The sequence below is a fragment of the Drosophila busckii genome, chromosome 3L (genome assembly GCF_011750605.1).
Source record: "Drosophila busckii strain San Diego stock center, stock number 13000-0081.31 chromosome 3L, ASM1175060v1, whole genome shotgun sequence".
Taxonomy (NCBI): domain Eukaryota; kingdom Metazoa; phylum Arthropoda; class Insecta; order Diptera; family Drosophilidae; genus Drosophila; species Drosophila busckii.
This window is the reverse complement of record NC_046606.1, coordinates 11,786,299-11,930,477: the sequence shown is the minus strand read 5'-3', so window position 1 is coordinate 11,930,477 and position 144,179 is coordinate 11,786,299. Positions and strand designations below refer to the sequence as shown.

At 37.0% G+C, this 144,179-nt stretch overlaps 3 protein-coding genes and 5 non-coding genes across 8 annotated transcripts in view; 1 reads left to right on the top strand and 7 right to left on the bottom strand.

Annotated features, from left to right (window-relative positions):
* Window positions 1-33,387: 33,387 nt before the first annotated feature.
* LOC108599869 (maker721) lies at window positions 33,388-38,484 on the top strand. The gene is made up of 3 exons (XM_017987019.2): window positions 33,388-33,413; window positions 37,720-37,789; window positions 37,847-38,484. Exons 2-3 carry the CDS (start codon window positions 37,721-37,723, stop codon window positions 38,390-38,392), a joined length of 615 nt encoding a protein of 204 aa, XP_017842508.1. The 5' UTR covers window positions 33,388-33,413; window position 37,720; the 3' UTR covers window positions 38,393-38,484.
* Trnal-aag lies at window positions 36,759-36,840 on the bottom strand. Its single transcript has one exon. It is a non-coding gene; the product is annotated as a tRNA-Leu (tRNA).
* An 895-nt stretch (window positions 38,485-39,379) lies between the features above and the next one.
* On the bottom strand, window positions 39,380-91,908 carry LOC108599128 (reticulon-4 receptor). The gene is made up of 5 exons (XM_033293862.1): window positions 91,448-91,908; window positions 81,873-81,933; window positions 68,721-68,756; window positions 52,108-52,336; window positions 39,380-42,089 (listed from the first exon to the last, which is right to left on the bottom strand). The coding sequence occupies exon 5, from the start codon at window positions 41,878-41,880 to the stop codon at window positions 40,252-40,254; it is 1,629 nt and encodes a 542-aa protein (XP_033149753.1). The 5' UTR covers window positions 41,881-42,089; window positions 52,108-52,336; window positions 68,721-68,756; window positions 81,873-81,933; window positions 91,448-91,908; the 3' UTR covers window positions 39,380-40,251.
* Trnad-guc lies at window positions 69,891-69,962 on the bottom strand. Its single transcript has one exon. It is a non-coding gene; the product is annotated as a tRNA-Asp (tRNA).
* A 15,086-nt stretch (window positions 91,909-106,994) lies between the features above and the next one.
* Trnal-caa lies at window positions 106,995-107,121 on the bottom strand. The gene is made up of 2 exons: window positions 107,084-107,121; window positions 106,995-107,039 (listed from the first exon to the last, which is right to left on the bottom strand). It is a non-coding gene; the product is annotated as a tRNA-Leu (tRNA).
* A 751-nt stretch (window positions 107,122-107,872) lies between these two features.
* On the bottom strand, window positions 107,873-107,994 carry Trnal-caa. The gene is made up of 2 exons: window positions 107,957-107,994; window positions 107,873-107,917 (listed from the first exon to the last, which is right to left on the bottom strand). It is a non-coding gene; the product is annotated as a tRNA-Leu (tRNA).
* Window positions 107,995-109,572: 1,578 nt separating this feature from the next.
* Window positions 109,573-109,644, bottom strand: Trnap-agg. The gene has a single exon. It is a non-coding gene; the product is annotated as a tRNA-Pro (tRNA).
* Window positions 109,645-142,016: 32,372 nt separating this feature from the next.
* LOC108599023 (protein sneaky) overlaps window positions 142,017-144,179 on the bottom strand; it is a 2,270-nt gene continuing 107 nt past the window's right edge. The window contains exons 1-2 of the mRNA XM_017985804.1: window positions 143,364-144,179; window positions 142,017-143,316 (exon numbers count right to left, since the gene is read on the bottom strand). The exon at window positions 143,364-144,179 is cut by the window's right edge and continues 107 nt beyond it. Coding sequence (XP_017841293.1) covers window positions 142,078-143,316; window positions 143,364-144,179 — 2,055 coding nt within the window. The 3' untranslated portion in view covers window positions 142,017-142,077. The remainder of the gene's footprint in view (window positions 143,317-143,363) is intronic.

Below are 144,179 nucleotides of genomic sequence, written 5' to 3'. Positions count from 1 at the left end.
CTATAAAAAGAAAAAGATAACAAAAAACTAATTAAATTTAAAATAAATAATATTTTACTTTAATACTTTTCAATTGTAAGCAATAAATACTCCTAAAATAAACCAAAAAATAACTCAAATTAAATTAAAAAAAATATTATAAAAACTTTTTATACAAGCCAAAAGTTGGCTTAAATTTAATTTAATTTAAAAAATACTATAAGACTTTAATACTTTTAAATTGTAAAGTAAAAAATACCAAAAATGCAAGAAAAATATTATAACATTTTTTTATACAAGCAGCAGTTAGCTTAAAACTAATTTAACTTCAAAAAATGATTATAAAAATAATAAAATAAAATAATTTAACTTTAAAAAATTATTATAAAAATACTAGCAGCTTAAATTAAATTAAATGCTGCTAATGTAGCATAAAAAATGAACTTTAAAGCAAAACTAATGTAGCCTATGGCGCTATAGCTGACACCTTTTGTCAGCAAAGCTATTTGCCACCTTGCCACAGGGCTGGGGTGGGTTGACTGCGTGGGTGGTTTGTTGGTTGCGCCACTGAAAATTGCCAAGTCACTTTGGCGTGCGTGCAGCTGCCATAGAGCAATCAATATTGATTGCATAATGAATGACAATCAATGCTGCGTTTGACACTTTGCTCGTTCGCTCTCTCGCTCACTCGTCGCTCAGTGTGTCTCGCTCTTTGTGTAAGCTAGGCAAATTAGTTTAGAGCAAACTACAAGCCACAAAAAGCGCATTCTAATTGCATTTAGTGCCAAGCAATTTCAAGTAAGTTCAATTGCCAAAGCAATGCAAAAGATTCGCTCACAGCGATGATTCAATTGACATTCTAAGCGGAACCAGCGCGACCGGCGGATGTGCTCCATGGCAACGAGCAGCGTCATCATCATCATCATCATCATCATGTTGTTCATGTGTATGTCCGTTTTGGACTGTCCAAGTTGTCCAGTCAGCCGCACAATGACCGCCACTTGGCTACACAGTTGCCACTCGGTTGGCTCTGCATGCAGCCACCAGGTTTTACTTTCTCCACACTCTATTTTTTGTTCTTTGTCGTTGTTAACTTTTCGTTAGAGGCCACGTTTATGTCGCTGTTTGTTGCATTGTTCAGTTCGTTTGCTTTTGCTTGGGTTTCGGTCTCGCCTGCTTCTATTTTTTTTCTTTTTTTTATACACTTGTTTCATTTCAGTTTGGCTGGCATTGCGCCATTTTAGCTGACACTGTTACCGTTAGCGTACCGTTACCTGCACCATTTTTCTATTAAATACACTATGCTACAAAAAGCAGCTAAAGTAACTTTAAAGTTGGTATATAACACTGAGTCTAAACATTTTTCTACAACTAACTTTTCTAGTCAGAGCATTAGCAATTCGTTAGTCTTAGCCCTAAATTTGTTACCACTGCATCACTCAATTGCATCTTGAACTTCCTCTCAGCTGTTTATTTTTTATATTGAACATATTTCCGTTGCATTTTCACCATTTCCTGTTTGCTCACTCGCTGTTCAAGCTTAAGGCTTTAATTGTTGTTTTAACAAATTAATAGCATGCACTTTAATCTTTAATATTTGTCATAGCTACTGCATATTTAATCAAAATTTATTGCGCAAAAATGCGTTTGATGCAACAAACTTTTTGTCAATTCAACTTTTAACAATTTTTCATGCTCGATTGCACTTTTTTGCCTTTGGGCCCCGCATCAATTTTTTTTTATTCATGCTCAATAAATACGCATATCGTTTATATTTATATTTATATTTGTATTTTTACTCCACAGCACGCATCGACGCGCTTCGTTGTGTGTGTGTGTCAAAGCGAGAGCTGCCAAATTATTATAAATTAAATAAATTGTTATAAACTTTTATTATTGCAAAGTTCCTTTGAGCTGTTGACAGCGTGTCAATTCACAAATTAGTTTGACAGCCAAGCAGCAGCCTTTGTGCATCAATCAAACAATAAATATTAAAAAAAAATTAATGCATTATTTTTAAATTACTGAATTTTTTTTTGTTTCAAATTCAACATTTAATAAAAACTCATTTAAGGCTGCCAGCAATATCTATTTTTATAAAATAAAATATATCATAAGTAAATAAAATGAATTCATAAATGTACAATTGTAGTATTTTTTATAAAATAAAAATTATTACTGCTGTTTAGTTTTGTATAAAAAATAGAATTATTTTTTTTATATTTCATATTTATTGGCTTGATTATATTTCTTATGCTGCATGCCCCATTGATGTTTATTTAATGTTATAGGCACTCGGGCTATAAAAAAAGAAGAAGCAAACTGCAATCTGTGCATATAATGCAGCTATATGTTACTATATATATAGTATACATTTATGCTGGGCACTCTTTATTTGATTTCGTTTCGTTTCGTTGCATGTTTTGCTTTCTTGTTTTTATTTGGCTGCGCTGCTGTTTGTGTGGCAAGCACATAAAATAAATATTTTAACAAGTGTTATTTTAATTGCGTGCACTGCCGTGTGCATAAAATTTAACTTGCTCTCGTTTTCGTTTTCGTTATTGTTGTTGTTGTTTTTATTGTTTACCTTTTGTTGGGCGTGTGGGCGCATAACTTTAGGCGTGGCACTTGTGCATTGCATATTCATGCGCTGATTTTTGCGCTGGGCTTTAGTCATTTTATCTGATTAACGCCGCACGCATAATAGCCACGCCCCCCCCCAGCCCCCAGTCCCAACCACTCAGCGCTTTGCTGGAGTTTTTCAATGCAATTTAATTTGCCAACGCAAAAGGAAATGGCAAAAGTTTTCACTTTGTCACCTTTGTCAGCTGTAAGGAGAGTGGGCGGGGCCGCCTGCATAAATCAATTCAATTTGTAATAAATTTCAAACTTTTCATTTTATATTAATTTTTATGCCAAGCCAGCCAGCCCATAGTCCTGCTCCTGCCCAGTGAGTCCTTTTGCCACGTTCAGCGGAATCAATTTTGTTATAATAAAATAAGTGCAGGCAAAGTTGCGGCGGCGTCGACGTCGACGTCGTCGACTCTTTGCTTAGTTTATCGCTCTCGAGCATATTTTTTGTCCCACTTTTCTTGGCTATTATGACGCATACGCCGCGTGGTCCTTTGCTTCTTGTTGCAGCTTAACAAATTGACTTTCTCCGGCGCCTTTCTTTTGCCTTTGCCTTTAGTTTGCCTCTTTTTTTCTCTTTTTTTGTTGCATACCGCACTTACGTGCCCCACGAGTCGCACACTGGGTTCGCTTTATTATGATTATCATTTGAGTTATTGCTGCAGGCAGCCGCAGAGTCTCAGCCTCAGCCTCAGCCTCGGACTCTCTTTTATGGCCTGTCTGCTTGCGTTGTCGTCACTTTGTCTGCCAAGGGGCGCCGCCGCACATAATTTGTGCTGCCAACAATATTTGGGCGTTACGAACAAATTAATATGCATTGATTGCTTTGCTTGCCATTTGACAATAACTTTTGCTTACTTTTAGCAAAGTTTTTTAATTGGCAGTTAGCCATTGAGCCTGCTGCACATTTATCCAAGAATTATTTGCAGCAAAAACAAAAAGTAAAAAGGCTCAGCCACTCTCTCTCGCTCTCTCTAGCTCTCTCTCTCTCTGTCTCACTCTGTTTCTTGATTAAGCTCTGGCTGGCTGCCTGTCAATGAAATGCAATCAATTTGTGCCATTTTTGTCATTTGTTAAATTGGAAAATTCTAGCTGCAGGTCATCATCTGCCAGTTGCCGGACACTCCGAGACTTCCAACTTGGCATTTGTAGATTTTAGGCTTTTAATGCTTGCTAGCAAATTCCTTTGCACATTTCGCATGCACTTTGTGCCTAAATGTCCTTTTTGCCTGGCATTTATCCTTAGCCTTAGCCTCAGCCTCAGCCTGTGTGTCTGAGCTCGAGCATGTAATGAAATTTTGTTGATAGATTCGCCGCTGGCAAACGGAATTGCTGCCTAGGTATTGTTGATTTTTAATTGCACCGCCCCCGCTCGACTCGACTCATGGAAATAATTTATAAACCACTTTGGCCACAAAGCAGACAACCACAAAAGCTCTGCAGCTGCTACAACTACAAGCAATTCTCGCTCTCTCTCTCTCTCTCTCTCTGTCTCTCTCTGTTTCACTCTCTCTTCGAGTTCATTTCGCATGCATTTGCAAATAAAATATTATTTAACCAAAAGCTGTTTGTTTGCTGGATTCAAGTATTGTCTGCTCTAAGGACACCCGCATCACAAATTTGTGCACTTAAGCCAAACAAAAGCAAAAGCAAAAGCAAAGCTAAGCGAAGCGAAGCCTGCGCCCAACTTAACTCCAATTTGTAATGCCCAAAATGGCAAACAAAAGCATTTGGCGTTAATCCTGTTGCCAGTCGAGGGCCAAACGACTCGCTGGGCATAATAAATGCGCAGCATATTTTATTAAATATTTTAATGCGTCTTTAGCGAGTGCTCACTGTAAGCACAGAGCGAGCGACTGCAATTGTTTTATTTACTTTTTTTTTTTGCACGCTGCTTTGCAAATTGTTTTTAATCCTTTTTATTAGCAGCTGGCAGACACTTGAAAATTTCGACAATGTTTCGCACACATTTATGGGCACATGGGGCGTATGTGGCATGTAATTGCGTATACGCCACTGAGTCTGTCTGAGCGTTGCACACACGTTTTATTGAAGTGTTTTAACTCATGATGTTGGACGTTAAGAACGTCTGTTGTTGCTGCTGCTGCTTCCTCTCTGGTAATGGCAATCAAAGCATTTTGTGGCGCGCTGTGCACTTGGGCTCCAAGTTAATGCTACTCAGCTGCGTATTGTCGCCTCGTTGTCAGCAGTTTGTCCTGTGCGTCATGCTTGTCTTTCACTTGGCTGCAACTTGTGGCACTTATAGCGCACTTGCAACGCTCTCTGCTCGTCTCTGTATCTGTGTGTGTGTGTGTGTGTGTGTGTGGGGCAAGACAATTAATTAAATGTTGCGCAAAGTGCAGACGGCCATGATGCAGCAGCTTGTCAGCTGTTGTCTCCACTTAGAGAAGCTTAATGCCCAGGCCTTGCTTTGAAGACTGCACTAACAATTAAGCTCAGCATCAATTCATATACTTAGCTTAAGAATTTATTAATACAGTGTCTAAAATATGTTTTCATATTTAATTCTTGTACTGCTTTATAGAAGCACAAGGCATAAAATTCAAAAACAAATGTCTTTGCCTGGTTATTAATGCAAGCAAATTAAATTACTACAACATTTCTAACATATCTTCTAAGTTCAGTTGTAAATTCAAGGCAAATATGTATAAGAATTTGATAGTCAGCTGATAGCGAGAGCATTGACAACATTTATTATAGACTTACTTGATCAAGCCAGCACCAAAGATTAATTGCACATCTAGATCACTTGCCAAGGGTCCAAGCACATTGTATGCATGTTGAAATTATTAATTATTATTACACAGATCACTCGCGCACTGCTTGTTCAATCGCCAAGACTCCAAGCACAACTAAAACTGACCTACGTGCATTCTTATTCACCCACACATGTGAGCATCGCTGCTCTTCGCTGCTCGCGTCTTTCGTTCGTATTCACACGATCGGCTAGCGCTGCTGCTGCGGCTGAACTTGAGCGTCGCCGTTTCGTTGCTTAGAGAGCGCTCAGCTCAATGTGCATCGTATGATGCGCTACTGCGTCGCAACGAGAGCGTAGCCGTTTCATTGCTTAGAGCGCGCGCTCACATTCACACACTACTGTACTGTCTTATCTGCCAGCCTTACACACTTCAAAGTGCAGTTATAAAAGCAAAGAGCGCTAGCCCTTCAGAGAGCGAGAGCTTGAATTTTGCCTACTTGCTAGGTAGTGAGAGCAGCGCTGCTCGCATCTCTTCTGTGCTGGATCGACTGCGCTGCTGCAACTGAACAAGAGCGTAAATGCTTAAAGAGCAAGTACCGTATGAACTGCGTGGGTTTCGCTTTGACTGCAGCTGGTAATTTTCCATTAGAAGCACGCTGCCAAAAATTCAAGAGAAAGAAACACGTGCTCTTCTCAAATTAAATTGTTTTTATGCAATTGTTATATGCATTCATATTGAATATAAATATGTAAATACGTATGTTGAGATAAGGTATAACAAGCAGATAACTGTCTGCTTTAAATTTATTTAAAATACAACAACAAATATGTTTGTAAACTAAAGTAATCAAAGCAGCCATAAAATGCATCAAGCTTAATCGCTTTTTTCGCCGCTGGCAATCAACATCCGTTACATTAATTTCATGTTGCTCTAGCACTGCTAACAATATTAAAATCTTTATCAAATCGAAATTAAAAACCAGTTGGAATTGCTTCCCCTCACGAACACACACTCACACACACAGTTAGAGATGAAGAGAGAGATGAAGAGAGAGCGAGTGGCAACCCCATAAAACTTTAAATAAATATGCAGCGTGTGCTAGCGCTTTGCAATGCCATTGCCGTAGTCGTAGTCGTAGTCGTTCGTAGTCTTTTCCACTCCGGCTGTCTGCTCCGTAACCGATAACATCATTATTGATGAAGCTTTGGCAAGAGGCACAAGAGGGGCGGGATGGAGGTGGGGGCGGGGCCTGGGCGGTTAGTGCCAGGACAAAAGTCACTGATGGCAAATGGCAAAAAGGCAGCACGAACAGATTGCTGGAATGTGCCTCAGCTGCCGATGCCGATGCCACTGCCTTGCCACACGGCATTGAAAGACTTAGCGTATTGGTATTTGGGTCTTGGCACTTGGGGTGCTGTTGCCTGCATAGTTACCAGTAACCAGCTGGGGAGTTAGTTGGGAGTGGGCGGGTTGGGCGGATTGCTGCTGCGCTCGTTTAGAGATTGGAAATCGTAGACAGCGCACAGTCGTTGTCGTAATAACTGTAATTGATTTTTGATTTGTGATTTAATTTAACACAGTTAAATGAATTGAACGCAAGCAAAGCGTTTGAACAGGGATTAGAGTAGAGTGAATTGGCATTAAGAAAGAGAGAGAGAGAGAGAGAGAGAGAGAGAGAGCGTAGGTAGCGTAGCCCTGCGGCAGCTTAACCTGCGTCAAGCTTTGTAAACTGTAAACTGTTAACTGTTGGTATCAATTGCACTTGATGGCGGCTAAGCAGCAGTTAAATGTTGCAGCTGCAAGGCCAAAGAGAAACTTAAGCATTGAAAACTATATTTGTTGTTATTTAAGTAAGAATAATTAGCACTAATATATATAGTAGAAGATCTGTTTGGGTATAAGTCATTAGACTTCATTTTATGCTCAACAAAATTTGATTTTATATTGCAAAGATTTTTTTATTAAGTATACGCAAACATTTTATTAAAAAATAAATAAAAGAAAACTAATACAGCAGCATAAAATATGTAATGAATTATTTATAATTGAATATATTATTTATAACTATATATAATTTATATATACTGTTGAAATTTATATTCAGCTTGAGTTTTTACTACTTTTTGGTTCACAAATAAAGTTTAAAATGTTAAGTGTAGTAAAATGACTCAAAACTAATTATCAAAATTAAAACCCAATCATTGCGCTTTTAAATTTATAAGCAAACTTTTAATAATTGCTGCGCCTGCTTAATTTATTTTTATTTCGCTTAAAATTCATTTAAACTTCAGTTTGCCTAACGCTTTAATTGCACAAATTTTAAGTCCTTTGCATAGCTTGCGCTTTGCCTATTACAAAGGACTCGCCCTCGTTTGGGTGCTGCTTAATTTTATTTTATTTTTGCTTCGTGGGGTTTCAATTGACTTGAGTCAAACCCATTTGTTGTTCACTGTTCCGCTTTGTCATTGCTTTGGAAATTAATTCACATTTGCTACTTTTTTTTTTGCTGCTGTTGCTGTGTGTGGGTTGCAAATTTCATTAGGCCCAGGCCCAGTTGCAAATTCAACTTCATTTGCAAAAGGGGCACTTGAGTTGAGTTTATGAGTTTTAGGGGGTGGGGCAGCAATAACACTAAGGCATGCCCCAAAGCTGCATATTGAAAACATTTGGCCAAGTCACACAGCCAGGCAGCCATTCAACTAGAGAGAGATTTGCAAGTTGCCTCGTGTTGTTGCACTAATTCTACATTTTAATTGATGCTCGTTTTGTTTTATGTGCGTGTGGCATGGTTGGCTCGCTACCAATTGTGCTACAACTGCAGTGTCATTTGCATATCCTAGTGCCCAGGATTTGCTTGTAGCGAGGCGAGGCGAGTCGCTCGCTAGCGAATTTATGCGCCACTGGGTTGGGCTGTGGTTTACTTTTCCACGCCATCGAATCGCAGGCACCTAAGTTAAACCAATGACTAGCATAATTCACGCGCCAATGACTTTGCCACACACACACACAGAGAGAGAGTGGGTATGTGTGTTTGTGTGTTGCATGCAGCATGCGTTATATGTTGCCACATCTTGGCAATCTTATCGGGGCTGAGCACAGCTCATGTAGCTTGAAAATAGCTCGAATATTGAAATTGCCAATTTCAATATTCATTAAATGGCGTCGTCCTAAGCCAGCGTGCCAGGACATTATAGCCCTCTCGCTCGCACACTCACACTCTCCCGCTCTTAAGCTGTGCATGCAAGCGTGCTTATCCTGGCATCAACTTTCGCACAACGCCAATCAAATTCCATCAGCATCAACGTTGCTAAGCAGCCAAATCAATAGCAGCAAGGACGTGCCCCCCCCACACCCAAGCACACCCACAACGTTATGTATCTCATTTCCGATTACCGCAGCACAAAGTACAACAACAACAACAGCAAAAAATATATTCGTACGCTTTTTATACATATTTAATTTGTTATCGTTAGCTAAGCTGCTGCGGTTCATTATAAATCGCAACATTTGATTTAAAGCTAAAGCCCAAAGCCTTCAACAGACACACACACACACACACTAGCGCATATTTATGTGTGTGTGTGTGTGTGTGTGTGCTTCGTTTATGCGCTGCGTAAATTTCATCAAAATAAATACAATTTATAGCGCAATAAGCCAATTTATGCGCCATGTTTGCTGCCAAAAAAAAAAAAATGAGAAAAAAATGTAAGCGAGGCAAGCGAATTTACATAAATTTTGAAAGCCAATCGAGGCAATGGCCATAATACGTAACATGTCTAAGTATATGGCAACATGTTTAATGCATATAAATAATATCGCAAGTGAATTATTGCTCAACTTGAAGCAGCAGCAGCAGCAGCAGCAGCAGCTTGTTTGTTAAATTTTCTATGTGTGTCTCTCTCATTTAATCAAAGTTGCAATCAATTTCGTATTTGGCTGCGCTTTTTCATTGTTCCAAGCGCAATTGGAGCAGCAACTGTTAAAACACTGCAAAGACAAATGTCGCACAAAGCTAAAAGAAAACAATTTAAGCGTAAAAATAACACAAAAAAAAAAAACGAAAACAGTGACCAAAGCACGAAGCAAAATGGCAACTTTGACAAATTTGTGTGTGTGTGCAAAAGCAACGCACAAAGAAGAGAGTGAGAGAGAGAGAGCGAGCATAGAACAACTGCTGGCAGCTCTCAGTACACAAGCGAATTAAATGAAAATAGAAAAAAATTGTGTGGCTGCTGCTGCCACACTGGGCGTATGCGTAACATTTTTAATTGTTCAACATATGTTTGCTTAATTGCTCTGCTAGTTTTCTTTTACTCATGTTACGCTTTAAGCGTTGATAGATGCACGTTGAAGTTGCAAGCAGCAGAAAAGAAAACACACACACGACTCGTTAGCAAATTAACAAGCTTGTCGCACTCGTTAGCTGTACTCGCTGTAGCGTGGGCGAGTCGCTCGCTGCCTTTAAGTATTTTAATTATTACAACATTGATAAATGAAGTTAAAGAATAGAAAACACATACACTGCTTCACTCGTTAGCAAATTAACAAGTTTGTTGTACTCGCTGAAGCGTGGGAGAGTCTCTCGCTGGCAATTGCTTTTGCTTTAGTAGTATTTTAATTATTACAACTTTCTTAAGAATAGAAAAATAAACCCTCACAAGCTTATCGCACTCGTTAGTTCTACTCGCTGCAGCGTAGGCGAGTCTCTCGCTACCAAATGCATTAGCCTTAGATAGATAAAGTTGAAGAAATAAAAACACACACACACTCGTGCATTCGTTAGTAAATTAATAGGCTTGTTGCACTCGTTAGTTGTACTCGCTATAGCGTGGGCGAGTCGCTTGCTGCCAACTGCTTTAGCTGTGATTATTACAACTTAAGAATAGAAAACACACACACAGTTGTTAGCAAATTAACAAGCTTGTCGCACTCGTTAGTTCTACTCGCTGAAGCGTAGGCGGTTCGCTCGGCTTTAAGTATTTTAATTATTACAACTTACTTACTGTCAACGGCCTTTGTCCTTAGGCATCCTGTCTGCTGCTCTTGGCATTGAGCATGCAACTTCCGCAATTGTTGCAACAGTCGGCGGCGCCACCCCAGCCAAGTGATAAATTGTAGTCGAGGCATAGGCGCAGGCTCTAAGTGAAAAATAAAGAATTATGGTGTGTACAAAAGATAAACAACACAATGGGGCAGCAGCAGTTGCAGCCCTGGCTGGTGTAGCATAAAGTAAAACTGTATTTAATTAACCGACATTGCAATTACAAATTCTGTGCAACGCGGCGCACTGAACCGACGCGTCTCACACCGCACTTGGCCACCAGGCATTGACTCCAGAGCAGCAGCAGCAGCAGCAGCAGCTGCTTGGCATACTAAGGAGCGAGAGCCAGAACTAAAAACCCCAAGCGACGCGCCAGCGCCAGCAAAACAATTTCATTTTGTTTCAGGACTTACTGCCAGGACCTGACCAACGGGTCTTTGGGGCTGGGCTGGGCTCCTCGGAATGTACACAATGCAGCAAGTACAAGGCGTGCAAACAAAAGCTCAAAAGCGCAGCCAACTGCAGTCGACAGTGCTCAACGCTCAACGCTCAACGCTCACTGCTCAGTCGGTTGCCTTTTGTTTATGGCTTCGACAATTTACACCTTAAAGAACTGAAGGCTTTGGCCACATTTCTCAAGAAAGTGAGAGAGAATAAAACACAGTTAACGCTATCGCACTGTTCTAGTTGCAGGCGCCGTCGCTTATCAACGACAGACAGTCGCTGCTTTTTGGCCATTTGAAAAAAAAATGGAATGAGGCAGAACAAAAAGAATAAACTTGTGCATAACTCAAAGTCTTAATGAATTATGGGCTTTGCTTTCGTCTCGTGTTCCTTGAGCAGCAGCTCAACTCGCTTTGCAGATTAGGACGATTAAGTTATGGATTGAATGTAGTTGAAGCTCAAGCTGTTCAAATTTAATTGCTTTAACTAAACAATTTAAATAGTTTGGCTAAATAAGCATAAAATCATAATAGAAGTTGAAATATTTTCAATCACTACAAATAATTGATATTAATATGAATTTAGTTGAGGTTATTTAAAATAAGTGCAAACAATCTGTAGTCAGATTATTTTAAGAAATTCATTATTTTTTTAATTTAATTTGTTTTGTTTATATGCAATTATTGATTATTAGTTATAATTATTTTTTAATTAAAAAGTAAGTTTAAGCTTTTCATGTGAAAAATTAGTTTTAATGAAATCTTTTTGTTATATTTTGAAAGTGCAAAATACGTACTAATTGTTTCAATAAACTATTTTCTATAAATGTATATTTTTTTATAAGTAATTGCAAGTAATTGGAAATAATTATTGAGTATTGAATTATTTCAATTATTTTACATAAACTTAAACATTTAAATTGAAACTCAAAAATAATTGCAATTTAATAACAATAAACATTAATTTAGCTTTTAAAAAATCGCATCGCATGATTCTAATTATTTTTCAATTAATAAGTAATTTAAATCTTTCTTTTAAATATTTTTAATAAAATCAGTGATTAATATATTTATATATTTAAATAAATAAAATACGTATTATTTGCTTAAATGAAGTAGATATATTTTTCTGTAAGTAATTAGAAGTAATTAAATCAGAATATTTTCAATTATTTTTAATAATATTAAACAGAAATTGAGCAAATCCCAACCAATTGCAATTTATGCTGCAGCAACAATCGATTCAAATAAATAAATACATAAATTTAACACACTTTATTTAAAGTAATGTAAGTTTATTTAGATTATTATTATAGTTGTTGTTTGGGCACTCGAGGGACAACCGCACACAACACAACACAACAAGCGGCAAGTTACAAGTTTATGCCACATGTATGTAAATAATGAGAGAGCGGAGAGCAAACAACTTGCAACATGTGCCAACAGCAGGGGCAGCAGCAGCAGCAGCAGCAACTGTAAGTTGACAATAAATAAAATTCTCAAAGCATAAAATCTAAACAACTGAAATGAATGTTGCTGGGAGCAGTAGCAGCAGCAGCAACGACAAGCGCAACATGGAAATAATTTCATGTCACACAATGATGAAAGTTTTGCACTGCTTGATGTTGCATGCAGCACTCGTGCAGCGTAGAAAATTAAGCAATTTAATTTAATAGATACAAAGCAGCGGCAACGGCAATGGCAACGGCAGCGGCAACGGCAACGGCAACGATGTTGCAATGTTTGGAATTGTGTGCGAGAAATATTTCGCATAAACTGGCTGCAACATCCTGACGCCCAAACCCCCCACAAGCGGCAAGACAATAATTCAACGCATATTTAAATGCATAACTTTAGTCTCTCTCTGTCTCACACTCACTGGGCGTTGACCACGCCCCATTGTGGGCGCACACAGTAGGCGCCTTAGCTTGGCCATTGCGGCAAATGAAAATTTAGTACGCTTGTTCCTGCTGCCAGTGGCAGGACGAACAGGCAGGCAGTTCGAGCTTTTGAAATATGCTTGTGTGCCAGTTGTGTGTCCTGTTGTCCTTGTTGGCAAAAAGTTGCTGCTGCTGCTGCTGCTGCATGTGGCATGCAATGCAATTGCGCCGCATTGAGAGTTAAATCAAAATTTCTATGAGCCGCAAGCGGCAGCAGTTGAAGATGAAACCAAAGGATGTTCGCTCTCTCTCTCACTCGCTCTCTGGAGCTAAGCAACTAATTTGAGCTTAACCCAGTTTTCCATAGCAATTACCGTTAGTAGCTGGACTAACTTGTAGCTGCCGCTGCCACTGATTTATGGCGGCCTTGCCTCAATGGTCAAGTAAGCGCCGCTCGCCTTCTTAATGCAAAGTGCAGCTAAATTATGAGCTGCCTGCCTTGGCGTTAACATAATTGTTTGATAAATAAGCGCACTTGCCACTTGCCACTTGGCACGCTTCAAGCTCAAATGGATTTCTCAACATCACAACGCATTGCTGTCAATCTGTTGCTACCGACAGCTGCTGCCAGGTTTAAACTGCCAGCGATTCGTCAGTCAACACTTGAGTTTGCTTCCTCTTTTTTGGGCGTGTGAGTTGCACAATTACGCTGCAAGTTGTTGGCAAATGGCAAACAAGCGGCAACGACTGACAACGAATTGAATTTGATGCCACACAGCAAGACAAATACACACAGACAGCAAGACAGACAGACAGACAGACAGACAGTTGGTGTGAGTGTTGCTTGTGTTGAATTATTACGCAAATTTAGCATTTCAATAGAAAATCGAATATTTCAAGTAGCTGGTAATGACATTTTCGCTCTCAAGCATTCCACACTTACAACAAGTCTGATCTGTCACTCATTCCTTCATTCATTCATTCATTTATTCGCGCATTTTTGAGGTAAGCACAAGTGGGTGGCTGGGCTGGGTGGCTGGGCTGGGCTGGTAATTGTAGCTGGCATGTGATTTATTAACTCAATTATGGCAGCCACACTCTTGAACAACAAGGCGCACAAAATATTGCCAAGACGCAAAATTGCAAAAATTCTGCGCATAATTCAATTTACATGCCACACACACACGCACACATACACACATAAAATTCTATGCTATTAAACGATATAAATGCAATGCAATGTGTTTATAAGAAACGAAAGCGTAAAGCGTTCAAGCTCAAATTGAATGCATATGCTAATAAATTTAATATATATATTTTTTTTATTTATTTACGCCCACAGCCCTCGCCCAATGCTAAACATTGCTTATTTATTTATATTTAAAAGCTTCATATTTAAACTCTAAGCTAGTGAGCTAATTATTGCAATTAACTTGCATTTGTAGATTCGAATTTTAACTTTTAAGCTTTAACAACAAAATGTTCTTAATTGTTTAGAATCATAGAAATATGTTTATAAATATAAATGAAGCGCTTTGCAACTTTATTAACTATCAAAGCTGCTGAAATCAATTTTTATAATATAAAAAAAAGAAACTAGAAATATGAGAAACTAGCAAAAAGATTGAGCAGTGTTTCAATCAAATAATTTTAATGAATTCTTTAAAAATAAGAAGAATCTTATGTTAAGATGTTCTTTTGCTAAGATTATAATCTATCAATAATTGAAGTCGCCTGCTCAACAGCCAAGGCTTGTGCCGATGCCTGCTCCCAACTGCCAACTGCCTGCTTTGGCCCAATCATGGACCACACTTGGCGCTGCTTAAAGGATTTTTATACTTTTTTATGGCTGCGTCGCCGGTCTAGCCAATGATGATGATAGCCACCGCTGCTTTGCTCTTGGGCTATTTCTACTTTCCTCACACACAGAATCTCAAGAAGAATCTTATGTTAAGATTTTCTTTTCCTAAGATTCTTCTTATGTTAAGATTCTTGCTTAGATTCACTGCTGATTCTTAGCGCTAGTTTCTCATATTAATAGTTTCTTCTTCTTAGATTCTAATTTTATATATACAGCTTCATTTTATATTTGCCATTCAGCTAACTTCAATCTGTTCACTTTTCTTAATTCAAAGCAAAGCTGCAGCACTAAATTATAAATGTTTTTATTATTTTTATATTGCAACTAATTGGATTGTTGTGTCTGTTTAACACTCCCAATCTATAAGCTTGCCAAATTAAAAAACAAAAACATAATTTTAAATATTTTTTGTCTCTTTTTCTTTTGTGCTTGACTGCTCATAGTTAAATAAATAAACTGCAAGCTTTACTTTTATATTTTTTGTCTTAAATTTGCTGCCGCTTATTGTTGCAAGTTAAGCTCTTAAATTAGCCGCGCACGAGCTTGGAAGACACATCAGCATGGCCATTTAAGGACTTTGTACTGGGCTTAACTACACATTGTTTATAATTTATGAGCTGGCAGCTTGCCTCGCTCACGCTCACGCTCCTGCTCCTGCTCCTGCTCCTGTCGCTTCCGTTCTTGACAAATATTGCCAGCCATTTGGCCATTTGGCTGTGGCGCGTGGTTCGGCTAAATTGGACAATTACAACATGGGCTTTTAGTTTTGGAGTTGCTTTTGGCTTTCGTCTTTGAGCATTGGCGGCGGCCATCTTTACGTTTTGCTAATTATTTCTTAATGTGCGTCTGTCAGTGAAAGCATTTCCGCTTCCGCTGTCAACGGCAGGCGCATAAAAGCGCTGGCGTCATCAATCTGAATCAGCAGACAAAAGCGAGCCCGAAGTTCTAATTAAAGCTGCAGCTGTGCTCACTAAATTTAAACTAACTGACTAAACAGCAACTAAGCTATGAGCATTTGGGCAAACAAATTACACAAGCGCAACTGCAACTGCAACTGCAGGTGTTGCTGGCTGTGTGGCACAGTTGGTTGCATGTGTTGCTACTTCCCTTAGCTCATTTTGAGGCTGTGGGCGCAGCTCATCAGCAATGCAATTAGAAGGCGGCAACTTGAGGCAACTGCCAAACTGGTTATTGCAACTAATTTTTGGGAGCTAAAATATTAGCAGCAACAACATAAATTGCATGCAACTTTAATCAGTGACACAAGACACAGAGCGAGAGAGAGAGAGAGAGAGAGAGAGACATAAATATAGACGCTGAGTTTAATGTCCTGCTGCCTGCCATGTGCCACATTTGCATTGTCCTAGGCTGACTTCTTTCTCGCTCTCTCTTTCGCTCCTTCTCTCTGTTTCATGCTCATTCGCTTTGTGCCTTTCATATGTACAGTTATGCTGACAGCAGCTACGGCTATTGTCTGTCTATTGTGGCTGCTTTTGTTTTAGCGCCTGTCGTCTAATAAAAGCGTCGCATAATGTGGGTCATTGTACCGCCAGCCTGGCAGTGCATTTGTCACCACAATCACAAACACAAACACAAACAAGTTGCTAATTGCAACACACACACACAAAGAGTGAGCAAGAGCCGCTCGCTATGTCTGCTGTCAAGTCAGCAGCTTGTTCATTAAATCAATGCATTTGCATGATTAATAAACATTCCATGCATAATTAATAAACAATTTTAAGCGATATTCATGCAATTGTTATAAGCACATAACGGTAAAACAATCAGCAGCATGCGCTGCGGCTCACTCACATTACGTATACTACAAATATCTCAAAAGTATGCAATGCTATTTGGGCAGTAATTGACGCATGCTTGTCTACATGACGCCAGATGGCGCTAGCGCAACAACTAAGCTTGAGCATCGCTACTTTGAATTTTATGCTTGTTTGATAACAAATTTGTTAAAGTTACTAAATTAATTTATATTATTTAATACAAAACTGTAAAGAATTAATTTTACTACGCTGCACTTGCATTTATTATATCATTCATTTATACTTAAGCTTGCTTTGAATACAAAAGTGTATCAATAAGTTGGTATAATATAGCAAACAAACAGAAGTAGGCCTTTAGTTATTTATTTTTATTTATTTTTATTCTTGAATAGAATGCAAAATTGCTTCGATTAATACATATCTGTTAATTTGTCTGTTCGTGCGTCTGTATGAACAACAAGATCTCAGCAACTATAAGATCTAGGGACACTAAATCTCACATATAGCTACTTCTATGTCTGTAGCTGTAGCAAATCAAGTTTATTTCTTAATGGCTTTTACTATCTTATTGTTGTAGGCATTAGTTATTATAGCAAAAGCTTATTTATAATTTATTTGTATTACTCTTATATTTTTATTATTAGTAGTTGCTTTTTTCAAGTGTATTTACATTTAGTCTGTTTCTCTTTATTAGTTACTATAGCAACATGATATTTACTACTTATTTGTATTACTATTGTTATTCCCATTATAAGTATTATTACTTCTTTTGTTTAAGTGTATTTTTATTTAACATATTGCTGTTTTTCTACTTAGCTGCGCTTGACTCTAAAACTGTCTACAGCGCTTCACAAACTGTATTCTTAGTCATTCGCCCGCCACTTTAGTTTAATTTTACTTTTTGTTTGTCGCTTTGCTTTTGTGACTAATTAAGCGCCAGCTTAAAATTTAAATAAAATCACAGCGACTCTGACTGCGACTCCAAATGTGGCAAGCATTGCTCTGACTCTGACTCTGTCGCTGTCGCTGTGGCAACATTTGTCGTGGCTGATTCGAAGATGTTTGTCCGACGATAAGTGTGGCAAACAAATTTGCAACTCGGCTGTATGCAAATTTGGCATGACTTTGGCGACTTGCAACAACGGCAGCGACACTGCCACAGACACATTTGTTGCATTGCAACATTTGTTTATTTGCCTGCGAGCGCATTTAAGACAAATTTCCAATTTGTAATAAAACAACTGCGGGGCAGCTTGAAGCTTTAGTTGCAGTTTTAGAAAGTATAAAGGTTTAGCCACTTGGATTATATGTCGGCATGTAGAATATGCAAGCGCTGTGGCTGTGGCTGGTCAATCGAGTTTTAGAAAAAGAAAGGCCCGCATGATAGATTCGCCAGCGCCAATGAATCAGGTTAGCAGGCGCTCCAAAATTCGCAACTGGCCAACAGGCTGGAAGAACATTGTGGGGACTACAGCTGCAGCACCTTTCACTCTTCCGCTTGCTACAGTTAAGTTAACATGGCCTAAGGTTATGACCAACCGATTCGAACGCTGAACTGTCAGTTGGCCAAGTCAATGAAGACATATTAAGCTGGCTAAAGCGTTTGTTGCAGCTAAATAAAATACAAATTTAATTTCATGTGCCAAAGTTTTGCTTGTAATTTGCCAAGCGTAACGCGTTGCTGCCACGCCCATACCCACGCCCACGCCCCATATGGCTGCCATTGCAATTTGCAAGTCTCTCGTGCGTAGAGTTTTCTTATTGTTGCCTAGTTATGTGTCTTGGCGCTCGCGGACAATGGCAAAAGTTGCTGCTGCCGCTGCGGCTCGATAAAGTATCTGTTAGATACAATTTACAATGCATGTAGAGTAGTATGTGCCACGCTGCAGTGAAAGTTTCTCTGGTTGCCAAAAAGTGTAGCTTTAATGATAATGACTTTAGCTTGCGCAAAAAGTAGCGCAAAGTTTAGAATACAACAACAACCAACGAGCGAGTTGTAACGCTTTGGGGATTTTACAAATTCCAAGCAGCACAAGTTTTACTTGCAACACACACACACACACATGTACACACATGGACAGCCTGAGATACGCAACGAGTTGCGCTAAAACTTTTTCTACGTGTTGGTTTGGCAATATGAAATTGATAAGACAAAACTTCAAAGTGGAGCAGCAAAAATTGTTGTATAACATTAGTGCCACCAAATGACTGCGTGTTGCATATGTGGCAAGTTGCTGCCGCAAGCTGCTGCCACAACTGTTGTTTATAAGCAGCAGCACTCAAGGCTTAAGCTAATGCTTAACTGCTGCTTAGCCCATATGAGCGTAAGGCTAAGCTACAGCTAATGTAAGCAAATCAATATCAATATATATAATTCCTCAACAAATCAAACCTATACCACACAATCTAAAGTAACTGAAATATAATAATATTAAAAATGTATAATGTAAACATATAAACGATGTAAATACGAAATAGACTAAGAATAGACTAAATAGCAAATACCAACAAAATAGCCAAAGGCCGCGCTGCTAGTGCTACAGCACATAAGTTAGTCTTAGTTTTGTAAACTACTCTAACTTCAAATAATAATAATGTTAATAATAATAATAATAATATCGATAGCTTAGCTACTGCACAACAGTCGCAACTTAAGTGTTATCGATAACCTATTGCCGCTTTGCAAGTTTTTATATCGTTTACATTTGAACTTGAACTTTCTAAAAAGTTCATTTAGCCTTTAATTTAATGCATATAAAAATATATTAAAATTAAACATACAAAAATACTACAAAGTCAATGAATGACAAGCAAATAAACAGAATTAAATGGAAACATAGTTAAAGTGTAAATACGTAAATAAGTAGAATAAGTGACCCAACACTAGTTAAATCCTCACATTACTATCCGAACGCCCCAGTAGCTAAGGCTGCTTCCCCTGAAGCTTAAGTTTTAACTTTGAGCCAACAGTTATATAAATAAATAAATAAATATTCTAGTATTTTGTACAGTACTAATATTGCATATAGTATATTGTAGTATTTTATGCTTTCTGATTTCAATTAAATACTAGGCAGTTATAATAGTAAATTCATTGACATTTTGTTTATATCAAAGGCTCAGCTCTTAACTTTTTAACATTTTTTATGCTTTGTAATAATTTCTAAGCAGCTCGAAAATTATTTGCTGCACATAAATAAAATATATAAAATATATTGTTTGCCCTAGAAGTGCTACCTTAGTTATTATGTATTGAAAATAAATTCTAATTAAATAAATAAAAATATATTGCTGCTTACCTTTTGCCTTTTACTGTTAATATGCAATCCATTTATTTAATCTTTAGTGTTAGCAGTGCCTGAAATTAAATTATTTAAAAATAAGTAAATAAAACGAAACTTAAATTATAAAACTTAAAAATGCTGCTTAGCCTTAGCGCACACTTAATTAAATGCTTAAGCTTAAATGCTCTTTAGCTAAATATCAAGTATATGCTGCAAAATGAAAAGTGTGCTGCATTCTCACAGTTGTAAGGCCATGTAAATGGGTTTTTTGCATTTGCCTAAGGACAAAAGCTTGTTAGTATTAGGCAGCCAAAAAATGCCCGAGACTAGCCCTTCCACTAGCGACTGACGACTGACACGATCTTAGCTTGGCAACGATTTAATTTTATCGCAGCAGCAGCAGCAACCAACAATGTTAGCGATTTATTGCATCAGCGACAACAACAACAACAACAGCAACAGCAAGAGCCTAAGCGTTGTAATCGCACAAGAGATGCAATAAAAACAAAAACAAAACAAGCAACCTCAGCAGCCCAACAGCAGCAGCAGCAACAGCAACAATAAAGCAGCAGCCAAGACTGAATTCTTAGTCTGGCATTTCGGCAGCCTCATCAACGCGCTAATCTTGTTGCTGTTGCTGTTGCTGTTGTCAACTGCAGTTGCTGTTGTTTTTGTCGGCAACGTCCTCATCATCAGCAGCAGCAGCAGCAGCAGCAGCAGCAGCTTGCTCGTCGTTGTCTTGGACGCTCTCAGGCTGTTAAGAGTTCAACTCGTGATGTTAGTGGTTCAAGCTGCGGCAGCGATTTCCTCATTGCTGTTGCCGCTGCCTCAGTTGTTGCTGTTGTTGCTGGCGACATTCTGTCATGACAATCACGAAGCATTCGTAACACATTTGTTGCAATTTTCGTCGCTATTTGTTAGGGTTCAAGCCGAGGTTGTTGCAACTTCAGTGCAGCTCTGTGTGCCGCCAACTTGGCGCAAAATTAGCCACGTGTAAGTTATGCACTCGCTGCAAGTTGCAAGTGAAGCAGCGACTCTGTGCCCAGCTCATAAAGCAGTCAAAGAACTCGCACTTGCAACAGCTGTGCGCAACTTGCTGCCAATTACAGTTAGTTATAGCTAATTGAGCCAAGCAGGCTGATCAGCCTAAGGACGCGCTAACACTTTGGGCTGCTTCAATTCAATCAATTGCAGTTCGCTCTAATTGTTTAATTGCAACAACAATGTGCGGACAAACGTGCAACTGCTGCTTGCAACAATTGCCTGGCATTGGTCGTGGGCAGCAATTTGCGCCAAATTGCACGCACGTCGCGCTTGCAACCCCAACCCGCAGTCGATAAACATATCAACACCTGTTAGGCGAGTTGCATGCCCCACACGTATATGTTGCATATAGCGAAAATCAGGCACATCATTGTGTGTGTGCGCGCTGTCTGGGGCTAAATACATTTTATTTTTACTTGATTTTTGCACGCAGCAATTTTTATACAAATTCAACCAACAATAGCGAGCCAAACGAGCCGCCAACTGCGCCAGCAACTGCTGTGTGCTCCAGTCAATCAACGGACACACAGACAGACAGACAGTCAAAGCATTAGTTTGTGTGTGTGTGTGTGTGTGTGTTAATCTCGTATGTTGGCCGCTTGTCGCGTGCAAAAATATTTTTACCTACAAGCAGCGCATTGTCAATTTCACACACCAGTTGACCAGCCCCCCCAGCCTCAGTTTGACCAGCTGTCCTGTCGTTGTCCTTGCTACACACACACACACACATGCTGCCTGTTCTACATTTTGTTGCTAACCATGCGCGGCACGTTCAATTGATTGAATTCAAGTTTAGTCCACATCGCATCGCATCGCTTCGGCTTCAATTTTATTGTTATTGTTGCCTCGGCTTGTTACTAACTCTGTCGCTTGTCTGTCCGTCTGTCTGTCTGTCTGTCTGACTGCAACAATTATTCAATTTGATTTGCCCGCCTTTTGTTTTGGCTTCACTCCAGCTCCTCACTTGACTGCCTGCCAAATGTGTCGCCCTTGGGCTGCTGGCGTCAGAGTTTACACCTGTGTCAACGGAAGTGGGCGCCAGCCCATTTCCTCCCCCCATCTAAACGGAAGTGCATTTAATGCAGCTGCAATTTAGTAAACCCGTTTAGTTAAGCACCCATTAACAGCTCATGCTTAGCTATAGATTATATTTTATTGATTTAAATGCAGCAGCAGCAGCAGCTGCAGCTGCAGCATCAAGTGCTTTAGGTTCAAAACCATTTAAGGTCTTAAGGACATGAGTAGTTATGAGTAGCAGCTATAATTTAGTGCAAATTGCTTGTTAACTGCTGCTAAATATGGTTTACATACTTAATATGCAGTTTACTTTGGCTGAGCTGCTAATGCGTAAGAATCGTATAAAGCAACTGAATATATTTTCATTGAGTGTAGAAAATCAAAGCAATTGTCATAAAGCGTTAAGCGTTAAAATAATAGTTGAAGCAGAAATTAGAAGCAAATTTTTGTATATTTATGCTTTAACAAATTAAATATTTATACCAATTTTGATTGGGATATGTATAAAAATTCAACACTCAATTTCTTATTTAAATTCCAATAATTATTAGGCAAGCATTAAATTTCAATTGTCATATCTAATGCAAAGATAATAATGTAATATTTGTATATTAAATTCTTCAATATAATAAATATTAATACCAATTTGTATTGTAAATGCAACAAATTTAACACTCAATTTCTTATTTAAATTTAATAATAATAAAGCAAGCATTAAATTTCAATTGTGTTATTAAATGCAATGATATTGTGTAATATGTAATATTTAATATAAAATGTAAATGTAAAGCATATTAAATGCTTTAACAAATTAAATATTTATACCAATTTTTATTGTAAATGCAACAAATTTAAGCAATTTAACAAAAAGCGAGCATTAAATTTCAATTGTTTTATTAAATGCAAATATATTAATGTAATATTAAATTTATGTATATTAAATGCTTTAAAAAAATAAATATTAATACCAATTTTGATGGGGAATGCAACAAATTTAACGTTCAGTTGCGTTTTTAAATAAAACAATTATTAAACAAGAATGAAATATTATATTTTTGTATATTCAATTCTTTAATAAAAATAATAATTTATACCAATGCCAATATAAAATACAATTAATAAGCAAGAATTAAATTTCAAGTTTAATATTAATTTCCGAGTTATAAATGTAACATGCATTTAATTTTAATTAAGGGAAATTAATTATACAAAAAGTATTGACTTACAATTTGTATAAAAAATCAGCAAAATATAAGCTGCTATACAATTTTAATATTGGCAAGTATTTAAACAGAAATTATTATATAAAATTTATAATAATTTCTTGCTCTGCTCTGTTCATTAAATGAATTTATTTAAATTGGCATTGGCATAAACTGGAGCTGCTAAGCTAGCGCCTAACTTTCAATATTTCAGCTTGAGTTGTATATAATTTTGCTCTTGTATATTGTTAACATAATTTTGCACAGCACTGTAGCTGCAACTTAAGCTGTGCCTATAAATTCTAGTCATGGTTTGATTTAAAGCAGCCGCAACTTAAAGTCGCTTCAAATTATAATTTCTGTTTGCTAAGCAGCCACTTTAGCATGTTTAATTTTTTAAGCCCAACAAAATTCCCACACTTAACTGCTGCTGCTGCTGCTGTTGCAAGGCCACTTGATGCCACTTGCTGCTGCATGCCACTCATTATGCTAATCAGCTGAGCAAAGCCAACATAATTGAACTTAAACGGCAGCACATAAAATGCACTTCAAAAGGCTGACAGCTGCCCCCTCACCCCGCTCAACTCTTTGCTGTCAGCCTAAGCGCAACTGAAGCGGCCCACGCGATGTCAGTCGATTAGTCAAAGCATAAAAAATGCAAAGCCTAAACTCAACTCAACTCAACTCAACCCAACTGAAGTGTCAATTAAATTAATATCAATTAAAAGCAACTGCAAGTGGCTGCTGCTGCTGCTGCTGCTGCTGCTTGCTGCAACTTGTTGCATTCAACGCTGCCTTTTTTAGTTGCAAATTATGGTGTCTGTCGCTAATGAATGCAGCAACGCCGCAGATTTTCACGCGGGTCGCGCCTAATGAAGGGTTGAGACTGCTTCAAAATTTAATCAACAATTTCCTGTTAGTTTAGTTAGTTTCAGTCAGTCAGTCAGTCAGTCGCTCAGTCTGGCAATAATTAAGCTTTGCTGTGCTTTCAAAGCTGCTTGGCGAAGCTTGCGCTGCTCGAGCGTCAGCGTCAAGGATTAATAGAGCAAAGCTGAACGCTCCCGTGGGTGAAGTGTCACAAAATTTTGCACGCGACTTGCCACATGCAACACACACAGACACACACACACACACACACACAGCTGTCAGCTGTTGATATTGTATGTCGTCTTCGTGGTCGTTGTGGCATGTGGCAGCCAGCTAGCTACCAGTTAGCAGCTTCTTCTATCTCTCCGTCTCTCTCTCTCTCTCTTTCGGTTGCATGCCACAGTTAAATCTTACGCACGCACACGCATCGACTGGCAGAGTCAGAGGAAATGTGCTCGAGTTGCGGTGCCCTGGCTAAATTTATAGCGACAAATGTTGACTTGAGATACGAGCAAAGTCGCTCCAAGCTCCAAGCCTTGCCCCAAGGCGCTGCTCGAGCTGCTTGGCTTGACTTGCCTCAAATTGAATGTCAATCGATTTTAGTTTTTAATTTAAAATATAAGACACGTTGCTGTTTTGCTGTTGTTGTTGTTAATTTGAGCTGAGCGTGCAACTTGCTACTTGCCACATTTTGATGTGTGTCTCAGCTAACGCACAATGTGTGTGTGGGCGTGGCAATCACAGCTTGAAGCTTAAGCGCAAATTGAAACCACAGAGGCAACATGACCAATAAGCCCAGTTAACACATAGTTGGCAGTCAAGCTAGTCAGGTTAATAATTAAAGCATTTAAATCTATAATTCAGCAATTAAATTTGTTTTTGGCAAATATTTAATATAAAATTGAGAATAGTATTGCATTATTTTAAATAATTTCAAATATTGTCTATTACTTTTTTCAATTATTTGTCATCGTAATAATTAAGCATTGATAACAGCAAGTAATTGTAATTTAATAATGAGTTCATCTCTAAATAAATCTCATTTCTAATCATTATAATTACTAATAATATCATAATATCAAAGCTATTAGAATAAAATTGAAAATTATTATTATTATTGTAAAAATAAATCAAAAAAAAATTCACCTTAATTTCCATTACGTGCAACTATTTTAAAAATTCTCTCCATTTCTTTTTTTAATAATTTGTAATTATTATTATTTGTAATTATTAAGAATTGATTACTTAAAGTAATTGTAGTTTAATAATTCGTTCATCTCCAAATAAATCTCATTTCTAATAATATCATAATATCAAAGCTATTAGAATAAAATTGAAAATTATTGTAATATTTTCAAAATAAGTCATCTTAATTTCCATTTGGTATTAATTTAAATAATTTCAACTATTTGGAATAATCTTGCAACTATTTGGAATAATCTATTCAATTATTTACAATTGTAATAATTAGTAACTACACATAACTGACTAAAACTGTTATTTTAATAATTAGCTTCTGCTTTAAATTGCACTTAAACTAATTAGTAATTAGCATAATTCTGCCATAGTTATTGCCACAACCTTTCTAATGGCCTGAACTATAAAATGCACAAGTTATCATTGTCGAGATAAATGATGTACACCGATCTGACAAAACTAAGCAAAAAAAAAAAAAAACAGTTTTGAGCCACAAGCCCAAAGTGAGACCTTAACTCAAATCATAACGGCAACTCGAACTTATTGCCAAATGGCGCGCCAACTCACCCAACTCCCAACTCCGAACTGCAGCTCCAGCTCCACTCTGTGGTCCGTTGCACGTTTGCGGTCGTTTGTCGTCATAGTTGTTGTCGTGCCTGTTGCCCATCGATGTTGCACATAGCTGAGGCTCTAATCGCTCATTAAATGGCCGCAATTTGCCTGCACCGAACTGCATTTAAATTACTTTCCCAGTGCCTGGGCTGGCCTGGCCTGGCTGGAAATTTGTTTATGAGGCCCAGCGAAACCTTTTAACTAAAACTAAAACTAAAGCTCATAACTCTGAGAGATCGCCGTTGTGCACTTCGTTCCGTTCCGTTTCGTTTCGTTTGCGTGAATTTCAGCAATCAGGCAAAGAGTCCAATGAATCCCACAGGCTGTGGCAGTGGCTGTGGCTGTGGCTTTGGTCTTGGGTCTGGGTCTTGCCTCCGTCGCATTGCATTCATCAAAAACGTTGCAAGTCGTGCAGCTTGTCTCAAATCTGTGTCTGTGTATTGGACTGTGCCCCACCCGCGCCGCTTAGAAACTTTTAGCATGCCACGCTCTGAAGTTCTTTGCAGGCTTTTCCAACAATTTTTCTTCGACTTGCAACGGAGTGGACGTGATATTATAAATTTAACTTTTTGCCGGTTGTCCACCTTTCCCAAGTGCGCGCGCGTCTCTATTGTTGCTTCATTTGGCGCTGGGTCATGTGCCCCGAGTTCACTTGGCGGGGTTAGCCAAGTTATTTAGGCAAGCAACTTTCGTTTCGTCCTCATATGCTAAATCGCCAGGCAGTTAAACCGAAAGTATTACGGGTAGAAATCTAATTACATTGTTATTTTGTTTAAGCTCACGAGCAATTAAAATTTACAACATTTCAATAACACGAAACACACGCAATAACGCAAAAGAGTTTGCTCTTTGTTTTCATAGAGCAGCAGCAGCTGCTTGGCTTGGCTTGGCTCTCTTTGCTTGCTGTCTTGCTCTAACGCGCGTCTGCTGCTGTGATCTCTTAATGCTGGCCCAACTGCAGTTTTAATTTATGTTGCCGACACACACACAACTCACGCTCACACTCACACTCACACTCCCACTCTCATGCGCTCGCGCTCTTTGTGTATTTTTAATTTTGTATGCGTGCGCGCTCTTCTCTCTTTTCAATGTCAGCGCCACTGCCCTAGCCTAAGGCAACTGCAACTGCTGCCCCCCTCTCTTTTGCGCTTGATTCTGTTGTGTGTTTTATTTCTTTTTCATCTGCTTATTTGGAGCATCCTCATTTACAGTGGTGCGCTTCGTCACCTTTCTTATTACGTGGCGTTATTTTCGTAGCACTTGAAATGCGCTTAATTGGTTGTGCTCCCTTTATTGAAACAATTTCTATTTCTGTTCTCCCACTCCCACTGTATTCTCACTCTCTCGCTGCCGGCTGACATGTATTTATTAATATTTACAGCCCGCCCGCCTGTGTGGAATTTACAACAGTTATGAGTCGTTATGTTCTCGCTCTCCCTCTCTCTCTATCCCTCACTTAGCGCGCCATAATAAATATTTGAAATTCCTTTTGAAGTGCGTGCATTTTTGTAGGTTTTTAGTTTTACTAGCACAAAGGTAGCGTGGGCGTGGATGGGGGCGTGGCAGCGCTAGTTCGGCTGAAATATATTTTTAATTTGTATTTATTTTTAGCCACAATGCCATTTTGATGGATTTTAAATTGATTTCAGGCTGATTGGCTATCAAATTTATGAATAAAGTGCAAAACTGAGTGCATAAACGGCAGTTGCTTGCTCAAATATGCACAAAATGTATACAAAATAGCTAAAATTGTTGCTAAAAACTAAAATATGCAGTATGGCAAAGCATAATAGCTGTAGGGGGTGTGTGTAAAATGTATATATTTAATTTGTTAAATGTTACAAAGCAGCAAAAACACAAAAATTTTACACGTCTGTGTTAAAATGAAGCAGAAATTTCATATAAAAACAATTTATGCTAGCTGAATAATATTTTGACTGAAGAATCTTGTGCTTTACGCTTCGCCTAGTTTTAATATTTAAATTACATTTTATGCAAAATTTATTTAATACTAAAGCTAGTTGCCAATATAAAGTTAAAAATATAATTTTATGCTAGATAGCTCAATCAGAGATTAGCACAACTATTAAAAATACATAAAATAAAAAATATTATAGTTGCTTGTACTGTAACCTGTTTGATTTACGTGCTTCTAATGATGCCTTACAACAATCAACTGCGATTGGCCATAAGAAACCCCAAACTAGCAAATCAAAGTCAGTTTAAGCGGCCAGAAAATAAACCTTAGCAAGTTCGTGGCTTAAGTCACCAGCTGCAACTCCGGTTTGATTACAGGCAGCAGCACATCCGAATCCAAAACGTAGCTCTGAGTGCTATTCAATACTTGGGGCACTATAAATTATGCCACTGAGCGAGGCGCAGGCAAGAAATCGAAATCATGACCAGAGTTTTTATTTCTGTTTGTTTACAGTCGGTTGGTTGGTTGGTTGGTTGTTGCTCTTTTATATATTTATTCTTTTATTTAGTTTTTGTTGCCGCTGCCTGATTATGAGACTTAAATTGACTGCCAGGCAGCGATCGCGTTTCGGAATTGCCAGCCAGCGCCATAAATAATCATAGTTGTGCCATTTATTATGACAAAATATCATTTGGACAGTTGCAGAGCCACAGCGGCGGCCCAGAGCCCTGCCAAGGGTTAAGCCTAAGCCACACAGCTCTATCTATCTGCAGTTGCATCTTGTATCTTGTAGCGCTTTCGTTCGGGCGCATCTTTGAATTGTTTGCACAATTTTCATTGCACTGTCTTTTTGCTGCGTTTTAATATAAATTATTTTTAACAATTTGCAGACACCGCAGCACCGCTCCCCACTTCAGCTTCAGCTGCAATTTGAGCGGCATGTTCTGCGCTTATTGCGCAACCAGTGCCATGACCGAGCCGCCGAGGACACGGACGCGGACGCGGACGCGGCCGCAGGTCGTTGTCGGCCAAAAAGCAAAAACTTTACTGCTGGCCAACTGTTCTCTCGCTGTCTCGGCCCTGGCGGCTCCAAGCAAAAGGAGCATTAATCTCGCCAACGAATGTCAAGAATTGTGGCTATGCAGACTGTAATTTTTTGCTTTTGTTGTTATTTTTGCTGCTGCTGCTGTTGCTGCCTTTTGTTGTTGAAAAGTGTAAGTTTCATTTCTGTTTCGCAGTGCAACAATTTTTGAGTCTAGCATTCTTTGCTCTGATGCGCCAGCAATGCAATTCTGATAAGCTCTGCCAGCTCCTCCAGCTCGCTGTAGCCAAATCCGCATCGTTGTCAACGACGTTGGCGGCGGCGAATTACAAAAGGTCGGCGAGGCGACTGCTCTGGGGTTCACATTGCTTTGGGGCTAAATATTGTCATGATTATTATTTATGGCCCAGTAAGAGACGCGGCTCTAAGCTAAGCAATGCCACTCGGTTAAGCTTTAAGGGCACTTAAATTATTAGCGCAGTTTGCACTTCCGTTATAATCGATAATGTAATTCGCTTTGGGTTCTAAGATTCTTTGCATTCCTTTTGGAAATAAATCAATCCAACCACAAAACTCGCAACTCTTTAAGCAATTTCGCATCCAATCCGTGCAATTCTATTTCATTTTTTTTGTTATTGTGCTCGCGTCAGTGGCACTCAACACAGTTTTCATTGCTGACTTGAGAGATTGTTATTGCTAAATATTTTCACCAACGATCTGTCAATAAAAAACCTCTGTCAACGCACTGTGCTAGTTCCTAGGCTGGGATTTTCATCACTTTTAACAGCACAACGCATTTTTTTGTTGCTGCTGTCGACTTTTTTGCCATTTCAAATTAAACTTAAACTTTTTTCATTTCCATTCACACACACACACACACACATTGGGAAAAAAAACTCTTCTCCGAAAGCTTTTTTTTTTGTTTGTTGTTGTTTGTGAATCCATTGCGCACATGCGTTACAATTCAACTTTTTTTTGCTGTGCGAGTATGTGGAGTACCCTACATAAGATTGAGAGGGCATATGTATTCCGAAAGGTTAGACAAAGTCAAGAGTGAAGAACTGAAATACAGCAATTCAAAATGCTCAAATGACAAATTCTGAACCCAATTTTTAACATAACTTGGCTAAGAATCCCCCGATTTTAATTACTTTTTGGCTTCATAATTTATTTCCCCATTTAAAAATGTAAAAATGTAAAAAACTTGCTCCTGTCTTCCTCTAAACTCACCCTTAGTTATAGAATAGAATAAACAGCACCCTCTAAAAATTCCCCATGTCAAGCTTATTGTATTTTAAGATTTAGTAGCGCATAATCTATTTGTCAATGCTTAAGCAGAAATTATGAAACCATTGGTATGGCTGGTTTGGATTCCTGGTACGCAGGGCGTCGTGCTTAGCACGCTGTTTGCTTACTTCAAGTTTCCACAGAGGGCTGAATCAGGCGAGAGACCATGGGGTGTTCCACATGGGGTAGGGGTAGAGACGTATTGTCGAGTTGAGTCAACGAGCGCGCAATATTAAATCGCCTGTATTGTTTACAATCAGAAAGCGTTTTATAGACTTTATAGACGACGACGACGGCGACTATGGCTGACTGACTGACTGACTGACGAATAACAACAAAGTAGTAGCAGATATTGATTCAAGCTGCTGCTATTCCGCGAAATATCTTGGAGTAGTAGAGCGAGCAACGATTTGCTGCGATGCTGAATTGAATTTTTGCTTGCCTTATGCTTTTTTCATACAAAGTCACGTTTTAATCGCCGCATTACACAAATCATTAATCAAAATTAAATAATAATTATTGAAGTCAAACGCACCCACAAAGAAAGCTAGACACCCCCCACTAGAGCTACGAAGACGTAAAAATTGCAAAAGAAGAGAGAGAAAAAAAAACCTTTTAGTATTTGCCGCAGAAAGAGCATTTAATTGAGTTTTAATAATCCATAATTATGCAGAGAGAGAAAAAAATAATAAACAAATTGCCAAGTTGGCATATCACTTAGCCAAGCTGCGTGTGAATATTTTTGGCAGAGACTATAGTTAGAGATAGTTAAAGCTTAACAACACAATTAAGTTCTATGCGGGCTTTGTTTCAATAAATGATTGATTGGGGTAGAAGGGGGAAGAGCAGAAGAACATATAACAATATTATTAAACTTCAAGCCACAAATTGTTTATAAGCTATCAACGCAAATATTTATTTTAAAGTAATTGCCATGCAATTCTTTTGTTGAAATCTAAAAGTCTCACGTGACTTGTTTACAAGCTTGTTGAGGTGCCAAAGCAGTTGGTTTAAATTGCTTGTAAAAATAAAAATAACAACAACAAGTAGCCATAACAATGACCAATGTACAATTCAATGATTTTTCGTAACACCAACACGGCAATTGAACTCTCAAGTGCAAAAGGGTGCAATGGGGTTGCGAGCCCCAAACTTGGGTAGGGAAAATTGCACACAAAGTGAAGTTGCCACCTCACACGCCTTTATTAAGTGCAGGAGGTGATGTTTATATTTAACAGATACAGCTATAGCTACATGCGTGTGTATGTGTGGGTGTGTGTGTGTGTGTGTCTGTTGCCCCAAGGGTATGGCTCGCTTCAAATTGAAATTGTCGATTTAACATTTTGAATTATCGTTTAGCAAATGGTCAATATTTTTAACCCGCACCACAGCCACACCCACTCTGAAGTTTTATAGCTGTGGCATAGTCCATTACATGCACACATCAAATTGTGCCACATAAATTGTATTGCTATAAACAATCAATTACTTTGTCTGTGTGTGTGTGTGTGTGTGCCCAGCAGCTCCCTGAACAGAGTTCTGGGACGACTGCGACTGTTTGTTTAATATTTTGATACGCTACGAGGAGCGCAAAGTTTTCATTTGTTCTGTTTACGATTACGAGTAGTTCTTGTTATTGATATATGAGCGTTTGTTTCTCTATTTTTGTTTTGCTTTTGTGTGGCAAGTAAACAGAGAAAACTTTAAATGGGTAGCACAAGAGTCAAGGGCGTTGAGCTTGGCTAGTTGACAAAGCAATTTCAATGCTTTAATTTCTATAAAAGAAATCAATACATAAAGTAAAGAGTTCGCACATGTGTTGCAAAGACTGTGGCAGCGACTATTAAACCTCGAACTTTATGGACACATGGTCTACTAAACGCTTTGGCCGGCAATCGGCGAACTACTTGCAACTGTTGCAGTTGCAGTTCCGCTGCGAACTGCAAAGTTCCGCTGCTAGTTTATGTGGCTGCTCCCATATGTTGGCGCTAAATAGAAGCTATATTTTATGGTAGTACGCTGCACGTACAGCGAGAGGGGGGTGGGGTACTTCCTGCTGCTGCTGCTGCTGCTGGACTCACCAAGGACCAATTGACAGCAGCAGCAGCAGCACAATTAACACATGCCCAGCGCCCCGAGAGCCACTGAACGTGTAGTGAAGTGTAGTGAGCTGAGCTGGGAGCAACTGGGAGACTGCGACGTGAGCATGCTACAAAATCCGTGGCGCGTTGCACGTGTCACGTCAGCGGGCACGTCAAGTAAGTCAGTCGCCTGCACTTCCCACAGAGGTCGACGGGGTCGTCGCCTGGAGTAGGAGCAGCAGCTTGGGGTGTGTGTGTGGGGGGTTGTTCGACAGTTTGACAATTCGACGGCGCGTACCGCTCACTCTCTATATAGATGACAGTGGCGCCCCCTGTTGGCCTTCAGCTGCTGCTGCTGCTGCTGCCTTTATAACATTTTCGACGCATTTTAATCGTTTTTCATCATTTCATGCTAAGGGTGGCGCATCATCTTGCATGTCAGTCTGTCTCTCTCTCTCTCTCTCTCTCTCTCGCTCTCTTCTGTTCCCTACCGACTGACAATAATAAATTATGCTTTGACTTTAACAAGCCCAACCCACACCCCCACTCTCTGCCACCCCCTCTCTTTGACTGTCATAAATTGCGTAACGTTTTGCAACTCGTACGACTATTAAAAATTACATAATTGCTTAACTGCAGGCTCTGCTCTGCTCTCTCTCTCTCTCTCTCTCTCACACACTCTTGCTATCTCTCTTTAATGCACGTGCGTATTTTATTTTATTTTTGCGTAACAAATTGCATTATTTACTTTTGAACACTTTGCCCAAAATTGGCAATGAACGGCTAAGGCTAAGGCCAAGGCGTTTCGCATTAATTTGTTTATAACATTATGAAATCGAGCGTAACAAATCGATTAGCCAACGCTCAAGTATTCATAATAAAATAGAGGGAAGTAACATTTTCAAGCAAATTAAATGCAATTATTCATGTTTCGCCCAAGCAAATGTGTGAAATAAATAAATATTATAAATGATGTATGGGTTAGAATTATAGAAATGTCAGGTGTATAACTGAAATTTTGATATGACAAAGCGGCGCTTAAGTTAAGCTACAGTTAAGCTTATATATATATATGTATGAATGTTAGTAACAGCGTCTAATGCTGTCCACTGTTACCAACTTTGCTTAGCAATGTCAAGTGTATGCCAAATTTTAAAAGTTGTTGCATCAAAAATCGTAGCTAAAAATCTATTTAATGTGCATATATTTAGCATATGTTGTGTATAGCGTCTAAGCATGTCGACTGTAACCAATTTAGCTTAGAAATGTCAAGTGCATGGCATATTTATGAGCCTTTAAATTTAAATAAATGCAAATTTATTGCTGTGCGCCTAACTACAGCGTCCAGCAGCGTCGGCTATGCACAGCTTTGCTTGGCTTATTATGTAAGCCGCACACTCTAACTAGTCTGCAGCTTATATAACTTGCACTAATGTGATTAATATACAGCAAAGCGTTAAGTTTGTGCCAACTTCTAACTTCTAGTTCAGTTCTTAGCTCAGTTCAGTTTGGTCTTTCACATAAGCCAGGTATGTAGTAAATAAATAGGAACTTACCTTTAACATAGACATAGACGTGGCGTTAACTTCAAATTTCCAAGGTCATTGGCTCGCAACTTTGTTGCAACCACTGCAAGTGTCTGTCTGTGTGTCTGTCTGTCTGTGTGCTGCAAATGAAAAGCAGCGAAAAAATTGTTGGCAATTAAAAATTTTTACCTTATTTGCTCCACTTTTCGAGTGCTGCCTGGCTGCCCCCCCTATTAAGAGTCCTTGCAACAAATTTTGCATGCTCATTTACTTTTTACAAAAGTGGGGGCAAGTAACTGCGCGTTGAGCTTTGAGGTTTGCTTTGTGACATCGAGATTGGGCGCAGGACATGGCTCTGGTCCAATGTCCTGGGTGCGCCTTTACTAATTAAAAACGCAAATGGGTTTATGATGTTGCACAAGCTGCGGTTTCGCTTAAGGGCTGGCGCAAACATTTTTACTGCTGTTGCTGCATAAATGCCAAGACAGCAGCGCAGGGGGGCTGCGGTGGGGCGCAGTTGTAAAGAAGTTATAAAGAAAGCGCATAAAAAAAAATGGCGCACATTAAAACAAATTTGTGTAACGCGCTTTTCTGTTGTTTGTTTGACCAAAAAATAAAAGCAAAACACAAAATTGTAGCAAAGTACAAAACAAGTTGCCACCCCAACCCCTCCCCACCCACCCCCCTTGACAGTTGTCAACGTTGCCGCTTTATGCTGTGACTTTATCGCTCAGCATCTCGCCATGGCTATATAATTTCTTGACTCACTGTATGTGTGTGTGCGTTTGTGTTTTATTAGCGTGAAAAATTTTGCAAAGGTGTCAGCAGTTTTTATGTGCAACGCTTCAGCCACTGCCAAACTGTAGCCCAGTTGTTGCATTCAACAAAGCAACTGTTGCCAGCAATAGTTGCAACTAAATGCGGTCAACTAAAGCGCAACAAAGTGCAAAAGCAAAAGCAAAAGCAAAATATTACATTTTTTAATTGCCAAATTTATGCCACACACAAGAACAAAAGCTTGGCACCCCCTGCCCCACCCAGCTACACCCTACTCAACGCCTAGCCACTACCCTTAGCTGTCTGTTGTGCTAATTTATATGTTAATTTTTTTTTTGTTGTGCTCAGATTTCTATAAATTTTTGTACACTATGCATATTTTTGTAAAAAGGCACAAAAACAGGAAGTGCTGCTAGCAAAAATAAGCATAAAATTAAAATTGAGTGCCGGCAACTAATTGATACACTTTGTGTGTAGAATTGCTGAATTCGAGTGTAGATTTTAGATATTTATCGATTTATACTGCAGTGTGCAGCAAATAAATTTTTTTTAAAAAAGCTTCATTTAGTGCGCATATAGCAGTAGCTATATAAAAATTTTGGTAGCTCTAGCTTTCCAACTCGCTGAGTTCTTGCAGCTCATACAGTCTGAGAATTACCAATTTGATTACCTCTCAAACAAACATTAGCACACAACTGCTTTACACACTTTTGCAACATTTTTTAAAAATGCCCAAGTGTATAAAATTTCATTTTCAATTTAGCTGAGGTCCTGGCTCTTGTTTAAAACCGCAGACTAGGCGTATGAGTTTTTAATTTTTTCTATAATAGTCAAGAGCGGATATTACACAATAGATTAGGGCTTTGTGCAGGGGGTGGGGCAAGCGCATCCGGTTTGTGTGTTGGGGTGTTGCTGTGGTCAAAGTTGCAGGTTAAAGCTTTTAAAAGTAACGCTAAATTTTAGATGAAGCACTTTCGCTTGCCTAGACTGCAAACAGTCTGTAGCATTATTTTTGACTTTCTGGCTGCGCCGCCTTATGTTGCATGTATGGTGCCCCCCCGCTCATATTTATAGCCGCAACAATGTGCGCGACTCGTAAAACAATTTATAACTTTTGCGCTTTTGCCTAATAAGTTGGCATGTTGTGGCCAATAAGTTGCCGCAGCATCCCAAACCCCCCCCGCGAATTAAGCGAAGCACGAAAAGTGCAACGCGCCCCCCCCCCCAGCCCCACCCCCTGCTACCTTTTTGCTCTTCTGAGTTGCCAACAAAATTACAAGTTCAGCAGTAACAACAGCCGTCGGCAATAACGCAGCTCACCTCCCCCCTCTCTTGCTTGCTTCTTTGCCAACAAGTTGGCTGCATTTTGTTGTTGTTTTTGTTTTTGTTTTTGTTGCTGCTTCCTTAACTACTGTTAATTCTTCTAATTGTGTGTACGTTGTTTGCGTGCGCTAATGTCGCATATGCACAAACAGCAGCAGCAGCAGCAGCAGCAACAGCAACAACAACAGCAACTAGAGCAACGACAGCAGCAGCTCAGCATAGCTTAGGGTGGGAGAGGGGGGGCGCGGAGCATGCCATGCAAATATGTAACTGTTTATGCCAGTGCTGCTCACATTGCTCACTTGAGATTTTAGCTTGTTGTTGCTGCTACTGCATTCTGCGTTGCACAGTGGGCACGTTTATGCAAAATATGTGCCAAAAATCTTATATTCAAAACAACAAATGCTTAAAGCAATTGTTGCTATAGTTTTGTCATTTTAAAAATATGCTGTAAATTCTACAGCTTGTCAAAGTTAAATTAAGCTATTTAAAAATATAATGAGCCAAAATTTATGCAAGTAGCAGAGCTATAAATATTTGAAGGCAGTTTTACTGCATATTTATTTATAATATCTGACTTAAATCTAAAAATGCATTTAGCAGCAAAAAAAGACAGTTAAAATAACGAAATAGCACAGTTATATTATGCTTGAGTACTTTTTAAATTTGGGCTTCAAGTTCAAAAAATTACTATTGAATATTGATATTGCTTTAAATAAACATTATTTATAAAAGTTATTTCAAAAACAAAAAGCCTTTGCCTCAAATTTGCCTCTTGAGCTTTATTTTGCTTTAAGTTAAGTTAAATTAGATTGAATATATATATCTAACGCTCTAACGCTCAGCAACTTTGGCGTAATCACCCCACAGTGCATTGCTTGACAAGCAGCAGCGATAGAGAGTGAGAGAAAGAGTTTGGCGTGGTGAGGGGAGCTGTGACGCTCGTTGTGCGCTTATTAGTGCAAAACGTTACACGTACTGCAGCCACAGCTGTGTGTGTGTGTGTGCGTGTGCGTGTGCATGTTCCTGTTTTGTTATTGTTAAATGTAATTAAATTATGCAGATGAGTGCCAACCATGTCGCTCTTGCTGCTGCTGCTGCTTGTCGTTGTTGCTGTTGCTGTTGCGTATTAAGCAAATTGCATAGAAAAGTGTTATGTTTAGAAAATATTGCAGCGTGTGCACGCAGCTGCTTAAATTAAATAGCGCTAACAAGCAAAAGTAAAATAAAAAATATAAGTTTATGACTTGGCAGCGGTGGGATTCGAACCCACGCCTCCGAGGAGACTGGTGCCTTAAACCAGCGCCTTAGACCGCTCGGCCACGCTACCATTTGCCAAAGCGAAGGCCAAATGCCAAAAACACTAGACAAAAAAATTATGTGTGCTTCAGAGAACGGCAATTGTGGCACTTTTTAAGCACAAATAGCTTTTAAATAATTGTAATCTATGCTAGTTAGATTACTTTTGCTTTAAGTGTGGCCAAATCATTTAAATGGAATTACTTTTGAGCTTGCTTAATTATCAAAATTACAATTACTAATAATATAAAAGATTTTTGATTCAGTCTAAATTTAATTTATTGAATGCACAGCTCTTTTGAACAACTAATCATTCTTATTAGATTACTTTTATTTTAAGTGTGACCTAATTATTTAAATTGCAATTCTTTTTGGCATTGCTCAAGTACCAAACATTACGATTACAAATAATATAAAAATAATGCTGAATTATGCGAGAATATTTTAAAATAATGCAAAAATATTTAAACTATTTTGTAATTTGTTAAATTCACACCTCTTTTGAATAATTGTAATCATTACTAATTATATTAGTTTCATTTTCATTTCCTAAACATTAAATTACAATTACTTTTGAGCTTATTCAATTACCAAGCAAAACGATTACAGATTACAAATAAAATAAAAATAATCCTGAATTATGCGAGATTATTTAAAATAATGCAATATAATTCAATAATTGCAGCAATGCGTAAATATTTTCGGTACAAAGTAAAATAAAAAAATATAATTGAAATATTTGGATAAATTTTTTATTTATTTGATATTTTAACTAAAAAATTATATTTGTATTATTTGTAATCGCAATAATTAGTAACTGATTATTTTGCATAATTTATTTAATTGAATATAAATAGTAATTAATTAAATAAATAATATAAATAAATTACTTACCTTACTAAACTTGCAGCATGTTTTACTGGATCTTCGCTCTGTGCCTTGCACTGCAAACTAGTGCCCAGGATATTTGTACACTGCAGGTGAGCAGCTCAGGTTGTTTCAAAATTCGCCACATCAAATGCATTTTTATCTTTTAGACCTGGGCGCCAAGTTGCCCCTGGAGTCCACCGCCGCAGCTTATAAACCTTCAAACGCCCGAGGCCATCAACTTTATTATAAACTACCATGATTCGCGTAATCCGAAACGTGGCATCATCTGGGATCCGCAACTGGCCACATCGGCAGTAAAAAATGTGCGTCAATGTCGCGTAGCCACCGATCGGTGCACGCCACTTGGCAACTATTGGACGCTGTCCCAAAAGGTGGCCAGTTACTCGTATCGCGGCTTTGAGCCGAAGCTCGATCATGTGCTGGGTGAAAGTATGAAGACCTTTTTCAATAAAACTATCGCCAATGGCGCGCCCACACAAATGAGGACATTCAGTGTGGCACGCACGGGTGTTGCCAACGATCCGTATTTCAATCAGAAGCAGGAGCTGATTGGCTGCGCTGCAGCCAGATATATGACCAATGGCAATATGAATTTCCTGCTGTGCTGCAACTATGCGACGGTTATGAAGGACGCCATGGGACCAGGACAAGGACCACCGACTCCTGGCTTGAGTTGGGATAGTCAGGGGTAAAGCGTGCGAGCGCCTCTTGAATGTTTCCGTGCGCTGTTCCCACGCAGTCTTAATATTGCAGCAAATTTCAAATAAAATTTTAATTTGAAATATGTTTTGTCGTTTATTTTAATTTTGTTTGTACGCTAATTCATAAACAGTTTGCCCATTATACATTTTTCAGTTAGCCTAAGTTTAAGTATTTGAAAGTTCCTTGCATGGTTTTTACTTTTTTTGTTTAATATATTTTGTTGCTTATGCAATTTAAGTAATTTTTTGTTTTGTTTTTTTTTTTTTGGTTAATATGCGCTTTTGTTTAAACGTTTCCCTTGTAATTTGCTTACAAACTATGGAATTTCAATATTCAAATTCATGTTTAGGCTAAAGATGTGAGACTTTTGTGTGATATAATGAAATATGAATGATTTGCAATTACAAATATTTGCTTTAATATTTTGTATAGATTGTTGTTTTTTTTTAAGTTACCTTTAACTCCCTTGTATGTGTTTTGCATTTTGTTCCATTAAATTGTTAAATATGTACACTTATGTGCTGGATAAAACAAAAGCGAAAAAACGTTGTAAACGCAAAAAAATGTGTAATTCAATTTGTTTTGTGCATAAATTTTTTATTTACACTTATATGTAGTATAGCTTGTATTTATTTATGTGGCATAAATTGCTTTTGTATTCATATTGTGTCGATTTGCAGTACTGTCTATATAAATATTGTTTTTTTTTTTATATTTTCATATGCATAATTGTGGCTATTTTTTTATATTAATAAAGTTGCCTTTTTTTTATAATTTTTTTGTAGCAGTAAGTTTGTTAAGTTGCTTTTTGCTTGGAATATATTAACTAGCAAAATGTGTGTTATATATATATATATATTTTTTTTTTTATAAACTGCATTATTTTTAATGGTTTTTTTTTTAATTAAATATTGTATGCCATAGTTATATATTTTTAATGACTTGTGTTGCGTAAATTAATTATTTTTAAACATAAAATAATATTTTTGTATATTTTTTTTTGCAACATTAATTTATGTACATATATAAAGCGTAACTTAAGCATTAAGATCACTGGGCGACGACAGTGCATGTCAAACTGTCAAACTAAAAACTAACTATACAGAACGTTAACTAAAACTGTAAATTAGCGCTGGTAAAAGTGATAGAGCTCAATGTCGCCGCTAGGTGGCGGCTTAGTGCGGCCGAGAGTGCCGCACGACTTGAGCGTATATCAGTGATAGCGACGCAGACTATTGTTGTTGTTATTGTTGCTCAACAACAGCTGATTGTTGCTGCACTGCTGATTGCTGCTGTTGTTGTTGTTGCTAAGCGCTGCCAAATTGTTGTTGTTGCTGTTGTTGTTGTTGTTGTTGAACGAGCGGCGTCCGGTGGTGTTGCCATGCACCAAAGCAACACCCAAATTATTGCGCAGCGGCAAAGCAGGCGGCGGTGGCGTGGGCGTTGGACTAGGCGGCAAATCATGATCTAAAGGCAGCGAATAATGCGAATTGTTATGCATATAAGCATCGCAGGGTTTGGCATAAACAGCGCCAGCTCCATTGTGATTAAAGTGATCTTGGGTTAGGCGTATGGCGGGCTGGCCATTGGCAAGCGGCTGGCTATAGTGGCTAAGCGTGCTCTCCTGCATTGTGAGATGTCTGGGCAGCGTGGCAGCGCTGAGGCCCAAAGCTTTGCTGCCATTTGCTAATACACGCATATCCTGCTGTGAATGATGCGGCTGCGCGCGCTCTTTGGGATTATTGGTCATGTAGTGGATGTGGCCAAGCTGTGCAAAGTTCGTTTGGTTGGCGGCGAGTTCGACGGCTGCACCCCGACCACGCAGCTGAGGTGGGGGTGGCGCTTCTAGCTATAGCTCAGTCACTGGAATGCCCGCGCGGCTGCCCAAATAATGCTGCGAGTTGAAGCTGGGATAAGCTGCGGCACCAGCCGGCGCACGCGTCATGTACTCCTCATCCGAAAAGGTTTTCTGATACTCGCGCTCTTTGCGTCCCAGCGCCGAGTGTCCCTTGATTAGCTCACGCAGACGGCGGCGACAGGTGTAGAGCACTAGCGCCAGCCCTGTGGTTAGCGCAGCGCACACAACAACAACAATGCCAATGATCGCTTGTTTATTGGCAGCGCCATGCGCGCAGCCCAGCAGCGGCTCCGCCAGCTGCGTCAGCGGCAAGCCGCGCAAATTGGCCGGATAGCCGCAGATGACAGGCGCATGCTGCTGGCTGCCATTGCGACTGATGAGCAAGTTACGCAGCCACATTAGCTGGCAATCGCATACAAACGGATTGTCCGCCAGCTCAAGCGTTTGCAGGTCCGCCCAGGGCAGCAGCGCGTCCGCCAGCGTGTGCAGCTGATTCTCCTTGAGCAGCACTGTATGCAAATGTGGAAAACTTGCCAGCGCGCTGGGCTGCAGCACGCTGAGCTGCTTGTTCGACGACAGATTCAGCAGCTCCAGATTGCTGTTGCCAACGAAGGCGCCGGCGTCAATGCGCTGCAAATGCTGCGCGCCGCTTATGTGCAGCTGCCGCAGCTCGCGCAGTCCCTCAAAAGCGCCGCTAGCTATGGACTGAAAATCGTTCTGGCCCAAGTAAAGCTGCTCCAGTCGCCCAAGCGTCGCAAGCGCAGCTGTAGGCACCGCTGCTAAGCGATTATCGCTTAGATCCAAATAACGCAGCGCACTTAAATTAGCAAAAGCAGCGCTGCTTATATTATGCAGCCCTGCGCCACGCATATCCAAATGCGTTAGTCCAAGCAGCTCCTTGAAGCTGCCCGCTGGCAAGCTCATAAACGAATTGGTGCCCAGGTAAAGCTCCGCCAGATTCGGCAGCGCCTTGAATGTCAACTCAGCCGGCATTGTGGTCAGCGTATTGTCGTCCAGGTAAAGCACACGCAGCTGACTTAGCTTATCCAGCGCATGCGCATCGATGTGACTGATGCGATTCTGTCCCAGATTCAGCTCCTCCAGCTTCAACATGGGCGTAAAGCAGCCGTACTCCAGCTCAGCCAGCAAATTGCCACGCAAATTCAACACGCTTAGGTTGCTCAATCCCCTGAACGTTCTATTGCTCACTTGGCCAATCTTGTTGTGATTCAAATGCAGCTGCTGCAGCTTGGCATGATATTTAAACGAATCCTCTGGCAAACTAACCATATCGTTGTAGCTCAAGTCCAAGAATGTTAGCTGCGAGTAAAACGTCATCGACGAATCGATGGTCTTTAGTTTGTTATTCTTGATCACCAGACGCTGTATCGAAGGATTCAGCGCTATGGGCAGCACATCGAGCGTGCCCACACCGCAGTTAACCATCAGCGTTTCGTCATCGCATTCACAGCCATTTGGACAATTTGCCAAACCATTTGTCGGCACGACCAGCAGCAGCCCAAGCGCCACCACCAGCACTGCCCACCACCAGCACCACATTGATGATGATGATGACGACGACATGGTAATTGCCATTGCCGACGAGCGTCGTCTGCTCATTAGCTACCTCGCTCGCTCGCTCGCTCAGTCGCTCTCTCCCTCGCTGTTGTCTGCTTGTTGTTTAGCTGCTTCGCTCACTCTTCCTCTCTCTCTCTGTCTCTCTGTACGCTTGTCTGCTTTTATTTTGGCTTAAATACGTTTTAGCCAAGTTTGCCAATGGCTTTCGTATTCGAGGTCCGACATTCGTTCGCTCCCCGGCTCTGTTTAGTCTGCAAAGAGTTGGGAAAAAGGGATTTTTAGCATGTGCGCTTTTAAATTGATTTTCCATTAGAGTTCAAAATTGCTTGGCTTTTGGATTTTCATTGCATTTGGCAGCAACAGCAGCGCCACAGTCACAGTTAATCGCCCCTCAATCCACCCATCACCCCCTCACTATAAATGCAGTAAGCAAATGAAGACAATTCAAATGGCCACGGCAGCGTTATTACCAAGCCCGAGTCGCATTAGTGGCCAACGTTAAATGGTAGCTGCAAATTGTTGGCATCAGCCAACCTGATGTTGGCTAACAAGCGCTTATTATTGGTATCCAAGTTAAACTTAAATGACTTTGCATTGAGCTTAGGCCAGGCAGTCAATTCGTTGTTTACATTTCAGACTCGAAAACAATAAAAATTAAGTATTTCTCCAAAGTTCAAAAACCCTCTTACCACATGCAAATAGTTCGGGTACCATCATAAACTTTTATGAATTAAGCAAAAGCGAAATTAAACATTTCACAAATTTCGAAAACTTCCAAGGGCTTAATTTAATTTTTATTTAATATTTAATTTATGAAATACTTCAAAGAAACATTTTATTTTTTGGGTTTTTAAAGCATTTGTTGATTTACTTACTACAACTACAAATCTTTATTATTTTTAAATTTTGCGCTAGTTAATTTTGGATTTAATTTAAAATTCCAAATTATTTGCTAAAGAATCACAACAGTTTACAGATTTCAAATGTTTGAGCTTAAAGTCAATTGGATATTTCGACGTTTGAATTATATTCAAAGAAGATTTGTCTTACCAATCCAAAAGCAAAGAGAGGAAAATGCACAAAGTTTAAACGTAAAGTCAATGCGATAAATATTTCAATATTTCTTTAAACAAAATCTGCCCCTAAAGGTTTCACTGCTTTAGATGAACGAGTGAGTGCCACAAAATAGTTTAGAGACTTTAATAAAAGTCTGTTGTTCATAATTAACTCTTTGCTTTGGCTCGCAATTAATATTAAAGTATATACCCAAACCCAATTGCTTATCATGCTCTCAACATGGACTGACCCAACACCCAAACCCAAGCTCAACCCTCAGCTGCCGTCCCCTTTGGACATGTCCAGTGTCAGGGCTGGGCTTTTGGGTCTGCTCCCCAAAGGGCTGCAAGGCCAAAAGATATGCCACATAGTTTGTTGGGTAGAACTTAAAAAACAACTTGCACTTTGTTTGCTTTGGGGACATTTATCAGTTGTGCTGGGGCTGGAAACTTAATTTAGCGCACCACACACAGTGGCGAAGTTCAAGTTAAAGGAGCAACCCCAAATGGTCTATAAACTAAATAAAAACAAAAAGTAAACGCAAAATTCTGCGTCGTGTTATGAGAAGCTAAAGCATTTGCAATATTTTTTCAACTTTATATGTTCGGATATGGCAAAGGCCCCAAAGGCGCTATGAAAATAATCATAGATGTGGGTCATACTTTAGCAAAAGGCAGGCAAAAAGGATAACGCTTTGACTCTGACTGCGACTCCAGCTCATGGAGGAACTGACTGCTTGACTCTCGTTTTTATTATGTAAATATCACATAAACACCCGGCAGCGGCGCAACTCGAGCGCAATCATATGAAACAACGACAACAACAAGGAGTTGGAGCTGGTGAAAAAAATGGAGCAGCCAACGGGCTGCGCTCATCATTATCATGCATATGCCATAAAGCGACTTGTTGAGACTCCAACAGCGACTGACGCTGGCTGAAGCTGTAGCTGACTTATGCTTGTTTTTCCAGCCTGAAGCCCCCCACCCTAGACTTTTCTTTATGCTTTGTGCTTGTTTTGGCAGCTTCAGCTAACAACACAAACAACAACTGTCGGGGGCACCACTGGCAAAGGCCAAGCTGGCAGCAGCAGCAGCAGCAGCTCCTTAGACAGTCAGTCAACAAACAAGCAGTTGGGGCTGGCTGAAAATCAAATTTAAATTGCCCCAAAAAATACGTGAAACAAAACCGCAGGCCAGCTTTTAAAATGTGTGTGTGTGTGTGTGTGTGTGTGTGTGTGTGTGTGTTGATCTCTCAGCTGTTGGCTTAGTCCTTTTTAAATGAAGCCACTTAGCAGTCAGTTTTGTTTTGTTTTTATTTTCATTTATGGGCTGACACTTAACTGCGTGGGCCCAGTGCCTGGCAAAAATATCCGCCAGCAATCCACAGCATGTGCACACATGTGTGTGTGTATTAATGTGTGTGTGTGTTTGCTAAAGTTCCTGGAAACACAGCTTGGCTGTTTGACGCTTGTTTGCTATGTATGCCAAATGATTATTGTATTCTGAAAATTTCCGGGAAATATGAAAGGAGAAAACGCTGCCCGCAGCGTAAGCTTGTTTGACATAAAGTCAGCTTGACACCTTCGCCAGAAATTTCGAAAGCTTTTCAAAGGTTCAAAGGTTTTAATTTTGAGCTTTTTTTGTCAGCAGTTCAATTACATTTGCTATAAATAAATGATTGTAATTCACTTTAGCTATGAATTCGTTACTCGCTATGAGCAGCACTCGCTACTTTACCACTCAACCCTTTTCAAAATATGATTTTTTACTATCAGTTTAGTTTTATTATTAATCAATAAATAAATGTAATTCGCATTCGTTACTTGCTGTAAGCTGCACTCGCTAGTTAGGCAACTTGACCAGCTCTCCTTGTCTTTGTATTTGCTTGCTCTGGCTTTGGTATAAGTTAAGTTACATTTTAAATAAATAAATATTATCAAAGTATTCGTTACTCGCTGTTGGCCACACTCGCTACTTTAGTGCAGTACACACTTTAAAAATTGAGCTTTTGCTATCAATTTAATTATATTTTTAATAAATGTATAAGTGTAATTCGCTTTATCTAAGCATTCGTTACTTGCTACTCGCTGTATGTCGCACTCGCTAGTTATGCAATAAGCCTCATAGCTACGTTTGTTTTAAATTTGCGCGTTTGTTAATGGCTTAGTTATAAATAAATAATTTTAGCTACACTTTAAGCCGCATTACTCGCTGTAAGTCGCACTCGCTAGTTAAGTAGCATAAATCGCTGCAACTCATAACTCACTTTGTCTCGCTCTTGGCATTTTTTATAAATAAATAATTGTAATGCATTTATTATTAGCTAAATTCGTTGCTGTTTACTCGTTGCATACTACCGAGTGCGCTAGTTAGCCTAACGCGCTTTAGCACATAGCTCTCTCTCTCATCTGTCTCTCTCTCTCTCTCTCTCTCTCTGTTGGCATTCCCTAGCTCTAAGTATATAGTTTCAGCTGGTAACCTCATTGTTTAGTCAACACCATTTAAATTGTCACCCAAGCCCCAAAGTGTCTGGCGCTCAAAAGTGTGCTCTAAATATTTTATAGCTAGACGAACGCCCATGTGGCACTGAGATTTTTCCTTTATTTTCTACTTTTGTTATATATTTTTGGCTTTTTTTGTTTTTTTTTTTTTTGCTGCTGCTGCCTGACAGTTTTATTCGGTTTACGGACAACGGGCAAACCTTTTTCGACTGTTGTCCGTTGCTCTGAACTCATTTATTAGTGCTGGCTAGTTGGTGTTTCGACTATGAGGGGGGTGCGTGGGGTGGGGGGTGGGGCTAGCATGCAGAGCACACCCACATAGCACAGCAGCTGCCCATTGTTATAAATGTTTCGCTGTCAGTTCAACTGTGTGGCTGTGTAGCCTTGCGGCCATGCTCAAAAAAATGTAGAGAGAGAGAGAGTGAAAGGGGGATGAGAGAATGCGGGGTGTATGGTTCTAAAAACTCTTTTATTGTAGTGTGTGTCTGTCTGGTTTTCGTGGTTGCTGACTGCTTGTCCCTGTGCCGTAGCTTTCTATACTTTTTTTTTTTGTTGCTCGCTGCCTGCTTATTGTTTAGTCGAGCGAATTTTCTTGCTGCTGCTTTCTTTTTTTTTGAAAATTTGCCAAAAAAGTATAAGGGGTATAAAATTACTTTTTTTCATGCGCTTTGTTTTCAACGCTAGACGAGAAAATTGCTAAATAAATGCATGTTGCTGATTTAAAAGAGCGAGCAGCAGTTTTGCTATTTATTTAACTTTTTGGCAACAAAAAAAAAAAAAAAAGAACGACACGGTCTTTTATAATTACCTCTTGCTTAGTTATCTTTGAAGCTGCTGCTCCAATTTCCACAGAAACTGCTGCCGCCAGAGGGCGCTAGCGTGAGCAATAAACTTCAACTTTGCTTGTTGTGTTGCTGCTGCTGCTGCTGCCAAATGTTTAATATTTCAAAGTAACGCCAGCCAATACGAACGCCCGCCCACCCACTCGCACACCCACTTTGGGTTGCCTTGGCTGTTTTGTTTTTTCAACTGAGGGTGCCTTGGTGTTATTTATATGACAATTTCGCTTGAGCGCGCGTTAAAATATTGCTGACAATATTTTATGCTCATGGTTTTCGCCTCATGTTTTGCCAACGCATCAGCCCCCGCCACCCCCCACCCCACCCTACGCTACGCTATGATAAACTTGGCAAATTTATCCAGCTTTGCGCCATACGTCTTTTGGCACAGTTTACGCTACAACTGCCACGCCCACGTCTCACGCCCCGTATCACTATTTGCCGAGTTTAGAGTTTCAGCAGCGATACTTTTTATAGCTAAAAGCTAAACAAGCGAGCACAGTCAAATATTTGCAGCAACAATAGTCAACAGTAGCAGCAGCAGCAGCAGCAACTGTGGCAACTACTTGAGGCACATGCACGCACAAATTGCAACGCCCACACCCAAGTTGAGCTGCAGTGAAAGTCTTGCTCTTCAATAGAGAGAGAGAGAGAGAGAGACAGAGGCAGGCAGAGTCAGTCAGTCGTCTGTGAAATAGAAAACGAAACAATGCAGCAATGTAACAGCAGCTAAGGGAGTCGCTCAACAAAATGCCCGCCAGAGGGCGCTGCACAAGTTACTGCAATTTTGGTTTAACCACTAGAAATATATAAAACCGCAAATCTACAAATTTGATTGGTCTACCATTTAGCATATAAACTAGCTGCCGAATAAATATCACGTATACGTTATACGAAACAATGTCAGCATATAGTTAAAGTCGTATATTCTTAATATGTATAACATACTTATAATACTTGACTTTTTCCATTCCGTATATTCTTAAATTTAATACCTAGACTTGATTTTCTACTTGATTTTTAGTACTTTTCAATTAGAATTCAATTCCAGAGTATTTTTAATTTCGAATTTTCTTAACCCAAGTATGAAGGACTTGACTTCTTCCATTCCGAATATTCTTAAATTCAATACCAATTTATTCGTACTTCTGTTTTCTTCTCAGTAAATAAACTGGAATAAACAGTACGAATTTAATCCGAAACGATGCCCGTAATGTGATTAATCCCGTATTTTCTTAACCCAAGTATGACTTTCTTGACTTTTTCAATCCCAAATATTCGTAAACTAAATACCTAGTGGACTTGATTTATTCGCACTTCTGTTTTTTTCTCAATAAATGAACTGGAATAAACCAAGCACGAATTTAAACCGAAACGATGTTCAGCATGGGGTTAATCTCATATTTTCCCATACTTGACTTCTTCCATTCGGAATATTCTTAAATTTGATTCCAAGTGGACTTTATATTTGATTTATTCGTACTTCTTATTCTTTCTCAATAAATGAATTTCCTCAATTAAATTTTGTCTATTGAACCTGTTTGCGAACCCACTCGGCTAAGCTTTCGAGCTGCTTCAGCCAACAGACTACTCCAAGTTTTGTATTTTATGTGTCCCTTGAACATTCGAGCGCCGCAGCTCTCTAGACGAACTTTGAGCTCAAGCCAAAAAGTATTTGGTGACGACGACGGTTTTTATGGCATAATTCTTAGCGCCGTCTTTTTGTTTTTATAGCCAACTCAACAACGGGTGTGTGTGTGTGTGTGTGTGTGTTGCAAGTAAGTCACTGCGAATTGGCATGGCAGCGAGGCAAAGTAAAGAGTAATACCCAAAGCAGTCATAAAGTAAACCAAATATTTTACATATAAACGACCACAAGCAGACGTCAGCGCTGGCTTCATACTCTGCACTCCAAAAAGAGTGTGCGAAAGAGAGAGCAAAAGCTTGTAAGAGGTGTGGGCTAGACGCTGTCGCCATTTCAAACATAATTTTTTCGACTTTTCTTGCTTCGGCTGTGCCAGCGACAGCCCAAAAAGTAGGTAAGAAAAAAAAAGTTTTAGGCGACGACCTTGCCACATGCCACACAACCCTAGTTGCCACACCACACAGCACTCATGCCACATTCTTTTTAAAGCCCCCACGCCCAGGCAAAAGTTATGTCTGCCAGACAATAAATCGCAGCTATTGATCCTTGCTCTATGTCTTAAACAAATTTATATGGCAAACGGAAAACTAGCTCCACTTGCAATTTAGCATTAGGTTAGAGCACACTGCTTCTTCTTCTTTTTTTGATAAACGCGCATTAGAGCTTGTCTAGCATAAACTTGGCACCGCTGGAGATTTGGCAACGCGCAGTTGCGAATTAAGTTTAGCAGCAGCGAATTTTTTATGGCAATGTTTATGCTAAATTTGGCTTAAAGTGCACAACATAAATTCAAGGCCTTAAGCAGGCGAGGCACACTTAAGGCTTAAATGAAGAGAGCGAGGGGTGGCGGGTTGAGCTTAAAGGTAAAGTATTCAAATTTAAAGTTGCGCTGGCTCTAAGTCTGACAAATTAAATTTCCATTGCCTTTTAGGGTTGTGAGCATTTCTAGATCTTTTTTATCTTTTATTCAGCGCTTTTCCAGTTGAAAAGTTTGCCAACTTTTGCCATCATTTCGGCTGCTTATCGACAAAAGTCAGCAAACAGCAAGGACTTGTGTTTAAATTAAGGCAAGTAAAACTTGAAACAGTTAAAGCCGCAGAGCGAGAGCGTCTGACTTGGCGACATGCGCTGCGTTTGTTGCTGACTCCACAGCAAAAGCAACAAAAACTGCAACAAGCCAAGCCTAGCAAAGCGTTGACCACCGCCATTTTAAGCGTCCATAAATCTTTTGCGAATCGCGCCACAAAATGGCGAAAATTGCACGGCAAGGACTAACAAAAGCGCCAGCCAGAGTTAGAGCTAGAACCACCCCCCCACACTTCGCCAGCAGGTAGACAACTATCTAAGCGGGCAGCTTACACTGCTGCTATTACAATTATTGTTGTTGTTGCTGTTGCTGCTGCTGTTGTGGCTGTTGCTGTTGCTAAGGAGACGTTGCTGGCTCTCAGTTGGTTGGGCGTTGGGGCATGTGGCTAAAATTTAGTGCGCTTGAAAATTTAGTTGCACAGTTGCGGTGATTTAGTTGGCCAAAACGCTCTCTAGAAGTTGTGCCCCCAAAACGGTGGCAGCCAATGCAGGTCAGACAAGTAAACAATACGCTGGCAGACAGAGACAAATGACAATTGAGCGTGCAGGAAGTCGTTGCCAAAATGTTATCGATAGTATCGATTCAGTCAAAAGCTAAGCAGCAAAGTGTTGCAAGTAGTTGCTTTAGGCTAAACTTTCGATTACATAAGTTTACAATTTAGTTTAAAGCTTTACTAAAAAATGACAGTGCCCTAAAGATAAACTTAGTGTCGTTTTTATTACAAAAGTCTGCAATTTAGTTTAAAGTTTCACTGAAACATTTGCAATGCTATCGATAGCATCGATTATTTAAAGTAAAGCAGCAAGGTATTGCAAGTAGTGCCCTAAACATAAACTTAGTGTCATTTATATTACATAAGTCTACTATTTAGCTAAATGCTTTACTAAAATATTTGTAATGCTATCGATAGCAACGATTATTTGTAGCTAATATAGTTCAAGAAATTGCTTTAAAACAAGCGCTGTATTGCTTATGTTACTTTTGTATGCAATATTATTGAATGTAGCCTAGAAACATTACTAATGTTATGCATATTATCGATAAATAACAATCGATAAATACTAGAATTGCAAGCAGCTGCTATTCAAGCAGCTTAGCTGTTACTTTAGGCTACAATTTAGTTTGATATATTGTAAAAACATTGGACTATGTTATCGATACTATCGATATATAACCAGTAGTGTAATAAAAGCTTTGTGTCATTTATATTACTTTACTTGCAATTTAATGTTTTAAACAAAAACACATCTAATTAATATAAATGACTAAGTTTATACTTCTAATCAAAGTTCGCACATTAATCTCAGTTTTCTGCTGCGTTTCATTAGCCGCATGCACTAACTCAAGCCACTGTGCATTAAAATACTTTGCCATATTGTTTGCATTCGCTTTTAAATTTCCATGCTTAACATTGTGGCAAAAGTTTTGCCCACCCGCCTGAACTGAACTGAATTTAACATGAAACTGAAGTAAAGCAGCCGTCGCAGTTGCAGCAGCACATGTGTGAGCATGTACGGGAATTGGAGCGGCTGGCAGCTGGAGTTTGGGGGTTAGTCGAAGGGTTTTTTGCCTTTAAACAGCGCCATTGTTTATGCACACAGGGAAAAAACAGAGCGAGAGAGAGAGAGCGACTCATTTAAAGACTGTGGCAGCAGCATCGAGAGCGAGAGCTCGACATGAGTTAAGTGCGCTGGTAAAATTTATGCGAAGAATGCAGGCAGCAGCAATATGTGCAACAGCAACAGCAACTATTGAAGCTGCCCCCAAACCAAAGCTGCAACCACATGGCGCAGCACAAAAAGGACCAACCTGTTCGCTTGGCTCGGAGCTGCTTTTTTTGTTGTTTGCGAAAAAAAAAAATGTTTATGAGCAAACGAGAAGCGTTGGCAGCAAAGACACTAAACAGCAGCGCAGTCAGTTGATCAATGTGTGCATAAGGGATGGGGTGGGGTGAGGGCTGCAGCTTGCACTCGTTGGCGCTTAACTCGTTAGACATTATTCATTGTTCGAGCGAACAAAAGCGAGAAGCGAGAATATAAATGGCATTGCCAACTTAATAAGATTTTAATTGTGGCGCAAGAATTTAATTAATTTAATTATGAAATGCGCTGCAGCTTAAGCCACAAAAGCAAAACGTTTGCCAAACTAGCGTAGAAATTTATACTTTGCAACTCAATTGAAACTCTTTAGTGACTTTCAAACTGTAAGTCATATAAATCAAACAAAAGGTTGTTCGAAGTAACTCGCTGCTGTTGCCTTTGGCTTGTTGTTTAATGACGCAAATAATTGCTGCAAGTTGCGCAGCTGTGTGGCAGCAGCAACAATCGCTAGGGAGCGACTTAATGAAAATCAAACACAAGCAATAACAATAACAACAATAACTTAAAGTCGGTCAACTGTGCTGCGCTGCCCCCAACCACTTGCCAGTTACTCAAGTGGCGCATACCAAACAATAATTGATAAACGAACAGCTGTACAAGTGTTTAAATGAATGAATGATGTGGTGGCGCATCAAAGCATTTGGCATGTTGCAAGCAATTTGCAAGGGTGCAACATCAATTGATTTATGCACTTGTCTAACATTCTACAATTGACAACAAGCGTAATTTAATTAATGAAAGAAAGTTGACAAAACTGCTGCGTAGGTTTTTTTTTTAACAAAACTCAAGACTTTAATTAAGTTACGCAGCATGTGAAAGTTGAGAAGCGCATAGAGCGGCGCGCAAGCAGCTGCAGCTTTAATTGTCACGCAATTGCTGCTGCTGCTGCTGCAGACTGACTGGGGCCAATGGCCCTTTGCACTCAACTGAAGAGTTTGGTCAATGCGGAAAAGAAAACGCGTCGGCTACGCATTTAATGCTGAACGTGCTGTTTATAAAATTCAAATACATAATTCATGTATCAAATTTAAGCCGCTAGCTCAGCATTTTAGCTGGAATTATTATTGTTATGCATAAATAAACATTTCAATGCCAAAACTTCATAAAATTCTTGGAAACTCATAATCGCCATTGATATTGATAGCTAATAAATTGTTTTGTATTTCTCGCTTAATCAGCAAATAACAAACTAAAATTTGCTATTAGCTGTCAATTGCAATAAGTTTATTGCTTAATAATGCATTAAGTTGTGATTTGATTACCTTTAATTGACTTTTTCAGCGACGCGGCGACGCTGGCAGCGACGTCATCAGCATTTAACACTTTTTGCTGCTGCTGCTGCTGCTGCTGTTCTCATTAACAATTCAAATGGCAGTCGCTCGTTGCTTAATTTAAAACATTTATTTTGTTAATTTCAATTTCAACGCCGGAACTTTGTTGTCAAACATATTGTATTTATATAGACTGGCGCTTAATTGTTGTTGTTGTCCACTGCAATAAGAGAGAAAGAGAGAAATAAATTATTAAAAGTAACAACAAATTGCAGCTGCTGTGTAAATTGTTAATAATGTCACTTGGCTGATGCCAGCAACAATTTATGATGAGCTTAAAATATATATAAAGAAATATTTTACGCAATTTAATGACACATTTTTTTTTTCATAAAACGCACTTAACAATTTTAATTTATTTATGTTAATGTTTTAATGGTTCAATTGAGCAAGTGCATGCTGCAAATTGCGGCGCATTTTGCCTGAAGTGCCATTAAATTGCAGCTTGAAGCTTGAAGCGTTAGCCATAAATAAATGTGAAAATTTAATTAATAAACTAAAAAATATATAAATTAATGCAGCAGGTAAAAGCAAAGTGTGAAAGCGACTAACTAATCCAACATTATATACACTTTAAATATAAATAAACGCTGAACGTCAAACAAAATAAAAATCAGCAATTACTAAGTGTGAAATTCTGAGACTAGCTCAACTTTATATACACTTTGACGTAACAGAAAATTTAATCAGCAACTTTGTCCAGCTGAAAATATTGAACTAATCCAACTTTATATACATATATCGATTAATGCTGAACTTAAGAGCAAAGTGAATTAGCAATGAGTCTAAGTTGAAATTCTAGGATATGCGCAACTTTACATGCACTTTGATTTTAGAATGACGCTGAACGCAATAGTATCAGCAACATTCTTATGTATAAAATTTTGGGACTAGCCCAACTTTGCATACACTTTGATTATAGAAAAACGCTGAACGCAGCAGAAAAGTGTATGAAAGCTGAAATACTTGGACTTAATCAACTTTGCACACACTTTGACTCAATTATAGATCATATTTAGTATTATAAAAGTCTACTATAGTCTCTAAATTGCTTTAGCTAATAAATTTGTATCGCACTTGTCAACCAACTTGCCTATTAAGCCCCTTTGTACTTCATTTTTCTACAGAGTCACTGACAATAGCTAAATTTGCATTTAATTTAATATCAATTGTTTTTGCAATCTTTTGCGCTGATTAAATTACGCCATATGCATATTAATTTACATATTAGTCAAGCGTACAAATTGATTTTGAAATATTTAAATAAATTAATTTCACATAAAACAAAACAAAGCTGCATAATGACATTTATATTTAATTAACCAACAAACAGCTACGCGCAGCATTTGCATTAAACGCTAAAAAAACAAAAATAATTTCTGTTGAACAAATTATGCCAGCATAAATCAAAAAACTAGTACGGCTCGTTTTTTATTTTAGCCATGCTTTGCATATTGCCAAAAAAGGCGGCCAGAGCAGGAAAATTGTATAAAAAAATGAGCAGCTTGCTGCTGCTTGCAGCTAAAAATGCATAAAGAGCATAAAGCAAATGTGTGACAACGACAAAAACCGCAAACAGTAAAAGCAGCAGTGGAAATGGAAATGGAAAAGCGCAAAGGGAAATGCAAAATGCGCCAACTCGACGAGAGACTGCGACAACGGACTGGGGAGCGAAGTTTCGAAGTTTGGGGTAAGCAGTTGGGGGTTTTGGGTTCTGTTTCATATGTACATGTGGCAAGTGTTGTAAGTATGTGCTTAAATACGCATTTATTCATACAAATATGGCCAAAGGCGGCAACAGCAGCAGCAGCAGCAACCGCAGCAACTGGCAGCTGGCATAACAATAAAACAAGTAAAAGATTTGGTAGCAAATGCGGCTGCAAGATACGCTGGCATATTTTTTTAGAGTATATGTTATAGCAGCTATATGCTATAGTTGCTTAGCATGTATAAAACTGTGTTAAATTTACAGTCTGTGTATTTCATTTAGTTAACTTAATAAACTAAAAAGTTTCTATTGCTTGATTCTTAAACGATTGTTGCTATCATATGGACACACTATATGCTCAGTATGTCTATATGTTACATAATATATTTTATATTATTATATTATATATTTTAAAAAATTTTCTAGATTTTCTTTTTTTTTGTATTAATATCAGAATGTTTAGTGTTGAGTTTTGATTTGTAGCCAATTATTCCTATACGATATAGACATACTATATGCTCAGTGTGTCTTTATGATATATAATATATTATATTTTATTATTTTATATATTTTAAAAATTATTCTAAATTTTTTGAGAACAAGCTTTGAAAATGCCTCACACTACGCATACGAATACAATATTAGACCATACGATATGGTCTATATATCTATATGACATATATAATCATTTTTTAATATATTATATATTCTAAAAATTTTTTTAGATTTTTTTTGTATTAATTTCACAACGATAAGTGTTGAGTTTTGATTTGTAAACAATTATTCCTATGGCAGCTATATGATATAGACATACAATACGATTAGTATATCTATATACTATATATCATATTATATTTTATTACATTATATATTTTAAAAATTATTCTAGATTTTTTTTGTATTAATTTTATAACATTTGGTGCTGATTTTTTCTATGGCAGCTATGGTAAATTTATTTTAAATATTTTTTTAAATTTTTTTTTATGTTTTTTAGAACGTTTTGCAGTATTTTATGCCCGCATCTTCATACGCTTCAGTTCTATATACGCTTCATATGTTGTTCATACCCCATTGTTGCTGCTGCTACTGAGGGCAGCATAAAATTTCCATGTTGCTGTCGTCGTCATTGTTGTCGTTGGTGCTGCTACTGCTGGGCAAATCAGATGCGCAACTAACGAGCAACAACCACGGCCTGACAACGGGGCAAGGACTAGAACCAAACGCCGGACGCTGCGCCGCGGGCCCAAGCTGTAGCTGAAGCTGAAGCTACAGACAGAGCCCAAGCTACTAACATGGCGCAAATGTGACAAATATGGGCATGAAGTGTGCAAGTGACAAGTCTAACATACTTACAAATTTTCATGCCACATGCAACCCGCATCCCCCGCGCCTACTACAAACCGCAGCCCATGGCCTGTAGACTTGGGAATTTGCGTTTTCAAATGTATGTTAATGATGCTGCCAGGTTCCAACGCAGTCAACGCAGCAGCGGCTTGTCCACAATGCCCCAGCAATGATTTTACACTTTTTATTTTTTTTTTTTTTCACTCAACTTCTCGTTTTTTGCGCTGTAGTTTGTTCAGTTAGCTTGAACGTTGTATTTCCTGTGGTTACAACACTTTGCCCGTTTTTATTTTAATGATATTTTTTCAGCTCTTCAGCGTTGATTTGAATATGTGCAAACTAATGCTGTTGATGAAGTAACTGTCGTTGCTTTTTTACTTTGCAAATTAAAATTCAATTTCAAACTCTTTTTTTTTTGTATAGCCAGCGGATGTGCGCGCGTCTTGTTTAGTTAGCAGTTAGACTAATGGTTTTTTAAAAAGCTATTTTTTATATATTTTTTATTTAATCAACTGAAATATTAAATAAAAATGAAATGCATAAAAATCAGCAAATAACTTTTATGCTTAATTTGTAAAATTGTTTTTAAAAATTAAACTAAAATCAATCGCTAGCTTTAATTTTAAAGCCGCTGCATTGAACTTGTCGCCGGAAATGCGTTAAAAAGAAAAAATCGTAGTAAGCCAGCGGAAATGACAACATTGTTGGCTAACAAACAAGCAAGAAAGCAAAAAAAAAGTGCAGGCAATCAAACAGCTTTAAGTTCTTCAAAACTAAACTGGGCAGCTTGCCAGCTCCAAAGCTATAGAAACCGGTCACACATGAGAGTCTCATACCAATCATCGTTGCATGCAGCATGCAATCTGCTGCTGCTGCTTCTTCTACTTGTGCCTCAAAAGTAAACAAGCCGTCAATAGCAGCAGCTGCTACAGTTTGCACTGAATTTTCTCAGACTTATTTAAATGCGCACGCATGCAAATGATTGAAGATTGGACTGTGTACTTGACCTAGGCTTGTTATCTCTAAGTTTGTCTTCCAACAAAATTACATAATTACCCCAGCAATAAATTGTAATTACTGCCTTGAGATACATTTTGGTTTTAGATAAACGATTTTTCGTGTTTGTCACCATTTTTTTCTCTACTTTTTGTTGTTGCTACATGCACGACATTGACTTTGGGCTCTGTCGCTCGCATAAATTACACTAAGCAATTACAACAAAGACACAAAAGCAGCAAAATGTAAACAAACTTGTGCGTATTCCACAAATTGTGTGTGCACATGGGCGGGGTTTGGGTTGGGGGGCTGTACAAAACGTTTTTAAGTTCACAAAGTGCGTGCATAAATTTTAAAAGTCTAAAAGTTAATTTATGCATAGCAAGCGACGCAAGCTAATTTGTTGCCCTAGCTCTAGTTACAAGTGGCTGCTGAATTCGCTAGTTAACAAGCTTAAATGCAAGCTGCATTTATTCTATTTTATGAAATGAAAAGAAAATTTATCACTTAACAAAATTGCCATTCACATATTTTTTTTTAGCTTATAATATAACATAAATTTATTATGTTTATATATAAAGCAAACTAGTCCACTGTGCATTGTTTAATGTTGAAAAATCAATGCCTTGACCTCTGGTTTCTTATTACAGTTACAATTCCCCAATTGTGACAAATTGAGATTTCTCTGCATACAAATCGCAAGTGAAATTAAATAATAATTGAAGCAAAAATCTATAACACACTATCGCTTTCGCTCTCTACTGCACTCTCCCTCTCTCTCTCTGAAGACAAGCAAGCAATTTCAATAAATAAACAAATTGGGTCAATGCATACCATAGTACTGGTACAAATGTTCAACTAATGACATCATCAGCATCAGCATCGAATTTCCAATTGTTGGAGTCTGTTGCACCAGCAGCAGCAGCAATAATATTCAAATTTGATTAGATACAATATGTAACGGTGGCTTGGGTGTTGGGCTAAGCTGCAGCTGCAGCTCATTAGGGTCAGGTCAGTCCATAGTCGTCTCTAGTCAGTTGTGGCTCGCTTTTGGCGCATTATGCAAAAATGTTTTGTTTAAATTTGTGCTGTTGTTGTTGTTGCTTTAACTAGTTCACGCTTTTGTTAGCTGCATATTTAATTCGCTGTTGCATATTTAATAAGCCGCAATAAATTTGATATGCCATAAAATACTTAATACCGCATAGAAAATGCAAAATCAATGTTAAATAAATGCGCATAACGTTTAGCGTAATTAACAAAGTCGAGCAAAGCTGTAAAAGTATTTTTTAAATACATTTCGATTGATAAGCCAAACCAAAAACAAAAAAGCAAAACCGAAACCGTAAACAAAAACAAAATGCTTTTATTTTCGATTTGCATTTGCATTTTTGTTAATTTATTATAAAAACCTAATTGGGTGTTGATGCGCATTGAGCTGCGAGTTCGAGGCGAGAGACAACGCGAATGAGATAATATATGTGCGGCAAGCAATAAATATAAATATACACAGCACCAAGGTATTATTATAATATTTTTTATTTCACGAGAAACACATGTGCGGAATTTCAGACTCTGTAGTAACGAGTTTAAGCGGTCTTATAGGCATTTCTGTATGTATGAGCGTAAAGATCTCAGCAATTAAAAGCTGTAGACAGCTCAAACTTTTTATATAATTTGTATGCCTCATAATTTAGAATTATTGCATGACTGTTTATCTGTATGAGCGCATAGATCTCAGGAATTAATAGAACTCTGTAACCCAAACTTTGTATATTATGTGAATGAGCAAATATATTAGCTTTAATGGACTTATCTGACTGTATGAACTAGTATAAAAGCTTTAATTGACATATTTGTCTGTATGAGCGCATACATCTCAGCAATTAATAGATCTAGGTAAACCAAACTTTGCATATTATCAGGCTGAGCAACTATAAAAACTTGAATGAACTTTCTGTCTGTATGAATGCATAGATCTCTGAAAATTCAAGGTCTAGACTACAGAAACTTTTTATATAGTCTGTACAGAGCAGTATAAAACATATAGTAGTCATTTTCTGTCTGTATGAATGCAAAGAACTAAAAAACTAAAAGTTCTACATAGTGCAAAGGCTACATAGAATCATTATTATCAAAAATTATACAATTTAGAGTGTCTTTTGCTGTCGTTTGCAACCATTTCTGTCCCAATTTTTATTTCATATTGTTGAATTTTTTATATATATGCATTTAACTGTGATTAATGTGTTTCAATTTGTTAATGCATTGCTTTTTAATTTGCAAAAAACATTATACACTGTCGCTTATCTATGACGCTTTAAGCCTTGGCTAACAGTTTAACATTTCCTTTAGCAATTATAGCCGCGCACAGCATTTGGCTTATCATCTAGCTGGCTAGCGCTTTATTTAAACTTAATGCTATGCTGTTTTAACTTAAACTTTCAGCACATTAAGCACTTTAGCCTCACAACCCAAGACCCTGATGTATTTATATATTTTTTTTGCTGCTGTCCTTTGCATACTCTGCCATTACACAGGCTATTTATTTATTTATTAACACAATGAGTACGAGCTATTGTTGTTGGCTAAGCTTGGGCTGCTGCTGCTGCTGCTCTTGGTCATTTCCTTGGCTCATTTAATTTCACTGCCGAGCAGACCACACACATTGACTAACTCTAGGCTGGGATTTGCCTTCTTTTACTTTTATTATTATAATAATATATATATATATTTTTTGCTGTCACTATTAGTTGTTCAATTTCGCGTCCATTATGTTTGCCTTGATAATGTTTTGCCTCAAAAGACAGCAGGGGAGGGCCTAGACTTGTGCTATTGTCAGCTTTTGCTGCTTGGCTGCCTTTTTGTCATTTCAGTTTTGTTGATTTTGCAAAAAAAAGCAAGAAAAATAAATATATATATATAGACGGTACTTATATTCGCCACCTAATCTAACGTAGGGAGCTCAGCCTGGGCTGCCAATGTAAATAATTTATTTATGGCCTTGTTTGTTTACTTGCTCGGCGGCCTCTGTTCAGCTGCGTTTAGCGACTCTTGTTGTTGTTGTTGTTGCTGTTTACACAGCGCTTAGCTTAGAAGGTGGCCCAGACCACGAGTCAAAGTAGAGGCTTTATAAATAAGCAATCAATTGATTTTGTGCAAGCTAAAGTTAAGTACAGTTGCCTTTGGGCATTATTTACAAACCTTAAGGCGATTAACAACGATTCACATTACAAGAAGCTCATGTAAATAAGTCAATTTAAATGAAAATTGTAACACACACACACACACACGCACACACAGCTAGAGTTACATGCAGCTCGTATTCGTCATGCCATAAATATTATTTCAGTTGTGTGTGTGTGTGTGTGTAAAAAAACTTTTGCTTGATTTCCATGCAGCAAAAGTTTCCATAACGCACTCAAATTTCATACATTTCCCATGGATTTCTTCACTTAATAATGTTTACTCTTTGCTGCGGCAGGCGGGGGGCGTGGCTGCGACTGTTATTCTTGTTGCTCTTTGCTTGCTCGAGCAAAATTATTGCGCACGCATTGAATTGGGAGTTCAACATATTTCTTTTTCTTTTGGCCAAACCAAATTGCATTCATGAAGTACATTTTATTGACATTGAAATATAAATTTCATATCGCTAGAGATGGTCAAGCGCTCACGAGCCAGACACGACATAAATATATCGTTAAAATCTTGGAATTGTGAAGCAGCCCGAACCAACTTGAGCTTGAAATAAATATTTAGCTTCCAATCGTGGCCAGACCAAAAATGTTCAAAGAGCTGAGCCTGACTCAAGCCAAAATTCAATATATATAAACCGATTTAAGAGCTATGCGATAGCTAGACGTAAGTATACAAAAGTTTATCAAGCAACGAATAAATATTTAAGGCCCGAACTGTACAAATTATATAAAAAACCAGCCCCACTCGAGCTCGATATATAAATTTAAGCTACAGTTCAAGTCCAAGTCCAATAAAAAAGAAATCCCCAGCACAAAATAAATATTTTGAATATTTTATTATATTATGGACAGACCCAAGTTCTGCTCGTTAATTATATTATTATGTTACTCATCATTTTATGCTGTTTCTTTAACTTAAAAAATGCAGTCACGACTTTTTGGAACTTTTGCCAATTTCTGGCTCATCTCTAATTTAAACTGCCAGCAGTTTTGCTTGGCTGCTGAATCATAGCATCCGATTATATGGCTTTGACCACGGCTGCTGGCCAATTATGCAATTTACTATAGAGACCGAAGCCAAGACAACACTTGTCGCAATTTAATGTGCAGTTTGCCAAACAACAAACAACGTATCTGAATCTTGATGATTCACACGCCACACTTGAGGTATTTTGTATGTGTGGCAAATTTGTGAGCTGTGCCCCCAAGGCGTTGACTGAGTCACACACACACACACACACAGATACACAGATGCAGCTTTAGATGCGCAGACAGTTAAAGATACAGACGATAAGCAAATCAAAGCAGCAGCAGCAGCAGCAGCAAGTTTTGCAATTGAAACAATAAAAGCTGCAAAGCATAGCAGAGCAGGCAGCTTGAGCTTGAGCTCGTAGCTTACAGGCGTTTTCTATCAGATAAAATGCCAAAGTGAAAGAGATAGCGATAGAGAGTGAGCTGGAGCAAGCGCCTGCGGGACACTCGAGCGAGCGAGACAAACTTCAAAAGGCAGTTGCCGACTTGCAGCTTTGTATCTTTTGCAGCTAACTGTAATTGTATCTAACAGCTACGTTTGACAGGCTGACTCCAAAACACGCTCCAGAACTTGTCTTACTTTTTATGGTCAACGAACAACGCGTGCGGCTGCTGCTGCTGCTTGCAACGCGACGTGTCGCCTCGTGGTGCGGCCACCCAAAAATGGTCAGCAAAGCGCCACTAAATTGACTGCGGATACTTTGGCATTGCCATTGAATTATTGTTCGAAATCAAAAACTAACCATTATTTACCGAACGTAGTAGGGAGTGCCAAACAAAAGCCAGAGCTAGAAATTGGGCAGCGAGGGCTGCAAGCAAACATGGCTGCAGCACATTTGTGGCTTGGCTAAATCTCTGAGCAGCGCCTCGACACAAAGTCAAGAGACAAAAGCAGCAGCCAACAAACAACAACAAAAAGTTGGCGCGAGGGAGCTTCGCAATACAATTGACTGGCAAAACTGGAGCTATAGATCCTAGAGTCAGTCCGCTTCCCTCTCTCCACCCCTCTCCTCACTTATTGCCAGCGCAAATAATAACTTATGTGTAGTGTCAGGCCAAAGAGCCGACAGCGCTCTACGGGAAATATTTTCACTGTGTGCTTTTCCTGTCTTCTACTATTTGTTGTATTACTTGTCGTTGTTTTTGTTGTTGTTGTTATTGTTGCTGCCCAATGTAAATAAGAGAGCAAAAAAAACAAGTCTATAGTCTATTTGTTGTTGCTTTTGTTGTTGTTTATGGCATGTGTAGTGCGCTGAGGGGTTTGGCTCTTTGGCTTTGGCTTTAAGTTGATTTGCTGCGCAAACTTCAACAGCGTCTGTCCCCTCGTCCGTCCGTCCGTCCGTCCGTCCGCGTCTGTCTGCAATATTTCAACGCGTATCTTTTTCGACATCGATATCGACAGTCTAGAGTTTAAACTTGTTAAATTATAGTGTGTGTGTTAAAAACTATTTTAAAGCTGCAGCTGACTTGGGAATGGAAATTATATGGGAGTTTGCATCGGAAAAACTTTTGATTGTTGTCTTTTTATTTTTAAAAAATTATGAAATAACTTTAACTATTTTATAAAATATTAAAATAAGACTGTAAAATAAATAGCAGCTTTATTTTATTTTAAATTTGAATAGAAATTTCTTGTAGAAAAAAATGTATCAAATAATTATAAAATAAGAGTAATCAAAAAAAGTAGCAGCTTAGTTTATTGTTACGTCTTCTTCGCAACTCACACTTAAAATTTATAAACTAATAATTTAAACATATTTAATAGCAGATTCATTTTATTTTACATTTGAATTGCATTAAATTTTTAATATAATGCTAATGTAAAAGAGCATAAAAGATTAGTTTCAATTTAAATTTAAATGAAATTTGATATTTGATATTTGTTCAATGAATAAAATAAGAGCTTTTAGCTTCAATTTAAATATGTAAATTTCTTTTCAAATATTTACAACATATGAATTAAAAATAATTATGCTTACACTTTTATTATGAATTGTTTAATTAAACAGATTTTCTATTTGTAGCATAAAAATATAAAAAGATGCTTCAATTTTTTATTATAAAATTTTAAAATAAATTATAAAAGTTTACATACAACATTTATTGTTGCTGTACGTACAAATTTCAAACAGTTTTAAATAAAATTCCTTTAGCATTATTTTTTATTAAGCGCAGATAATTGAGAATTTATGTTTTCCTGCCCAACTCTAGTTTAAGTTTAAGTTACTACATGCTAATTTTTGAGCTTAAGTTTGCTAGTTAAATTTAAAACGCTTTAGTGCATATAAATTTAAATTTCACTAGCCACAAAGCTCCGCCTTTGGGCCACATACTTGAGCTTGTATGAGCGCCATAAATACAAATGCCAACACACACGCAAAATGAGAGAGAGAGAGTGGGAGGGAGGGGGGAGAGGGACATGCTCTCTGCTAGCCCAAAAAGCAATTAAAGATTAAAGTCTCATGCAGCAACAAACAACAACAAGAGGCAAGAGCAATTGGCTGCCGGCTAACACGGCTAGGATATAACCAGGGATGCAGACTAAAGGGGCTGGAGCTGGAGGAAAATGGATGACCAACACGTGCTAAGCTCATTAGATGGCTGCTCTGATTTCTCTCAAGTCGGGCAAAAGTTTTCTGTGTGTGTGTGCAGAGCAAATTCGAAGCCAAAGCGACATCAAGCAACAAGAACTAATAACCAATAAAAAGTCTTAAGCCGTCTAAGCTTATAAATGCTATTTTAAAATACAGCAATTGTTAGTAAGAGGAAGAGCAAAGGGTAAAGCTTTTGGGAGCAGCCACTTGTGGCAGCTATAAAATCAACTATAATACATTAAAGTGGGCCCCACCAGGAAGCCATCGAAGCTGAAAAGCCCTCTTAATAAGAGAGCATTGGGCAGTCAGTCGAGTGGGGCGGCGGGTGAAACGCTCGAGTCTTAAGACGACGCTGGGGCAACAAGTGGCAGCAGCAAGAGCAAAACTCTGCTGAATGAATGGAGAGCAAAGATGAGCAACAGACGTCAAGGCTCGAGCTCGAGCTCGAGCTGGGGGCCACTTGATTGGCAGTCGCTGAGACCGAAAACTAAAGACCGGACCGGCTGTAAAATAGAGCAAAGCAGCAATAGCAACAACAACAAGAGCAGTTGGCACTGTCAGTCAGTTTACTCTGACTTGCGGTCATGTTGTAAGTGCGAGGGTAGCTTGAGCATTAATATTTGAAAATTAACTAGTTAGAAATTCGTGCCAAATCTCAATCAAAACATAAGCAAATTGTTTAAATTACTCAAAGACTGCAACTAGCTTCAGCTCAATTTAAAAATATAAATATATAGTATGGGTTATATATAAAAATAAATGTAAATTTCGTACAGTTATATATATAATAAAGCTGACGGCTTTCTGGCAGCGCCTGTCATTTAATTAGCTTCAATATTAACCTATTAGTGTTAATTTTAAATAAATAATACAAATAAATTTGGCTTTCAAATCCGATTCAGATCGCTTTCTATTTAACAGATTTCATCATATTTTCAACTAATAAAATAACATAAAGTAACAGTGCATATATCCTTGATATAATTTCTTTAATAAAAAAAAAAAACTAATAATTAAAATAAATAAAAATAGTATAAAATTATATTACGCCTTATCAGCTCACGACTTATCACATATATAATACATATTCATTTATAATATATTAATGCTTTAATAGGTGATGTTTATATTGACTTTAGGCTATTAAAGAATTTTATTTTAAATAAAATAAAAACGAAGCGTATTTTCAAGTTGTGTGCATTTTTTTTTAAAGTATAACACAGCTCAGTTCTGTTATGTTTGGCAAACCAAACTCTACAACAGCAACTTAGCTTGCTATATAATTTTCTGCTTTCGCGCAACTGCTGTAGCTGCCCTCGTTACAAAGCTTGCTCTACGGACTGCAGCAACGCTGTTGAACTTTTAATTTGATGAATGATATACATTTGTCTCGACTGCAGACCACAGATTGCCGCTCGGCTCAAGAGTCGCGTAATTGTTGTGGAGAGGCAGCTTAGCTCCCCTCCCCCCCTCCGCTACACCCCCCGCGAGGATGACACATGCGTTTGGCTCTGCCGACTGCTGCTGCTGCTGCTGCTGCTCTTGAAGCTCTTGTGGTATATAATTTAGCTTAGCTGCAATTATGAGATGTTGCCGGCTGATCTTGCACCGGAAGCTTTGTCTTCTGCAACTCGAAACTTGTTCTTACGGTTATCTGTGGATTTTTACAAGTGCCTCTCCGACTCTTGGGGCTGTCTGGCATGCCAGCTACATGCAACATCCTTAATTATGACAATCAGCGCTGCTTGATGTGCATTTCAGTTCGGCAGATATATAAACATGTGATCCAGATCGGTTGCAATGTGGCACAGTTTGTGCTGGAATGCCTGAGGCAAGCGCAGACAGAAAGGCAAAAGGTGAATAAGGATCGTTATCTGCAGCAAAGAAGAAGCAGCAGCAGCAGCGTGAGAGTCGCCGCAGACAAATTACTGCAGCAACTTTTGTGGCCTGGGTGGGCAAATTTTAGACTTAAAAAGCCTCAAGAGACGCGCAATCAAAAAGAATGCAACAGATTTGAGCTAATTGATTCTATGCGATTGCTGCAAACAACTAATTGCCACTTCACTTTTCGCTCAATAAACAAAAGCCACACCAACCGCAGTCTGTGAATTTGATTGATTATAGCTAAAGCTTTCACCCGCCGACTAATTACTTTCACTTGCTGCAGCGAATCTGTAGCAAAGTTCAGAGCTTGCAAATACGCCGCGCAGTTATCTTTATTATTATCAGCAGGCGTGCCAATAGGTTAATATGCCAATTAGCCAACAAGTCGAGAGCAGCGAAACTACAAAGCAGCAACAATTAACAATTGGCCACTCTCTAACTTTCAAATGTGATTAAGGTCGCGCCACTAGAATCGAGAGTTATGTTAGTTAGCAGCAATTTAAATCAAAGAATTTTAAGCAAATTGTATGTAGTTTTTTTTCAAGTGTACTGCGCGTTGGTCTGCAACCAACAATTTTATAAAGATGAATTTCTTTTTTATGCGCTGCCACAGACATAGCGGGACCGGTTGTTGTTTCAACATTGTTGAACTTTATGAGCAGCGCTGCTGGAGCTCCAATTACTTCACTTGCTGCTGCTGCGGAGATTCCGCAAAATCAATGAAACGCTTCGCTGCATGTGAGTTTTTTATTTTATTAACAAATATAAAATAAATTTATTATTAATTGTTGTAAGCTGCGGCAGCTACAGCGGTACAACTTAATGCACTTTTTATGAGCCGCACACAATTCAAAACTCATCAAAATTAGCTTTAGCTTTTTTTTCGTCAACCCCTTTTACATATATAGTATAATGAAGTTGTGCGTACGTATGTAACAGGTTGAAGCAGACGTGACAGAGCCAATATATATGTATATTCTTGAACAGCAATACAAACTGAGGCGATGTAGCCATGTACGTCTGTATGAGCGCATATTTCTCAGCAACTATAATAGCTAGAGCAACCAAATTTTATATATAGGTGCTCCTATACCCAAACCCAAACGCTTTTATTTTTATTTTTGTTTTTTTTACTTCCCTCCCCAGCAAATCGAAAAAAACAGCTTACACCCACATTATTAAGCAATTAAAAAATATTTAAAAATCTTAAATAAATCACAAATCACGCTTTGTCATGTTATTGAACGTTATTTAAAATTTCAGCGCGTTGGCATAAATAACTTAGAAATTATTCACTTCTAATTCAATATTTGCTGCGCTGCTCTAATCAAAGTGTATATAAAACTTGCTTGCGCCCAATTTTAATTTATACACTTGTTTTGGCTTGTTTTTGTTGCTTGCAACAAGTGGCACTCCACATAATCAAGCAAAGCGTGGCATAAGCTAATGAGCTGCGCTATTTGCATAGTATTCACATCAAGTGTTTGAACATCGGCTATATATCATTTTCTATATCTGCAGCTGACAATCTTCAGCTTCCCCCTCACCCTCTCCCTCAGCTGTTGTGGCATAAATCACGCTAACCAGTCTGTGCCCCTTTGGTGTGGCTCTGAGGCTGCTGCTCAGATCTGATCTAAGCGCATAAATTCAAATTAGATAAACTTTTACCCCGCTCTCTGTTGATTTAGCACTTGAAACAAAAACAATTCGTTGCAGGTGTTTTTAACCAACAAAAAGAAACAAGTTTTGCTTTGTTTTTTTATTCTCAGTCTCATTCTCATTCACATTTTTGCCTGAGACTTGACATATTTGCCTGCTAATTTTCATGTTATTTATGCGGCGGCCTTTGCGCATTTTTTGTTGTTTTCTATTTGTTGTTGTTACAAACAATAGAGAGCTTAACACTTGGCGGCCTGGGTGGGGTTCATATCCATGTGCTGTGGTCTTGACTCTGTTATTCGCTTCAAGCTTTTGCTTTGTCTCATTGTTTGTTTTACAAAAATGACAATTACATGTTAAGAATTTTGAGCAACAAATTATTAAAATAAATATTTGTGCACCAAGCTAAACAAATTGCCTGTCGCCGCAGCTTAAAGTTATATAAATATGTCTGTCTAATAAGCAAAGCGCACAAACTAAGTTGATTGTGATTAATTTGGTTGCGCAATATAAGAAATATTTACAATATAAATTTTGTAAACAATTTTGCAGCTTTGTATTTAAATGATTAAATGGCGTTTAAATTATTTTAATATAATTGTATGCGTATTGTTAATACTTTCTAAGCAAATTATAGCAAAGAATTAACTAATGCTGCAATTTTAGTTGATTATAAAAATTAATGTTTAAATTAATTTTTTAAAACAATTTGAGGCTTTTTTTTTAATATAAATGAGAAAATGCGCATTAAATAACAAAAATTTAATTAATAAAACATTAAATTTATTAAGGCGCTGCTTTATTAATGCTTTGTAAACAATGAATATAAATAATTTATAATTTTAGTTGCTTATAAAAATGTCAATAAATATTTTAAAAATTGAGGCTTAAATGTGCAGCTTCAAATTCAAATGCGAATTTAATTATATAATTAAGTATATATTATAATAATTATTTATATTAATAAAATGAAATTTCTAATAATTAAATTCGTTAACGAATTCCATAATAAATTTCAAAGCTTATCGCAGCTTTAAATGCAAATTGCTTGAAGTTATTTGTAGTAAAAATTTTCTTTTTTTTAACGCATTTAAAGATTGCATCGCAACTTGAAAAGCTTTAAGCTTTACTTGAAATTTTATTGCCCAGACCTTTGAGACTTTGAAAGGTCTGCGCTTTGAGTTTTCTCAGACCTTTTGCGTAAGTGATTTGCATCATTTGTTAGCCTCATTTGAGGCACTTAAGGCGACGCCCACATGAGCTCAACTTAACCTACTAAGTCCAGCGACTAAAGCAAACTAAACCAAGCTCAATGCTTGCAACACATACACACACACACACACCATGTTGTTGGCATAATCAGTAGTGCAGCAGCATCGACATGATGTGAAAATTCACACTGCCTGCCACATGTGGCAACAACAACAACAAATAACAAATGACAAAAGCCTAAGGCCAGGCCAACGAGTGGGGCGGGGGGGAGTGTGAGGGGTGCCAGGCACTTCATTAAATAGACGCCGCGGCGCTTTTCCGCCACAGCCACGCCCACTATATTACCCACTAGGGCAAACACTCGACAACAGTCAAGCGTCTGCTTATTTTTCACACATGCCACGGCCAACAACAAAAAAAGCGCCCAAGACAACAAAAATAAAAGAAAAGGGAAAAGCTTGCGGAACGGCGCAAAAATTTAAGCAACAGCAACAACAACAACAAAGTTTTTTTTACGCTGTTGTTTATGATGACAATTTTGCTGTTATTTTCTTTTTTTTTCGTTGACGACGTCGACATGTGGCCATAAAGTTGTCGGTAAATAACAAACAAGCAAAGCGAAGTGGGTTGGGGTGGGGTGGGGTTGGGTTAAAGGCGTTACATATTTGCAGATCCTGGCTAAATTCACTTGACGCAACAAAAAGCTGCGCAGCAACAATTAAATTAATATAATTTATTATTTTTATTGCTGAGCTCAGCTTGAAAATAAACATAAATTATATAAAGCAAAAACCTGTTGCCAAATTTCACATTTAAACTTTTGCCTGACCTTGAAATTTGGCACAAGTCATTAATGTGAATTACTCAACCGTCGCAACATTTGTTTATATTTAATTATATTTAATTTGTGCAACTTACCCACAAATAATAATAGCCAAAAATTGTTTTGTTTATCTGTAATGAAAAACAAACGTATAAATTTAATAAACTGTCACATAAATTTAATTTAAACTACTGTATTCATTTTGTCAGCTGTTTCAATTTAGAGTGCTAAAATATAAAAAGTATTGAGTAACTTAATACGCGCCACGCTAAAGAACTAAAACTAAGTGAAAACTAATAGCAGCAACTTTCACTGGAAATTTTCGTTGTAACAAGAAACTTGAAATGACTTTTTGAACTGTGAACCAAACGCGCGCAAGATCTACAAAGAGTTTTTGAGTTAAGACTCGACGCATCATAAATAAATATAAGCTATATGCTATATATATATATGTATATAAAGTGTGTGTAAGTGACACGCTGTTAGTTTTGAGAGGGGCGGCTGGAGGGGGAGACACCAGCATATGCCACAGCAATTTGTGTGTGGCAGCTCGCACAACATTTTGACACACTTAAGTGTTAGACAGACGATGATGATGATGATGATGATCATCATCATAGAGTGCACAACATGTTGTCAGGCGGCGATAAATTAGAAAATTATGAACATAATTCTTCATTAGAGGGGGGCGCACGCATGATAATGCAACTGAAGAGGCGTCGAAAGTGAGACTCTCTCTCTCTCTATATTTGAACTGCTGCCTACACTATGCTACACAACCTAAGGCCTGTTGATGAATTGGCGACTCAGCTCGCCGGATTATTTCAAATATTTGCATGTGGGCGCCCCAACAGGCATTTGTGGCATTTGCCGCCGATGGTGGCTGCAGTCATTTGATAGAGAGAGCACAAGCGCTTAAAATTGAAATAACGTGATTTTCTGTGGTCCAATGGTCAGTGGAGAGCCCAAAGCAATTGTGGGGGGGCAGCTTATAGGCCAAACAATAGTCAGCTTGTGCATAGATTTTTGAAACGAAACCTATTCCCAACCATTGTTCTGCGGTTTGCGCAGATTTTTAGTTTACGCTTGTTTTTTTTTTTGTTTCAAGCTTGAATGAGCACAACGCACTTTTGGTAGCTGGTTATGGGTTTGGCTGCGGCTTTGCTATGATTTCTAACTTGCGGCTTGACATTGACTAAAAAAAAAAAGTCATGTGTGCAATATGCGCAGCAAAAAAAAATAAAAAAAAAAGTATTTTCAACATTCTCCCCGACGGGGAATTGAACCCCGGTCTCCCGCGTGACAGGCGGGGATACTGACCACTATACTATCGAGGATGTTATAAGCAGCTGCGCTAAACGTTTACATATGCGTAAGCGATCAAGCAAGGTGAGTTCTTATAGCAAAGAGCGTAAACTCAACACAGTGAGTAAAATTCTTGCTAGCTGAGCGCGCTCAGCTGAGTTGAGTAACTTTGCTAAGCTCAACACATGCAGAGCTCTCTCTCAGCTCAGTTGAGTAACTTTGCTGCGCTAACTAAACTCACCAAATATTACGCTTTGTTGAGTTCAGAGAGCGCGTTGTTGTTGTTCTTGTTATGATGATGGAATTGATTAAAATTTAACGCAACACACAGCCGCAAGCAAACAAATGGAATTGCTTTGTTTTTTTGTTTGATTTTATTTATGCATAGACTTGTATAAACTTTTTTTTTTGTGTAGTATGTTGTTCCCACTCGTTAAAATTAAGTGGGTGCTTATGGCGTGTGACGCGTCTCAACGCATGAGGCGGCAGCCAGACGCAATGTCTATGGGGGTTTCGACAGAGAAAGCAAAGCTGCTGCTGCGTATTTTACAAATATATTTGAATTTATATTTACAATAATGCTTTGCAATATTTTTGCGGCAAGTAGACATTCACTTTTTTTGAGCTGTCAGCACGTCAACATTGTTGATAACATTTCCTCGGAGAGCTATTACAACAACTATCAAACAACTCAAACAAAGTGCCGCAGTCCCAAAACGTTTGCACTCTCATAATAATGCACAAGGCATAAAATATAGAAAAAAAAAAACAAAGAGCAGTGAAAAAAATTGTGCTCCACATGTGACGTCAGCAGCGGTGCTGTTTGGTTTGGGCGCTCTTACGGTCCAATTCACTCGCTTTAACTATGTCTATGTGTGTGTGTGTGTAAGAGAGCGCGCGATAGCGGCACGCGGCGTTCACCACATAAACCGCAAGGTGCGCTTTTTGCTGTTTGCTGTTATTATTTGTGTTATTCGTATGTTAGCTGCAAAACAATCAGCAAAAAGGTACAAAAGCAAAACAACAACAACTGAAACAATTACACTAACAATTTCGAATTGCAGTCGACGCGCTGCTGTTGCTGCTGCTGCTGCTGCTGTCGCCGCTGGCAGCGTAAATGCCACTCAACTGACACTCAACTGAAAGGCAGGCACAGGCAGTCGAAACTCCTATTGCCCCACCCCTCCTCTCACCATGCTCTTCAACACGCTGCTCTCTCCCTTTTTGCTGTGCAATCATGCAAATAAAACAATTTTTTATGTTGTCCATGTGTGTGTGCGTGCAAAATTTTAACCCAAATATTTTGTAGACATGCAATATTTATGCTGTAATAACAACAACAAAAGCAACAGCAGCGCAGCAGCAGCAGCAACAACTGCCAAACAGGCGCAGCAATTACAAGAACAATGCGCATACAAACAAACAAAAATAAATGTGTACAGTAAACATTCTATATAGGCAATACCAATGTGCATTTATTAGCAATTGGATGCAATTCAAATGTTTCTATGCATACATACAAGCGGACCTATTATTTTCCATATATATATATATTTATGTTGAGAGTAACAATTTCATAGAAAACTAAAATAATTTTACAATATTTAAACAGGTGAGCCCATTCAATGTATAGCGTATTAAAAAATTACGGAAATTTTTTTTGTAGGATGTAATGGATAAGATAATGAAACTTAAAATTGAAACCTCTGATATTTCCATTATAAAACAAATAAATCAGAACAATCATTTTTTTTTTTTTTTTTTTTTTTTTTTTTTTTTTTTTTTTTTTTTTTTTGTTTTAAATTAATTGCAAAAATTAAAAAAATAAAAAAAAATTTTTAATTTTAAAATTAAAAATTAAAAAAAAATCAAAAAAATACAAAAAAAAAATTTTTAATTTCGCATATTCTAAAAATTTTGAAAAATATTTTTTAAAATAAATTGCTACAGTTTAAATTATTTCTATAACTTTGAAATCTTGGTACTTTTTTATCTAAAGCGCTTACTTTAGTTTTTGCTAAAAGAGTAGTTAAAAAGTCATTTGCTAACAATTATAAATTAAAATTTTAATTTCGTTACAATTATGGCACTTCTATTCTCTATTTTTATAGCACTTTGATCATTTTTTTGTAAAAAAATGGAAAGGGTAATTATGGAAGTTTGCTCAAATGTATGTAACAGGCAGAAGGAGGCGTGGCAGAACAGACAAAAGTATATATATTCTTGATCAGCTCGACGAGCCGAGTCGATATAGCCATGTCCGTCTGTCCGGTCTGTCCGTCCTGTCCGTCTGAATTTTTGAGCAACTGTTTCTCAGAAACTATAAGAGCTAGAGCAACCAAATTTGGTAAGTAATATAGTTGCTCCTATATCCAAACCCGAACGCTTTTATTTTATTTTTTTTATTTCCTCCCCCCTCCCCCGCAAATCGAAAAAAACAATATATAAGGCAGTAGAAAAATCTTTAAAATCTGAAATAAATCACAAAATTGCCTAGTCATGTTTTCACCGGATTGTGCAAGTTTTTTCCCCCAAAAAAAACGATCGGTTCCCCCCCCCAAATAAACTTAGAATTATTCACATTTAAATTTTCAATATAGACAGCGGGGTGCACGGTGCTGAGCCCAATACAAACGTCGCTTGCACGCAGCGGCGTCCTCGCTGCTGACCTACAGCGAAAAACGAGCTGTGACGCGTTAGCTGTTTTGTGTGTATGTGTTTAGTGAGTGCATGCGTGTGTTTGCTGCGATACTCTTCAGAGTGTATTTAAATGTTGGTGGCGCCGCAACTTTAACCTGTCCACCTTGTTATTTATTAAGAAATAAATTGAAATTATAATTTTTTGCTGCAACCAAAGCAACTTTAAAACTAAAATTTTATAAATATATATCAATATATAAATGATTTTTTATATTGAAGCCAACAAATTATTTAAGCTTACAAATTGTACTGCTGTAATCTACCTAATTGTTTGCTTATATAGAATGTTTACTGTAACACTTTTGCCTTCTTTTTTTTTTTGATGTAATGGACTTCAACTTCAACTGTTTGAATTTCGCTTTTGCCAATGGCTTGCTACTGATAAAGCCACCCCCTTGTGCTTAGTAGTCGATTGCCCCTCGCTGTGGCAGCTGCATGCAGAAAATTGTTGCCATTTGTTCACAAGCTGCAGCTGTCTCGCTCGCACACGCTGAGCTCAGTTCCCCCCCGCGCTGTATTTTGCATTTAGCAAGCAATTTTCACATGCATTTCTAATGTTCATAAACACATTAAAATGATAATTAAAAAGCATTTCAGCGTATGCATATTATAAACTGATGTAGCTGCTTCTTCTTTTTTTGGGGAGTAGCATCAACATGCGCTGGCGATGGCGCTGGCTGTTGCAACATTATTTATTTATTATGTATGCAAATGCATTTAATTGCATGGACAGCGTGCAAAAGGGGGGCAGAGAGGGGAGCAGCTGCTGCAACGCCAACGTCAAACAATTTGCATATTTTAGCATGTAATGAAATTTGTAATAATTCTGCAATTAATTGCGTACGTGTCCTTGTTTATGGCCAGAGTAAAACCTACGTGCAACATCAACTGCAACAGCAGCAGCAACTGGAGCAAGTCCACTATATGTGACTGACTGACACACACACACACACATAAATAAACATAAACAGTTTCGGCATTTACTTTTTAACTACCGATGTTGCTGCTGCTGCTGCTGTTGGTTGCTGCTGTTGGTTGCTGCTGCTGCTGTTTGGTTGCTGCTGTGTACACAACCTGCTTTTGACATTTGACTAACTGCGGTTTTTGCATTAAAGTGAAAGCTTTTTCATTATTTTAATGCAATGCTAATGAGCGTATGACAAGCTGCAAACTGCAACTTTTAGTTGTTTAATTTCTTTTTTTTATAATGTGCGCACTTATCTAACGCCCAATGCATAAAACTTTATTTTGCTGCTGCTGGCAAATGAGTTTGTAACTCGTAACTAAACCTAAATAGTTTTTTAAAAATAATTTGACTTCTTAAATTATTTTTAGCTAATTTTAAATAGTTCTAATTCTAAATTATTTCCTGTATCTGTCAATATCTAAAGCGCTTCTTTATTTATTTCTAAAAATTATAATTTTTGACTATTTTCTCACAATTTTAAATTATTTTTTATAAATTTCTATATAAAGTGTTACTTAATTTTTTTCTAAATAGTTAAAAAATAATATACATACTTATTTTATTTTTAGTTTCTTTTTGACTATTTTTAAATAATTGCTACAATTTTGAATTATTTCTTGTAAATTTGTATCTAAAGCGCTACTCGATTCTTACCTAAATAGTTTAAAAAAACTGACTACTTTATATTATTTTTAACTAATTTATAATTATTTTTAAATAATTGCAACAATTTAAAAATTTTTTTTATATCTTGTTTTTTAGTTACTTTAATTTCTAAAATTAATATGACTACTTATGATAATTTTAGCTCATTTTTGACTATTTTTAAATATTCTCACAATTTTAAATTATTTCTTATATCTTTGTATAATTTTTTTCTAAATAGTTAAAAAATAATTTGACTAGTTTATGATATTTTTAGGTTATTTTAGATTTTTTTTTTAAATTTTAAATTATTATTTGTATCTTGTTTCTTTTCTTACTTTAATTTTTAGCTTTTTTCTTTAGTTACTTTAATTTCTAAAAATAATATGACTACTTTATAGTATTTTTAGCTAATTTTAGATCATTTTTCATAAATTGCTACACTTTTAAATTATATCTTATATCTTTTTGCTAAATTGTTAAAAAAAATAATGACTACTTTTATTTTATTTAGCTAATTTTTGACTATTTTTATACATGTTAGTTTATTGCTTTTTTTTGTAATTGTAAATGAAATGAAAATGCTTAAATTTGCAGCTAATTTTTGTTTATAACGTGCGTACGTTTTATTTGCAGTAGCTAGCAAATGAGTTTGTATCTTTTTATCTATTGCCGCTTTGATTTTCATTTTGTTTTTCCGTCCGTCTGTGTACATTTGTTTTGATGTTTTTCAATTATGTGTAGCATCAGTTGCTACTTCTTTAGATTCGCATGTATTTTCACTTGCCTTTTACTTCGCTCTGGCCATTTGGGGCGCTACGCTCATTGCAATTGTCTGGCACCCACCACCCCCCAAGGACAAACAATAGATTTCAAGCATGGTTTCATTTTCTCTATAGCTTACGCAATGCTCAGACCAGCAGCTGTGAACTCCCGTCTGTACGTCCGTCTGTCTGTCTGTCTGTTCTTTTTTCTTGTATTTTTATTTTATAGCTTGCAATAATCATTTGTGCCAAAGCAAAATGTTGCTAGCAGCCAAAAGTCCAATAAAATTAGTAGCCAATGGCTTTAAAAATGTTTTTCAACACTAGCAGCCCACCCACCACCCACTCTGCGCACTTAATTATTTGTATTGTATTATTGGCTTTTATTTTTTTCATTAGCGCCTGCGCGAGCCAATTAAGTATACGCCATGGTGTTGAAATTTTTATTTATCAAAAAAAAAAAATACTTTTTAAATTTAATATGCGGCGTCGTGCTGATAAATTGCGCGCTCGGCCTTATGTTTAATGCGTGTTAAATGTTTTAATTGCCCGCAATTCACAACAGCGCAAATATATAGCCAAAAATTATGTTCGTTATGCTCGCGGCAATTTTTGCTATATGATCGATTAAGAGCTAAATGTTATGGCCTTTGGCATACGCTTAAGATCTAAAGACTGCTAAAAATAAAATTACATAATAAATAAAAGAAGAGCTTAAATAAAAACAAGCAGCAGTTAAAGTAATAGTCAATAAAATATTTGCTCAAGCACAAATCACTGAAGCGCAGCGGACTTTTATATTGAACTAAGGTTAGTCCTTCTGGCTTGGCTGGCTGGCTGGCCAAAAGTTTTGTTTTCTTTTCAAGCGGCTTTTGAAGTGCGCACATGGTCAGGGGCAAAAGCATAAAAGATGACAGCAGCACTGAAAAATTGAACAAAAATAGCAGCGAACATGTGTTCAAAACTGCAAGAGGGGGGGGTGGGGGTTAGATTGTTGTGTATGCCAAAGAAAAACAATTTACAATGTTTTGCTTCTAGTTGAAGACGTTTTATTCAATGCCAAGCGATAGCAACAGCAACAACGAAAAACCGAGTGAACTCTTTATAAAGTTTTTCTGCTTTTGTTTTTCTCAATTTTTCTTTTTTGTAGCTACGCAGCTTTTGTCACGAAAATTTTTACCCATGACTTGAGCCAAAGCGGCAACAACAACAACAACAAAAAGTGTGCGACGACCTTCGAGCGCAACAAAAGGCAACAGCAGAAAGTAAAGGGGAAATGCTTGCAGGATATTGGCGGGCGGACGGAAGGACGTGCGTGCAGCGAGCGTAAAATGCTACAGCCCCCATAACACGCCTTAAGAAAAAGTATCTTAAAGATACACACAACGCTTACGCAATGCGAGTGGGTGGGTGGGAGCTCTCACTTGTAGCGCTACAAGTCGAACCCAAGGCAGTTGCTACTTATGCACATTTTAGTTAAATTTTATGTTGCCTTTTAGTAGCAGATTTCAGATTTCTGCAGCCAATCTATTGAAATTGCGGTCGAGAGCGAGAGCGAGACCAGCCAAAAAGGTCAACACATTAAATTTATAATGCGATTGAAAAAAAGGATGACAACGTTACGCTGTTGCGCGGGTGTGGCAGCAACTTAAAGCGTAAGTAGGTCAGTTTGGTCTGTCATAAAATGCAATTGGAGCGCATTGAAGTGCCGCGAGTGGTGGCGACGACTGGGACTGGCGAGTGAAATGTCAAGCTGTAAATAAGCACGAAGAATAGCGAAAGCAATTCGCGTATTAAGGGGCGTGATGGCTTTGATGATGGGACTCAGATAGCAGCGCGCCCAGCTAATAGGGTTAACTTAGTCAAGTGCGTGCGAGAGAAAGAGAGAGCGAGGAGGAGGGAAAGTAACAAAAAGTACTCAAGTTTAATAGCAAATGCGATGCGTTTTGAATATGGCTGCGCTATTTTCCAAGCGTTATGAACATTTTATGTGCACAAAGTAAATTTAATAAACAAAATAGTTCATAAATATACAAAATTTCTAAAGCAAATATTGTTTTGTATATAAAACTAAACAGCATTTGAGCAGTTAATGCTACTTTGCGAAAGGTGGCATCCCTGAGTTGCCAACTTAGCTATTTTCACGTCAAATTCGGCTATTTTTATACACTTTGACATTTTTGTAAAAATGCTATTTAAACTAATTTTTAAGGTGGGTGTGGCGTTGATACTAAAAAAAAAGGTCGACTGATTTCACCAGTTCTGCGCCCTTTTTTTTTTGTTTTTTAATCAAATTTCCCATTTTTTCACCAATATATTTTGTTAGCTATTTTTGCCTATTTTGGTTCGCCTGTTTTGCTATAATTGACGACCGATAGTTGGCAACATTCTATTCAAGTATCAATGTAAATTGTTTAAAACTTAAAAAGCTAAATTTAAATTGCTAGCTATATTTATTAAAAATATTAACTAACGAAACTGATGATTAAAAAAAATGTATGCTTATTCTTTTTATTGAATAATAATAATAGACTTGAAAATAAGATTTTAAGTAAATTTAAATGAAATAAAGATGTATGAAAAGAAGATGAAATTCGCTCAACTTTACGACTCAACAGTGCAAAACTTTCAGTGAAATCTTTGATTGCTCTTCGTTTAATTTATTATACTAAATAAATAAATGGTAGTAGCTAAGGTAGTACTACTAATTTTGAGGCATAACAAATAGTTTTAATTAGTAGCAACAGTCGCTTAGTTTAAACAGTAGAAACCCATTTAGCTATCGCACATTTGTTTTGCTTGCTATTAAATTTAAGATAAATAACAATAACAAATAAATGCATGTAAATTGAGCTTTTAAAAACCTTCACAGAAGTTACATAAAACATGCGCATCTATTAAAAATAACTGAGCTAAGCTACTTGGCTTGTTATTCTTAAGGGCGCTATCGCTTACAATCGTAGCCACTGTTTGAGGCCAAATCGTTGAAATGGTCGAAGGTCGACCCACCAAAGTATTTCCCATAATTTAGCTTCAGCTAATAGAAACGACCTTCATCAAAATCAAATCAAATGACAAACTGGCTGGCTGGGGCTGTTAAAATTGTATTTTATTTTATATTGACAAAATGCATGTCAATCTGTCAAAAGCGCCGAGTGTCATAATCAAAGCTCGTAAATCGATAAAAGCAACGCTGGGGCATAAAAAAAGGGCTGCAAATTAGCAACAAATCAAAAATATGCCAGTGAAAACAAATTGATGATGAAGAGTGACGAGCCGAAAGCCATAAAAAGTGTGAAAAAATATTTTGCATATCAAAAACTACAATTTGTTGTTGTTTTTTATGCTGCAATAATTAAAACTTGACGCGTTAACAAGTCGGCAAACTTCAGATATAAAATTGAAGCTGCTGTAGCTGCAGCCAAGATAAAGTCGCAGCGCTGTAGCTGCCACTGGCAGTTGTAGCTACAACAAAGTAGAGAGTTGGCAAAAAAAAAATAAAAAAAAATATTATTTAATTGTCAGGCGAAGCGCTAATTAAAGACAGACAGCGGCTTGGCCATAAAGCCAAGCACTTAACGATGCGCAGTAGTGGCGAGTGAGAGGGGGTGAGGCAGTGTGGCAGATAACTATTTATGTTTATCGACTGGTAGCGCTTACTGACATCATCATCAGCAGCAGCAGCAGCCACAGCAACGAGTCTGCTAAGTTAGTCATAACTTTGTTGGAAAGTTGTCAACGCAACTTATGCTAATTGTTGCAGAATTATTTATTTATTTATTTATGCAGGCAACGCCTGATTATGTGCGCAGGTAAGTTGCCTCTAATGAGATGCAGCAGCAGCCACAAAAGCTGCACATGAATATCAATTATGACACTCAGTCGCTCAGTCAGCTGTATCCCTATCCATATCCATATAGTTTGCTTCAAAGCCCCAAAACTGTCTGTTGCCTTCGCATTTGTTACTAAAAGCAACTTGTCTAGACGCCAGTTCATGCGAAAGCTTTTAGCTAACAAAATGTTTAGAGATATTTGCATGAAAAATGCATAAGCGCATACACATATATTTTTATTACATCACTTTATGTGCTGATAGCTTTTACACTGCTCAAAATATGAGCGATAAATTCTAGTGTCTAAATAGCTGCAAATATTAGCAGCGAGACGCTGTTGATAACAAAGTTTAAAATGTTTAGTGAATATAAAGCAAGTGTCATGCTTTAGTTAAATCGGAACAAAAGATATTTAAATATAAGAAAATATACTAAAAATAAAATACTGAGAGAAATAAATTTATAAGCAAAAAAATTCTAAATTTATTTAAAATGTTTATTTGAACGAAAGATAAAATAAAATAATTAAAAAATAGCTATTAAAATATAGAAAATATATATTTATATTTAAATACTGCGAGAAATAAATTTATAAGCAAACAAATTCTAAATTTATTTAAAATGTTTATTTTAACTCGCCTTTGAATAATAAATGAATAACAATATGATAATATAAAAATATTTATATTTTAGTTACAGAGAATCAAATTTATTAACAAAAAAATACGAAATTAAATGCAAATTTATTTAGTTCCTTATTTAGAATGTTAAATAATAGCACGAAAGACAAAATAAAATAAAAAAAAACTATTTAAATATAAAAAGAAATGTATATATTTAAATGCTGTCAGATGAAAAGAATTCCAAATAAATACAAAGCAAGTGTCATGCTTTTGTTATTTATTTCTAAATAAATCGAACGAAAGATATTAAAATATAAAAAATATATGTATATTTAAAATACTGCGATAAACAAATTTATAAACAACGAAAAATTCTAAATAAATACAAAGCAAGTGTCATGCTTTTGTTATTTATTTATAAATTAGATCGAAAGATATTAAAATATAAAAAAATATATTTAAAATTCTGCGAAAAACAAAGTTATAAGTAAAAAATTCTAAATAAATACAAAGCAAGTGTAAATGCGTTATTTATTAAATAATAGAACGAAAGTTAAAATATATAATTCTTAAAAAATAGCTGTTAAAATATGAAAAAATATATATATTTTGAAAGTACTGTGAGAAACAACTTAATAAATAAAAAAAAATTCGACATAAATGCTTTAGTTATTTATATAAAATATTAAAAAATAAAACGAAATTTAAAATAAAATTGTTAAAAAATAGGTATTAAAATATAAATATATATTTAAAATCCTGTTCTTTTTAAAAGAGCAGCAAATTTATAAAGAACATGCATTTTAAGCTTAAAATATTTAATAAATATTTTTGGCAGTTTTTTTAGTTTGACGTTTGCTTTGCTTACACTTAATGATTATTAATGATTTATATAAAGTTAAGCAAAAATAATCATTAGCGTTAATGAAAATAGCATAAAAATGTATAAATAATTATTAGTAGTTGCTAATGAAAAAATTACGCTTGCTTGCTTAAATATTTGTAATAATTTTTTTTACCAAATAATGCAAATAATTGCATAAATTAATAAAAACAGCTTGAGTAAATAATTAACATTCTTAGCTATAGAAAGTAACATTATTTATATATAAAATTTAAAGCGCTGTTTAACTAATGCAAAATTTCTACATTTATTAACTAACCATTAAAATTGCTTAGCTTAGTTATTTAAATTGCTGTAGCTGCTTAGAATGGCATAGAATTGGCTTATTTACGAGCTTGCAACTCTTTTGTTAATGGCCTAATAAATGCCTTGTAAATTACCGTTCAATTTGCCAATTAGCTGAACGCGATCAAGCCGAAGTCAAAGTCATGGTTACGACACTCGGACATTGTTTATCAGTTGCGTAGACACCTCAAGAATAAAAATATGCAATTAAAAATAAAATATATATAAATAAAATGAGCATTGACACCCAAGCAGAGAGAGAGGGAGAGAGAGGGAGGGGGGAGGTGGGTTGGCTAACTGGGTAACTGATATGCAAGCAGACAGCAGATACTTGAGGCGCTCGTACGTGCTGGCAACAGAGAGAGAGAGAGAGAGAGAGAGAGCGTGTGAGTGGGGTCAGTTATTGAAAGAAAAAACAGCAGTAGCCAAGCCAAGAGGCAAGGCTAAGAAACTGCAACAGCAGCTGCATCTGCATGTTGCAAGTGTGTGCTGCAGCTTGTGGCACGCCTCATGTGTGTGTGTGTGTGTGTGTGCATGACTTTGGTAAACGAGAGACCCGCCCGGGTTTCTAATGTTGCATACGCTGTCTGGGCCGTCAATCCATTAAAAATTGTAGCAGCCACAAAACGTGGCACGTACACAGTTTTCTAAGATCTATGTGTGCATGTGTGTGTGTGTAAAAGACACTTTACGCTAGTGCCGCAACCGGTCGCTCGTCTGACCATTTGTAGTTTATCTGTGGCAAATCTTGAGGCAACGCCACATGTCAAAATGTCAATTTTTTTTTGTGTGTGTGTTTTGCTTGTGTGGCATGCAAAATGCACATGCCACATGTTGCGTAAACTAGTTTGGCGATATATCACCTGAGTTGTGACCGTAGTCCGCAAGTTCCTTTCAATGTCTACTGCACTTGCTACCCCCCCTACCACCACCCGCCCGATCGAGTGTTGCACATTTGAGTCTAAGGCCATTGCAACTGTCAGTTGCCCCCTTGGTGTGTTTGTTGTAATTCAATTTGAATGTCTATGATAGCAGCCGCACATGAATAGCAAGCGACAGGCCAAAGCGTCTCGCATTTCAAGAGCCCAGGGGGGTGGTGGGGGTTTGGGCTTGGGAATTGGCAACAGCAGCAGCCGTCGCAGCGTGTTAAACAACACGTGAACAGGCGCTCTCGACTTGGTCGCTTGGCCACATTTAGATCGATAAGCAACAAAGACTTACCCCAACAGGTTAGCGCAGCAGCTGTGAACAGAATTGGGCTCGAAGTCTGCTGCGTAGATAACTGTAAATAAAGTAACTATAAATATTAGCATATTTTGTGTGTGAAAAATATTTTTATTTAATATAAATTTATTTATTTCGTAGTATTTATTTATTTAATATTATTATTTGTTGATTTATTAGCATCAAAATATTCTGCGAAATTTTAAATTTATTTTATGTCATTTGTAATTTTATATATTTATGTACTATTTATTTATTAAATTTTAAACATTTAAAATATTCTTCGCAGTTTCAGCTTATTTATTATTTTTTTAAAATTTATTTATACATATTTTATTATATTATTTTATTCTTTTTTATATATATTTTTTAAAATATTCTTCTTATTTACAGCTTATTTAGTATTCGCAAATTTTAGAATCATAAGCTTTAAATAAATAAATAATAAATAATTTGTTAATTTAAATATTAATTATAGAGTTTATAAAAATTTATATTTTTGTATTTGTTGAATTTACACTCAGAGAACTATTTTTTATATTTATATTACTTTTTAACCATTTAGCTATTATAAAGTATTGAAATAATGTTGTTAAAATATATTTGTTGGCTATAAAAAAATTCTCAGTGCTATTTTTTAATCAGGTAATTAATATTTTAATTACTTTTTATACGTTTAGTCGATAGAAAGCAGTGTATACTTGAACTTTTGTGCTGTTTCCCATAACCAATATGTTAATATTTTGTAATAATAAATTCCATTTATATAGTAATTATTTGCATACTAGTATTTATATATACAAATATATATTTAGTGACGCACTCCAATCATTTTTATGCAATTATTATTAATAAATATTTTGTTAAAATTTTATTTATATAGTAATTATTTGCATACTAATTTTAAGTTGCAACTTTGTTATTCAAATTTAATTGCTGTATCGATTGAGCATAAAATAGTTTGCTATGCATATTTACTATTTAATTAGTGCTATAACTATTTAATAATTTCTGCTATTTGCAGCTTAATTTTAAAGCAAACTAATCTAAGATTTTAGCTTTGTATAGTCTACAACTAATTGCATTCGACTGCAGGCAATTAAGTTTCATATTCAGAGCAATATTAGCCAATTCGACAAGCCTAATTTGCAGCTGCCCCACCAGCCCCCCACCCCCTGCTTAGCTTTAATAACAGTTGCTCTGGCATTATTAAGATTGTGCCGCTTCACATTTGATTTCATTTGTTTTGCCACTAACTAAGCAAAGGCAAAATAAACGCTTGACTGACCTGTACAGTCAGCACTCCCTGCCTGGCCTGGCTATGCACAGAGCTCGGCACTAATTAAATTACTCAAGTCTGGGGCAGCAGCTAAATTCCTTGTTCTTGTTGTTGCCCTTCGCTTTAATTGGCATTTTGGGTATTGTTGTAGCCCAATGAGTTAATAGCTTTAATGCTAGTGCTGGTGTGCGCTACGCTAGTGACGGCAGCTTTGTGCGTCCTTAAAGCGGCTTAGCGCATGAAAAATCGATGCGCTAATAAATTCAGCAACGAAATAAAGCAATTAATAACAAATATGTTTATGCATTTTATAGGCCATCAAAGCAGGCGGCACGTGCCAAAGGCCCAAAGAAATACTTTTCAAATTTTATGCGCTGCTGCCAGGTGCTCAAATATTCCATTAAAAGCGCGTTACACTGCACAAAAGACAAAATTGTGAGCTTTATGTTTTGTTTCAGGCCAAACAACTCGTAAAACTCACGGCGCATATTATTGCCGCCTCTTGTTCTTAACTTGCAACTGCTGCTGCTTGAGCTTAAGCTATTAAAATGTCATTAGGGGCAAGTCGGCGGGGAGGGTGCGGAGTTGCAACAATAAGTCAAAAGCACGCAACTTGCGTTTTTATTGGCAAGGCACAATTCTCAGCCCTTTGCTTGGCTTCAGCCATTTATTATTTAACACCTAGTTTTAGCCCAAAAGTATGAACTTTGCCTTATAGCCGAAAAAAGACGCCTAAGCGAAAAATAGCTATAAAATGTCTTGACCTTTTTTATTTCCCAGCTACGAGACTTTTACTGCCTGGTGCTCTGTATTTATTTTTATTTATTCTTTTCTTTTTTTTTTTTGTATTTTGCACGCACCCACGCCTGCTGCTTTTGCTTTTGCTTCTTGGGTGGTCTTTTAATGGCGCACTCTAGTTTTTTACGAGTCCACCCATAGGTTAAATTATTTAAAACTCTGCTTAATTATGTTGTGCAAATGAAAGAGGCGCCGCACAATCAAGAAATTCATCAGGTAGCAACTCGTTAGGCCATTAACTGGCCAAAAGTAATTTCTTGCTTTGTAGAAAGCCGAGCCGAGCCGAGCCGAGCAGCTTTGAGTTTCAGTTTATAGATCATAATATTCATTTTAATGTGTCGCTGTGTCTTTTATCTAAACGTTAATCTAAACAGCTTTTAAACAAGAGAAAGATAAAGTTAGTGGTAGCCACAAGATTAAGAGATTAAAGATATTTTGGTAGAGATTGGAAAGTTACACATTTATGCAATGCATTTAAAATTTGTAAAGAAATTGCATTAGAATTAAATAAGTTGGTATAGCATTGAATAACTAATTTGTATACTTGCGTTAAATAATTTAATTACTTTATAATAATATCATAATTAAAAAGTAATTATTAGCAAAATATTTAATTTAAGGCATATAAAAGTTAAGTTAAGACAAAGAAAAATATTAATGTCATAAATTCAATTATTTAATTAATTATATATAATTAATTAAATCATTACTTCCAAAATAAACTAAGTAAATAAAATTATGCCTCAAATAAAAAGCATAATTACTGAAGTAATTATGGATAATGACATAATTTCATCATTGAAGTAATTATGATTAATTAAAAATAAATGTCATTACTTCATTACTTCAACATTAAAATTGTAAATAATAAATAATTAAAAAATACTGACTTCCAAAATTAGCTAATAAATAAAAATTAATTATATTATATTTGAAAAATGCAAAATACTTTTGTGTGCTTTCTATTTTTTAATATCAATAATAACTAATAATTGAAAGTTAATTATATTGTAAAAATATTTATAACAGGCTAAGTAATTATTAATAATGACCATAATTTCATTATTGAAGTAATTATGATAAATTAAAAATAAATATTACTTCATTACTTCAACATTAAAAATTAAAATTAAGAAGTAATTATAAGTAAAATATATCTTTATGTAACTATCTTTATGTAACTTCCAAAATTAACCAAAAATAATAAAAATTATTTCATAGTAAAATATTTATTTGAAGGTATAATAACTGTAGTAATTGCAAATAATTGACATAATTTCATTGCTTCCGAAAATTAACTAAATAAATAAAAATTAATTATTAGGCAAAATATTTTATTTAAAGGCATATATAAAGTAGCATAGCGATAAACAAGAAAATCTTAATGTCTTAAATTCATAACTACAAGTAATTGGGAATAATGAAATAGGTAATTCAACTGAACTAAATAAATAAAAATGAATTCTAACTAGCATTTGCCTGTTAAATAGCCCAAAAATCGAAAATGCGCATATGCCCAAAATAAATTCAATGATTTAATTTAATTAATACATAATTAATGCCAATAATTAGGTGTTTATTATGCATTAAAGCATTTCTCACAACCTTTAACCTTTTAGCAGGCACATTTTTATGCATATGCCGTAAGCTACAGAAGTAAACACAGCAGCAAAAAGTTTGTCCCCAGACTCTTCCAGGTTTTAGCTTTGACTGTCGACTGGCGTCGTCTATTGCTCTGGAATAGCTTTAACTGCGCCAAATATATACAAACATGCATAAATAAATATTATATTACCAGCAAGCAGCAGCAGAGAGAGAGAGAGAGAGCGAGAAATGAGCTAGAGAGCGAGCAAAAGCGGAAACCTTAGAGCTCATGTGGGGCCAGCTTACAAACAGCTGTGTGTGTATATATATATATATGTGTATGTGTGTGTGTGTATAAACGCTGAGTTGTTAATTAAATATTTACGCTGCTTATTTGCAAAATGAATAATTTTAGCATTTTATTTCAGCAGCACAATGTGCGTCCCTTGTTGAAGTTGAAGACGCACACTGTGTAAGAATCTTTGCATGTATGTGTATGTGTGTGTGTGTGTGTGTTGTAAGCATTTTATGGCTTTTTGTCAACTCGCTGTTACACGTTGTGCAAACCTTTTAACACATTTGGCTGCCTTTTTGCTTGAAGAGCTTTGTGTGCTTATTAGTTTGACTTTGTCTTTAAGTTGAACTGAGCAAACATAACCTCAACCTTAGTGGCCCAGCAGTGTTGCCAGATTAACCTATTTTGAGCTATACTACTCGTGTTTAGTATGACATATTTTATAAGAATTTTATTTTATATTTTATTATATTTTATAGAAACGATACTAAGTTTATTTTTAATAGAGATTTTGTAATCATTATTTTATAATTTTTTTTTTAATTATAATTTATTATGTAAATTTATTTTCAACTAAGCGAATATTGAAATCATATTTTTATAACAAATTATATATTTATATATTTTATAATTTATTTATATTTATTTTTTCGATTTTACTAGCTAGACTTGAGACCTATGAGCTTGTGAATTTATTTTCTAAATAAGCGAATTTGAAATCAAATAAAATTCATCAAAAATTATTAAATTAAATTATTTCATATTTGTGAATTTATTTTCTAACTAAGCGAATTTTGAAATCATATTTTTTTATTTATATTTATTTTTTCGATTTTACTAGCTAAACTTGAGACCTATGAGCTCGTGAATTTATTTTCCAATTTTGAAAAGAAATCAAAAATTATTAAATTAAATTATGCCAAATGCTTGGCTGGAAACTTACGAGATTAACTAGTGACTAAGCCTATTTTTGCGCAGAATTTAGCTTATTTGGGTGGCAACACCTCAAGCTTTAATTGACAGACTTCCGCTTCAGCTGCAGATAAGACACAAGCTTCGAATCTATTTAGCAGTCATAGCCGTAGCTCGCACCACATTTGACACGCACAAAATTTATGCTAAGCAAACTTTTGATAATATGCCGCCCACTTGTCTATAAAATTTACAAATTGCTGAACATGAAATGCTGGCCGACCAGGAAGCAATTACAAAACCAACAAAAAGTATAGAAAAATTGTACTTTATTTTGATTTTCTCTATGCATTGATTACAACGCTGCCTGCCTGTTGATTTAACCCAAATAATTTTTGAGTCAAGCAAACAAAACAAACGGGCAACATAGACAAACAATACAGCTAAGCAAACAAACAGCAAATCAATAAATTAGAAAATAGACGTAGAGTGAGAGAGAGAGAAACTTTAAGGGCATTAATTGTTACGCAATATATTATTTGAAAATAATTTCTATAAATTTAGTGCGCATTGGTGAAAAGATTGTTGAAACATTGTTGAAATTTGTAATCAAACTATAGCTTAATATATCTATGCTAAGGCAACTTTAAATAGCAATGAGACTGAAACTGGGCGTGGCACGTGGCGTCTAACTGCTTAATTATTAATTAAATATGCAGCTAACTGTAGCTGCTAATGAAATTTAAATTCAGTTCACCTTGAGCAGCAGCACAAGCTGTGAAGTCATTTGTTTTATATTTTATTTTTTTTTATATTTTTTTTTTGTTGCCTGCATTTTTGGCAACCAAACTCGTTTTGCATGCATGAGAAAATTAATGATTAAAAAAAATGCTAAACAAACTGCAAAGCTGTAGCTCAAACTTAAATGCAAAATACGTGTTCTAACAATAATAACAAATGATGTAAGCTTAACAAAATATTAACCTTGACATTTTTGTTTTTCTTACAACGTTGTCTTAAGTTAATTTGCTTGTTAGCAAAGTCAAAACAATTTGTGCGCTAGACTAATCAATTTAATAGCTCAGCATATTGCAATTAATTTTTACAAGCAACGTTATGCGTTTTTAATTAAAGCATAAAATTTTGCTTAAAATTGCAGCAATTATAAAAACTAAATCTGTGGGCGACTTTGCTCTATATAAAAAGACACGTGCTATGTTATTGTTGAAATTTTGTTTATTTTGGTTTTTCAATTTATTTTTGTGCTATTTTGTTGAACTTTCGTATCTATTAAAACGCTTTTATGTCTTTATATATATATAGCTTATATATATATAAATAGCGCATATGTTTTATAGTCTATGCGTCATTTAGTTGAGACATTCTGTATTTGGTCAGGCAAATGAGTCGACGACATCGATTCTCATTTTATTTATCAACTATTTACGTTTGTGTTATCAGTCGAAGCGATAAGATAAAAATTAGTACGACACAGTCAGCAGGCAGCTCTAGCCGCCACCCCCCACCTCCCACCCCGCTGTTGTGCAAGACTTTGGCTGGCTGCTTGTTCAATATTTGTTTGGCTAGCTCGTCATGCGCTTCAGTTGTCAGTTCAGCGACATTCCAAAACCAAAACATAATGTAGCATTAATGTATAGATAGCATTATAGATGGTAAGCTTGAACTATTCATAGCTTTGCTCAACTCTTTGCTACGACTTCGTTTAGCAGCTCTCTGAACATTTTTCAGGGCCGCAGCTATAAACATTTATAAATTTGTAGTGTAGGCGCTTGACCAGCAACATGATAATAAAAACAGACGCGCAAATTTATGACAAAATATGCAAAAATTTGTAACTTGACAACAACAATAAAAAGACAGCAAGCCAGCAATATATAAAAAGATAAGTTAAGTCAAGCGGCTGCCGCTTGTGGCCAAAAGTTGACGCCCCCGGAACAAGCGGCAAGCGCAAATAAATGCAAATAAACAAAACAAAAAACGAAAAATAGGCTACTATATATATATTTAAGCTACAGCTGATTTTTGTACAATTTATGAGTTTATTGATACTGCGCTATCAGCAAAATTGTTGCTGCTTAAACTTAAGCGCAACTAAATGTTAAGTAAGTGTAATTAAGCTTAAGTTAAGCTATAAGACAAAATATTGCATATAAAATATTTCTTATTAGAAGTTTAGTATATTAATTTAAAATTGTCTATAATTAAAAATATAAAAATAAACTCAAAACGCTAAATTTGACTAAATAATAATGTTTTATAATTTATATACCCAATTCAAATGGGAACACAACTAAATATTAAGTAAGTTTAGCTCAGTGTAATTAAGCTTAAGTTAAAGCCTCCAACTAGCTGCAATTTTTTAAAAATTTTATGACAACAGCAAAATTGAACTCAAACTCAAACTTAAGCGCAACTAAATGTTAAGCAACTGTAATTAAGCTTAAGCTGCCAGCACACAAACTAAAGCAAGCCACAAGAGCTCTGTCAACTTAATTTGAGTTCGCTCTCTTTGGCTATACAAAAGCAAATTAACTAAATAAACAGAGCCAAGCTTATTTGCTTAATTAACTGGCAAAAACTTTGGGCAAACAGACTAAGGTGCGTGCTAATGTTTTCATAACGCGCAGTGGGACGCAGGACACGTGTCTATAAATAGCATAAAATATTGACATGGCAAATATGCTTGATTAACGTGGCGTATGCGCAATTAACATACGACGCGTTGTACATGTAAAAGCCATAAGTAGTTTTGTTGTTATTATTGCTGGCTGCTATTTAAACTAATTTTAGTTTAATGCCTGCGGCAGCGTCTGTCATTTTAACTTGGCTATAATTATGGGCAATCAAACATTTTTATTAGTGCGCGGCTAACTAATGAACTTTTGTTGGGACTGAAGGTCGCAGCTTTAGCTTGAGTTAAGTCAAGACAAAGAACTGTAGACATATTTAAATGTTAGGCTAGTTATAGCTTTTAGTTTGTAAGAGAAAGTTAGCATATTAATATAATTATTAACTTTTGCTTTGCGCAACTTTTTAAAGCCTTAGCGGCAGCTATTTGAAACACCTACACAACAAAAAACTTGCTGCATTTAGCGCTAATGAAAAGCGCGTTAAGAAGCTGCCGCGTCTTATCAGCTTTGGCACTGATGACATTAATACGCTTAAAATAAATAAAATCAAGTTTTACAGCTTTGCCAAGGCCATTGTCAGATACGAAACAAAATACACATAGTTATAAATTTTTGAAGCAAACTTTTTAATTACCAAAGCTAAAAAAATGTAACAAGATAAGAGCGAGACAGCTGCAAATAGCGCAAGTGTAAAATTCAAAATTTAACTTTAACTGAAAATACCTTTTTTTTTATATTATTATTGTTGTAACGTATTTATGACTTGTGTAAATAAAAAGAAGAAATTTTACAGCTTAAATATATTTTAGCCATTAGATAAACAAACACGCAGCTGAAGCTGTAAACAGGCCAAAGTGCCAGCAACAACAAAAAGCAGCGACGTCGACAGCGCAAAGTTACAAAAATATCTTTCAAGTACAATGTTAGGTAAATATAAACAAAAGTTGCTGCTACTTTCTTGCTGACAGCTTCACGTTTTTTTGTTGTTGTTGTGGCTGCTGCTGCTGCATTTGGGTTGTTGTTGTTGCTTTTTTAGCTACTTAAAGCTTTTAGAGCATAAGATGTAATATAAATTACATTAGCTAAGTGCCGTGGCGGCAATTAAAAATACGTGCCCCGCCTGCCGCACCCCTCCCCGCTATGTGGCAAAGAAGTTGTTAATGCTGTTGTGGCAGGCAGCTCCAGTGGCATTATCATCATTATGAAGCAGCAGCGCACGCATTAGCAGCATCATTAGAATCTTCAAACTTAATCAAGGTTACAACAAAATGTGGCATGTGGCAGCGGCGGGCACAACAAACTTATGCAATACACACATTATTTTTTATAAACAAATGTGATGTGTTATTGACCTTTTAGCAGTCAGCTAATTGCTGAGTTCATTAGTAAAAAATTTTTCCGCGCATTTGCAGCTACACTGATTGATGACTGATTGCTGATTAGTTGTTTTTACTATAAAAATTGCGCAAACTTAAACAAACATAGCGCTAGCAATTTATTTTATCAGCTGTCAGCAACATGCTAAGCAATTTAAATTTATTTTAAATTAACACATTTAAGTTTGAGTTGTTGTCACTATGAATTTCGAATTTGAATTTCTAATTGAAAAACTGTCAAGTGGCGTGAAATTGAGTTATCTCTCACAGTTGTGTGGCATGCAGCATGTAGCACGTTTCTAACATTAAGCCACGCCTTTAAGCAAATGGTAACTGTTTTCGTTCAACAGAAATGTGGCTGGGGCGGCAGTTTCTACATAAAAACAGCAGCAGCAGCAGCTTCATTCATTTTTGTAGATTCACATCTTTTGGTGCGAGAACAAACACGCAAAGATTGACGACAAAAGCAACACCTAACAAGTTCCTGGAAATTTTGCAGCAGACAGCACTTGGGGCAGCAAGTTTAAGTTGCCCCTCCCCACGCTCTGCGCTGCATAATTAATGAATTCAAATTTTCACAAAACGCAAAACTCATAAAATTTGTTATCGATTGTGACTTGAACTTGTTAGTTGCTAAGCTTAAGCTATAAATTAGTTGCTTAGTGTTAAAAACTTACGCTTGTCCCAAAATGTTGTCCGTTATGTTTTTGTTAAAAAAGCCGTAGCACGCGTATATTTGTTATTTGTATCTGCAAGATACGCGCGTCCATTCATAAGCAATTATAACACGACGAGTGCAATTGCAAGCGAAACGAGTTAACACAGATCACTAGACAACAAACACGCTCGACGCTTGTCGAAGTGTGCGGGGGGGGGTTTGCGATTTGGTTGCGGAAATTTGCACGCGCGCGGCCAAAAAAAACTGTGCGAATTGCTGCTGCGGCTGCTGCTGCTGCTAACGGCAGTTTTCAGTTTCAGTTTTGCTCTCAAATCAGATTTGTTTTTGCTCTATGCACAAAACGTCCAAACACATGCACGTACTCGGCTCAACTGGCAAAAAAGTATCTGTATTTGTTATAGGTGAGAGAGCGAGGCGAAATATGTCAGTTGCGAACGCTACGAAACTCGTTTGACGACTGACTAACTAAGGCAGACAACGCTGCTCGCTGAAAATTATCTAAAGCGAACGCGCGCGCTCTCGCTCTCGCTCTCGCTCTCTCGTGCTTTGCGACACGAACAGCGCGCAACGAATAAGAAAATGCAAAATTTATCTGGCATTGTCTCGCATTGATAAGCGGCAGCGAGAGAGCGAGAGCGCAGCGTAGTGAGTAACACTCAAATTGGATTCTCATTGAGTCAGATAAATGTGCGGTTTGTGTCCACGCTAAATGTGAGAAGAGAGCAACGAGGCTAAGCAAAAACTATTCTATTTCAAATATTTCTTATTAGAAATTATTGTTATTTAATAAATTAAATTTAAATAAATATTTTCTTTTACAAATTTGTACTCTATAATTCTTAAGTTACTTAATAAATTAAATTTAATTTTATTCTTTTACAAATTTGTACTCTATATTTCGCTATTTCTTTGTTTGTTTGTTTTATAACTTATTCAAATTGAAGTTAAAATATATACAAATATTTAAAAACAATTTAATACGAATTGCGATTAAAAAGCTATAAATATTTATAAATGCACTAAACAAAATAAAGTATTTTATATTTACTAATTGCTGATTTAAATTGATTAATAATCTGCTAATCTAATCTAATCTACAAAAATATATTATAAACTAATAGATATCGAGATTTACATAATTTCTATATATTTATTTTTTGATTTAATGTATTTACATATAATTCGTTTACAGCTTAAACTAACTACAAATATTTAATTGTCTTGCTATTCCAATCAGATTTGTACTTTTTATCAGTTGCCTACTCTATATTGATATCAACATGTAAACCAATTTGGTTTTTTGGGAGCGGTCTTACCAAACATAAACAAGCACAACAAACAGCAAATGCAACCAAAGATAAACAGAGAGCACAAAAGAAATGAGCGACAGAGTGAGAGAGCGAAGTGTTTTGCCGGCTTTCGAATAACAAACACTCGGCGCTCAGATAAAAATGCAGTCGCAGTTAGTTTTTCCCAACCCTCCACTCACACACTAACGCGCTCTCTGCGTAGTTCAACTAAACACGCATAGATGGCGCTAGTGGTTTTGATAGATAAGCCAAGCTGAATGCAATTGCAGTTTTTGTTGACTGCACATTCTTAACGTTTTTTTTATGTAGCATTGGGGTGGGGGGTGGTTTAAGTGTTTGTTGGGGGGCAAAAAGCGTCGCCGGTTGCCGCGTAATCAGTTTTTGCTTCAACTATGAACTCCGCGCCGCCGTTTGCTGCTGCTGCCGGAAGTTGCAACACGTCGCGTGGCATGGACTAAACGCATATGTTGCCTGGAATATAACGATGTCGGCAACACCCCAACAATTGCCGCCAGCACAACAACAACAACCCGAAGTATTAATCGCAAATTTAAAAAGCAAAGAAAAAAAAGTATTCAGCAGATTGTGAAAACTTGAAAACTTGAGTTATTGCTCGGGTGGTGCAACTCGACGTGGCAGCATTGTTCGCCACCCAAACCACATTTGGCAACACTTTGAGTTTGAGTTTTGGTTTTTCTTTTTGTGAACATGTGTGAACAACTGTAAGCAACCCTCAGAGTTTGACTTTCCTACGCTGCTGCTGCAGGGCAGCGATTAATCATGAAATTTTCACAGAAAATATCCATTAGATACGAATTAAGACATAATTGAGAGAGTGCAGCAGCAGCAGTCCATGCCTCGCAGCCTCGAGTGCATGTTCTGCATGTTATCAATGTGTGCGTGTGTGTGTGTGTGTGTGTGCGTGTTTATTGCCCTTGGGGCGGCTGCTGGGCATTTTTGGGGGTGGCTTGGCACTGCATTGTGCGCCTGCATAAATGAAGTTCGCCTCAAGTGTCTGCGACATATTTATCATTCATGCATATATCGTTTCATATGCGTTAAGCTCAAAAATCTGCAAGAAAATTATGCCTGAAATATGCTTTGAGGCGCGCAAATTGAAGATTCATTGCAAAGTGAGACGACGACGACGACGACGATGTCGCTCAAGTGCATGCCAAACCTCCCATGCTCGAGTTCTAATTACAGTTTGAGTGCCATTGACAACAACAAGCGCATAAAGTGCCAAGTGGGCTGTTGACAAAAGCCAAGGGTTGGAATTTCAAGTCAGCTAAAAGATTTATACAAATTCTTTGCAAAAAAAATCAATCAATATGATTAGCAATATTAAAAAATTTGTATAGAAATGCGTTATGTTTATGAAAGAAGTGCATAGCCGACAATGTAAGACTCTTAGCCATAATATCGAAGTTATGCATGCGATTGTGACGAATCTTGCGGGATAAGAAATGAATTTTATATCAAAATAGTTTCAAAAAATTAAAGACAATTTAATGATCTATTATAGCAGTTTATGCTTACAAGGTTTGCACCTTATAGGAGGATCTATAACATTTCATACAAACACAGATGTGATATATAAAGTTTCTTTATAAAAAAAAGAATTTATGCGGCCGAATATATCAGAAATAATTGAGATTGTTTCTAAGCGGTTTAAAGATTTTTAAATTTAGGGTTCCAGAATTCTAAGAACTTCATATGTTCAGGTATTATAGAGGTCAGCTTTTGGATTTCATACAGATAAACAGATGTATATCGTTTCTTTATAAATGAAGAATACACTGAACAATATTCAAGTTAAAATTTTTCAAAAAATTTTTAAAATTGCCTCTGAGTAGTTTGAAAACTAGTTAATATTTAGGGTTACAGAATACTAGACCATGCATACCTAGTTAGATATGTTCAGTTATTATAATTGGTGAGCTCTAGCATTTCATAACAGACAGATCTATATTGAACGCTTTATAAAAGATGAAAACGCTAAGCAATATTTTCGAAATTATGCCGAATATTTCGGTATAAAATTAAGAATGCTTCTAAGCTGCTATGCAATATTTAGTATATCAAAATACTTAGACTATATTAAAGCAAGTTGGGTATGTGTAGATCTAACAGCTGGTGAGCTCTAGCATATTCATACAGACAGATCTATATTGATTTTTTAAAAAAGAAAGCACGCTGAGCAATATTTTCGAAATTATGTTGAATAATTCGGTAAAAATTAAGATTGCTATGCAATATTTAGTTTACCAAAATACTAAACTTTATAAACTAAGTTTGCTATATATAGAACTTATAATTGCTGAGCTTTAGAATTTCATACAGACAAACAAAGAACTTGCTTAGCTCTCAACCTAAAAGACCTGTGTGCACTATTTTCTACAGCGTCTCAATTCCATTTAACTTGCACTACAATTTGTCAACAAATCGCGCCAACTTGCTCCACTGTTGTAAATATTATTTTATATGTTTGTATTATGATTCCGTTTAAGCAAATATTAATTACACATTATTAATTTCCGTGCTCTGGGTCTCGGCCAGCGCAAGAGAATATGAAAAATGATGTGCTTCCTTTTAGGCCGCCACGCCGCAGCGACCAAAAGTGGCCCTAGCTATTATTTAAATGAATTGTTTTGAGCGAACAACAACTATAACAATAACAACAAACCAACAAACGGGGGCACGTTGATAAAAACTTTGTGTGTAGCCAAAAACCAAAAAAATTTGCGCGTGGGCGCACAAAAATATTTTTTTTTTTTGGTAGGTAGACACGCCCAGCTTTTGGGCCTTAATACAGTTTTTTTTTTTTGGTTTTTGTTTCTTTTGCGTTGCCTGCACAGTGGCCTATCTCGATTATTGTTTAATATGTTGTCATTAATCAATTTGTTTGCCATTGTTTGGGGGCAGCGACCAACAACAACAACAACAACATAACGTTAGTTGAATGTCTTTGTGGCCAAATTAATTATGGTTAAGCAGAGAATTCAGAGCGTAGCCGAAAAATGTAACAACAAGTGCGAGCGCCAGAAATAGTGACAAATAATTTGCGAGCATTATAAATGACTTTGTTTTGTTTTCGAACGCATAAAAATAATTGATGATATGTGTGTGTGTGTGTGTGTGTGTGTGTGTGTGAAATTAAATGAGAAATGTGATGAGAAGTTAACTGGAAAAAGGACACTTAATCAAAAGCTTTCAAGTATGATTTATATAGCAAGCAAAAGTTGTGCGCTTTAACTTTATTTGCGTGTCAAACTTAGAAATTAGATTAAATTCCCACGCATGTTGGCCCTAGCATAAAGCCTAACCTTTGACCTAAGCAAAGCTTTCAAATAAAAAATCAATAACCAATCGATGTTAAGTTGCACTTAAAGCAATTAAACTGCAATTTGAATTTGCAAAATTCTTGTATGTGCTCGAAAATCATTTAAAAATACATGACTAGCATATACACTTGATAAGTTTATGCAAATGCTTGTATGACACTTGAAATAAAAATACACACACACACATGTGTGCGTTCAATTACAAATTGCTCAATGTCTGTGCGCAATAAATTATTTATATTAACAACGTATATTGTCAATAAAGACATAAGTGCGCACTATCAAAAGCAAATCAAATAGAGAGACATAGGTATGCCGTTTATATATATAAAAGTTCAGCGAGCTCAGCTGCCTGGGGGGGTGGGGTGGTGTGCTTGCCACTTGACGCGCTTTTGCTGTTAAAAGCGCAAGCAGCAAAGTGCAGTCCATAAAAAAACGACATAAAAAATATGAAAACAAACAAAACATTTGACACCAAAATCAAATTAACATACACACTTACATATGCCACAGCAACAATAATAACAATGCATGTTTTTGTTGCTGCCTCGCCTCGCCTCGCCTCGCGCTTTGGGGCTGTCCAAAAATCACAGTTGGATGTCAAAGACCCGTCATATGTGCTGGGGGAGGGGGGAGGGGCAGGTGGGCTTACAGCCAAACATAAACCTATAACACTTGTAAGTTCAGTTTGTTATTGTTATTGTTGGCTGCCTCTGACGGCAAGTGTCAGCTTTATATTCAATACTCTAGCGCTAGCTGCGGCTATGTGAGTTTTTATAGCAGAGACTGTAAATTAAAATTTTATAAAAAATATGCTGCATGCAAAAATTTTATTCAAGAGGCGACAATAGTAGCATATTTTGCATTGAAATAAGTAAAAAAATATTTTGCTTCTTTTTTTAGCTTATTTTAATTTAGGTCCTGACACTTAACAAATTTTGTTTTACTTTCAAATATTTATTTCATTATAAATTAATTTAAATATGTTTTAAATATGCTAAAGATATTTTTTTAATTTTTTTGGCTGTATTATTATTAAATTTTATTATTTGAAACACATAAAAAATGTTTTGAATTTACAATAATGCATTTAAATATGTTTCACATATGCAAATTATTTTTTTTTTAATTTTTTTAGCATGTAGCATTATTAAAACTTATTAAATTTCATTATTTCAAGAACATAGAAAAATATTTGCAATTACAGCATTTTTTTTTTAATGCATTTAAGTATTTAAAATATTGTTATATTAAAATTTTGAGCTTACCTTCAAATATTTAAATATTTTACACATATGCAAAATATTTTTTCAAATTTGTTCAGCATGTTTTATTATTCAAATTTATTAAATTTCGATATCTGAAAACATAAAAAATAAATACAATTTTTTTAATGCGTTTAAGTATTTAAAAAATTGTTATATTACATATTAGACGATTTTTCTTTATTTGTAGAATATTTAAAAATATTTTAACGCTGTCAAACATTTTATTTTTCAACTTAAACATTTTTTGCAGCGCATCAAACTTTCGACTTGTCATTGCTACCAGCGAATATGTCTATGGACTTTGATATAGACAACGTCTATATATATATGCGCTTATGCTTGTATGCATAGAAATATGAATTTATTGTGGGCTTAATTTTTTTTTTCTGTTGTTGCATTTATCAAATTCTTGTAACTTGGCCATGTACAACAAATTGGCATTGGCCATAAAATAAAAGAAACAGGTTTAACAGCAATAACAATATACATTAGGCAAGCTTAATTGTTTAATAAGTTTAATTTACAGCGCGCAACTTTGTGTGGCGCTAATTAGGCAACTTGAGCTCATAAATAGCGTTGGATTAATCAATAGAGCGCTACTTTTATATCTGAAAGATGTTGCAACGCTAACTAAAACACACACACACACATGGAAAGTAAAGCAAAACTATTTCGGTTTCAATAAAAGTTGCAACAAGCTCGTAAAATGCCGCAACGCAACGCAACATAACGTAACGCTTAACGTAATAGCCTTTCATGTTTGCTTAGTAACCCACATCAATTCTAATCGCCTCTAGCATATATGCACACCCAACCTAACAGGGGGACTATATAGCAGGGCTGGGCTGCAGGTTTATCTCTCGCCACCCACAAGATCAGAGCAGCGCAGCGCAGGCAGCAGCAGCAGCAGCAGTCGAACGATTTATGGGATGCTTTCACATACTTTCACCTGGGGAATATTCCCTGGCCAAGCTGCATAGTTGTGGTTGCCATTGCTCTTGTTCTTATTGCCACAGCTACAGTCTATAGAAATATATATACGTGTGTGTGGCTTTAGTTTATTGTAGGTTATTAATTTTGACATTGAAATGGGCGTTAAAATGCAGTTGCAATTGTTTTCATGCAAGTCATGCGGCGTTTACCAACACTATTTATCAGTGCTTGGCAGCATAGTTAAGTGCTTGGCATATATTTGTTTAGCTTAAGACTTTTTACTAATTGCTTGGCTTGCATTTTTAGCTTAGAGCCAAAATTCAACTGAAATTAATTGCTGCACTAAATTACGCTGCACCAAAGCGCCACCTGTTGTTGCTGTACACTTTTAGAGCTAGCTACATTTATTAGTTATATATTTATGTGTCTTTAGTTTGTTTGTTTATTAATTTTGATATTGAAATGTCTTTTAAAATTTTTTGCAGCGTTTACCAACACTATTAAGCAGTGCTTAGTGCTTGTCATAATATTATATTTGTTAAAATTTTTTTCAATTTTAACTTCTGTTTTTTACTAATTGCTTAACCCAAATTCAACTGAAATTACTTGCTGAACTAATTTTCAGTGCACCAAAGCGTCACCTGTTGTTGCTGTATTATACTTTTATACCGAGCTACAGTTATTAGCTATATATTTATATGTATTTAATTTATTGTAGCTTATTAATTTTGATGTTTTGTGCAACGTTTACCAACACTATTTAGCAGTGCTTGTCATAATATTTTATTTGTTCAACTTTTAACTTTTGATTTATACGCACATTTATATTGCTTTGAGCCAAATTCAACTTAAATTACTTGCGGAACTTATTTTCAGTGCGCTAAAACGCCAACTGTTGACTGCTACTAACTTTTTAAATCAATTTATAATATTTATATATTTATGTGTTTAGTTTGAGTAAGTTATTAATTTTTACATTGAAATGTTTGTTTTGCAACGTTTACCAACACTTTTTAGCAGTGCCTAAGTGCTTGGCATAATACATTACATTTGTTGCACAGTTCACTTTTGTTTTTTACTAATTGCTTGACGCACATTTATTTCGCTTTGACCCAAATTCAACTGAAATTACTTTCACAACTAATTTCAAAGCGCCACCTGTTGAAAACTTTGCCAACAAGTTCTTAACTTTTATGCATGCATTTGCATGCACATGCATGTTCATGCTTGTTTGTTTGTCTTTTATCATTAGCCAAAGCCGCAGCTACATATTTTGCAAGAACTTTACGAGCGCCCCACGCCAAAAGTTTAAACATTAATTTCTGGCTTAGCTGCAAATTTAACTATAATTATTGCTATAAAACTTTGCGCTTTGATTTGTCCAGAACGAATTTCGTTTTTGGCTTGCAAGCGCGACTTTCCTTTTGGCCAACATTCACTTGGCCAAAAAGGGCGTAGAAAAGCGGCGCTTTGATTGCAAGTTTTGTGGGGCTTGGTGCGCAGTCTTTCACTTTCTATTTTTTTGGCCACAGAATTTCGCATAATTTAGTTAGCCAGGCCATTTAAATGGAGCACAAGTGTAGCTAAACTCAAAAGCGACGACATCAACTTGTGCCTTTCACAAAATGCGCGCGCCGCAACAACAAACAAAAAATTTATAAAGAAAAACCTGAACGAGTGCAGCTCAAAGAAAAACAAAAAAAAAAAAGACGCCAAAGTTCGTTTTTTTGCTATGCCTAGACCCAAAGCTCGAGCCAGCTGCAAATACAAAAAATACAGTTTAAAGCCAAAGGCACCTGCAAGGCAATTGCAGCTTAGAGAGACGAATGCGGGCGACTGAGGGGGAAGCCGTTGACATTTCGTGCGGTTTGCCCCCTGCAATTAGAAGCAGTTAGAAGCAATGGCCAAAAGTGGGTGAAGCTACGGCTAATTGATTTAATCAACATATGCAGCGTAGACTCGAAAAAATTGCATCAAATGCAAACTGCATTTAGCTTTTCAAAAAGGTTCAATAAACAAAGCTGCACGGATGAGCAGCAAAATGTTGCAAGCTGCCTGCGTAGGCTATTAATAACTTTGACCCACATAAAATAAAATATATAAAATTTACTGGCCAAAAAGGTTTTGTGTCTGAAAAATGCAAAACTTCAGCTGGAAGCTTTGGTTGCAAGCTGAACAAGCTGCTTGCCACGTTGCAAGCAGCAGCAAAACTTTAAAGAGGTTTAAGGCTTTAGACACAATTTACTTGCTACTTTATATTGAAATACATGCATGCACAATAAATAGAATATTAAAAAATGAGCATAAGAATATTTTACAATATTTAAATAATATAAAAAGTAAGCCTGCAATTTATTGTTGGCAAATTAAATTGCAACTGCACTTAAATAAATTCTAAAAAATAAAATTCAAGTGCCAAACAGCAAAACTATAAAAAATAATTAAAAATAAAGTACACTATATAATTTTTTAAAAATTAGCAAGCATTTGCTATAAAAATTTTACTTCAAGCTGTTTTAAGTTAATAAAAATTTTGTACAGTATTTATTTATTATAAAATCAAAAGCCTTCAGTTGATTGTTAATAAAGTTACAACTAAATTTTGCAAAATTCTTTTTTAAATACAAATAATAAAACATTTTTCAATTAAAATTGTTTTTCAAGCTGTTTAAAGTTAATAAGAATTTTGTACAATATTTAATTTATATAAAATAAAAATAAAGTTGCAACTAAATTTTGCAAAGTTCTTTTTTAAATACAAATTTTAATAGAACATTTTAAACTAAAATAATAATGCAAATAAATTAATATATTTTAATAAAACTTTAATATATTTAATTTGATTTTTTTTAAGCTGTTTAAGTTTAATTTATATAAAATAAAAAACCATCAGTTAATTGTTAATAAAGTTACAACTAAATTTTTGAAAATTCTTTTTTAAAATAAAGACTTAATAAATTTAGTTAGCACAACATTTTTAAAATAAAATAATAATGGAAATAAATTTATATATTTTAATACAGTACTAATATATTTATATTTTTTCTATGCAGTCTATACTTTAATTTTTTACTTGCCTTATTTATATGAGCCAGCCTGTAATTTAAGCTGATTAATTTCTATTTGCAAGCTAAGCTAATTTTTCAATTTGCAATTAAGATGCAGTGAATTTGTCTTGAATTAAAAGAAGCAATACACGCATAACACTTTTAATTTTTTGTGAAGCATTTAAAGCTGCAAAGAGCGCAGCAGACTGAAGTTTGTTGTTGTTGTTCGTCTACATCAAAGCTCTTGGCTAAAACTCATCTAAAATGCTGCTAATAACAACCAGAAAAAGTTTTGGCCAAAAGTAAGCAAATGTGTGTGTGTGTGTGTGTGTGTATAAAAATAAAGAGAGCAACAACGCATTGGACCTTTTTAGCTGAAATGCTACGCAAACTCATTAAAATACCAAAAAAAAAAGAAAAGAAGAAAAATAAAAATCAAAAAGATAAACCCGCACGCTTGAGATAGACTAAGCAGACATACACGCAATTCAAGTGAAGAGCGTGGAGTGTGGGGTGGGGGGGTGAGTGGTATTTCCTGGAAATCAGGGTGACGATTTGCGGCTCCCACAGGCGGCGGGCAGTGGAATTTTTGCAGTTGGTAGCGCAGGCAGCTGAGCTCACTTCACATTGGCATTGATTACAAGCGGCGAGAGCAGAGAGTGGGGTGGAGTGGGGGGTTAAACATGAGTGGCAAACAAATTATTACAAGTGCAGCGCAGTTGTTGAAAATATGTGGCAGCCACTTATCAACATAATCAACAACAAATACCTGGACACGCTTGAGTGCAACAAAAAGCGACACAACAAATATTTTTGCAACGGCGGCGGCTCAGATCTCTGGACTAGGCCTAGGCACCCTAGAAACCAAAACAACAACAACAACAAGTTGCAATCTAGACACTACTGTGGGGTCTACGCTTGGGTTGGGTTCCCAGCCTGCTCTCTCGCTCTCTTTCGCTCTCTCTCTCTCTCTCTCTCTTTGGCTTGTCATCGTTTCGTTTTACTGTCAAATGTTTGGGCTTAATGATGGCATTGATGGATGGATCACACGTAAGCGGCAGTCATTTAGTAATTTATCTCAAGACATTTCAAATTAATAGACCGACCGCAACTCTTCTTCCTGCTTTGAGTTCGACTGCGACTTTGATTCCAGACTTGCGATTGCTGCCTGCCTGCCTGCGATTGTTATTGCAAAACAATCCGCTGGCTGCTTAGCTGCTGCTGCAGTTCGCTGCTTTGTTTGCAGGGCAATAAATTGTGGATTGCAACTTTCAAAAAACGTCTGCAAGTCTGTGAGAGCGCAGCTAATTAAACTTTAGTTAGCTAGTTTAACATGTAAGCAAGTCAAGCACGATTAAGTCTTAATAAGCCGCTGTTTAGTTAATTGCTTGCCCTTTGTCCTCGCCTTGTAGCTCAGAGTGCAAACCACACGTGGGAAGCATATATATATATATATAATGGCAAGTTCTTGCAACATCAAGATAAGTACTTCATACAATGCAAGGCATGCAAATTAGTAGAAGGCATCAATTTCAGTAAAGCGTGTAGCTTAAATTATAAACAATAACAAAAGCTTCTGCACTCAAAACACGCCAACAAAGGATAAAAATAATATGCATAATTAAATTTTTAAAGTATTTTTTTGGTTTAACTGCGGGTTAGCTCTCTGATTTATGCAATAATTATGTTAAAAATGCGAAGTTAATAAAAATCTAGTTTAAATTTTCGAGTCTTACTTATTTTGTTTACAAATATAAATTAAGTTTCTCGCTTTTATTACAATTGAAAATAATAAGCCAATTAGAATTAGAGTTCCTTGATTAAGACTTTGATAAGGGTTTCATTTTTGAATCCTATTTAAATTGCTCTCAAATAATAATTCGAATTATTAGATTTATTTATTTACGCAATATTAATTTTTAACTCTAATTCAAAAGGGTGCCTTTTTTGTCAAGTTTTTTTTTTAATATTTTACAAAAATTGAAAGGGATCATCAAATTAAATTTGAGTTTTCTCTTGGGGGAAAAAAAATCATTGATATATTTTTGAGTCCTATTTAAGTTACTATCAAATAATAATTCAAGTTATTAGATTTATTCCTTTTTGTTAAGAGTTTATTTTTAATATTTTACCATTTTAAGGGACTAACAAATAAAATTTGAGTTTTATAAGCAGCAAAGAAGTCTTTAATATATTTTTGTAGTCCTATTTAAGTTACTCTAAAATAAATTATAGATTTATACAATTACTTAATCTTAATTTTTAACTCTTTTTTCCATTTTTGTTAGTATTTTTTTTAATAATTTAAAATTAAAAGTGATTAGCAAATAAAATTTGAGCAGCAAACAAATCTATGATATATTTTTTTAGTTCTCTGCTGTTTAAAAAGAATAATTTGGGTTTTATCAAAGCTTAAACCAACAGATTGTTGTGTGCCCCAATCTTAGGTTTTAAACAATTACGCAAAATTAACGTTTAAATTATGTTCCAGAGGGCTACTTTGGGTTTTTGTACATAATACAACAATTAAATTATTGAATTGTTATTATTATTATAAAAAGGTTTGCTAGCTCACTTGTTTGAACTTTTATGGACCCCGCAGCCTTCTGTGTTAATTAAAATTATTATTGTCCGCCTTGACTTTGTTTTATAGCCTTTCCCTTGCAACAAAACTTTGCTGCATTTCGAATTGAACTTGCAGCTAAACTTTATCTAGGCAAATTCCACTTTGCATTGCTGGCAGTAATTTCATCAATTTACAGGCAAATCTCATGCCAGACTGCAGACCTATGGGCATAGTCAATATGCAGCGACAATTGTCTAATTAGCTGCTTGCAACAGCAGCTTGCAACTGTGCGGCATGCAATTGGCCAGAGCGAAAAATGAGTGGAAATTGTTGTTGTGGTTGTTGTTGTTGTTGAACGCACCGTAGGCGACACTACTAAGCTACTTGCCACACTTGGGCTACGAAAACGTGCCACAGTCGATAGCAATGCCATCACGTAATGAGCGCATTACGCACACGTTGACAACTAAGAGCGAGCGAGCGGGAGTAAGAAGAGTTGATAACAAGCCTGCTCTGCTCTGGCTTTAGCCTCTCGTTATCCTTGTCACATTATCGCCTTAGCCGAATAGCTGTGCGGCATCTTGAGCTTGCAACATTGTTATGGATAAGCGTAGACGACGTTGCCGCCGCCGTCGCGTTGCAGCCGCGTTTGTGGTTCTTGTGCACGCGCAGCGCCTGCGGCATGGCAAAGGACAATGCCACAACACCTACAACTAGTTTATGTGCTAGGATGTGGTGGTGTGTGTGTGTGTGCTCAAGTAGCGAAAGGCCTTAGGCTTGCAACAAGCTGTGGCATTTGTTTCATATATTTGTTGTTGTTGTTGCTGCTTTGCGCTACTTCAAGTTTTCTAGTTTGGCGCAACGCCAGCCTGTGGCACAGTCAGACAGCCAATGTTGCACTCATTTTTTTTTTCTATGCTATGCTGCGCGCTTTTTTGAGGCCACAAACGCAGCTCAACAGCCGCCGCCGCCGCCGTCGACTGCATTTTGCAACATGTTTGCAGTCCAGTGCGCCCGCCCGCCCCCCTTGCAACACTTGCCACTTGTGGTCTGCACCTGAATGTTGCAGGTGTGCTTCACACGACTTGTCAGTGTCAGAGCATAAGATTTTGCTTAGCTTTGCTGCTTTGTGTGTTCTATACGAAGTGCCACAGAGTGTGGCATGAATTGTTGTAAGTTATTTTACCAGCTAAAGGTCACAGCAGAGCAGCGTTATTTTATTTATTTTTTTATATTTTATTTTATTTATTTTATTTTATTTAGCTTTTTAATATCAACCATGAACATTCGACGTTAAAGAAAATTATAGCAAAAATTATTTAATATACATTTTTAGTTTTTTTTTTTTGGTATTTTTATATTGGTTATTTATTTAGTCTATTTATTTATTTTTATTATATTTTATTTTTACATATTGGATATATTATAGATATATTAGGCATTTGGTTGCCCTTTACCACAATTATTTTATTATATTTTTTCTTTAGTTAGTTAATGATCACAAACACAAAGCACCAAAAAATGCAACAAAAATTATTTAAAAACATAAGCAAAACTTGGTTGTATTCCTTTTGTATTTATGGTATTTTACTTGTTTTTATTTATTTTATTCTATTTTATTTATAAACTCTGTATTTGTTTTATTTTCTCTTATTCTAATTTGCAGCTCTAAATAATAATAAAAAAAATTATACGATTATATATAATTTATATAAATGAATTATAATTTATTATTTGTATATTTTGATGTGTAGGTTGAATTTTAAACGTTTTTATTTTTATTTTTTATTCTATGAATATTTTTTTAACTTATTAGTTAATTCAAACTATGAACAGTCGATGTTGTAAATGAAAATGATAACGAAATTATTTAACATACATTTTTTAAATTTAGTTTTATTATTTTTTGTTATATGCTATTTTTTCATTGTTATTTTTGTTCTATTTTATTTTATTAATTTAATTTCAACTATGAACAGTCGACGCTATAATAACAAAAATTATTTAGCATTTACTAAAAGAAGTATTCTAAATTAACTTTATTTTTCCCTTGAGTAATATAGTTATAGTTGCTATATGTATTATTTGCTCAACTTGGCTGCCTAATTGCCGCTCTAACTGTCTGTCCACCCTAACTGTCGCCGCTCGCTTAGTGAAGTTACAACAGCGCATCAAAATTAATGATGCACTGCAAACCGCTGAAAAAGCAACAGTGCATAGATTTGGAGCAGCTGCTGCTGCACTTGCTACGTGCCACACGTGCAACTGGACACACATAAATGTTTTGTGGCCAGCAACTAGTTGTTGCAACAAAATCAATTTAGGCGCAGTCCAGCAGCATTTAAAACAAATTAGTTACGCCAAAGTGCAGCTGACTATGCATAAATTCTATATAACGAGCTGGTTCTAGACCAAGCGCTGCTGTCAACTCTAGTGATAGCACTTCAAGTGATTGGCAGAGAGAGAGAGAGAAACAGTTTGAGAGGTGTTTGATTTGAACACTTGACAAACGCATTGTGGGTCACTAAGCCGCGTCTCTATTGTTGTCCAATGCCAATAGACACTTCACTTCCTTAGCCACACGCTCGCTCTCTTGCTCTTGCTCTCTCTTTCTCTTTCGTAGCGTGTGGCATGCGAGCGACTCACAAACAAGTGCAGTCAAGTTTGACATGCAACACGCGCTGGTGCGCCCACTTAGTGGGCCAAGCCACACTTTTATTTTCTCTCTTTCTTTACGCTCACACCCGCCCACCACTCTCTTTGCTGTGTAATTGAAATTACGTGACACTTTGCATATGCACTGGATTTAAATTGAGTTTCAAGTTGGCCACTGTTAGGGGCTGAGGCATGAGGCGTGGCACGTTTGCGTGCTCAGTGTTCTTTGTAGTTTCCGTTGTTGCTATTGTGGCTAACCTAAGGTAGCTGCCCACAGCTTAGGATGAGCTTTAACAAGTGCATTGAAGCATTCAACTTACCCACAATTCAAGGCAAGACAAAGTTGCACACGTGTTGCCACAAATCTGTAAAGGTAACAAACTAATTAGTAGCTAAATAAAAGCATTGCAAAAAAAATTATTTGTCAGAAGTGGGATTCGAACCCACGCCCTCAGAGAGGACCAGAACGCTCAACCAACCACCTTTCTGGGAAAGGTAAGAGTTTAATGCTCTTGAGTCTGGCGCCTTAGACCGCTCGGCCATCCTGACACGTTGGCGATCTGGCGTCCAAATTTGAGCACAATTGCATAGAATATGCCCATGGTAGCCAACATTTATCTAATCATTTTCTATTTAAGCGTTTGTATAATAAAACAAACTAAACAAAATTTGCGCTGGCATTAAATAGAATTTTTATTTTATGCATCTTTTATAATAAAGCTAACTAAACAACATTTACTCTGATGTTAAATAGAATTTGTTATACAAAAGCTTTATTAATGTTATAACATTTTATTTATGCGTTTTTCATAATATTTAGCTGCAACTTTATATACTTTTGTTACTTAAATACAGCAGCAAAAAATTAATATAAAATAAATTCAATAGAACAGCATTGAATTTAAGTTGCATAGTACTTGCTAATGCTAAATTTCGTTTTGCTGTTCTAACATTTTATTTATGCGTTTTTAGCAGCTAATATAGTTTGATAACTATTTATAGCAGCTACACAAATTATATAAAACAAATAAATAAGCATAAATTGAAGTGGCATAGCATATACAAATTGAAAATTTGTATAGCAAGCTAAACTTATGTAATTATATTTTAGTTATGCGTTTTTTTAATAGCATAGAACAACTATAAATAAAAGCATAAATATTGCTTGCATAGAATATTCAAATTGCAGGCTATATTTTACTAATAATGCATTTTAAATAACATATAGCTGTTATTAACTAATAAAATAAACAATTTATTTTAATATAAAGTCGCAAAAAATTAAATAAAAAAAAGTATTTGTCAGAAGTGGGATTCGAACCCACGCCCTCAGAGAGGACCAGAACGCTCAACCACCTTTGTTCGAAAGGCAAGAGTTAATGCTCTTGAGTCTGGCGCCTTAGACCGCTCGGCCATCCTGACATGTTGACAGCGAGTAGCCAAACGACATGCAGTTGGTTGAGCCTTTGTATTAGTGAGAGCAGAGAAATTAGATAAGCACACACGCACACACATAGCCACATGGCTGTGTGGTGAGTATACAAATAATAATAGCTCAGGCCTATTAAAATATGAACAACGTGGTTTGTTGCTATGCGCTGGCTACAGTAGACACGCGTACAGTGGTAATTGCTTAGGGGAATACACTTGAAATATTGCCTGCGCATATATCAAATTTGTTGTTGGCAATATTTTGTTTAGCTTGGGCGCCTAATCGGTTTTTACTGTGCGTACTCGCATTACAGTTGCCATTTTATGCTTCGCTAAACGTTTTGTATAAAGTGTAACCTGAGCAGCTCTTCCGGCAGGCACACAGTGCAATCAAAACGAGTTGCCTCATCATAAAAATCACAAAAACCGCAGCCGAACACAATTGATGCGCCACGGGTTGAAGTCAATTGCAGGCAGGCAGCAGCAGCAGTAGCGCCGCAGGCGAGGACGTCAGACGCGTGCGTTGGCTGCTGCCCAAGATGATGATGTTGATGAGGAGTTAACCGCAGCAGCCCAGCCCCAGCGCATACAACTGTGTTGTGAGTTGCATTGGTCAGTAGTAAAAAGTGTATACAATACTCTCACTTCACCGCATGGGCGACGAGGCCTTGCACCCTTCTCTTGTGGCATTGAAATCGACAGCGCCCCAGACACTTCAAACTTCTCATGCAAAACGCATGAAACAATGAGATTTACGTGCTGGGCAGGCACAGCTGTTGTTATGCCTGCAATCGGATACATCACACAGCCCAAATGGGATACATGTGCAGCCAGCCAGCCAGGCAGCCAGCCATGCAGTCAGAGTAACAAGCTATCACTGCCATTGGCAGACTTTCAATGGATTTTGGTTTCTGCATTTTAAATGGTAATGACAGACATAAGCCCTGCCAGCCAGCCAGACAAACGAGTGAGTGCCTGGGCTTTTGGTCAATCGAGCCGAAAAGTTTGTTGTGTTAATTTTCAATGCATATAAATTCATTGGCTGCAGCAGCAGCTCTCAGACTTGTGTCTCGAGTGCTTTGGCATCAGCATCGGCTTTCAATAGCCACAAAGCCAGGTCAGATGCTGTCTCTAGCCCTTTTAGTGGCATGTCAACGTTGTCTGGTAATCGAAACCTTTGCTGCTATTAAGTAATTGCTAACGTCAGTATTAATTGCTTGCAATTTAGCTGCTCAAAACACTTAAATTTAGCATGCAAAGCACAACGCGTGCTAGCAAAAACATTTTTTTAATAAATAATATATAATTCTAGTTGTTAAAAATTAAAATAAAAAAGTTACATTTACTTGGGCTCGTCCGGGATTTGAACCCGGGACCTCCCGCACCCTTAAGCGGAAATCTCCCTAGAACCACGAGCCAGTTGCGCGTAGCGCTTAAATCAATTGTCATTCTTAACTAAAGCGTGTTTACTGCAAATATAAAAAGTTTATAAACTTAATGACACACTTTTTTTATATTTTGACTTACATCTGCCACAAAAATAAAGAAAAAAAAAATCTACTTCGACTTGGGCTCGTCCGGGATTTGAACCCGGGACCTCCCGCACCCTAAGCGGAAATCATACCCCTAGACCAACGAGCCAGTTGCTGTTTGCTTGACTATTTCGCTTTAACAATCAGCGCGCTATGCAGCTTATGCTTGTAATTTGTTGTTGTTCATTTATTTTGTTTTTATTTTATATTGAGACGCCAGTAAACCAGTTTGATATATCAATTTAAATGCAGTGTGTGGTTTGATATGCAAAACGTTTGTAAGTGAACGGGTTTTGTTGTTATTTTTATGACGACTTTGTTGCGTGGCAATTACGACCTGCTAATGGCTGGCCATAGAGCTTGTTCCCAGGCCAATGACATTAACAGCTAATCAACAGTGTGTGTGTGTGTGTTTGTGTGTGCGGCGTTCCACAGTTGACCCAACATATGCCACATCCGCAAAAATTGCATTGATTGGCTGCGAGTTGAAATCTCTGTCCGAACTGCAGGCAGCAGCAGCTGTATGGACATAGGGAGCTACCAAATTATGCGAAAGGGTCGCTCAGCTCAGCCCATGTACATCCTTTGCACTCTCTGTAAAACGAAACGCCTTATGTCACTGATTGTAATCTTGTCTGTGAGCTCTGCTGCTCGTTAACATTATTGTTGTGCCGTCTGTTTAATGCATTGACCATTTTTTTATTTTTTATTTTGCTAGCTTTTTTATTCTTTCCTGATGCTGTTACAACTCATGTGTGCGCTCAAGAGGGGGAGGTTGACCCGCATAAACGCACTTGATTCTCGCTGTGGTTACTGCGACGCAGTCTTTTGGCAGGCACAGTGGGTAAAAAAGTAACAAAATATAAATAACAAAGTTACAACTAAAGTGCGCCTTATCTTCTTTGCGGACAAACTAGAAGTTATCTTCAATATTTTCCGAATGGACTTTCTTGCTGATGAACGAAGAACAAAGGAAGAAGACTGTAGCTTTTCGATTTTCATCAAATTACGCTTAAAAGACCCCTAAAACTTTAGTTGAATAGAAGTCCGCTCATGGATTCCTTTTTTTGTTTAAACTAGAAGTAATCCTAACCTTAACGCTCATCCGAGCATTTATATTTGCAACTTTGGCATTTTAGTTTATTAAACGCTGCCCCACTGTGCTTTGCCCACTGTTTGTGCTTTCTTTGTTGTATGGGCATTGCAAATATTTGATCAACTGCTTGACAGCAGTCTTGGTCCTCTCTCCACCTCACTGCACACTTATATGGTCAGCTTTCTTTTTTGTTCTTTTCAATTTATGTCCTTGGTAAACACACTTAAAAACTCTTGTTCTTGTTGTTGTTGTCTGCCTTTGAACTCGTTACATTTAACGTTCCAGGTTAACGTTTAGGCTGCGGCTCTCTCACTCATATGTACTGATGGCTTCATTAGTAAATTTTTAGGGGGTTGCAATTGCCAGCTTTATGTCTTAATTCTGCTTAAAAAACGTTGCATGGCAAATTTCAAGTGGTTGCTGCTCATGCTGAGCTGCGAGAGCTGCGGGCAACCCCCCATAGACCTCATTTGTTACGTCACAGCTGATAAAATTATGCCAAATATAAACCATGGCACGTGTCGTTGCTTTTGACATTTAGCCTTGTTTTAATGTTGGTGGCTTGTAAGTGTTGTTGTAATTAATACGTTAGCTACTCAATGCTGAGAGTCAAGTCGGTCGTGGGTTCATTAGCTCTGGGGCATAAAGCTCTACTCTTTACAATTTGTCTATTGCATAATTATGCACGTCAATGGAATTTTCATTTTCATTTAACTGAGCGACGTCTTTGACTCTAAATCATTTAAACTGCGCAGTGGCTTTGGCTAAGGCTAAGGGTAGCTCTTTAGCATTAGTTTCGTGTGTGTAGCTGTAGCTGACAGCTTTGCGTCGTTGGCTAATGGCACTAGGGATTTGATTCCGGATAACTACGTCGACTGACACTGATGGAGCATAATAATGCTAGTGTAATTATTTAAATTGTTAAATGCTCAAGACACACGCCTAGTTTTGGAATCTATGAGGGTGATGCTCTCAGTCATAGCTCAACATAAAAGAGAGAGGGAGTTGGTGAAATCTCTTTTGTGAATTTGGTTTACATTCTAATTTTTTAGAACAATAAAATTTCAACATTTCCAAGGAACGTTTGTCCATTCCGTTTTCTTTTGAACGTCATAGCTCAACATTAAAGCGTCCTTTATTTGTGGACATTATTCCTTTTTATTCCTTTTGGATTTATTTTAAGCATTGAAATTTAGGAATCCATCAAAATATTTCCGTATATTGCATCAACTCAAAGTACAAAAAAACTTTTGAGTCTTTTCAGACGCTCTTGCTTTTAATTAAAGCTTCCTTTGATTGCAACATTAACACTTAATGCACACGTCTCAGCTTTATAGACTGCTGGCACAGCCATTGTTGTTGCAACCTTTGACCTTTTTCGACGGCGGCCACCACACATTACATTGGCATAGCGCCTCCTACTTGGCTCGTTATCGTCATGCGCCTGTCTTCATCATAATCAAAGACGCGCTCTGTGCTCAGTTTGCGCTTCGCCTGCTGCGACCTTTAGCTAAAAAATAACACAACTCGTGGCTGTTTACATAACCATGGCGGCATGCCACTTTTGTAGGCGTAACCCACCGACAACCCAAAGCAGGCGCTGTGTTAAATTTAATGCACGATCATACCAAAGCGTTACCATATTCAGTCGAGGCCCTTTCATCAGTTCTTTTTCCACTCTTTTTCCTTTTTGGTATATACTACGATGTCGATCATTCGCAAGATGCTGGCGTTGATGTTGCAAAACCCATAATTACCGCGAAGACTTTGCCGCTGAGCTTGCAAATAGTGGAGCAGCCAGAGCTGGTACCGCATCGAGAAGGTGAAGTCAGCACGTTTTTCTCTCTCTCTCTCTTTCTCTCTCTGTGCCTGCCACAAAAACATGATTTAAAAGGGCAGGCGTAGCGAAGATTTTAGTGCTTTGGGCTCTGGGTTTTGTTGTTTTTGCTGATATGTGCGCCGCCGTTGAAAGTGATTGTATTTTATAGATTAGAGCGCTTAGAGTTGAAGCTTAAGCAACTAGAAGAGTTTTATATTTTAGAATGGCAAGTTGTTAAGTTCCTTTGGAACTTTTAACTTCTTCTTTAAAGCTGGAATGGACGTCTTTTCTAAAAAGAAACTCAGACTCGAAATAAATATTTAAAGTCCGAATCGATTCAAGACATCCTATCGGAACGGAATTACTTTATGTATATGCAATTATTTTAAAATCATAATCACGCCCAGTTTTCAAATAGTTTAGCAATTGAAGAATCTGTTCAAGACTTTTCCTTTTGGGTTTATTCCGCAGATTTTTTAAAGACTCTCGTGGGAAACGAACTCAGAACTGACCCGTGGCTATCTCTAGTATTTATGTTCGTAATTTAGAGCATAAACTTGACTAACAGCAACACGTTGAGCTGGCTTTTGAGCCAAAGCCAAACTACTACTATGGCAAATCGCGTATTATCAAAATGTATAAGGACTTAGCAGCTCACACACACACACACACAAACACATAAAGACTAATGCTGTTGATGCTGCTGCTGGGGCAGCAAGGCAGAGCGAATGAGCAGAGTAAGCTTAACGCCATAATGCGCCCCTAATGTCCACTGTGCAAAACGGTAAATGTATGAATTGGCTTTTGAGCTGGCCATGGACTAAGGGATTGTCACAGAGCAAATGGCTTTATGTGGGCAACGTAAATTTACACCTCGTAATCGAGCGCAGAGCAGAGCGGAGCAGCTGTTGACCCCAAAAAAAAAAGCAAAAATAAAAAATCTGTGGCACAAATTGTAAGCTAAAGCCTTGAACTGAACTTAACGTACGTATATGGCGTAGGCTCAAACAATTATATATAATCAACAGCTGTTTGCCCTTGCAACTGGAACTTGCAACTTGCATCATTAACTGATTTGCATTTCAGTTCGTAGCGCAAGGCGGCGGCATGTGTAAGGTTTTGGCAAACTTGTTTTCCCAGTTTCCCGCCTAAGAAGCTGTGTGGCAGCTGTGGCAGCAACAACAACGTGAAATAGCAATAAATAGCTAGAGCAACAACACTTGCCAAGTGAGATTTCGACCCTCGACTTATGCTTTGGTTTGTTGCTTTGGCTTTTTTTTTTGTAGCAAGCACGCCGTGACTTAAAATGCAAATGAAAATGCAATCATTGTTTAATCTCGTACAGCAACAGCAACAGCAGCAGCAACAGTTGCTGTTGTTACGATCGCCAGTGATGCAGCCATGGGTAACAATAACAACAACTTGGTTGCGCATGTTGAGAGCGAGCTGGAGATTCAGGAAGCTGCAGCTAACAGATACAACATTTTTGATAATATGCAAGACACAGCGGTGCGGGTGGTGTTGCTGCGTGGCGGTGGTGGCAGCTGCTTCTGTTGCTGTTTGATAAATTCTTGGCATGGCCAACAAGAGTTTTCTATCAAACAATATGCAAAATTAGATCGCATTGCGATTGTCATAAGAGCAGCAGCTCAACAACAACAGTTAGCTGTGGCAACAATGTTGCTGCCACAGTACAGTAGATACTCGCTATATAAAAGTAAGCGCAGCTTTCTTAACTGACATTGCTGACTTATGAATAATGTTGCAGCTTTCGTCATGGCTAACTCTCTCTTCCTCTTTGACTGCTAGGCTAGCAGTTAACCCCTTTAAGTTGAGCCCAGTCTTTGTGCTCAGTCAAGTGCGCATGTGTGTGTGTGTGATAAATCTTGTGCAAGCGGCTGGCTTTAATTTTATTTAGGAGTTTTTGGCTGTTGGCGAAAAATTTCACACTAAACGCAACGCACGTGGCAATGCCGCATGTCTAATGTTGCTTTTGTTTTCTTTTTTTGCCTGGCTTGGGTGTTGTGCATAATTGTTAATGAATTATGGCTACACATGTTATGTGGCAAGCAGCAGCAGTTGCTGCGTGCAACACAAAACAGTATTTGGCCATTTAGCCAGCAGCTTTAATGAAATTTTCATGCGTTGCGCCTTTGTTTTAATGCATGTGACACACACAGCAATTTATATATATGTGTGTGTGTGTGTAGTTTTGTCGCTTTGCCAACCCTTGTTGCATTAGTCATGGACTTATGGCCATTTGCAGCACCCACCTTGCCAACCACTAAGCGCTAATTGCTTTGATAGGCATATTTCTAATATTTTATTATTATTATATATTTTATAGCTTCGTCTAGCAGCCTTTGCTGCTTAAACTCAAGCGCCGCTATTCACACTTTGTTTGTTACCCCCCCCCCCCCCCCCCCCCCTTTTGTTTGCTGCATGCATAAAACATTTTTGCTGCTGCTTTTTCATTCATTTGGAATTGAAAAGCTTTTCGCAGCGATTTGTTATGCAAGCTTAGAAAACAAACAAACGAGTGAAAAGTACAAGACACAAAAAAAAAGTTTGGCAAGCCCAAAACCGAAACCTGACGCTCTCTCACAATTTGTTGAATGCCTCTGCTACATTTTGCATTTAACTTGCTTTAGACATTTCTTTTTTTTTTTTTTGTTATCAACTTTGTTGCTGCTGTAAAATGTAATTGCATATGCTGCTGGCTGGCTACGCTTCAAAGGCGCCACAGAGATCCCCAGCTAACATTTTTTTCATGATCCTGGCTCAGTTATTATTATTTTGGCTTTGCATATTGCAGTTCGCAACGGCTAAGCTTTAATTTCAAATAGTTTTAGTTTTTAAAGCGTAGCCTGCATATTTGTATTGTTTGCAGCCCGAAACTATTTGCTACAAAAGTATTTAATCCTTTGAATGTTTTATTGCTTAGATTGCGTGTGTGTGTGTGGCAACAACAATAAAACTTTTTGAAGCGCGTTAAACTAAATAAATAAAACAAAATGCATTGGAGTTATAATTTAAAAATGCAGCACAATACATTTAATACTCTTACCTCGAGTTTAATTTCAGTACTCACTTCAATAATTGCTGTTTAAAAATACATTTAATTATGCGCTTATCCTTACTTAAAGTGCCACAGCTGCTGGCGCTGCTATTAATTTATCTGAGGCAACTGTTTGTCAAAATAAATATGAGTTAACGTACTTATAGCGCATGGGCGACGTCACACACACACACACACACACACGCATACACTTGCCCTCTCTCACTTTTGCGTTCTCTTTAACTTCACAGTTGGATTGAAATAAACCAATGGATTGTATTGTTATCTGTTGAATTACCTCAGCTATATTTATATTTATACATATACACAGATATATTTTTTTATGGCTGCATTTTGTTGATTTATTTAAATGCACTTTGCGCGCGTTGAATGCTACGTGTCAAAGTATGAAAAATATGAATATCTGATGCACTGCGCTGAGCACATTAAAAAATATGTTCAAATAAGCTGCAAGCTGCAAAAGTTGCATGTGGCCAACTTGGCAATACACTTTAGTGGCAAAAATTCAGTGTCAAGCAATAAAAAATGTAAAATATGCAACAATATGCGCTATTATCCAAAATAAAAAGAAAAATTACATAATAGACATAAATAAATTAAAAAAAAATTAATTTTAGGCACTGCTATATTTTTAGTTAGTAGTTAGCTACATAAAAAATTTAAAATATGTGTTATAAGCGTAAAATAAAATAAAAATTAATAAGACATAAAATAAAACAATTTATTTTAGGCACGCTATATTTTTAGTTAGTAGTTAGTTACATAAAAAATGTAAAATATGTAATAATATGCGCTATTATGCAAAATAAAAAGAAAAATTATATAATAGAACATAAATAAAATAAAAAAAACAATTTATTTTAGGCACTGCTATATTTTTAGTTAGTAGTTAGCTACATAAAAAAATTTAAAATATGCGTAATAAAGCTAAAATAAAAAATAAAAATTAAATTAAGACATAAATAAAATAAAACAATTAATTTTAGGCACTGCTATATTTTTAGGTATTTACATAAAAATATTAATTATGCAATAATATGCGCTGTAAAATTAAAATTAAGATTAAAAAAAAGGCAATAAAAAAATGAAATTTAGGCAAATTAAATAAGAGACTAAAAAAAAATTCGCTCTAAAAATGAATAATTTATGTTTTTTATGAATGACTGAACTTTTGCTGCTAATTTTGTAATCCCTATGACTTTCTTTTGCTTGTTATATGCATTTAATATACCCCCTCTTAGCATATTTTGTTAGCAAAGTGTATTGCATATATTTATGCTTAAATTACTGGCATTTATGTATTGCAGCTTAGTTGGAACAGCTGTGTGCTGTCTATATTTATATAGACTTTAAACAAAAATCTTAAACTAATAATAAACAATATAAGCGGTTAATTAAATTGTTGTCGTACAACTTTGAAGTTTGGGTCCAGCAGCCTTAAAAATTGTCAGAGCTCCCCAAATCAAAATATGTAGATAAATATTTGAGAAATTTCTTTTTAATTGCACAAAGTGAAAATTTTGTGTGAGCTTTTTTAACTGTACCGGCCAAGCAATTGACGAGTCTGCTGACAGCACTGAAAGTGGGTGGGGGTGGGGGTGGGGCTGGCTGACTGTTGCATATTCAGCAGGCAACAACGTCAAGCTAAAAATATTACATAATTATACAAAGTAAGGCAAACGTAAGACGCGCGCACACAGGACTACAAGGACTCGCTCGCTCGCTGGCGTTTTGGTGTTTGATGACCCTGTTTATGAATACGTTAGCATTAATTAACTTTGATTTAATTAAACGTGCAGAGGACAGTGGCAAGCAGCAGCAGCAGCAACTGTGGCAGGGTCACTTTCAAGGCGTCAAACACAGGCAGCAGCATCCAACTCAGCAGCTCAAGTTGAGTTGACTTGACTTTGGGGCTTGGGCTAGGGTTTTTGGCTGCCTTGTTAATCTTTTAACCAGTTGCTGCTGCTTGGCGCGTTGCGCCTTTTGCGGTTTGCGGAGGCGCCACACACACAGCCAAGCTGGCAGCCAAGTGGAAGCGCCACCCCCACGCCTTTTACTCTTGGCACTCTTCAAGTGGAAAATCCTTTCGCCTATTTACGTGGCCTTAACAAGTCAACACCGTAGGCGCTACCAAAAGCAGCAAAACACAAAAAACTTTGCTTATCTGTTGTATACAAATTTAAGCTAATATAGTCAACTTCAATATTTATATTATATTTATTTTAATTGCATATTAAATTATGCTAGCACTATTATTGGTTTAATGCAATTACATATGCGCTTTGCTTTTGTGGCGTCTCCATTTGCTGCCCCTTACTTTTGTTTCATTTCATATTTGCGCGCTGCTTTCATAAATTAATTAATTGCCCTGCGGCTGGTCAACAACAAGAACAACAACAACGCTGGCCACACAAGGCAAATAAATAAGCAAAAATATTTACTTTAATTTATGTGGCAAGTAGCAAGTGGCACTGAGCAAATGCAAACTGAGACTACACTTCAGACCCTTTGCCCTAGTTAGCCCTCCCCTACCCCACTCCGTTGGCATTGCCTGCTTTCATTTACAAATTGCATTAGATTAAAGCGCGATAAAATAAAAAGCAACGCGCTCTTGCCATGATTTCGACTTATTTGCACTTACAAAAAGGCCAACGCGCCAAGCTCAAAAAAATGAGAATATACAACGTTAAAAAAAAGAGAGAAAGATGAGCAGGTTAGCTTGTTGTAGAAATATACAGTCGGGATATTATTTTCCACGCCTTGCACATTTTTATAAAAAGTCAGTGAACGCGCCACAAGGGAACGGGAGGGGGGCACGTTGCTTCATGTAGAACATGGTTAATTAGCAATTAATGAAGCGATAATGAAGCCAAGATAAACGACGCTGCTGCCTACGAATGATGATGATGATGACAACGAGCGCGCGGGCGTGGGGCGGCGGCTGTCGTCGCTTGCCAAAGTATTCAGCTTGCTAGCGTAAGTATTTTCATTTATTTTATTTTTCGTCGGCTGCTGGGCATAAGCTGCTTCATTTGCTGTTGCTGTGGTTATTTCTCTGTTTTTTTTTTTAAAGGTCTCTCCTCTCTTCCTGTTGCTGTTTTGTGTTTTGAACGCGCGCGAAATTGTATCGCTTCTGTAGAAAAATACATGCTTATTTATTTTTTTGCTTATGCGCCACACTCTCTCTGTCTCTTTCATTCAGCTTAATTAGTTTGCCGGCGCTGAAGCTGAAAGTTTCCTGTCACTTGCAGTGGCAATAAGGCGTTGCCAATTAGTCGAGCTTTGAAGGTTCACAGTGTAGAAATCCGAAACTCAAAGCTGGTCAAGCCGCTTGACCTTGGCAAGCTTAGAATAAAAAGCAGCGTCATGCCTTTGCCCTTATTAAATTTCTTTTTTTCAAATCTTTTATGTGAATAAATTGAATTTTGTGCAGCGGTGAGAATATAAAATATGAAAGACTCATTCTTTTCTCTTGTTTTCTTCTTCAGCTGTGACTATGGTTCTACATCTATTAACCATCCTGTATTATGGACCAATAGTAATACTCTCAGTTCAATTATAATTCATCTTTGAAATTCTTCTTCTTGAACATTAAGAAACCTTTAGCTTAGCTTTTAACTAAAGTAAGTTCTCTTTTAACCCGCAAAAAGTCGAATTATCTCTTAGAAGAATTAATGAATGAAACTTCCAAATGTAGAGTCTATTCAGAATTCATTCATCTTCCAAATGTAGAGTCTATAGAAGAGTTTATTCATCGAAAGGCTCTAAAGACTGCATCGTAATATTCTCATTTTTTAAAGCATATATGTGAAGCATATTCCTTAACATTAACAAGCTCTTAGTACAGTGTGTTTTGTTTCAATACTCGTAAGTCGAATTATCTCTATTTTCACATAGGTTATGGCAAAAACTATAAAAACTGTCTGCTTCCATTTTCCTTCTCAATCGAAACTACCACTACATGTAAACTCCCCTTCTTAGCATTTGAAATTGATAATCATTTACTGCTTAGTTCATTAAAGATGCAAATATTGATGACAATACTCATGAATATTGCATTTACGCATATTGCGTAATCATCAACTGCATTGGTATGCCCAACAGGTAATTCAGACTACAGCTGCTGCTGCTTGTTGTTTGGCGAGTCCATTAAACCTGTTCAAATAGAGAGCAACGTGCATTAGTCATAAACTTAATAGACTGTACCCCCAACCCCCAATGCAATGGCAATGGCAACTCCCCAAAGTGCGCGGGCAGACCAAAAAGTGTGCCGTCTATTATGATAATACACTCGCGTACTTGCCACAAACACCCCTTGCACCCTCCCGAACTACAACACTTTGCATGTCTGGCTGCCGTCTGTCTGTCCTGTCTTGACGTCTTGTAAAATGTAAAATCAACATTATTTCCTTCCACACAATCAACGATGATTTCTTAATAAAATGGCCGCAACAGTCGGCGTACGTTTTGAGTTTGGGGACAACAAGCAAGCAACAAACAACAACAGGAACAACTTGTGCATAATACAATTTTTGACTGAGCGTATAGTAGTAATGGTTCGTTGACTGTAGCTCTAGTTCCGCAAATGGGTTTTCGAATCTACTGGGTGGTGTACTTGTTTTCCTTTTTTTTTTAATACCCAAGTGTCCCCCGTCTCGCAATAAGTGCGCTGCGCAACACTGCACGCATACAAATGAGCGCATTCTCCAGTCGAATTCTCAGGTTGCCCTGCTTAGGGCGGGGAGGCAGAAATTGGGCAGCGACGGGGATTGGGAGCATACGCAAAAATGCGCGAACATAAATCGGAAATACATAAATTATTAAACGTCTTATAATAAGGGACGTTGTGGCGGCGACGGCTGCACGTCCCACTAGGTTGCCACATCTCAAGGGTTTGGGTACTTCTTTTGCTAATGAAGCAAGGACGTAAAGTTTATGCAGTGAAGGTTTTTGGAATATGGTAGAAATAGAAAAATAGATCGTAAAAAGAGGATAAACCGAAAGCTCCAAAGCTTTGAGGTCTCTTTAATTTACCATCGCTACAATTTCTTCTTTTATCTATCACTAGACGATTACTAGATTACAGTTGTCCTAAAAACAGACTAATGCATTTCGTCTATTAAGAACTCAATTCTTTCCATTAAATTTCTTATAATTTAATACAATTTGATTTGATGACTTATGTTCTATTCTATTCTTTCTTTCTATTCTTCTGAATTTCGTTAAATATTCATACATATTCATCTCATCTTCCTCTTGTCTCCCAACTTCTTCACAATTTCACCGAATTCATAACTTCTATTCACGGCATAAACGTAACATTGCTGACAAAACATAATTGTCAGTTGTGTTTGTCGCTGCTAATGCCAAAGTATTGCGTATTATTTTTTTCATTTATTTATTTACTTCTTACAGGATTTTTTGTTGTTGTTATTTTTGTCTGTCCTACACTTCCTGACTGCACTGACTGGCATTTTAGCTTGGGCTGCCACGCTTTGCTTGCTATTATTTTTATTTTACTTTATGACAACAGCAACTGGTGTGAGTTTCAAACTGATTGTATGACTGACTGTCTGTTCGTTCGTCTGTCTGTCTGTCTATTCATTCATATGTGTGTATGCATGTCAAGTAGCAATTGAGACGCAGGGCAGCATTTTTGGGTGTGCGGCAGCGGATTTGGATTCATCGTATATGACATCTGACTTCCACTTGTCAGAAAATATTTGCGTTTCAAAACAGAACGCGCGGTTGGTCCGTCCGTCCATCCGTCCAACTCCCAAGCTCAACTCCCATTCGCTCTCTCCCTTCCGCTGCTGAGAAGCAAACACGCTTTCACCATTGAGACTAAAATTTACGCACGAGTTGCAATCTGTTCTTTGGTTCTCTCTTGTCTCTCTTCATGCTGTCAGTTATAGATTTTCACATTGTGTGTGTGTTTCGTTAAATTGATAGAATAAATGAGCATAAATTGAAAAAAGAAATATCGACGAAACAAGCCCAAGCGGCGGCAACCCTCCTAGCTGTTGAAAAGGGTGTTTACCCCCAGCTCAGTAAGTTCTGCTCCTGGGCACATATGGGCAATTATTTAGTGCTTTGGCACAAGCGAGACTGGGACTGAGACTGAGACTCTCGTCCCCAAACCGACATTACTATCGATTTGAGGGTGCATTACCAGCCAAGGGACTGTGCGGGGGCAACTACTACTTGGGCAAAAACTTTCACATTGAATTGCATGCAATCAACACTGGCTCGCCTCCAATGTGCCAAACAGCAAAAGCACAAGAGAGAGAGAGAGAAGAAGAGAGAGAAGAGAGAGGAGAGTCATACACCGAGTGAAGTGAGTGAGAGCGAGAACAGCATAAAGTAATTTAAAGCAGCCATAATTCTCTCTATTCCCAGCTAGGATTGGCAACCGTAGCGCTTATTATTCCTGGACGTTGCCAATTCAATGGCAGCAGCGCTGGCATCGCGTGTGCTGCCAATTTGTTCAACATTCATTGACGAACGCCCAAGCTACGTGTGTGTGTGTGTGTGTTGCACTCGCGGCTGTCGTCGCTGTTTGTTCTCGAAACCAAATTTAGACGTAATTAAATGTGAATTGTTTATTTAAGGCGCACGCTCTTTCACTCTAACCAGCCAGCCTGACGTTCAATCAAGCGTTGCATGGGTTGAGTGGGTGGCTGGGCCTGCCTGGCGGCTTCTATGCAACATTTCCGACGCGACGGCTTTTCTTTGCCACAAGTTTTCGCACAATACGCCACAGAGAGACTGCTGCAATGTTGGCACTTTGTTATTATTGTTGTTGTTATTGCGGCGGCGGCTCGTTGTTGCAATAATTGCCCGCTGGCAAGTTTCAAATGAAAGCAGCAGTTGTGTCAAATTGTAAACTTTGGCGGTGGGGGGCAACGACTTAGGTAAACAGCTTGATTGACTTAAAAATGCATCAACCTGCCAACGCATATGACAGCTGCAGGGCCCAAAAGTGGGTGATGGGCTGCTTGGCTTGGCTGCTTGTTAATAGAATTTTTCATGAGCCCAAAACGGGCCCAACACATTGGCATTGTTGAGTTTTGTGGCTGCAGTCAAAGTTAGCTGCAAATTACTTTATAAGTAGTTAATTTGATTGGCCCCCCACCTCCACAACCATAAAACTGAGTATGAGGCTAGGTAGACACAGGCAAGTTCTGAAGTTAGCCTTTATCGCTGGGGAGTCAACTTTGGTAATAATGTTTATGCATAGGCGAGCGAGCCTGGTATAAACTTTAGGCTTAAGTTTATGACTTGAAAATCTAGAACATGTAAATAATGCCACAGGTTCAAATATTTATGACGTGGTTTAGCTTAAAAAGTTCATTATAAGTAAGCTGTTCAAATTTTAAAGGGAAAGAGAGCGAAAAATGTAAATACAATAAAATAGTTCAATATTAATTGTGTCGCAAGTCAAAATTCAGAGGCTGTCCAAAGAGATAGAGGGAGATCTAAGGAGTGTAATTTAATGAGAGAGAGAAAGAGAGTGGTCAAAGATCATAGGAGAGTAATTTAAATAGAGAAAGAGAGAGAGAGAGATCTAAGGAGAGTAATTTAAAGAGAGAGATCTAAAAAGAGTAATTAAAAGAGAGAGAGAGAGAGAGAGTACAGGAGAGTAATTTAAATAGAGAGAGAGAGAGAGAGAGAGAAATAGAGAGAGATCGAAGGAGTTATTTAAAGAGAGAGACAGAGATCTAAGGAGTTAGTTAAATAGAGAGAGTGAGAGATAGATAGCTCTAAAGACATAGAGAGAGTGAAAGATAGATCTAAAGAGATAGAGAGACAGAGAGAGAGAGAGAGAGAGAGAGAGAGAGAGAGAGTGCGAGATAGATAGATCTAAAGAGATAGAGAGAGTGAGAGATAGGTCTAAATAGACAGAGAGAAAGAGAACAATAACTAAAATATGTATATCCAATATATTTTCCTAATCTTTTCAATATTTTAGCAACATGTCAAAGTTCCTAAGCTGTCCAAATTTCAAAGAGAGTTTTCCAAATACAACCAAAATTTAGTGGATATATATATTTTCTTATTTCCGCTATTATATTATTATAATAGCCTCGTAGTCCACCTGCTGTGTTGTGCCCCATTAAACAAACGCTGCTTAGAGTTTCTATTTCAACCCCACAAACAAGAATTCAGTTCTTAATGATTTAGAGCAACAACAACAATAACAACAAAACGACAACTACAACAATTTTAGCCATTTATCAAGCAATTAGCGACATAAGAGTAAACATGTTGAACACAGAACTGAGTTCGCGTTCACTGCTGCTGCTGCTGTTTGTGGCAAAGGCAAATCGCAACCACTGTGTGCGTTGCATGCCTCATAAATTCACACACAGTGCCCCACACAAAATTTTGTAACCCACCCTAGAAAGCGCAGCAGGCTTAAGGACAAATGCAATTGCATTTTGGGCAGGGTTCGAACCTGTTTAAAAGCATTGCTCATTTTATTTTTCAAAACAAGCGTAGCCAGGATACGAACTTGCCACACTCGCTCTGTTGCAACTTGCAGCGAATTTGCAGCTTTTTTTGGAAAACCAAATGCGCATGACTGATCCGCCACGTGCCACATGCCACACAGGATATTAATTTTATCGGCACACACGCCGCTCGCTCGATAATGCGCCTGTAGTCAAAGATAGCAGCAAACCGAAATAATTCAAATCGTAAACGATCAAAATCTTTCAAATTAATTCTCAGCAAATTCATTAAAACCAAAAATCACATTAACCCAATAACTAATTTCACACAAAACGCTGCCAAGTCAACCAAAAGTAACAGGAAATTGAAATAGTTAATGTGCCGCATGTCCTAGCTAAAGATAAAGCGGCACACGCCACAGATCGTTTAATGAAAACCCCTTTTAAACTTTAAGCTCTTGGGTGTTGTAATTTTAAAAAATATTTAAATATCTAAAGAAAATTTAAAATAATTCATATAATAAAATAAATGTTTAACCCTTGTGTTGTATATTTATATCTATATGCATTGCAAGCTTTAAAACTATTTGAAAATAAAATAAAAGCTTTAATAGGAAAAGATTTAAATTTCTTTTAATTAGGAAATTCAATAACATTTCGTTTGGTAGTTAACATAAATATTTTTTTGAGAAAGTTTTAAAATGAGTTCAGGAGTAAATTTTATATGGTTGAAATGAGAAAAGAATAATCCATGTATATTCTTTAAATATTATGAGCATTGAATAGTTATTTTTATGCTTCTAATATCAATAATTTCGTAGGTTTTATTGTTATTTGCACGCTTTCGCTTTTTACCTGCGCCCAGCCACGCAAATGAAATTGTAATTAATTTAATTAATATAATTTTAATATAAAATAGTATTTAAATAATTTAAAGAACTTAAGAACATTGAAGACACTTTCGCATGGTATGAAGTTCAAATTAACCCTCTAATGACAAATGTTCTAACGCTTGTTGCATTGTAAGATTTGAAAAATGTTTGAAATTCTTTAGAAAATTTAATATTATAAATTTTAGTTAAAATAGGCAACTTCTATTGCTTTTTTGCTGTAACTAAAGGCAGACTCGTCTGCATTGCGGTGCAGACATCATTTATCAACTAACCAAACAAATCAAAACGAGCGCCGCCAACCCCAAAAACAGGCTGAAAACCATAGCAAATAGTAGTAGAAGCTGCTGCTGCTGCAAACTGTTTGTTTGTGTAAAAGTGAAAAATGATTTGAAATGGATTACAAGCTGCTTTCAGCAGCAGCAGCAGCAGAGCAAGCAAAACACAAAAATCTATTTACGAAAACTTTTGGTTTTCGGGTAAATGCAAAAACTCTGCTATGCTCTGCTCGCTATGCGTGTGTGTGTGTGTGTGTTTTCATTTTCATTTTCTGCACAATCACTTAACATCATTAAAATGACGCGTAAATGAAAATTACGCTTGGCGGGCGAGACTGAGACTCAGAGCAACGAAAATAGCGAAAGCGTTGACGTTGGGCTGCTAATGTCGTTGGCACATGAAAATGCAGCAAGGACCCCAGCAGCAGCATCATTCATCAAGGATTTAGTTAAACGACGGCTAGCGTCTGTCTGTGTGTGTGTGTGTGCGAGCTGTGGACCGAACCATTCATCATCATTCGTCTGGGATTATGCTTTTTAAACATACGATTGCTGTCAACATTGTCAGTTTCTAGTCTGAGCTTTGCATGCACCACCCACCCACTGCCCCCTTCTAATGCACGCCCATAACTCGACTGCTTTGCTTGTTTGCTTTGAGTTGCCATAAATCAATCAATCAGTTTCAATGTAAGCCTCATAACAAATTTCTTGCTCTCTTGTTGTATTTTTTTTTATATATTTTTAACAAATATTTATAATAATTTTTGTTGTGCTGGTTTTTTGTGCAAGGATTAGCAACAGCAAACAGCTCTTTAGTCCCAGCAAACAACCAAACTGTCTGTCTGGCCGTTTGTCATGCTGACAATTGGCTTTGGACGCCCATCGAATGACTTGGCTAACAATGCCAGGCAAACATGGGGAGGGGGTGTCACATACACAGTAGCAAAGCCGAGGCTTGTCAAAATCACAGACAACAAGGATAACAAGTTGCTTTGGTCAAACAGAGCGACAACTGCAGAGACAGCAATAGGGAGAGCCAAAAAAAAAAAGAGCGAGAGCGACAGCGAGCGGGTTAGAGAGCTTTGAATTAATTGCTAGCCTGTTGCTAAACTCTTTAAGCCTTGAGAGATCACAAGTCACTCTATTTGATTGCTAGGTATCTATCACTATCATAATATCATTGTTTAGTTGTAAGCTTAGTTTAGTTGGGCTGATTGCTTTAGCTGTCGGAGCATGAAAACTATAAAAAGTTAGTTCAAGTTAGTTAGTGGGCAAGTAACTTTTAATTCAGTTCTAAGCGCGGCTCAAACATGAAATAAATATTTATTTATTTTATCCAGATGAGGTCCGTACAATTCTTCTAACTATTGTACATACATTTTTTTTTTTATCAATGGATAAGAAAAGTTTGTGTAAAGCCCTCAGGTTTTTTTCTTAGGCGCGCTTGGCACTCAAATGCCCTCGAAATTTTTTGAAAGCGACCCCCGGGACACAAATTCCGAACAGACCTGCATTTAAATGCTTGGATAAATATTTAAAAAAAATATAAAAAATTATTATAAAACCGCAGCTTTTATCAACAACATTAGAATGTTTTTCTTTTTCATATTTAACTGTACACATTGGCTTAATTCTGACTCACTCCTCAGCCATTTCCGTTGCAAATAAGTTAAGACAACTAAATGTGTTTATTAAATTAGCAGCTAAGAGCGACCCACACAGCGACTTCAACGTGTGGCGCACAATTATCATAACAATAACTCAGAGTGGAGCTCAAAGACTTAAATTACGCATCCAATGACAAGTTTCTGCTGAATACATTAACATTAATACGAATTTGCAACATAAATTTGCGTGCAACGTTAATTATTGATTGAATAAACCATAACAAAGAGTTGAGAGCTGCGAAGAGCTTCTCAGAGCTTGGAGCTTGACCTTATCTTCAAGTGTGAAACGTGTTGAGCTTCGCAGCCACAACAATTGGCTGAGTTATTGATGAAAGCGCAGTGAGTCATTGGAAATCGAAATTGTAGCTGCGGTTTCACCCAAAGCTGTGTTAATTGCTGAGCAATATAAATTAAAGAAATGCAAATGAAACTCAAAATGCCGTCTGGTACTTTCAATTAGCCGCGCCTGGCTAAACAGACTGTAGTCCGGCTCTAGAGTTGCCAACGCCACTTGAATAATTCAAAGCAAATTATACGACAGTTGCCTGCACTTAACCCTTTTTCTCTACTGCCTCTTTTTTTTTTTTGGTCAACTTGAGGGCTGTCTATAATTATTTGCACTTGCGTAAGTCAAAGTTTAGGAAACCTGAGCCAGCAAAAAAAAAGGCAAACCAAGTGCTGTCCAGGCAAATGTCAATATTATATTTAAGACGCCTTTCATCACAGGCACTAACGGTAAAAAAAAGCAGGCGACTAAAACAAATTCATGAAGTAAAACACACAAATCAGAGAAGCAGCTAAGAAAAAAAAAAAAGGTAAACGCAGCTTCTTGTGGCTCTTTGTGCTTCACAGTTGACAAGAGCAGCAAGAGCGAACGGGAAGGGGGTGTGCGGCAGGGGGCTACAAAATATTATAATTACCCAGCGAAATGGAAATAAGTTCTGGCATTTTAAGTGCCACAACGATCGGCATAAAGATGTTGCAGCCAGCGCCTGCGAAGTTTACATGAGTCAGTTAAGCAGCAGCCCAGTTACTTACCATAGTTGGAAAAAGCTAAAATGAAAGAGAAGAAAAGTTTGCAAATTAGTTATAAATTTAAGAAAAATTAAAGTTTGCTGTTAAGAGTATTGTACTAAGTGTTTAAAAATTAATAAAACGCAAAATCCCTCGCAAACTTGTTATGGCAAACAATTATGCGCATTACTCAACTATTTAAAATAAAAAATCCTCAAACTTATCAAGAATTATTGCGAATTATAACCTAAACATTTAAAAGATATTTGCTACCAAAAAAAAATTTTATATTTTATATATTTACAAGAGCAAAACCAATTATTTTAGAAAATTTAAACAGTAAATAAAACACCACAGTCATGATTTTTTAATTACAAAAAAATTAATTCAATAAGTTAAACTTTTTTATGCAGTTTATAAATTAAGAAAATAAATTAATTTTGCTGTTTTAAGAGTAATGCAGTGTTTAAAAATAAATCAAAAACGCAAATCCTCCAACATATTTTAACAATTATGCGCACACTCAACATTTAAAATAAAAAATGTAAAAAATCCGCAAACTTATGCCAAGAATTATGCGTATACCTAACATTAAAAAATATTTTGCTACCAAAAAAAATTATTTTCATAATTTTTATATATTTTTATAATTCTAAAAAGCGCAACAATTATTTTAAAAAATAATAGAAAAATATTAAAAGCAGCAGCAGTTTATGCTTTAGCCAGCTCAAATTACTTACAACAAATTTTTTCGCACATAAATTTTTTGTAAACAAATTAGCTCAATAAATATTTTTTTAATAAGCTTGCTTTTAATCAAAAGCACAATTTTTTAAATTTATTACACTTAAACACTTTGTTGCATTATATATAATAATTAACTATATAATTGCTGTAGTCAGCCCAATCGTTAAGCACAACTTTGTCATTTTTATAATAAAATTTATTTGGATTTGCCAACTCTGATTTTAATGCCTGTGCAGCTTTCTAGTTAAACAATTTTATTGCTGCTCGACTCCCAATGCAATTTGTAATCAAAGCAAGTCAAGTAGATGACGCAGCACGAAAAATTCAAAGGCCATCAAACTTGCAGAAAACTTTTCGATGAAAATCTGCCACAATGTCAGGCTTCAGTTTCAGTTTCGAAGCTTACAACAAAATGTGAGATTGACTAAAATTGTCATGGGCGGCCAATTAAATTGTTTTTGCCATAAAAATGTGCAAGGAAATAGTAAAAGTAAAGCTAAAGCTGCCGATATGGGGCACGATCCGAGCGTTTTGATAAAACAAAAAAAAAAGCCAAGCGAAGCGTCAAGTGAGCGAACGAATTTTATCACACACAGCACAGTTAGAGAGTGGGCTGGGGTGGGGCGTGGGGTGGTTTGGGCCTGTCGCATGACATTGCACGTTTTGCGCATTCGTCTCGATTGCAGTTTAGTGCAATCAAAGAGGATTCATCAGCAGCAGCAGCAGCGGCAGCAGCAATGTCCAGCGAAGCGTTTATAATACCAGCAGACAGCAGTGGCAGTGGCAGCGGCAGCGGCTGGTGGCAAGCTGCTGTGGCAGTCATAGCGAGAGTCTTAAACCAAAGAAATTAGTGTAAAACTAAAATCCGATTTGGGAAAACAATGTGATCAGATACAAAGGGGGCGGCGGCTGCTGACTGGTACCAAAAGCTGAGCTGAGCTGAGAGCCTGGTGGTTGCTATTTAGCAGGCACTGTGGGAAACACTCGAGCTACCCCTAAATTGCCAACGTTGCTTTCTTTTTTATCAATGCTCGAATATCTCAACATTTTTAACGAGTGGCTACTTAGGCTATGTTTTTCAATTACAAGCGGGGTGTGTGGCATGCCACAAAGTGCGCATATGTGCAAGTTGCATTCAGATAGCGACGCCTCAAATTAGTTTCTTGCGCTTGAATTTGCCCAAAGTGCCCCAGGGATTTGCCATAATTCGATTAGCAGCAGCTTAAAGTTCTGTATCGAATTCTCTTTTGCTAAAGCTCTTAAGTGTGCTTAGCAATTTTTATCTAAATTAAATACCATGCGCTTAGCTATACACAAATGTTGACTTTTTATAAATTTTATTTTAATCATCCGCAGGCTTTTGACGACAACCCCTTTGGCAGTTGCAACAGAACATGTTGCATCTGCCTAGGCCGCAACAAGGTTTTCCAGGCGTGCCATCCCCACAAGTGTTTGTCTGGCCACCGGTGATTGCAAGCCCCTCACAGCAGATGGCGCTTGTTGTCAAAGGCTGCAGCCACAATTGAGTTAAAGCGAATAGCAAAGACCACACAAGGCGAGAGCTCATTTCAAATTAAAATTAAAGCGTTTTTTTGCTTAATTTTCCAAGCTACAGTATGACCAATGCTTAGTAGCTTTGAATAAATTGCCACAACGAATCAATTTGTAGGCGTAACTGTCTAAAATAAATAAAAAATCAATCGCTTGTAATGACAAAAGATAAACCAAAGTTAAGCACAGAATTTCTCTAGTTTAATTCAAAGCCATTAAACTGAATTTCTTAATCCAAAACATTATGTTTAGTGCTAAATGCAAGCCATAACTCATAAGCGATATTGTATTTATAATTTATCAAACCTAAAAAGACAAAAATATTTTCTTTTAGCTTGGCTGCGCAAAATTTAGTAGAAAATTTCTAAAACCAATATCGATAGCAGGCGCAAAGTCTTTAGTTAGAGCACTTAAAAGTGCTTGCTGTTTATTAAAATATTCTCTTGCAGCTAAGAGAAATTGTCTCTTAAAGCTAAAAGTCGCCAACTAGGATTGCTTTGGTTAGTGTGAATCTAAGTTTCTATAGAATTGTTATATATAAAATTTAATTAAAGATTGAACTTAGAAAACTTAACGTTTAACTTTATGTAGTTTCCATTGTTTATGTCGACTCTTAACCCTCCCTTGCTATAATCAAAATATCAGTTTTCTATTTAGTAAATACCACAACAGCAGCAGTGACAGCTAAAAGCAGCAAATGTAAATTATATTGTTAAAAAAAAAATTCGCCAACACCCCTTGCATTAATAACTGTAATTTTCCAACGGGTGAGTGTCATTTCCGGTTCATTTTTGCAACACACAAAAGGGTTGCAATTTTTTTTTTGCTAACCAAAACGAAATAATGGCTGTAACCAAAACAAATCTAGGCGTTATAAATGATGCCAAAACAGGGCGTCAAAAAGAAAAATAATGAATACATAGGAAAAGCATTTGAGAGCACATGGGCTTGTGTTTGGGTTTGGGTAGCTGGTGCCTCCTGTTGTGCGTCAAATCGAAATATGGTCGCTAAGCTATAATAGCGCAAAATGTCACAAGTAAAGCAACAGCGGGGGGTTTTGGCTTGGGGTTAACTGATGAACTTGATTGACCAAGTGCAGAAATCCGCAACAAGCTTAGACTGTCATATGAAAAGAATTTTATTAGAAATTGTATAAATATAATTAACGATGCAGGCAAAGAACGTTACAGCTTTTATGCTTTAAAGCGAGTTCACTGTACTGCAAAAGCAGCAAAAAAAAAAATGGAAATCAGCAACAAGCATAAGCAAAGTCAAAAACTATGCTAGGAAAATTCCTCAAGACAGTGCTGAGCGTAATTTATGACATTAATGTTATTGATGAGAGTGAGAGAATTGCAAAACCATTTTTCTTGAGCGAAAAGCAAATTCCGCTGCGTTTTAATTTTTCTATTGAAATTGTTGAAAGGATATAGCAAAGGATATGCACCATCTAAGGCTACTGCCTGGCTGTTTTTTTTTGTTTGTATATGTGTGGTTGGGTTTTTGTTTTTTTTTTTTGAGCGCAGCTCGACCAATGAACAAAAGAAATTAAAATGGCTTAAAGGCATTTTTAACGATACACAGGCAAAAAGGATGAGCGCCAAAGAAGAAGCAGTCAGGAGGACAGTAGCCAAAGGAAAAACAAATGGCTGTTAAAGCGAAGAAAATGTTAGCATAGGCCATAGTCAAAGCTAAAGCGAGAGCTTTTAAGAAAAAACATCATGCCCTAGCCATTTGCCTGCAAAACAACCACAAATTACTTACAGCGCAGCGTGCCGTGCTGTGGGTGTGGCACGCCCAGTTACAAGCAGCAAAAAAATATATAAAACATGTTAGGTGCATTAAAATTGCAAGCGTACAACTATTAAATACACTTTGATAAAGCAAATGATTTATTTAGCATTTTTTTCTTGATTTTTTCGATTTGCGGCGCTTAGGGCAGAAATTTAAGAATAATAAATCAACAGCATTGTGCAGAAAGTCTAGCAGCAACTACATAACAAATTTGGTAGCTCAGCTCGCATAGTCGCTGAGATATTGTTGCTCATACAGACGCATAAACAGACAAACATGGCTAAATCGCCTTACATTGTATTGCTAATTAAGTCTCTATATTTTTTTAAACTTGTTACATACATTTGCACAACTTGCAGCTACCCGCTATCATTTTTTATTAGCAATATCAAAGTGTATGCAACAACGGCGCATGCAAAGCAGCAGGACAGCTTGGACCAAGGCAAATAATATGCCCGGATACGGCAAAAGCGCCAGTGCCAGCATCAGCTGGGGGCTCCTGCTACATGTGGCAAGTAAAAGCGCAAACGAATTGTTGCAGCTTGCCCAAAAAAAAAATGAGAAACGCCGAATTGAAATACTTGCAATAAACATGAAAAAGGCAACAACAAATTTTTGCTGCGTTTATTGCATTGACGGGGCAACTTGCCCAGCTACAAAAAATGAAGAAGAGCAAAAAGGAAAAGATTGCGCTGCATGGAAGGAAGCTGCAAAAGCTGCTGCTACATGAAGTTTGCCAGGCGCATTTTAAGAGTCTTTTGCTAAGGTGAACTTTTGGCCACAATAACTGCACATAAGCTGCAAATTAAATATTCATTGCCTTGCAAATAGAACATCAAAATATAATGTAAGCAATGCGCTCAAAGTCTTTCCTTTTTTTCTGTAGCTAATATAGCCAAGACTCGCTGCTCAGCTGCGTTTCTCAGTCAATGCGTCATCATTATAGCGTTAATTGCTTTCATTTGCAAACTGCAGCTCCAAATGGCTGAGAGCGCGTCTGTTTCACATGCTCTGCTCTGCTGCGATGCCAGCGGCATAGACTGAGACATTGCAAATGAGTCTGAGAAGTCTCGCATTGTCGCCAACCCTCGAGAGATGCTGGCGCGGAGGAACTTGCGAATGTGCTGCAAACGGAAGTTTGCAATTAAAGTGTGTTAATTGTGTTAATTTCTTTGTGAATTTCACGCGCGCATTCAGAGCAGCACTTAAAAGACGACAAAGCCTATCAAAAATTGCAGGTCTGCGCACATTTGAGACGCAGTAAATTAAAGCAACAAGCGGTCTTTTAATTTAAGCTTCTATTTTATCAAAAAAAAAAAAACATTAGTAGACCGAGAAAAAAGATCTCCATTAGAATGTGGATTTGACCCCAAATCTTCATCCCGTCTTCCTTTTTCTCTACATTTTTTACCACAGTTTATTATTTTAGTTTATTATTAGTTTATCCGATTGTGCAGCAGTTTGCATATAACAATGTTTGACTGTATAAACGCCTAAATTGCAGCAACTATAAAGCCTAGGACACCAAAACTTGCTACGTCGATTCTTGTTTATACTAAGTTAATCGGTTTCAGTTTAAAATTTTGATATCTTGCGTTCATTTTGCACAAATCCAGAAATACTTTGCGTGCATATTGTTTAAATTAGCGAATTTCCACAACAAAAAGTGTCAGACATTTAATTTTTTTTTATAATAAATTACTTAGCAAGTATTTTAAAATTGTATTCAAATTAAATGGAAATTCAAGAAATAAATACAATGCATTAAATTCAAGTTGAATTAGCCGAAAGCAATTTATACAATATTAATTAAATTATTCAGAATAATAATAGTATAATTCCAATGCAGTTTGCTAAAAAATCAATGCATTAAAAATTTCTTATTCAAAAAAAGTTAAGCTTAATAAAGAAATAAAAACAATGAATGAAATTTAAGTTTAATTAGTCCAAGTTGAATTAGCCGAATAATAATCAGAATAATACGAGCGTAATTCCAATTCAGATTGCTAAAAAATCAATGCATTGAAAATTCTTTAGATTAAAACTTATTTCCAGCGCTTACATCTATATAAATATATTAACAAAATGCATGAAATTCAAGTTGAATTAGCCTAAAATTATTTAATACAATATTAATAAAATTATTCTGAATGTTTTCCGAGCGTAATTTAAATTCACTTTGTTAAAAAATTAAGGCATTGAAAATTCTGTAGTTTCAAAATTCCAATCTTTTAAATTTTACTGGGTCTCACAATGCCGAATACGCCCAGTACTTAAACACTACTCTATTTATGCTTTTATATCCTTAAGCTATCCACAAACTAATAAAAGCTCTCAACGCCCACTTGCCGTCCTAACGAGATGAAAACTTTGCAATTAAAGTAGTTTTTGCTAAATATATGCCGAACGTCTAGACTTATGTGTAGTAAATCGAAAAGATTTATAAGCATAAGCATATTGTGAGCCTCTTTATGAGTTTAATTGCTTTAAATTGCAGCTGTAAGCGAGCGAACGCAGTTAAAATCGCATTTCATGCCGATGCCCCGCCAATAAACTTTTGGCTTAAGCCGCTGAGCTGATACCGAAACTGACTAATTGGACAGCTGAAAAATCAACAAACCGAGAGTCGAAAAAGATGCTCAGTTGGAAACACTTATATATATATATAGCTGGAATGTCGCACATGAATGCGCGTTGGTTGGATAACAAAGCGAGCTTGGGGGCCAGAAAGGCATGCGTATGGCGAATACCCCGACGTCAACCTTTTGAAACTGAACTGATTAAGCCGCCACTGAAGCGCGAGCAGAGCAGCAGCAGCAGCGAGTGCTTTTGACTACGACTCACTGACTGACGAACGCTTGACAGACTGAGACTGAGACTGAGTCGAGTGTGGCACATGGAAATCATAAAAAGCGCAGCCAAGCGCAGAACGTTGTAAAAACAAAAAAAAGCGAAGCCGGGCCAAGTCCCAGACGCCGACCTCAGCAGCCCTTTTTGGTTTAGTGTTGGATACTTTACGACACATCGTCACGCTTTTGTGACATTTTGTCCTTTTACCACTCAAGACACACACACACAGACACACACACAGCTACATTTGGGGCACTTTCAGCACTACTCACAATGGACTTAAAAATTCTTTTTCATCAGTTCGGCTAAACAGCCTCAACAACAACAACAACAATGAATACTCAGTCTGGACTACGTATGAGCAATCCTTTTATGGTTTTAATGCGATTGATGCTGCGCTGCCTGCGCTGCTGCTTTGTCGTCGGTGTTTGACAGTCGCGCGCAGTGGACACAGATTGATGGCTGCACATTAAGCGCTGCTTGATGTAGGAGACAATGATAATTTTTTGCGTTATTGTAAAAATTTTGCCAACGCCGCAGCCTAAAGCAAGTGGACTATATATATATATATATGTATTATATGCAGGTAGCTTTAGCATTTCTTGGAATTTGGGAACAAGCGGCAACATTTTTGATTTCAGCTTCATTAAATTGAGCAACTGTTTGCTTAATTTGATTCGTCATCCAACGGTTTGGTCTGCTGAGCTTTGAAAATTTGAAGATCGATTTCTAGACTGCAAAACAATTTAATTTTAGTGCGGATGCTGCCTAATTATATTTATTATGCCCAAACTGCCAATGAATTGGGCAACCAATTAGACTGCGATTAGCTATTATACGTATTTAGCTATATGTGTGTGTGTGTGTGTGTGTGTGTGTGTTTGAATTTGCACGTGAGAACCACAAAAGCAATTGTCGTGGCTATTAATTGCGCCTCAGTCTTGGTCATGGTCACATATCAAAAGCGTAGCCAAAAGGCTTGAGAATGGTATGCCAAGCATTTTCTTCTGCTTTTGCCTCACACACACACACACACACACACACAACCATGCGCTTGTAGTAGTAAGAAGTGGCAACCAGCATTGCAGCATGCAACAGCAAACGTGGCGCTAATTTAGCAAAACTAAAGCAAAAGAAATCTCCAAGTTGTTGCAACTGCAACTCAAAGCGAGAGCAGTACATACAATTATATATATTTGCTTTTCGTTTACAATTAACGTATCAAAATCTGTACGCTAAACTAAATCTAATTACCAAGAACTAAATGGTAGCAAGCAAAGTTCAAGACCAAAGCGGCAACAACGACAAATAAATGCGCTATAAATTGATTTGATGCTTTAGCTTAAAAGCTGAATTGTTTATAAATAATTATTTGAGTAATAATAATATGTAATATTTATTTCAAGGCTTATGCAAATAAGCTTTTTTCCTACAATGCGCTATAATTAATTTATATCGATTAATTTGTAAATTTAGCTTAAAGCAATAATTGTTTATAAATTAAATTATATACAAAATATTATTAAAACTCAATTGAATACATATTACAATAAACTATAAAGCATTTAAATAATTTCTAAATTATTAATGCAATGTCTTTTTTTATAATTTATAGCAAGTGAATAAATTTTATATTAATTCAAATGAACTTTTTAAATAATTTGCGCAATTATTGTGCATTTAAATATTGTTAAATATTTTTTTAACGAGCCTAAACGATTCATTGCTTATATTATGTATTTAAATATTATTAAATTGTTAGTGCTAAAGCATTTAAATAATTTCTAAATTATTAATGCAATGTCTTGTTTATAATTTACAGCAAGTGAATAAATATTTTATTAATTCAAATAAACTTTTTAAATAATTATTGTGCATTTAAATATTGTTAAATATTTTTTTATATTTTTAAAAATTTTTGCTTATAAATTTTATTTGATTTATGCTTTTAGTGCATTTAGCAGCTGTGCTAATTTTTTTTATGTTACAGTTTACTTCTGAAAATTGTTGCTATTGCTGCATGTTGCATGCCTCAGGCGGCTGTGGCTGCTGCTGTTGATCATCCTGGACTTTGGCTAAATGCTCCAATGGCGTTGCTGCCATTTGTCAGCCAGCGAACCGCAAAATAGTTGCCAAAGCGTTGCTGCTGGCAGTTTGCTTATTTTTTTTTCCACTACGTTTTTAGTTGATGCGATAATAAGAGCGATGAGGAGTGTTAAAGCAACAACAACAACAAGTTCACTCTCCAATAGTGTGAGAACCGCTTGGGCTCGTCGTCGTCTCGTTGCTTTTTGCGCGTGGAAAATAAATACCAATCTACATAAAAGTGGAAACCAAATAAGAAAAACAGTCGACTGGTCATTGAAAGGAAAGGCAGCAAACTCAGAAAGAAAGAAACCTGCTGCAATTGAGTGCAAATATAAAAAAAAAATAGAAGAACGCAGCAGCAGCTGGAGAAAAAAAGGCAGCAGCAGTAGCGTTGGCCGGAAAACTGGCACTGGGTGTAGAGTCGGTCGGTCGCTTGTGGTTACAAACTGGAGCAGAGGCCAGGCCCAGGTCTAGTTTTTGATGAAATTGCTTGAAATAATAGGGTGAAAATGCTTCAGAGCTGCCAGCACACTCAAAAGCGCTGTCTATGTCAATGTGTGTGTGTCTCTCTGTGTGTGTGTATGTGTGTGTGTGTGTGCTTGTGGCTTTTAACTCTTTCGCGCTTTGCTTGTTGGCAAAAGGCGTTGCCTGCTCAGTGCCTCGCGTGCAGTCAAAAGCAGTTGGCACAAAATGTCTGAGAGTTCAGCACACGCACAGCTACCGCTCTAACCCAACCCGACCCCGCACCCCTCACCGCACAAACTAAACCAACACTTGTTTGGGGTTTTATGCAAAAAGCAGAAAAAATTAACAACTTGACTAACAAACAGTGCAAAAAATACATTTGCTGCGGCTGCAGTGAAAGATTTGTGGTGCCAGTGGCTCTCGCGCTCTCTCTGCTCCATCCCTATCTTTGTCTTCTATCTCAGTCTTTCTGTGGCCTCTTGGAAATTGGAGCTGTGACGTTTGAAATTTTTTGACTTGAAAATTGCCAAACACAAAGCTGAGATTTCTATGCGGCTTGCATATTATTTAAATATTTGACTGCGGGGCCCACATGACTGGTTATTATTAGTTATAAGTTTACTAATCAGTATAATTATTATATATAATATATATATAATTTAAAACAACTTTTATTATTCATTTTATTACTGTTTCATTTATAAGCTTTAATTACTTATTTATTTGGTGCTTATTAAATAAGCAATTTATACAAATTTCATTTCTCAGAAAAGTTACCAAAAAAATTGTATTTCGAAATTTATATACGAGGTTTATTTATTTATTTAACACTGAACTCATTTTTAATATTTAGGGACTAATTAAAAAATTTAATTTTACTATTATATTAATATTATTTATTTTTTTTTTTTTCTATTAATAAATTCAAAATTAAATTTATTTATAAATAAAATATTGGGTGTTAAAAATAAAATAAGCAATTTATATACATTTTTTTTTAGGAATTTTAGTTAAAGAAATTTTAGTTCAGAAATATGAACTTCATTTTTAATATTTTGAGTAATTTAAAAATGTAATTTACTGAATATTAATTTACTATTTTATTTATTTTACTTTTTTTTTTTACTAATTTTATTAATAATTATTTATATATTCATAAACTTTAATTTCTGTTTTGTCTAATGTCAAAATATTTTGCTCAACAACTTATTTTAACAAGCAGTGTTGACGCATTGGATTAGCAGATAAAATTCTTAGCTAAGCAACTTGCGCGTTCCGCTGGCTAAGCAACAAATCAATTAACTTAATCAATTTTTAACACGTTCGCGTTCTTCTGCTCATCATCTGTTTTTTTTTTTGCTGCCTTTAGTTTTTGTTAAACTTTTAATTATAAAGAGTAGATGCGGGCTAGCCAGACTAACTAACCTGCCATAACAAACTTGAAATAATATTCAAGAATTTTTATTGAAATAATAACAGCGGCAGGTAGAGAGGAGCAAGGCCCAAAGGTAGCGGCGGCGGCACCCAGACAAACGGCGAGAACGAGTAACAGTTCGTCAGAGCGCACATCAAAGGCGGAACATTTGTCTGGGGCAAGCGGCTGAGCGAGCTGAGGTTTGATGGGGGCGACGACAGCCTGTCAGCGTTTTTTCTCTTTTTTTTTTTCATTCTGTATTATGGAAGTTGCAGTCTCGTTGGCTTCTAATTGAAATGTTGAGCGCCATATTTCTGCGCATTGCCACCTGCTGCTTTTGGAGCCACAAGCCCTAGACTTGCAACCTGCAATATATATATATATATTATATATATAGCTAGCTATATGCAGCGCAGTAAATTGCAAACCACAAGCAACTGACCAAGCCAACAGCCTCAGCCTTTGCGCTCTTTTCTTTGCTGTTGCATTGTTATTATTATCAGCGGCAAGTTGAGCGCATGATAAACTCAATGCGATTATTATTAGAGTGAGTGAGTGAAGTTCTTAAAGCGCTACGAAATATACACTGCAATTTTTAAAAACTAACATTTTTTGATATGGATTTTGAATTTAAAACTGTTGTTTTTCTTGTAAGCTAACTGAATTTAATTTTTATTAAGCTAGAAAGGCATAGTAAAAATGTTTATTAGACAAAATTATTAAATAAAATTACATTTCAAATTTTATTGATTTAAATTAATTAACTAACATTTTTTAAAATGTTATTTAAATTTGAATATGAATTTAAAATTTATTAAACTAGAAAGGCAATTTGTAAATATAAATAAAATACTAAAATATATATTTAATATTTGTAGAAAAAATTATTAAATAAAACAGCATATGCTAAGATTTGATTTAAATTAAAAAGTTACTTGTAATAATAAAATTTATAACTGTATGTATAACTCAGTTTTATAGATTAAAATACTTTTTTTTTAAATTTTATATAAAGTATTTACTACTAGCATTTTTATAGCATTGTAGCTCTTGTAATTTTGCATATGCTTGCTGCTACAAATAATTTAAAATTATGCATTTAAATCAATTTAAAATAAAACAATTGCTTTGCATGCTTTAATAATTTTATTTTATATTTATAGCATTAATTATAGCGCTGTAGCTCTTGAAACTTTGAAGCTGCTTGCTGGCTATAAATAATCTATAAAATTTAATGTAGGCGCATTAATTATAATATATAAAGTCTAGTTAAATTGCAGTGTATTTATTCTTAGCTGTGAATATAACTTTGCTGCTAGACGCTTTACTAGGAAATAATTTTCTCTTCATACATTTTTTTTGCGCTTTGCCGTTTTCATCGTTGTCTCGTCTAGTTTACATCTTCATGTCGCTTTTTGTTGCACGGCACGGACGGACAGACGCACACTGGAGACTGTCAGGGCACTGTCACACCTGTCACTATTGTGGCTGATCACAACAAACGCTGACGGTGACGACGACAACGATGATGATGATGATGATGGTGACGACCTCGCCCAGCGTTGGCAGCTGCAGTTCTCAAAGCGAGCTGACAAGCCATAGTACTAGGTGCGAACGTCTAATAATCAACTTTGCACATGGAGCTGGAGCTGGAGCTGGAGCTGAAGCTGAAAGCTACACACGCAACCAAAGCAGGAGACGCCTCAGCTAAGCGCGTCAATTGCTTGCCACACAGTTGCTTTCAGTCTAAAGTGTTTGCTTTTCGTAAGAAAATTCGCGTTTGCGTTTTTGTTTCACTTTTTTTTCTGTTGTTTCGAGGTCGGCGAAATTTCTGTGGAAAGACCTTTGTCTGTTTGTCTGTTCTGTTCTCTGTGTGCTGCGGTCTCTCGTCAGCCCCAGCGCTGCGCTTTGTTTGCATAATTATTTTATTGTGCACTGTCAGGCACGCCCACAAAACTATACGCCCGACTGCGTGCCACATGAATATTAAAACAAAAGCGCTTGCAACTGCTTGCTGCAAGTTGCAAGTTGTCTTCAATGAAAACTTTCCAACGTCTAGACACAAAACACAGCGCGCTGCCCCCAAAATGTGTGAGCACTAACAACTGCTGTAGGCATTTGCTTCAATTAACATTTTCATATTATTTTTAATTAACAATTTTTGCAACTTAATCCAGCAGCTCAACAAACATAATCGAATCACAAGACGCACAGCTTTGGGGCAAGCTTCATTCATTCGCCTGGCTGAAGTTTGTCTAAGGACAACAGAACGTAAGGAGAGCAGAAGTGCTGCTAGACATGTGCATAATTATATTAGGCAGCCAGCAACTTGCAACATAAAGCGGCAAGCAGACAAAAAGGGTACGCCGCCGCTAATTGAGCGATAGCCGAGCCGTCCCAGACACTGCTGCAGGACAAAATTGAAGAAGCTACAAATGTTGGCAGAATTAAGAAACTTGGAATTATGTCTTGCAGACCGGAATAAGCGTCGTTTGTGCCAAAAGTTGTATGCAACTGACTGCGGAATACACTTTAAAAATAATCGAATTCAATTTTGGGTCACCGCTTTTGAGCAAAACAAGGCAAAATTCACCTCAAATATCAATTGAATTAATTTGTTATACTTATAACTAAAACAAGGCAAAATTCTAGCACAACTGACTGTGAAATAAACTTTGGGCAAAGCAAAAAATAATTTAATTGAATTCATTTTAGTCGCTGAGTTTTTGTTGCTTTGAGCCCAAGCGTGGAAAAATTCGAGCGTAACTGACTATAAATTACACTTTGCAGACTAACAAAGCAACAAAAATTAATTGAATTAATTTGAATGCTTCAGTTTGTCGCGCTTATAACTAAATCAATGCAAAATTCTAATACAACCGACTTTTAAATACACTTTAATAATAATCCAATTCAATTTAGAGACTAAGTATGTCTTGCTTTTGACCAAAACAAGGCAAAATTCGAACTGACTATAAATTACACTTTGGAGTACAACAAAGCAACGAAAATTAATTGAATTAATTTGAATGCTTCAGTTTGTCATGCTTATAACTAAAAACCGACTATGAAATACACTTTTGTATAACAAAATTAGCTTCAGCATATAAAAAAATGAAGATTCAGTTCAGAATGATGTGACCAGAGCAAGTTGAGCGCACATGACTTTGTTAGTTTTAAAATTAAGCTACTCAGTTTGTTTCGTCTGTCTGACTACGATATAATTCTACAAATAAGACAACTTAACTATTAAGTTTTGTTTATTAAGAATTACACAAAAGTCTGCGCTTTTGACACTTAAAAAATGGCAAAGTGTATATAGTGTACTGCACTTTTGCTACTTCTCCTTGCGATAACTGTAGAGCTCCACGCTGGTCTCATCACTGTGGTTTTCGTCTGCGCTGCTGCGTCGTATTTCATACTCGCATTGGATGCAAATATTTCTGATCAGCGTGCAACACTCTTGGCAATAGGCCAAGCTGCATAGGAAACAGATAAAGAAGCCGTCTACCTCCAAAACGCTGCAGATGAGACACAAGCGTCTGGCGCAGCGAAAGCGCTGCAGCCAGCCAAAGCTGCCGGGAAAGCCAAGCCGCAGGCGCAGACAAATGTTCAGCTTATGCTCAATGCGGCGTGCGGCAAGATTCAGTTCGCCCATGCGGCGTAGTGAGTGCAGCATTGAGAGACGCTCACGCCTGATGCTGTTATAGAGAAAGAGAATGCGCTGCTTTTCGCGCTTGTAGTAGAAATAGCTGCAAATGAAGGGACGCAGACGCAGCAGCGTTGTGCTCTTCCAAATGAGCAGCAGTATGAGCAAATAGAGCAGGCAGAGCTTGGCATAGAAGCTCGAGGGCAGCGCATGCGCTACAGGCAAACACTCCTCGTTGCTCAGCGAGGTGGAGACGCGCTCGTGTATGTTGAAGTTGCGCATTGTGGTGCGCAGCAGACGCGCCATCAAACCGGTGCCATTGATGCTGAAGCGTATTTCATGCTCACCTTCCTGCTTGTAAGTAATCAAAGAGCGTGAGCGTATTATACGCATTAGACGCACTACCATGACATCGAGCAGCAGGAACAGACAGGATGTGAACAGCTCCAGCAGCAGCTGCAGCAAATTGTAAATCAAGCTGCTGCACTCCACGCCGGAGCGACTGCAAAGCTGCGCAACATCCACATAGCGCTTACGCTCATAGTTATGCAGTGGCAGCACCACTGGCTTGTTGGCCTGACGCATACGTGCATCCAAATGCTTAAAGTAGTCGGTTAAATAATTGTTATCGAACTCTACATTGCCGCGATAGAGCGCAAAGTAGCGCAGCGATGACCAAATGACGCGTAATATAAAAAAACAAAGCAACTTTTCCAGCAGCTTCATTACAAATTGAAAAATGCGCTTGCGTCGTTGAAAATCTTCGGTAAACTGTCGCTGCGTTTGCTGCGCGCTGCGTAGCTGCGCTTTGGCTGCGCTTGCATTTTGCAGCTTGTAGCTTATTTCCAGTCCCGAGCTATTGCCGTACAGCTGACGCTCCGTGCTAAGCAGCTGCACATAGTTGTCACCAAAGTCTGCAGGCACCACCTGTAAACAGAGCAGTAAGTACTAGCAGTAGCTAAAAAGTTTGTTACCTTGCTAGCATTGCAAACTTTATCCGGATTGCCAAACAGATTGATTTTGCATATTATATCAATGCGATATGGCCAGCATATAGCTTGAGCCAGCCAGCTGGGAAAGTTGGTAGCACACTTGCGATAGCCCTGCCTGAACACCTGCTGGCAAACGCGATGTCCGCTGTTCAGCTGCTGCTTGCAGCGTTTGCTCATATTGCGCACGAAACGCGCTTGCGCCTGCGCCGGCTGCGGCAGCGGCTGCATCAACGTTATGTTCGACTTATTGCTCGCAGGCTCCATAGCTGCATCCACATGCTCCACATTGTACTTCAGCTCACTGAGTATTGCCTGCAGCTCCTTAAAGTTATCCTGTATTTCCTCCACATCCTGCTTCATATGCTGCAGCGTATTGGTAAACGGCTTTGCCATCAAATCCACACGCGTCTTGGTCAGATTATAGGTCAGTATAGTAGTGCAGCTAAACACACGCGCCACTTCACCCGCATTCCTCACCAAATTATCTATAGGTCCAGCTATGATCATAGCAAACGCCAGCGCACGCAAATAACTGCGCCCAGTTTTGCCCATCAGCGCTACAAAAATCAGCAGCGTTATTGCTCGCATATTGCGACTCAACGCAAAGATCGTAGCATTAATTATCAAATACATATAAAGCAGCGGCAAGTCCGGCACATAATGTCGAAATAGTTGCCTAAAATCGAAGCTCAGCGACACCAGCAGCCACAGCAAATAGCTCAGCAGCATTCCCAGAAAGAAACTGATTACTCCACGTATTATTTTTATTTTAATAACGTCCTCATTATCGCGTCCATA

Coding starts and splice junctions, on each gene's coding strand:
- LOC108599869 (XM_017987019.2), top strand. CDS start 37,721: ATGTTTTACTGGATCTTCGCTCTGTGCCTTGCACTGCAAACTAGTGCC. Junction 37,790..37,846: donor AGGATATTTGTACACTGCAG/GTGAGCAGCTCA, acceptor TTTATCTTTTAG/ACCTGGGCGCCAAGTTGCCC.
- LOC108599128 (XM_033293862.1), bottom strand. CDS start 41,880: ATGAGCAGACGACGCTCGTCGGCAATGGCAATTACCATGTCGTCGTCA.